This window comes from Squalius cephalus (genome assembly GCF_949319135.1).
Source record: "Squalius cephalus genome assembly, chromosome: 6".
Classification (NCBI taxonomy): domain Eukaryota; kingdom Metazoa; phylum Chordata; class Actinopteri; order Cypriniformes; family Leuciscidae; genus Squalius; species Squalius cephalus.
Genome location: NC_137127.1, coordinates 42,547,485 through 42,691,164, shown reverse-complemented (window position 1 = coordinate 42,691,164; position 143,680 = coordinate 42,547,485). Strand labels below are relative to the sequence as shown.

Below are 143,680 nucleotides of genomic sequence, written 5' to 3'. Positions count from 1 at the left end.
TTGTCTTTTCCTTTTCTATTGTCATATTGTCTTCCATTCTCATATCATCTAGTCTCACCTTGCCTCCCTCTTCTCTCCTACTTCTCAACTGATCTTGTCTTCTTTCTTCTCCTATTGTCTCATATTACATTACCTCCGTTGGTCTTGTTTCCTCTCCTCTTTTTGTTTCTTCTCTCCACTTGTCTCTTCTTCCCTTGTCTCATTTTTATTAAAATCTGTTCTCAGATTGTCTTGTCTCCTTCTGTCTCACCTCACGTCATCTCCTTCTTCTCTCATCTGATATTGTCTCCTCTTTTCTCATATTGTTTCATCTCTCGTAGTTGCAGTCACCAGCTGTGCTCTGGTTCGGTCGTCTTGGCCCAGTGTTTGAGGTTAGGGACAGATGACAGAAATACAGGCATGATGAGAAAACAGACGTGGACGGCATAGGCAGAAAAAAAATAGCACAAATTTTCATAACTTGTAGCCACAGAAGGATTACAGAGGAGCCTGATGGGACTTTCCAGCAGCATCAGATTAACCCAGACTAGCTTCAGGGAGAGTGGCGGACAGACCCTGCTTTATTCATTCCTAATTCTGTCATTACCGTAGCTGCTGACAGCTTCGTGTTTTGTTCTTAATGTACACAGAAACCACATTTTCCCAGGCTCCACGCTCAAAGTTAGAGTATATTGCGTAATATCTTTGGCTGTCACATCAAGGGCAATACCGTTATGTCTTCTCACAGGTCCTCTCAGCCTCCTAATGATGGAGAGGGGCTTGTGGCCTGTCAACAAAGTGTGTCAGGCTCTGAATGGAAGAGCTTAACTGCTTCTCAAAGTGCCGTGGATGTTTTTGTGGCTCTGCCAAGCGGTGGACACACTAGAGTGAGTTTTACAGGTCAGCTGACCTGCCACAGAGGGAGCGAGAGACCCGTGACACAGCGAGACCGGCCTGTGTGCGTACATGCGCAAACCACAAAACCCCGGAGACGTTTGCTTATGTTTCGGTGGAGCGGCTGTGAAGCGGAACGCAGGTTCACGTCAGGGATCGTGCACGATGTGTGTGTAAGAGAAGGGGCGGTCCAGCTGACCTAGAAAGAGCCAGATGGGAAAAAGCACCACAGAGGCCTTCTGCAAACAACATGTGGAAAGGCTTTGGCTTCTAATGTAGCGTGGAGTGTTTATATACTTCATGCAGACCGCTCTACTGTCCATCAGAGAGAAGAAGCCTCGGCGCTCGCAATCACGCCCGCGGTCGAGTGGCCGAGACGACCTCATCTTCTGCTTCCTGCTTCCTCTTAATCTTCCCGACCCCCAGTCGGAGAAAAAGACTCCCTCAGGGCCGTTTGCCTCAACGGCTCCGCTTCAGCTGTTCAGTGTGCGGAAGTGCTTACCCACAATCCTCCCTGAGCAGGTGGCCCTTAACAGGCCTCTTTGTTTTCCTGTGTCTTGCCAAAAGAAGCTGAAGGAGAAGCTTGTGAAAATTAATTTCTTCTCCCCCCCCACCCCCGTTGGTTCACATCTTGGCGCTCTGCTCTTGGCTCTTGCCGGCACAAATGTATATGAAGCATTCACAGACTCCAAAATAGGATTTCCTGCACTTGTGTGATGTCATATTTCTCAGGGTCCAAGGAAAAACGAGAAGCTCAATTTGTGCTCTTTGGCGAAACTCAAAGCAGTTGGGATGTGGGCATAAACGTTTTGCGAGCGTGGCCGGTTTACTTAATCTTCAATGCACTCCACACACTTTTCGGTCAGTAGGAAAATATGGTATCTTTCAGTAAATGACTTCCTGAACTCTCTCTGATGTCTATCTTGTATCTCGTCAGCTCAGTGGCTCTGTTTTGCTCCCAGAGCTGCTTGTTTCGGTCTCAGAGCCAGTGAGCAATTATGTGCAATTGGCCTTTACAATCCAGTGCTGCTTCTGATGATCTCATGGATAAATGCCATTGGGATAAAGAGAGGAGATTAGGCTTCACATTGAAATCTGAAGGATAGCTGGACGGAACGGCCTTCAAAGAGATCAGGCTGGTGCTGTCCTCTCAACACCTGGGTAGATAACTGATGAAGGACACCATAAGGAGACATCAAGGACAAAGCTAAGAACAACTGGCACAGGACTGCAGCGACTAGGCAATGTGCATTCTTCCAAAGATACAAACGGGAATATTTCAGGCTTAAATACATCTGTGGCATGCTGTCGATTATTGCAGAAAATAATTTGCATTTGCAATGGAAGCATATGGGTAAAGTATACAGAAGCATGATTTAATGTTTAAAATAACAAAACTGTCAGTTTGTGCCTGATTCAATGCATGCATTTATGTGCGCATGAAAAGTTGCAGCCTGTACATACCTATACAGGCTGCATTTTTATTTATTCTTAATCAGAAATAATTCATACATTTTTAGAGTCATTAGTTTTTCAACTTACAATAGTGTATATTTTTAAGCTTAACAAAGCAGTATTTATTTGATTAAAAATACAGTAAAATAGTAATCTATTGTGAAATATTATTCAAATTTAAAAATAAATGTTTTATATTTTAACACATTTTAAAATTTACATTATTCCTGTAATGGCAAAGCTGAAATTTCATCAGCCCTTACTTCAAAGACAAGAAACACTTCTTATTATTACCATTGTTGAAAACAGTTGTGTTGCTTAATATTTTTTGTGTAAGTTGTGACGTCACTGATTAATTTAATGTGTCTTTGCTGATTAAAAGTATTCCTTTAACAAAAATGTGTCCAAACTTTTGAATGCTACATGTGTCTGAGGCCGCTGTGAGTATGTGATTGTTATGTATGTAACCATATTAACATTTTTGAATAATTTTTGTGCAAACATATTCATGGGTAATTTCTATGAGGAAACATCTGTACGCAGATTTTATGCAGAAATATCCATGTACGCATGGTTCGTAAATGAGACCCACTATTTCAACACTTTTAGCATGTACAATAAAATTGTTTACTAACCTTGTCTGTGGACATGCAAAAAAGTTACATGCAAAATTTGAAATTGTGCCATAAGCATAAGGAAACAAACATTGTCCACTGTGTCTGTGTTTTGTATTTTGCATTTGCTTTCTGATTTTCCTTTAAAATCCTTGAGAAGCAATACTGCATACAAAGTTATCTGCATAATAACTAGATATAAAACTAGTTTTCAGAAAATATATCTTAAACATACTGCTTTTTTCAGTTTTTTTAAGTATAAAGAACTGTAGTTAAAAACATGATACATTTTTTTTATATAATTTTTACATGATTTGCAAAACAACCCAAAACTTACAATATTTCTGAAATAATTTATATTCTATTTCAGTAGTGAATTTTGAAGATAAAAGGCTATAGACGTTGCTTTATTGGATTTGTAGCTTTGGAACGGTTTTGTTCAGAATATCCATCTTGCCACTGAACATGTCTATAAGTTTTACCACATTTGCCAATATTCGAGGAGAGAAATTTTCACGTCAGTTTCTCAGGCTACATACATTTCATCACACACACAACACACTCCAACGCCAACAGAACTGCCCTGGAAAGCCACCATCACTACATTTTTTCTCTCAATGGAAAGCAGACCACATCGCTAACCATGACAGTGTTTGAAATGTACAAGGATAATATGCTTTCTTAACACTTAGGAGAGCAAACAAACATTGGTGAACAAACAAACAGACGAGTAAACAAATTATCCTCAGGAATGCTGCTCAAGAACACAGCCACAACGAAGAAAGGACATTTTCACTTTTTCTCTTACTTTCGCTCTTCCCATATGTCTGAGGTTAGAGGTACTCATTTACAGACCTGTTGCTTTATGCAGTTTTTTTTTTTTTTTTTTTTGTGGGAGTCAAAGACATTATAGCATTACATTTTCTGAAAAACAAACTTGAACCCTGTTGTGCCTTCTCCATCTGGAAACGGTAGAGGGCTTGTCTGAAAGATAAAAACGATATGAATCGCTTCTGGCAACGCAAACAGACAATCTGGGATCAATTACAGGGACAGCGTTCTGAAAGTAAAAAGGGAGGGGGTGGTAGGAACCAAGAACTTAGTGCTGCAGTTTCGTCCACACACACAACGTTGACTGCTAATGCTATTTGTGACCTGTAGCATAAATAGTGTGTCTATAAAGTCTGGCTGTGGATTGGCTGATCTTTGGGTAGTTGCGATCCCTCCCCACGGTACCAGTCCTCGTAATGAATTTCTGCAGAGAGTTTTAAAATGAGACATCACAGGCCAGCTGCATTAGTTTGTAGGATCGTTCTTGCTATTTTTCGGTGTCTCGTCGTCCATTTTATAATATGTCCCAGCTAACAGGGAACATTCTCGAAACATTCTGGAAAGGTTCTCTTAAAGTTAAGCCCGATAAATTTATGCCCGATTTACCCCTTTCGACATACTGGGGGAAAAGAGCGTCCAGGGCATCGGTCGGTTCCGATGTTCGGCTCAGATAATCTGGTAATGTGTGGTGTTTACAGATCAAATCTTAAACCTCCCGATCTGCTCGCGGACGCATCCGGGCTGCCCAGACAATATCAAACATGTTTGATATTTAGGCTTTTAAATTGGGATGATTACAACTATGATTACATCAGTACTTCCACAATAGCCAATGAGAGACAAGTCTACAAGAAGACGGAAGTGACGGAACTTTTGAAATGGCGACCACGAAACAACAAGTGTTGCATGTCGAAATGAATGAATTCCAAGACGTGCATAATTTGATGGGTTCGTTTAATCTTGTTCACTGCTTACATTAACTCAGCATTTATTCGCAGTTCACCAAAACTCGCGTGTTCACAGCACTACTAAAACTCTCTTCCTCTGTTTCTAGTCTACGCCCGCACCTCTCTTCCGTGGGCGCCCCCTCTCCTGTAGGATCGCTATAACATGCCTGCTTGAGCATCACTCAATATAAACCAAGCAGAGATTATGCGTTTGCACAAACATTGACTTAAACATATTTCAAGTATTAACCCCATCAAGAATTTAGAATACATATGAACTAAGTGAACAATAAAAATTAAATAAAGACATATGGGGGGCGGGGGGGGGGGGGCACTCTCTCTCTAAACATTAACATTAGAATTACAGGGAATGTTATTATGAACCCCACACAAGCAGCTGTACGGGTCCGGTGGACAATGGAGATGGAGGAACGGCTGGTTGAAATGTGGCAACAACACGACTGCCTTTATAATGTCTCCTTATATCTACAGGAAGTTACCATGCCACAGTATCCATTTTGTTTACATCCGCTTCCCCGTGAGATCACATGAGGTGCTGAATCTGCCATGATAATCTTAAGAATATCTTGTAGTGTGTGATGTGCCTCGATTTTCAAATCTTGTAGTGTGTGCAGGTTTGAGATTTGAAAGAAGAAAATCTGTGAAGATTCTCCTTATGCATGATGCAAACAGATTTCACAATTGGATTAGATTTTAAAACTCCTGTAGTCTGAGAAAGGATTTGCACACAAACATTCTTCCAGTAAAATGAATAGAACATTCGTTCAAAGTTATCTAGTCTTTAATTATGTTCTCAAAATGTTAGCACAAAAACATTATCTTTGCATCAATCATGGAACGTTTTCCCCCTAAACGTTTTAGTTGGACTTTCGTCTTGACATTTTGTTTTAGAATATTCAGAGCTCATTCAAAAGTAACGGTTTGTATAACCAAATTAAACAATACAAAACTTTTTTAAAACATTTGAAAAAAACGAGACGTTTTTAACGTTCATAGAACGTTCAGAACGTTTTCATAGCTTAATGGGGACATTAGCAAAACATTCTTAGAACGTATCTTTGTTAGCTGTATGGATATAATTAAAAACATGTCTGTAAACTTGCAGATGTTAAATGTGTGCAAATGAAAATCATTAATGCTTCATTCAAATCTAGGAAAACACACACACACACACACACTGATCGAACTTACATACTGGTGCACGAACTGTGAAACATCTGCCAGGCAGCCCAGGAGCAGTGCATTGTGGGAGCAGCAGCAGCGCTTAATGAAAGGAATATGAATAGCACAAAGTAAAAACAGAAAGAAAACAGGAGGGAAAATGAGGAAAGGAAGAAGAAAGGGCGAAGAGAGACAAAAGAAAGAATCTAATGGAGTCCAGATTGTTAGGTGCTCTCGTGTTCCAGATGAGGCGTACTGGGACAAGTATGTTTGTTTGAAACCTAGAAGCAAAGCGACTTAATTTATCATAACAAAGATAGTCACGTTCAAATTCATTATTTTACAAGCACATGTTTGCCCCTTGATGTAGGTTTGGTGCTCTCATGCTGTATATATTTAGCCTACTGACTTATTTGTCTTTCCCATCTAGCATGCAGTGGAGATGTAGGCTGTGTTTGAGAGAGTGACAAATTATGTCGTTTTTTAACCTCTCGTTGTGCACTATAATGTTACCAACCCGCATAAAATTGTCAACAATACTTTTCAGATATTTATTTTGGCATTACAATCAATATTACCGCTCAATACCCGCAATTATAGTCCGTCCGATTGTAGTGTTCTTAAAAAGTGCCGTTTTGGGAAAGACTCTGGCACCATCTTGTGGTTTTACATGTAATCTGGGTTATGGCCACATTCATTTAGTTTTGGAGAAAAGTCTGGCAAATTAAAAATCCTTTTTGTGTGGAAATACCTATTTGTATTCTGTTTTGAGATTTTGATATATTGAGTATATTTGTATGTATGTGTCTGTTTATTGATGCATTTATTCCTGCTTCATTAGAAAAATGAAAAATGTTGTGTGATTGATTCTTATGATTAATATACAGTTCATTTTAATCAGTCATGTCGTGTCACAAAATAATTTTTAAAAATAGAAATAGTTAATGTACGCCTATTCTTTTAATTATGATGAGCTTATGTATTTATAATAAAATGTTGTTATACCACTTGTAAGGGCAGCTACTCATACTACTACCATATTCCTATATATAGGTATATAATCGATGGTTTTAAATTGTAAAGTCTAAAATGGCTAGTTTCTCTGACACTCATGCGCTGTCAGCGTGATTTTTCCAAGTAAGATATGTTCCTTGGTCAACATATTTTGTTGATCCTGGAGCAACATTCCTGTCTGAAAATTTTGTCCTAACCATACCCATAACTTTTCCCAAGGGATAACCCTGCTTTTATCAAGGCATAACACTGATGTAGAAGCACCTAACCCTGGTTGTAAGCCCACACTTGACATAAACTGTAAACTTGTCCCTCAGATCTGATTGGTTGATTGAAATGTTGTTCCAGGAACATGTTGGACTTGGTGAAATAGTTTATGCTGTATTATTCAACTATTTAGGCATAAGTTATGGCTAGGTTTAAGTTTAGAGGTCCAGGAATAGGAATATGTCTTACTTGGCAAAATCTCAATTTACTACCTTATACTTAAGATTAGTGCAAAATATACTTAAGATTAGTGCAATGAACTCTATTGGTGGAAAAATTGTTTACCTGATTATTATTAATTATTAGTATAAACTGTTGCTGTCTCTCACTATAAAATGAACAATTCTGCAATATTTTTGAGCGTTTCAAACATATCAGTCCCTAATGTAATATTCATTTACAAACTAGCAGCCTCAGAAAGAATGTTGTAATTTTAATATGTATACAACTTGAAACTTGAAACTATGAAACTTTGGGAGCTGGTTTCATGGGACATTTTCAAAGTAATTTTAAATGATTTGGAGAATGAAACATCAGATGTATATGCACAAACATCTTGTGCGTGTATACTGTATGTATTGATGGATGCTATCTGTTAAACTCAAACGAGCTGTGTCTGTCAGTCTTGGCCAGGACGCTCTTGTAAAAGAGATTCTTAATCTCAATGTGCTTCTTTTCCTGGTAAAATAAAGGTTATAATAATATGCAGGTAGCAGAACATCTTCACCTCCGATAACAGGGGCATGGGAGATTCATGAATTATTTAGTGCCTCATTAGCCCTGCAAAACCTCACATTAGCCCAATTAACACTACAGTGCATGAGTGTTAACACGCCAATCAACAGGTAATTTTACAAGAGCTGGTCAGGAGTGAAGAACACGTACCACCCATGTGCCATTCTGAACACCTGCACGTATATCTCAGTGTCTGGTGTACATTCCAGATGCTTGAAAATGCAGCTTTGGCTTTTATGTGGCAGCGGATACGCTAATGCAAGGTGCTTTCAGAAATGAGGGTCATTCACGACGAGGAGCAGGTTAAGATGACTTACAGACACAATGGCAGGGGTATTGTTGTCACCACGGAAACCATTAGTTGCCAGGCAACTGACCTATCAAGGCAAGACTGTGAGCGTGTCAACTAATGATGGGATTCCAGCAGCTCAGAGTGTTAAAATACATCTGCGTGATGTTGGAGTGTGTGTGTGAGACAGAAAGAATGGAAGAAAGGTGGGTGGGTGGCAAGCTGTGGGAAGAGTAAAGTATTGCTTTGAAAATGTAAAAAGATCAGAGATTGACGGTATTGAAACTGGAAATATGCAAAAATGTTCTTTCACTCATTGAGGAGAATGAATTTGTGGGAAGTGACTCACTTTGCCTTTAGCGAGTGTGTTTTGACTAAATGTCCATTAACACCAGTCTTTGTATGAAGTGTGCCTGGCCTTGGAATTGTTCCAGCCTTGAATGAACCCTACACGTCCTTCGCTATTTGAGGACAAACTGCAGCGAGTGGCTGCCATTTCTCATCAAAGAAACAACCACAGAACAAACACAAAGCGCCAGACTTGATTAAAGCACTGTGACGCAAACTGATCTATACAAAGTCTTTATTGGGTGCTATAGATTTCTATAGAATCACCATGGAATGAAAAGAATGCTATTTACTTTGTTCCTTTGTTTCAGGTAAATCGTGTACTGTCAGAATGCACAGATATTTGAATGGTGACAGAAGCTCAGAGTAGTTATTTTTTTATAGGTATGCTATTGTATCTGTACAGTGAGTTTGACGTAAATTTCATAATTAGCATAATGCACATGCACAGACAGATTTTTATTACCATGCATGCTCCGTACGCACACACTGTCGCGCCATCGTTGAGGGTCTGTCAGCCCAGTTTTTTTGTGTTCTGCACTTTTTTGATGTCGGTTTTGTTTGTGGCGGCCTTTACAGACAAAAAAGAAATGGAAGAGACGAAACAACAACAAACTACTGAAGACACACCAGGCCGTCACTAATAGAGCGAAAGGTGGTGACAATTCTAGGGGCCCCGGCACTTAGAGGGCCCCCGCAATTTCAAACGAGGGGGACACAACCCCCACACCTCTGGAGCGAGATTTCAAATGAGGAGTACAAAGACGTTCTTATCGGTAATAACTTCTGGAGAGAAATAGCACAGACCTAGCCTGACGTCGTCATACTCAAATTCTAATCAGAATGTGAGTCTGATACTGCTCCATTGGGCTGTGATTAAGGGGCGTGTTTCAACCGAACCAGGAAAGAAAATGCCTCTGCACTCCATTGGATAGACCTACAACCAATCAGAGCAACGGAGTAAGTGACGTATGTTTTTCATTCATGTTTCCGATCGACAAATGCCTTGATCGCGGTTCTCTGTTCCTCTTTTAAAATGAATGCGCTGTCGATATCTTCTATAACAGACGTGATGGCGGAATCTACACATGATGTTTCATAAACAAAGTTCGGGAGGAGCACGTTCAATTAATCAATCCAATCAACTTGTCATCAAACAATTACCAGGTCTACCCTATCAGCATGAGAGGAAGCATATATTTATTCACTCTGTCAACTCACCTAACATTCCTTGACAGTTTTCAGCATCCCTCCACTCACTCTCGGCTTATTCTTCCACAGCCTGGAATACGGGGGGAGTACTTTGGGTTCGGGCCGAATACCGAGCCCGGAGCCCTCTCCTCGGACAGCACGCCAAATATGCATTTTTTCTACCTGACTTATTTGTAAGTGTGAACTCGTGAAATCTCAATTCTCCAGCGGCAGTCATCTTTGTTGTAAACGAATTCAACCCAAGCGCTCTTTGGTGATGTGGATGATTATGTTACTGTTGATCATCTGTCCATCATCGTATAAAGCCCGACCTGACAATTTGACTTTTGTTCAGGCATAATAGCTCCTCAACGGATCAAGTCCAGACCGAACTTCCCGACCTAAATATTTTGTGGACGGGGCTAAGTTCGGCTGGCATCCAGGCTAGCACAGACCCTGGACAAAGATGAAACTTTTTAGGGTGCATATTCTGAGCAACTGTGTCGGTCCACGAATGAAGTATACTTTGGAAGGTTATGCATCCGGCTGTGCACATTCATGTGAAAACTGAGGCCTTGTCCACACTAATATGTTTTCGTTTGAAAACACATCTTTTTCTCTCCGTTTTGGCCCTCAGTCCACACAGACACAGTGTCCTGCGAAAAAGAAGCTTTTTGAAAACACTTTCCCAGGTGGATAAATTTGAAAACGCAGTTTTCGCGTTGTATTGTTAAGTGTGAAAACGGAAGTATTCAAAAACGATAATGCATCTTTGGTCATGTGATGCATATTGAACCGATAGATGTATGTTTATACCGCTATTGTGCCTATTATGTGCTAATTATATTATTATATTATGTCTGTTCCATCTGTATCATCTCAGTGAGCTTCTAGAAGATTTTATCCATGTAGGATTGTCAGGGACCAAGCAGTTAAGCAAGAGGAGTCACAAGGAAAGTTCAAAAAGTAAGAATTTTAATTTCCCAATAATCATAACAACAAAATAAAGATAAAGTTTTGGGCCAAAAACAAATCAAATAAACAGACAATAACTAGAGCTCTAAACATAAAAGATTCAAAATACAACTGACCTCCTACACAAGAAACAACAGGGACTTATATATTGGCTGATCAGACCAATTTTGACACACAGGGGAAGACTAACAACAACACTACTACATAAACTACAAATAACAGCAAAACCTACCTAAAACTTATTCCAAAAGAAATATACTTTTACTTAACCTTAACTCAACAAAAATACTCAATATAATATAAATCTAAACCCCAACATATCTAAGGAGAGAATGAGCTACACCCCCCCCCCCAGACATAAACAATGGTAGTGTCCAATTAGGCCACCTCCCCTATAAAGCTGCTCCTGCTTCAAGCGCCACCCCTTTAAGCCAGCCGACTTCCTGGATCTCTCCCGGGTGTGGAATCCAACACTGGTAAGCTCAGAAACAAATAATTATACAAACAGAATGACAATCCGAAAGTAACTAATGGTGCGCGCTCCCAAAAATATACTTCTGTATGGTCAACTAAATAAAGTATAAAGTATGTGAAATGAACTACGTGTCCTGTGAGTTATTTGTAACTAAATAAATAACAAATGTATAATGTGTATGAAAAAGTATATAAACTAATCCTAAAGAAAAACAGCATAAACTCAGGAAAAATATAAGTGCATGAGGTTACCGCTCTTGAACTGGTTGTGAGGCCATGGCTGTGGCCATCACAAGGATGTATCCGAATTAATGTAGATGTAGCCAGAAGTGTACTTTGGACTTTACAAACATAGGGTAGCTGGACCACATTAAGCAGCCTAACCTTGACCCCTTGGAGGTCATGGGGACCCCACAGACCCCTCTTACTTTCAACCCCTCCTCTTCAACCAAGTCCAGCCCTACATTTTGTCAAATTATGGAAGTAAAATGGATTGCAAATCCAAATCAGGCACTTGACCTCTTTAAGAACAACAATGTTTGCTCCCGTATTTGAACTCCTCTGTAGATCCACCAAAAAGGGTTACACTTTATTTTGATGGTCCACTTTAGACACTCTACTAAATAACTTTGCAACTACATATCAACTAACTCTCATTAGAGTATAGCAAGTTGATGTAGTTGCAAAGTTACTTGTAGTCAGAAGAATGTCTTTTGGGGGAGCATCAAAACAAAGTCTTAGCAGATATTAAGAAAACAGTCTACTAATACTCTAATGAAAGTTAGTTGATATGTAGTTGCAAAGTTATTTATAGTTAGTAGAATGTCTAAAGTGGACCGTCGAAATAAAGTGTTACCCAAAGAAGAATGACTTGGTTCCTTGCATAATAATACCATTTGAGTGAAAGTGATAAAATATCATCCTCCAAATGTTGCTTGAGCCAATTTCGAGTAATTCTAAAAAGAATACACTGGTGATATACATCGCTGACTCTGAAATATTAGTCTGTAACTACTATCAGAGTCTCAATGCTTAATATCTTCAGTGTTCTTTGGGAACTCGTCCAACCTGCTCCCTCTCTCCCTCTCTCTCTCTCCCCGCCAGTGGCTGTCTGTGATGGAGTTATTTCATTTTTCTATAAAACACTGATGTGAGGGAAGCTCCAAGTCTCCAGAGAACTTCCCACCACTAACAAGCTAAATTAAACTTGCGAAAGACAAACAAGGCAACAAAGAAACACACATACAGTACACATAATCTTCTCTTTAACCCACCTTAGTTCCTCCCAAGGCTAATTAAAAGCACTTCGTAATTACTTAAGTCGCTGATTTGGCTGAGTAATTAGATGCTCTTTCTTCCAATTGCTCCAACTATTCTCTTAAGCACTTCCTATATATTTGTGGCGTGTGTTGCACAGGTTTGATTATTTTAGGTTGATCTGGTTAATACGTGACTTTAACATTCATAACTTTTTCCTTTCCACCTCAATCATACATCACTCTTCCGTTTCTATCATTCCTTCACTCTTTTTCTCTCCTCTTGTTATCCAATTCCATCAGACTCGTGGAGGGTAAACCAATTTACATTCTTGTTTTGGTCTTCAGATCCTTTCCAGTTTCCATGACAACACAGCTTTTGCACTCTTTCTCCCCCTTTCTCCTCCTCAGGATCTTTCATTCCCCACTGTTTCGCTCTCCTTCTTTACTCTTGACCTTCCTCTTCTGTCTCATTTTCGTTCTCTTTATATTCTGTTTGGTTCTTGCGTCTAACTCTCATTTCCTTGCCTAATTGATGCGGTTGCCGGCGTGGCACGCAGCGGCTGAGGGTAGCGGTGAAGAAGAGAGATGGGCAGGAGGGAGATGCATCCCAAACGTCTGTATTAACACACATCACGCTCTCTGTGTGTTAAATGATCAGTGCCAGGAGGAAATGATTTGAGCGTCTCTCTGTCTCTGTTTCAGAATACTGTCTTGTCTCTGATGCTTTTATTTGCTGCTGTCTGCAGACCGAGGGTCATTTTATATGGGCGATATAATTAAATAACTGTGTGAAAGAAATTAATCACATTCACTGGGTACAGGCAATTAATGTGCACACAGGATAAAAAAAAAAAAAAGAGATATACTATGTTTTAATGTTGTTTAATATGTTTCAATGCACTTTTCAGAAATGTGACCATGTTCATCTAATATTATTACATGGCTTTCTGGAGAACTTGATTCAGATTGGCCAATCACACATTCTGTGTTCAAATATTTGTGTATAATTGCTGTTTTCTACATAGCTCTGCTTCATGTCTGTGGTAACACACTGTGGTCTCATTCTCTCACATATTACAATTATTTTAAATTAAAATCAATATTTCATGTCATTATCTGTTTTTATTTGATAAGTGGCCATGCAATAAGTAGGATAATGCCCATTCAGCTGGTCATTATTGCAAAATAAACACTTTAACCCTCTGGGGTCCTTCGTTTAACAGTCACACTTGGGACCTTCGGGTCCAAATGGACCCGGAGGGCGGGATTAATATATATATTAAAAAATCTTAATATTTTTTTTTTTACTTGTTTTTTATAATATTTTTTCTTTTCTTTTTTGGTGTTTTGAAATAATTTTATGATTTATAATTAATATTTATGCAATAATTATGACCCATTTTTTCCCATTGAATATAATAGAAATTTTTTATATATATATAATTTTTATTTAATTTTTATTAAAGCTGTATTTCATTTTAGAGTCAAGCCTAGGCCTCATGAAAGCAATTTTTGAAATGAGATGGGCGCCAACTGGTGGACACACTGAGCATTTTTATCACGCAATAGCACATTTTTACCACTAGTGGATTTACAGCTCTCTGTAGAAAGGCTTGCGAATTCTAGTAATTTTTGCCTGAACAGATTTAGTCTGTTTTGCACTCTTGATTTTTAGAGATTCACCCCTTCACTGTTGAGTCCTTTTTTTCTGCATCCTGGCTGATTTGTAGATTGTATGCACAAAAAAACTCTGTGTTTTCATATTTTTGACAATTTCCCATTCATTTCCTATGGGAGTCATTTTTGACCAAAGAGCAGAAGTGTGATGACCACTTAGCATGGTTGGATCATGACCTCAATATTTCTTGTGTGTTCACATACCTAATACCATAAAAGTCACCTAGTTTCGTAACATTCCGATGAAGCTGTGATTTTTAAAAATTCAAAACAGATTTTTGTAATCTGAATTTATTAGTGTGTATGTGTATAAAAGTATGTTTGTGTGTGTGTGTGGATGTGTCTGTTTTGCACTCTTGATGTTTTAGAAATTCACCCCTTCACTGTTGAGTCCTTTTTTTCTGCATCCTGGCTGATTTGTAGATTGTATGCGCAAAAAAACCTCTGTGTTTTCATATTTTTGACAATTTCCCATTCATTTCCTATGGGGGTCATTTTTGACCAAAGAGCAGAAGTGTTATGACCACTTAGCATGCTTGGATCATGACCTCAATATTTTTTCTGTGTTCACATACCTAATACCATAAAAGTCACCTAGTTTCGTAACATTCCGACGAAGCTGTGATTTTTAAAAATTCAAAACAGATTTTTGTAATCTGAATTTATTAGTGTGTATGTGTATAAAAGTGTGTTTGTTTGTGTGTGTGTGTATGTGTGGATGTGTCTGTTTTGCACTCTTGATGTTTTATAGATTCACCCCTTCACTGTTGTGTGCTTTTTTTCTGGATCGTGGCTGATTTGTAGATTGTACGCACAAAAAAACTCTGTATTGTCACATTTTTGCCAATTTCCCATTCATTTCCTATGGCGGGTCCATTTGGACCCGAAGGTCCTGAGTGTGACTATTTTTTTTACAACCACTTAGACTATTCAAATCCTGTCCCCAATTTTTTTGGGTGTTCATATACCAAGTACCAACAAAGTCACCAAATTTCGGATCATTCCGATGAAGCTATGATTTTTTAATTTTTTTTATTTAAACGCTTCGGGTCCATTTGGACCCGAAGGACCCCAGAGGGTTAAGGAATAGGATGATATAAGACCACTCTGTTGGTGTTTATTTAATAATAATGACCGGCTGACTGTACATTATTAGTAACGTTGTTTCTGTTTAGGGTCAGTTTAACCTTAGTCTCGCGTAGCCAGACCTTCAGACTGACGGCGGATGATTCCATAGCTGCTTTCATTGGCCAAGGCCCAGAGGCCATCTGACTGACATGTAAATCAACCAATCACAGTTCTCTTTGTTCCTCGTTATGTTTAGGGGAATTAAAATGTAAATATTGATGTCCCTACAATAACAGACCCATGTGTAAAACTCTTGGACATATTTTAAGGAGTCTATGCCAAGAACTTTGCATACTTCACATACTTTTGAAAATCCAACATGTAATTGATCCTGATAAGTGCTTATTGTCACAGTTGTAAACAAGACAGCGTTCTTCTAAAATCCTGAAGTGTTTCCAGTTAAGTGTGCCATATGCATCAGACGTTCCGCCAACGGGCCGTAGGCATGACGACTGAGGCTGAGAGTTGTTTAACTTCAGCAACACATTAGTTGCAACTTGCATTCCAATTTGCGTACGTTTTCACTAGGGTGTAATGGTACACAGAGTCACGGTTCGGTACGTACGTTCGTTTTCTGTATGAGTTCGGTACATTTACATGCCTTGCCATTTACATTTTCTTTGCGCATAAGAGTTCATTAACATGCAGTGACAATGGCGGGTGCACAAAGTTCAATATAACACTTTTTCAAGAAATCACAGAAAGATGAACGAGAAGGAGAAAAGATGGCATCTACATCTCAGCCTACTTCAACTTTCAAAGAGGAGACAGAGAGTGAAGCGGCACTTGAGGCTTCCCGTTTCCAGGACACGCATTTCATCACTGGACTGTAGTGAGACTTCCACAACACAAATCAGCACAATGCCAAATTATTTTGTCTCATTATAACAGTGGAAACAACTTAAAATACTCATCATTTATGGTCATACAGATAAGAGAAAGACATCATTCAAAACTGTAAAGTTTCTCAAAATAAAAACGAAACACTGTGCTTCTGTAAAATAAATAAAACAAACAGACTTTCTGTCTGTGGAGTGCGTCACAAAAATTAATTGAAACTCAGTGTGTATAGGCTACTAGCAAGCTCTTGCGTGCCATCTGAACTCTTGTTTAGGGTATGTGCATAGACAATCTCTTCTTCTGCTCTTTTTCTTGTTGCAAACAGGTTAAAGCAAACAGAGTTAACAAACAGGTTAAAGCAAACAGAGTTTTTTCCGGTTAGCAAACAGAGTTGCATTACCGCGCACGTCCCCTTCTGGATTGAAGTGTGGATCACCTGTGACTGACTGTATTCGTCATCTGACTGTATGCACCAAACTTTGACATCCGTACCGTGATGGTTCAGGACGAATATCGTTACACCTTTATTATGCACTATTCTATAACACTTTATTGTGTTATGTTGCTGTTTGAGCATGAAAAAGGTCTGCAAAGTTACAAAGCATAAAGTCACTCCAAAGGGAGTTATTCTCTATAACAGTGCACACTGTTTCTGATCTTCCTGTCACGCCCCAATTTAGTCTTGAGTTTTCTTCCAGGAACAAACATGTCACCATATTCCTCATTTAAATAATTCCCACCCAATGCATACGCAAGAGAAAAAAAGGCGAGGTCTGGTTGAGTTGCGTTAACAGTGTGCTGAGACTCATGGTAAGAGGTGTAACATTTCCTGAGATACGCTTGAATTGGGTGACCAATCTAAACACAGTGTTCCAGCTGACCATTCAGAGCACATTGGGCTTTTCAGAAGGAGAGGCTTCATATAAACCAAGAACTAAACAGTGCGTTACTGACAGACTGGGGAGAGAGGTGCTGCAACATTGTCAAATATGTGAAATATATATATATATTTTTTTTTTTTTGAACATTCAAGCATGAAAACTTATTCTTGTCACCCCAAAAACATAATCAAGTTTTTGAAAAGGGGCATGATAGGTCCACTTTAACTGAAGAAAAAACTGTCAAACTGTCAAACTGTCACAGCATTCCTTAAGTAGTGGAATGGGAGTCTGGTGACAAAATAACCTTCTAAAACACATACACCTAGATGGTTGAGGACATAATTGCATGGTGTAAAGTATGTAATTTGGGACCCAACTGTTGTCTCATCCTGAAACCTCAATGTTAAAGGGTGTGAGACTTTATCATGTATGGCTCCCAGTCACTAGGGGGTGCAGGGGGTCTTTTGCCTGCAATCCTCCTCCCAGTTGCCAGGGGGAAACCATTGGCAAGAACTCTCAGTTGTACTTAGCAATCATTGTTAATGATACTCACCTGTGTAGGACCCTATTTAAGTTTTGTCATTGTTTTTTTGTTCAGTCTTGAGCACAGGAAGGTTCCTGTGTATCCTGTGAGTTTATTGTGAGCCATTGTGCTTGTTTTGTTTTGTTTTCCTTTTTTGTGACCATTGGAAGCGTTGCTTCTAGTTTATTTGTTTGTACTTTTATTTTGATCATTCTAAAAGTAAAAGCTACTTGGAGTTTATGCTGCTCGTCTCCTTTTTGTTTTTTGAGATTTTTGTTACTCCTCTGCACTTGGATCTTAAAATCCTCGACCTTGAGTTAGCTCACTCAGGAAGAACACCAGCTCTGTGTCCAGGAGACCGGGGTTCTAATCCTGTTAAAGACAACATTCCAGGTCTTAGGCTATAGTTCCTGTTTCTATATCATTACAGCAAGACTGAACCAAGAAATGGACCCAGTCAAGGTCCTTCATCAAATGTGGAGAGAATATTATCCAAGCTCACCAATCAAGCTACCACAATTCAATATCATGAACTGATGCTCACAGAAATTCTTCAGCGTTTTAACTTTCCAGCTTTGCCTCAAAATCCTCCATCCCAGGAAGTTCCTGAATTACCCACGCCACCTCCGGTACCTCCCATCTTTCCCCAACCTCAACCAATTCTCAATATCTTCTGAGAGATACAATGGAAATACCAGGGGCTGTCGAGGCTTTATCACTCAATGCTCTCTAGCCTTCCAACTTCAACCCAGTAGTTTTCCCACAGACAGCAGTCGAGTGGCTTATATCATCACCTTACTGACTGGAAGAGCTTTGGAATGGGCTATGGCTCTATTGGAACATTGTTCACCATTCACTTCGAACTCTGAGCAATTCCTAGCAGAGATGAGGAGGGTATTCCATCATCCAGGAGGAGGAGTCGGAAATGACCAATGATTACTTCAACTCACTCAAGGAACGCGCAGTGTAGCAGAAATGGCTATTGAGTTCCGTACCCTGGCAGCGGAGAGTGGCTGGAATGAACAGGCTCTTCAAGCGGCATTTCATCAGGCTCGTGCACCTGAGCTAAAAGACGAATTGGCCTTCCGAGATCCTGCACCTAACTTAGATTCTCTCATTGATGTCGCCATCCGAGTGGATAACTGAATTAGGGATAGGAGGTCTGAAAAAAAAGCAAGGCCGAGTACAGCCCAAAGCAACGTCAGTCCAGTTCAACCTGCTTTCCAAACTCTTTGCACAGAGGAACCCATGCAGCTTAGGAATAATCGCTTATCACAATCTGAACAGGACAAACGTATGCGGGAGCGGCTCGGTCTATACTGTGGAGAACTGGGGCATTTTCAAACTCATTGCCCTGAACTTGTGGGAAAAGAGATTTCTCGTCCAGAGAGAGGGGGGCTGAGACGAGAGAAATAATTGACCCCCGATCTTCAGCTGGATTTTCGACGTTGATGCATTTCTCCTGTGGCAATGGTTGGCACAAGGGTTCTGCATTTGTCGACTCAGGCGCTGCTGGCAATTTCATGGACAGTACTCTGGCCAAGAGCTGGAAGATACCACTCATAACTCTCCAGGATAAGCTCACGATAATATCCTTAGACAACAGACCTCTGGTGTCCGGCCAGGTAACACACTGTATCATTTCAGTTGAAATGGACTCATCAAGAATCACTGTCTTTTCTTATTATTGACACACCCGAGTTCCCATTTATCCTTGGTTACCCTTGGCTAGTTTCTCAATCCTCAGATTGACTGGCCAACTAGCAGTTTCACCAGATGGGGATGTGCATGTCCAACGGCTGGAATTCTTTCATCTCCTGATTCTTTTTTGGGGCCTAAACGACAACTCTGGATCCAGCATGAGTCAAACACACCAAGAACCAAGCTACTAGTCATTCCTCAAGTTAAAATTACACTCCCTGCTCTGGTTGTTCCTTCTTCGACCTATCTCGAGTTCCTCAGGTATATGTCGATCTCCAGGATGTGTTTAGTAAGTCCCAGGCCGATACTCGTCATCCTCATCGACCCTATGATTGCGCCATTGAATTGTTGCCAGGATCTTGCCCTCCGAGAGGTAGACTTTTCTCGTTGTCAGCTCCAGAGAGGTCGGCAATGGATGAGTACATTCAGAAGAATGGATTTATTCGGCCTTCCACGTCAGCGACAGGGGCTGGCTTCTTTTTCATGGGTAAGAAGGATGGAGGTCTTCGCCCCTGCATTGACTATCGTGGCCTAAACAACATCACAGTAAAGAACCAATATCCACTGCCACTTATGGCCACAGCCTTCGAACTCCTCCAGGGCTCTACCATCTTCACTAAGTTGAACCTCCAGAACGCGTACCATCTGGTGAGAATTCTGGAGGGAGATGAATGGAAGATGCCTTTCAACACCCCCACTGGGCATTACGAGTATCAGGTGATGCCCTTCGGGCTAGCAAATGCCCTGGCCGTCTTCCAAGCCCTTATCAATGATGTCCTAAAAGAGAGATGTTGAACCAATGTGTGTTTGTATATCTCGACGATATCTTAATATTTTCCCAGAGTTACGAAGACCACGTTCAACATGTCCAGCAGGTTCTGTCTCGTCTGCTCTTGAACAACCTCTTCGTCAAGCTAGAGAAAAGTGAGTTCCATATCACTACAGTCTCTTTCTTGGGTTTCATCCTTTCATGCGGCAGTGTACAGATGGATCCCAGCAAGGTTTGTGCGGTCCTGGAGTGGCCTACTGATCTATACTGACTGGATAGCTCATGACGTTCTAAACTGCCAGCAGGCATTAAAGCCACCAGAAGTGTTCGAGCGACCATCTTACAATTCCCTACCAGCAGAGGCCCCAACGGCCTTTATCCAGAGATTTGTAGCTCCGATGGCACTTTTAAGATGATCCGCTGTGCAGCATACAAGTGTAAAATGACGTTCACAAAAGGATGTAGAAAAACTGCCCACAGGTTGTAATTCAAGCCCTGTAAGTAGGTATTTATTTGAACAATTGTCACTATTCCCGTGTTGTTTTCTCCAAGGCAAGAGTATTGCTTCTTCTTCAAAAAAAAAAAAGATAAAACAGTCAACAGTAGCCTATAAGAAACCTCAGAGCAGCAATAATCACAATTAAGTGTCCAATAGCGACTCCATTTGACAGCTTCAAAAGAGCTTTGTGCAGAGTTCATTTATCGTTACTTACATTAACCCATACAATTTGTATTTTGCATTTCCTGAACATGTACTTGCTAACTAATCAAACACTTTATTTGAACAAACTACTGATCTATAAAACACAATCAGTCTTCCGACTTTTTACTATCGTGTCAATTGATTTTGATATGCGCGAGAGAGAGAGAGCAATACAGTGCTCGTGTTGTTTGAAGTGAGACGGTGAGAGAGTGCGCGTAAGCGGCCGGGTCTCTCTCTCTCTCTGCTCGTTCTTATATGCGCCCTGTCCGCTGATCTAAATAATTTGTTGTTACGACGACTTATTTGTTCCCTCGTTTTAATAAATCGTGGACACATTTAACTAATTCCATCCCTCATTTTGATTTAAAGGGATAGTTTACTTTGAAATTAAATTTTGGTATGTTTTAGCTTACCCCAAGGGCATCCAAGATGTAGGTGTCTTTTTTTCCACAGTAGTTTCAATTTTGATATTTTTAGGTCAAACCGTTCTTGTCTGTCAGTCATATAATGCAGGTCTATGGTCACTTTCTCAAAGAGCATGCACAGAGTCCAAATTAAAACAATTCCCCATCGTCCAAATTAAACAATTCCCCATCGTAAGTACACATTGATGGCCTAAGACACGAAACGAGCGGTTTGTGTGAGAAAACTAAAAGTATTTATATCGTTTTTACCTTTTGTACACAGCCACGTCCAAGTGATCTGAGGGCGCGCGCGCTTCCTAGTGTGTGTGACGTGTACGCAGACTGGTGCATAGATATATACACTAGATGTCGCCTTGGCTACGGCATTCGTTCCAATGAACTGCCGTGGCCAAGGCGATAACAATTAATAGTATCAAACTGTTTTTCTTACCTGTGAAGATAGCTCTTCAGTGAAGGCCGACTAGTGTTCTCGTACAGCTTTTTATTCCTTTTGCAAAGAAATTGGCGTTTTTTAATTTTTGAATAAGCAGGAAAAATTTCCGACTTTAAAAAAATACCCATTTAAATGCTTAGGATGTTTGCATTGTAAGAATGTACAGGGAGACTTTAGATTTTAAAACGGAGTCTCGTTAGGCAATGTTTTCTCAGTCAAATCATAAAATTTCCTATTGATTCAATAGAACGCGTGAGCTCACTAGGGAATACCAATATGGTGGCGCAGTGGCTTCACTGTTTATGATGTCATGAGCAATCCAGTCATTCTATATAGATCAGTGGAGTGGCCCCACCCTGATTCATTTAAACAAGTCCAACGCTTCCTGGGTTTCGGCAACTTTTATAGGAGATTTATTCGAGGCTTCAGTTCCATTGCGGAACCTCTCACAGCTCTCACCAGGACGTCTGGCACACCCTTCCAGTAAACCGAGAAGGCTAACCAGGCATTGGAACGACTCAAACAGCTATTTACTTCAACTCCCATTTTGACTCTACCAGATCATGGGTTACTGTTTATTATTGAGTTGGACACATCAGATGTGAGTGTGGGAGCTATTCTGTCCCAGAGAGCGACTAGGGACAACAAACTCCTTTTGCCTTTTCACGTCGGCTGACAGCAGCAGAGATGAACTATGATATTGGGAATCAGGAGTTGTTGGCGGTTAAGCTGGCTTTGGAGGAATGGAGGCACTGGCTGGAGGGGGCTAAACACCCATTTCTGATATGGACAGACCACAAGAACCTCACTTGCATCCAGGGAGCCAAAAAGGTTGAATCCTTGCCAAGCTCGGTGGGCCCTTTTCTTTAACTGTTTTGACTTTGTCCTCTCTTACAGACCCGATTCCAAGAATATAAAGCCCGATGCTCTGTCAAGACAGTTTGAGTCACAGGAAGAAGAGGATAGGTCGGAACCCATCATACCAAGGTCCAGAGTGCTGGCAGGTATCCAGTGGGACTTGGACACAGCACTACGGAAGGCTCAGCATCACCAACCTGACCCATGTAATGGCCCATCGGGTCTCCTCTTTGTGCCAAACACCGTCAGGTCCAAAGTATCCGGGAGTCCTCAGAACCCTGAGGCTGATCCAATCTAATTTCTGGTGGCCCAACTTGGAAACTGATGTCCGGAGATTTGTTGCCGCATGTTCCACTTGCACCTAGAATAAGGAACCTAGAGCCCTCCCTCAAGGTAAACTACTACCCCTCCCTATCCCAAGACAACCCTGGTCCCAAATAACCATGGATTTTGTTAATGGCCTACCCAATTCTCAAGGTAACACAGTGATTCTTGTAATAGTCGACAGATTTTCTAAGGCATGTTATCTCATTCCCACCTCTAAAATTCCTACAGCAGGCCAGACGGCAGAACTTCTCATGCAATGTGTCTTTAGAATTCATGGTTTTCCTCAGGATATGGTATCTGATCAGGTTTCCCAGTTTACCTCAAGATTCTGGAAGGCTTTTGGATGTCTAATCAGTTCTACCATCAGCTTCTCCTCAGGGTTCCATCCCCAATCCAATGGCCAGACAGAGAGAGTGAACCAGGAGATTGAAAAGACCCTCAGGTGTCTTGTCTCGAACAACCCGAGTACATGGAGTTCCTAGCTGGTCTGGGTGGAATTTGCCCAGAACATTCTCCATCACTCATCATTGGGTATCATCATATGTCTCCATTTGGTCTCCAATGGTCCCCAATGCCAGTTTGGGTTCCCTCCCTCTCTGTTTTCTGAACAGGACCTCCAAGCACAGGTTCCAGCAGCGGCCCAGTTAGTCAGGAGGTGCTGGGGGATCTGGCGGAGAGCTCAGGCAGCCCTGTTAGTGTCGTTCCGGGAACAACAGAAACAGGCCAATCGACGTCGGCGGATCGGTCCATCATTCCGTCCTGGACAGAGAGTGTGGCTTTCAATCTTCCATTGCACCTCGAGTCACAGAAACTAGGTCCTAGATACATTGGACCTTTCAAGATTCTCAAGAAAATAAACCTGGTCTCTTATCGACTCCTATTGCCCAGGTCTATGCGCATACACCCCACATCCCATGTCTCATGCTTCAAACCTGTCATCTACCCTCCTTTGTCTCCTGTAGGTAGACTACCTCCAGTTCCGCGGATGGTGGAGGGGCAACTGGTTTACTCCGTGCAGAGATTATTGAACATGCGCAAAGTCCAATATTTGGTTGACTGGCAAGGCTATGGTCCAGAAGAGCGCTCATGGGTACCAGCTAGAGACACACTGGACCCAGATCTCATCAGGGACTTCCACAGACAACAATCGAACAGCACTAAAAGGAACATCAGGAGTCGTTCATCAAGAGAGGACTCCTGTAAGACTTTATCAGGCAATAAATCCTCCAGCCACTAGGGGTCACACTCCTGCAATGACCAGCGGTATGGCTCCCAGTTACTAGGGGGCACAGAAGGTCTTTTGCCTGCAATCCTCCTCCCAGTTGCCAGGGGGAAACCATTGGCAAGAACTCTCAGTTGTACTTAACAATCATTGTTGATGATACTCACCTGTGTAGGGCCCTATTTAAGTTTGCCTTTTGTCATTGTTTGTTCAGTCTTGAGCCTACCTACCTGTGTATCCCGTGAGTTTAATGTGAGCCATTGTGCTTGTTTTGTTTTCCATTTTTGTGACCATTGGAAGCTTTGCTCCTAGTTTATTTGTTTGCATTTTGTTTTTTTGATCATTCTAAAAGTAAAAGCTACTTGGAGTTTATGCTGCTCGTCTCATTGAGATTTGTGTTACTCCTCTGCACTTAGGTCTCAAAATCCTCAACCTTGAGTTACCTCACTCAGGAAGAACACCAGCTCTGTGTCCAGGAGACTGGGGTTCTAATCCTGCTATTCTTATCCAGGTCTTAGTCTATAGTCCCTGCTTTTATATCATTACAAAGGGATAATTTACAATCAAAAATTAAAATTTTACTCACCCTTATGTCATTCCAAACCTGTAGGAAACCCCCATTGACTTTTACTCCATGGACAAAAAAACAAACAAAAAAAACCCCAAGAAAACCATACACGTTTGAAAAGAAATGAGAGCGAGTAAATTATGACAGAATTTTCATTTTTCTGTGAGTTATTCCTTAAAGTGTAAGTTGCAGGTTAACCACCACAACCAATTAATGTGTACATTAAAGTGCTCTATATGTATATATTTAATTATTTCTGTCTTAAAATGCGTTAAAATAACATTTATTGGGGTTTCTTCAGAGATAGCGTGTTTTTTCAGTTACTGGGTGATGACGTCATAAGAGGAACTCGCAACCCATACTCCACTAGATTCCTACTGTATTATGGCTATTTGGAGAACGACTGAGGATGTGGGAAACCATCAAATTCTTTATGGACCACAGCCCTACAATTTTTAACTGGTCAGGCGTGAGAGAGGGGAGCCATGGCACTCAAAGAGTTATTAATGCTTGGTGTGAGGAGATTTAGTGGAGGGTTAGCCAGGTGTCCCGGTGAGTAACGTTAGCTACGTTAGAGCTAGTCTAGCCTGGTGCAAACTTAACCCGGATAATATAACGGAACAAGCAAGTCTTTTCAAAATATTGCCGTCATGTAGAATAGCAAGGAGGGACAACGACTGAAGACATTATTTACTTACAGTAAGTCAGTCCAAATCAGAGCTGTAACGTTAGAGATGCACACACTGCACAGGCACCAATCGCTAGTCTCATCGACGCCTCAAACGTCATGTAATACCCTTCCTCAATCCACGCGTTATCAATTTCTCACGATTTAATTAGCGATGTTTATTGTCAGAAAAGAAAAAGAGAGATCGATGTCCCCATCACTGTGTTTGTGTGGGCTATCAGCAGTGGAGAGTATGTGCTGCCGTGAGGTGAACGCGTTTAGGAGTTTAGTGGAACAGCTCGACCTGCGACCGGCTGACCTGACGTGCCTGAACCCGTTTGTTTTGCGAATAGCTTATTCTCATTTCAGGCAGGATCACGGTCCCCTTGAAGTCAGCACACACGAGTATGTTTACAATGGAGTTATTTTATCCATAATTTTTTTTATCAATAAAACATACAGCCAACTTTTCTGCAGTTATGTAAGGCATCTATAGCTGCTAGCGTACGGTAACTCTACTAGTGAGTTCCTCTTATGACGTCACGCCCCATCTAGTGGAAGGGAGCGGGAGCGGTTAAAACCACTGTTAAAAGTGCCAACTTTTCATATTATATCAGCATTTTGGTATAAAAAACAATGGTGGGCGGTTCTTATCTTTATGTTTAATAAACACATTGCATTACTTCGTAAAAAATTTAACCTGCAACTTACACTTTAAAGTGTATTTTCAAGCAATGGACTTTGTCTATCGGATGCCAAACAGAACATGAGGGTTAAATCCAATGCACAATTTTGTATCTATACAAAGATGCTTACTGTCTTCTTGGTACATTTCATTCATCTCTCTCTCTCTCTCTCTCTCTTTCCCACTTTCTCCTCCAGGCTTGGCATTTGAGAGTGTAACACAACACCAGATCTGGGAGACAAAGAGAAAAAGCCCAGTTCTTTTCAGGAATACACTTTTGCCATAGCAAAATATCCCATCCTTTTTTTTTTTTACTTCTCAACTGTACACCACTCTGTCCATTTGTCAGGGTTTACTACACAAATTTAACAGCATAATTGGAATCCTGAATTTCTCAAGGTTTCATCATGTATATGAGATTATAAAGCATGCTTCCTTGGGGTAAAACATATAAACACAACCAGCTCATAAAGGAGCTATTTGTATGCGCACAATTAGATTAGCTTGCGCTTCAGTTTAGAAAGGGGTTGATTTCTCTGTGGTGCAACTTTTGGTGCATTTTGTGCAAGTCTGTCGGTTATGGAACACTGTATAATTCACTTTGGGACACATGATTTGCATAATCATAGTTTTGTTTTAGAAGGTTTGCCTGCTTTGACAACCTAAGAGTAAAATAGTAAATTCATCAGGGCTTCACTAAAGGGACTTTTTGGACTTTGAACAGTTTCCTGCACCACCAGAGGGAGTGCTCACCTGTGAAATGATGACTGAACAACCAGCGCTGAGGGTCCAAATGTATCAGAGGGTATCATGCCTCCCAGGGAAAGAGTACTGATCTTGGCATACGCCAGGTAAGGAGTGATCTAAGAGGTTTGATACATCTGATACCTCTGTTGTCAGATCAGGTTATATGTCTGATGTCTCAGACAGAGTAGACGTGAGCTTCGTTCACCAAACCACAATCGTATAACTGTGTTCCTCAAAGTTTTAGGGCAACACACTCTGATCAGTCATGAGTGGTTCCTGTGTTATTCTCGAAGTGAATTTAAAACATATTCACTTAGTAAAAGTCAATTATAGTTAAGCCATATTTTATCAGTCTTAAATAGTCATGGATATTTGAAAGGTTTGTTTCAGTGGCAGAAAAAACATGAGCATAATCGATATCATATTAAAATAATACAGTAATGATTTGTTTACCATGTTTAATATGGCGTATACACCTTATACATTAAACATTTTTCCCTTTTATAACTCTTTAATGTATAAATGCTCATGTATATAGTAACACTTTACAATACAGTTCATTAGTTAACATTAGTTAACTACATTAGTTAACATGAACTAAGAATGAATAATACTTCTACAGCATTTATTAATCTTAATATTTTTTTCTATTTATTAATTATATATATATTATAAAATAAAAATATATTATATATATATATATATATATATATATTATTATAATTTTTTTTGGAATGCTTTGTACTTTGTTCTTTATTTATTATTTTTTCTTGTGATTTTGCTTGTGCAATCATGTATTCTACATTGTAAACAAACACATTTTAGACTGATATCTAACAACCTATGATATTATGAATAATATTTATTATTATAAAATAAAAATATATCATTCTTCTTGGTGGTGGTGTATTATCAACTAATTTGAAAGGAGCTCATTGAAACAGTTCTGGGTAAGTGAGTGAGCGAGCGAGCGAGCGAGTGAGTGAGTGTGTCACTCATATGTGTGTACAGTGAGTTGAGTAATGAGCGCGAGAGCGACTGTCTGTCTGAGCGCCTTCTGCTACCTCTACACTACTAGCTGGAATATGCAGACAGCGTCTCCAACAGCGGAGTCATGATCTGCTGTATTCCCCAGGACTCGTCTTCCGCTCGGAGCCGAACCGAAACAACGTTTTAAAGCATCTGATATTTAACCAGCGGCTTTACTTCGGGGCATCGCATTGGTCGCTTAACACAGCCGCGGAGGATCTTGCGCAGTGGCGGCGGACACTTCGGGTGATGTCGGCTGGCCGTCACTCTTGACATCGGCCTCCGCTCGCAGACACACCGCGGAATGGGGTAGGAAAGCTCCCCGCACACGCACCCACACAAGCTCGGCGTATAATGCCGTGACAACGCGGCGCGTACTAAACGGCAAACCGTCAAACTGTCAGTTGTCTGCATGTATCGCGGCGCGTGTGTTGTGTATCGCTCCGGTGTGCTGAACTCGTAGTCACAGCAGCAGCTGTAGGGGATCCTGGAGTTAGCCTCGACTGCTAACTGCCTCTCTTCAGTGCAATGGATGCTAATGAGCTGACGATAGGCTCTGTGTAACGTAGGGCCCGTCTCCATGTGACCGTAAAAAGACACGAAAAGCCAGGAAGGACTTGTAGCTGCGGTTTAAGAGTGAGTTAGGGCGTTTTGGCAGTCGTTTGAAGGACTGGGTTGAGGAAAACGAGCTAGGCTGTTACAATGTCGCGAGTGATTGGCAGAAAGAGGCAGGCACTTGAAGAATGTGACGGTGAATGTGGCCGCTGCTCACCATCACATTCATGAAGTCAATGGAAAAGCGGTTGTCTGTAGTAATACCGTCAGCATCAGGCATGGGATTTAAAAAAAAAAAAATGTTTTACCAAAGTGTGCTGCAAACTGTCAGGGTATGTATGCAGAACATTAGTTTCTCTTTGAATTTGGAATATTGTGCAAACGAGTGTTTTGCACACATACAGTGGCCCCACTTAAGCCACACTTAAATGTCTGAATGTCCTTGCAGCATAACAAAAATCAAAATATCAAACCAAGAGGCATTTACTGTAAACAAAGATAGCACAAGCACAGTTTGTAAGCAAAACATTACAAAAATTATGTTTGGCAAGTTTTAAATGATAAAATACACTGTTTGGAATGAAGACCATTTTTTTTGGACATGTTAAACCTAGTCCCAGACTAAAATGCATGTTTGATCTGTTTTACCTGAAAGACACTTGCAGTGACATATCTTAAAATATGTCAGTGCCATTGTTTTGTCGCAAGTTGCGCACATAAGGTTTTTGTTTCTAAGGCATGTTTTTAAAAGCTACTTGAATGTCCTAATTGAACTAAGGGCTAATCCTGGCTTAATCTAAACTCTGTCTGTGAAACCCGGCTGTGTTGTTTAAACCTGTATTACTTACTTCTGTGGAACACAAAAAGGGAATTTTTGAGGAATGTACTGGTCATTCCTTACAATGAATGGGGATTGAAGCTTTCAAGCTTCAAAAAGTCCATATGATTTGTGCATGATATTTCGAAGCAATACAACAGCTTTGTGTGAGGAACGGACTGAAATCTGACTCCAGTGAGCTGTTAACTGCTGCGACTGGATCGTTGAGTCATTGAGCTGAAAGCAAGAACCACATTAGTGAGATTCTTCAACAAATCATTCAAACTGGTTTTGTGAACTGGATCTACAGAATCATTGAAAGGAATAATTCATTCATGAACCTTTATAACGTGCCAAGGAGAGCCGGGGCAGATGTCTAGATTTTCAGTTAAATTAATAAAGACTTAAATTTCATTCAGTTTCTTACACAAACCTTTTGTACGATTTTAGAAGTCATAGAATATCGACCACTTTTATGGTACTTCTATACCGTTTTTTTTGTTTGTTGTCATGTTGGCTCTTGATAGGCCTAGTCTTAATTCATGTTCATTTGCCTATATTGAAAAGAGAGACCAGGATATGTGAGAAAAGGAAATCATACAGGTTTGTAAGTAATGTTAGGTTTTTCAGTTTTTGTGTGAACTATCCTTTCACTGTGATGAACTACTACACCTTTGGTTACTCTGCTAGGACACCTATGTGAACTTAAGGGGAACTGATTTTATACATTCACTAAAAATTGCTTCAGGACCAGTAAGTAAAAGTAATTACACACGCGTTCACGAGAGAGTTAAATGGTTTGCGTGAGAGGCGTATGTTCTCACCTAAGCTTACGCTACGCCTACGCCATGCGTCCTACATCATACCTCGGGTCAGAGGTCACGCTTCTGCCAGAACTCGACTCTCTCGTGAATGCCTGTACGGCCCTTTCCCGGAAGCCAGTGATTATAGTTTATAAAGCTTTAAATATGGATATTTTTCTTACAAAAAGCTTTGTTTCAGAAGGCATTTATTAACCCACTGGAGTCGTATAGATTACTTTTACGATGGATCGATGCGCTTTTTGAAGCTTCAAAAACTTGGCTCTATTCAATGCTAGTACAAAGTTGAGAAGAGCCAGAATATCATTTAAAATAACACCAATTGTGTTCGGCTGAAAGAAGAAAGTCATATACACCTAGGATTCCCCCTTCCATGTAAAGCACTTTGAGTGCAGAGAAAAGCGCTATATAAATGTAATATATTATTATTATTATTATTATTAGGATGGCTTAAGGGTGAGTAAATTATGGGATAATTAAAATTTTTGGGTGAACTATTCCTTTAAATTGATATTTTGTGTCTAATAGAGTAAAAAAAAAAAAAAATGTTGTGTCCAAATGTTTTTTGCGGTCACTGTACATAGTTCACCTCAGTATATTATCAGATATTTTGGTAGAAAATTACATGATTACTTTGTTCGGTGACCCTATAATAGCCTCATGTACTTTCAGAGATGATGTAGTCATATTCATTCTGACCAAAAGACAAGCTTTTTTGGCTTTGGCATGACACTAACATTTATTAATATTAAAGGAATATTTCAACCAAAAAATAGTCAACCTTTGGAACAAATGGATAGGGCTAGTTGAGCCCCTCCAAACGTGGCACCTTAAAAATAGTCTATATGAATTGTCCACTATATTTCAATTCTTCTGAAGCTATTGCGCACAAAACCTTTGACTGCGCACAAAGGTACCTCACGAAACTGATTTCAGACAGACTTTTGAGACGGTGTAACCATTTAATTATCTACAGCAAAAGAGAGAGAGTTTTGGTGAAAACTAAGCGTCTATTTAAAGGAGAACTCGGCAACTCTAGCGAACTCTAGTCACTTCTTCGCTGATTTTCCCTTTTGTTGTCGCATGTTTTCCCCACGAGCTCCCCCTACAGCTGTGGGGGGGGCGTATATTTCACAACACGGACGTAAAAAACTCACTTGCGGCAGCCTCCTCCCCCTCTCTACCGCTGCTCATGTGCGTTTGTTATGATCGGAGCAAGCCAACTGTATCGTGTGGAGCTATGTCTACCGAGGTGGGTAATCTGGTAATACATCATACATGCGTGTGTGTTTATGTCGAATTGCCGTAAAGCAATTCGTGTTTCGCGCTCGCGCTCGTTCTCGTTCTCGCTTCTCACGAGACTTCCAATTTCTGTCTTACCGGGACGGCAGTCCCCAAGTTGCAAGGTTGGTTTTCCACCTGGGAACGCTGGGGGGAGCAGGGAAAGTCATCAATATCACCAGCATAGGTTGTTTAACCATCCAAATTATTTCTAGACAGTTTTATTAAGTTAAAAAAGTTACCAAGTTCTCCTTTAATAACAACAATAGTAATTTCTCGCTAGAAATTACATCAAAACATTTGCCAAAAATGTGCTTTAACACAAACTGACCACCAACTGCAACTTCCAGATGCCATCTTTTATTTTTTGAGCTCAACTGTCACAGAATGGAAAGCACAGGATTGTGGGATATCAAAGGTGAAGTATACACCAATGCTGCCTTCAAATATCGATCAGTTGAAGGTATCTCAGGAGACAGGAAGTGAAACTAACATTGGATTCGGACGGGCCTTGATGACTTCCTACCTTGGAATGCGCTCTCCGAAGGCAGCCTATTTGTCAAGGGTGTCCAATCCTGGAGGGCCACTGTCCTGTTGAGTTTAACCCCAATTAAACACACCTGAACCAGCCAATCAAGGTCTTACGACTTTTACTAGAAACTTCCAAGCAGGTGTTTTGAGGCAAGTTGGAGCTAGTGTAAACTCTGGACGACAGTGACCCTCCAGGACCAAGTTTGGAAATCCCTGCTGCATGTGATAGCTTTGTGTCTGAATCTTGCGCACATTAAAACAAGGCACAGCAAGACCCTTGTTTACTTTTGTTGTATGGAAAAGAGTTGCTGGGATTTTCTTCTGTGTTCTACGGAAGGAATACAGGATTGGAACAGCATGAGTTGGTTTTTGGGTTGAAATATTCCTTTAAAATCAGCATTTCAATCAGGATTTGATTTGATTACATCTATTGGGAATTGATTGGATTGTGAAGGTAAGGGCTTGATGACGTCACATGAACAAGGTTGGCTAGTTATTTCAGAGGTGCGCAAAATGATTTTTTCTTAGTGTACATATATTACGATCGATATCAAATAGGGTGATATTTAATACTTCTCATTCTTTATATTTGAATAGAAATTTGCATCCCATTCATTCCCTTCACATGCTCCCCTAATTGTCTTTTCCTGTCAGATCTCCAGGGCCTCGGTGACGCAAGCTGATTAAGTTAGTGCTGTGTGTGATAGAAGGAGAGATAGTGATACTATGAGCTGACCCCAGATCAAACAGAGCTGATAATGTTGCGTTTTCTCCTGATAGTTTTGGCACAGCAGTCTGTTTAAATTAAACACATCTTTTCCCAAATTTTCCTCCGTCACATGAACCCGACAGACCGTCAGTAGTAGTCAGCAGTGTGAGAGAGAGAGAGAATGTGTGAAGTGTATTCTGGCAGTGTTTGGCTGTTCTTTAGCCCACTGACCACACAGGCCATTAGCTAGTGCTGGGAGCGTGATATCCTACCACGCTATTTTTAGAAGCTCACAGAGTTTGCAACTTGATCTGAATTGTCTTTGAGGCCCAAGGCTCACAGTGTGCTCTGCCCCACATTGGCTCAACACCTCGGAGACTTCAGCGAGTGTTTTAGAGAGAACCGACCAAGGGATCTGCCTTTAAAGTGATTTAGATAATCTATATTGTGTTATGGCTCCAGTTGTAACATCACAGAGATGAGGAAGATGTGACGTCGTTCTCAGCTTGAGGTGATGGTGCTTCAGTTGTGGACTGACTCTTTCGCCTATGCATCGTCAGGCTGGAGGGACAGTACCGTACAGGCATAACAGTGAATATTAAGTGTTTACCCAATTCAACTTTGCTTTGTGGCATGATATTGGGCCTCATTTACAAATAATTGTACACAAGTGAAGTTATGTAACCATTTAAGGTTCTCATGCAAGTTTGTATGCAAACAAATTTGTTCTTACCATAAGTTGTCAAGATAGTTTTAAAGAGGGAGTTTAAACTGTAGCCACAGTTAGTTAATTAGCATAATACACATTAGCATAAACCACCTCCATATAGGGGTTTTCTGCACAAGCTCTCATGTACAGCCATTCAACACTCTGCAAACAGGTTTCTTGAACACTCCCTTCATCTGTCATTGGTTGAACAAGCAGATAGTTCACCCAAGCCCACACCACTGGTGCAGTTAGTCAATGTTGCTGTGTCGGACTGGTTGGGATTCTTAAATAAACAGAGCAATGTTTTAATAGCGCCACAGAGTCCCAGTGTTTGCACATTTTCAAGGGGAATCGACCTGGAAATACCACACTTATAGTTGTCTCTACGTATTCAACTGGATACTAGGATAAATCATTTTAACATTTTAAAAAACAGTTCCCTAAAAACATGGTCTGATTTAAACTAAATTTAGAAGTGTTCAAGCAGTGGTTTGTGTGTTACAGAGCAATCTTTCTTCCTGGAGCAATTGTGAGAAACTGAGTGCGGTTAGAGTGACCTGAGTTGACCTGAGTTCAAACCTACAATTCACTTCTCCTTCTGTGGAAACAGTAGAGGGTAAACAACTGCTTTAAAGAACTTGACTAGGCTACATTTTGACGTCACATTTTAGCCAGGAGGAGCATTTATCTGATAATGCACTTGGATTCTTGAGATTCTTTTGGATAATAATTTTTTGTGAGAGTCAGAGATGATGAATGGGGAAATGATGGGGGGAAAAAAGCAGGAAGTGAGATCATTGAATGACATGAGCTGGATTGCAAAGATTGATGATAATAAATCTTACAAAAGTGAGTACACCCCTCACATTTCAGCAAATATTTTAGTATATCTTATCAAGGGACAATACTATAGAAATGAAACTTGGATATATTTTAGCGTAGTCAATGTGCTGCTTATATAGCAGTATATATTTACTGTCCTCTGAAATAACTAAACATACAGCCATTATTGTCAAAATAGCTGGAAACAAAAAAGTGAACATGTCAGAACTGTGTCCAAAGTGTCAATATTTTGTGTGAGCACCATTGTTTTCTAGCACTGCCTTAATCCTCCTAGGCATGGAATTCACCAGAGCTGCACAGGTAGTTGCTGGGATCCTCTTCCACTCCTCCATAATGACATCATGGAGCTGCTGGCTGTTAGACATATGGCGGTTCTCCACCTTCTGCTTGAGGATGCCCTACAGGTGCTCAATAGGGTTCAGGTCTGGAGACATACTTGGCCACTCCATCACCTTCACCCTTCAGCTTCCTCATCAAGGCAGTTGTCATCTTGGCGGTGTGTTTGGCGTTGTTATAATGCCGTTCGGCCCAGTTTCTGAAGGGAGGGCATCATGTTCTGCTTCAGAACGTCACAGTGGAATCCATGTTTCCCTCAATGAAGCACAGCTCCCCAGTACCAGCAGCACTCATGCAGCCCCAGACCATGATGCTACCATCACCATGTTCGACTGTAGGCAAGACACAGTTTTCTTGGTACTCCTCACCAGGGCATCGCCACACATTCTGGACACCATCTGAGCCAAACAAGTTTATCTTAGTCTCATCAGACCACAGGACATGGTTCCAGTAATTCATGCTCTTGGACAGGTTGCTTTCAGCAAACTGTTTGCGGGCTTTCATGTGAGCCAGCTTCAGAAGAGGCTTCCTTCTGCAAACCGACTTGTTGCAGTGTGCGGCGTATGGTTTGAGCACTGACAAGCTGACCTTCCGCTTCTGCAAGCTCTAAAGCAATGCTGGCAGCACTCATGCATCTGTTTTTTGAAGCAAGCTTCTGCACCTGACGCACAGCGCTGCACGAGGACTCAACTTCTTTGATTGACCCTTGTGAGGACTGTTCCGAGTGGAACCCGTCTTGGAAAACCTCAGTATGACCCTGGCCTGAACTGTGACTCAGTTTCAGGGTGTTACCAATCTTCTTATAGCCTCGGCCATCTTTGCGGAGAGCAACAATTCTAATTCTCAAATCCTTAGAGAGTTCTTTGCCATGAGGTGTCATGTTGAACATCCAATGGTCAGTATGAGAGAATTGTACTCAAAGCACAGATTTTAACTGATCTAATACAAGATACAACAATTTGTATGGTCCTGTCAAGCAGACAATATATATATGTGTGTGTGTGTATATATATATATATATATATATATATATATATATATATATATATATATATATATATATAATATATATATATATAATATTATTGCTGTCAATAGATTAAAAAATGAACTAAAATGAATCGCGATTAATCACGATTAAAAACACTTAAGTTTTTATACGTTTTTAGTATATTTTATAATGTAATAATTTTCTAGTTAATATCCAAATTAATGTACAAACAACATAAAGACAGTATATTTTAAATACTTGTTTAATGGCATCTTTTTATGAATGAAGGCCAGTATCACTAGTACTAATACAGCTAATGATGTCTCGATGAAATATATATATATATATATTTTTTTTTTACATTATAGCCATTCAACATTAGTGTAATTATTTTTTTTAAACATTTATTAAGCTTAAAAAATATAGCAACTTTTAAGTAAACTTAAAACAATCCTCACATAAACCCATAATAAATGTCATATTTAGAAATTGAATAAAGTTATCAAACAGCCTGCACTGCATAAATTATAATTAATATGGATTAATCCTTATTAAAGCAACAAACGCTCTTTAATCAAGAGCAATGAGTAATTTTCTCTGTTACCTTTGTTTTTTTGATTAACATTAATGACAGAGAGCATTAGTGGCTGCTGTCACTTTAAGACCTTCCGCTGCTGCACATGCCGCAGATCTCACATGCTTCTCATTCTCTTACAACTCTTTACGTTCATTTAAGACTTCATTTAACTAATTTAAGACTGCTCTTATGCAGATACTTGACAAAACTGACATTTTGACATAAATGATACCGGCACATGTCTTTCTGTGCGTCGTGTGTGTGTCACACAGATACTACATTCACAGCCTGCATGTTCTCTTTATCTTGTCACGCTTGAATGTTTTAAAAGTATTTGCATGAATAAAAGATCATTTAATGTAACGCTAGCCAAAGGATGACAGAAAAACGGATGCTGTGTTAATTGCATTAAATATTTGTAATACGTTAAACTGGAAAAAAATAATAGCATGCGCTATATATATATATATAATATATATATATATTTGCCATAGTCTAGTCTTCATGTCTTCACTCCTCAGGAAGTTAACATGTCAGCTTCTCAAGGTACAGCTTTGATCGTAAATATTAATTTTGACATTTATTTTAACTGATTTGCTGAAAATCAGGTTTTGATTGGTGTTAGCCATTTACCGCTTGCACATTCATTCAGCCTGCAGCCAAACCAACCTATTGGGAGAGGCTCCTGCTTGATGTTGAGCAAGCACGGTTGAGCTTCCATGTTTACGTGTATGTGCGTTTATCAGATGGTTCAGTGGATTAAACCACTCAATTCATATGGATTCCTTTTACAAGCAAATTTCACTTGCATTTCAATGAACGTATAGGAGGAATCTCTCAGGTCTAAAAAGAAATCTTTATTTGTAGATGAAAGTCGACATGAAATGGAAGTTGTGATAGTCTTTTCTTCCGTATTGTGATGTATATCCAAGTGAAACGGCTTCTCAAACTAGAAAAAATGTAGGGCGAGACTTGATTTTGTCCATCGGGAATTGATTGGATCATTGGGTTGTTGTGGTTTGCTATTACTGTTATAATGGTGTTTTTTTTTACAAATACTGCAATATTCCATAAATAAAACAAGAATTGTCAATTTGGATTTCATGGTGACTTTAAGTCATAGAGATGCAATGACATGAGGATGAATAAACAATGACAGAATTGTCATTTTATGGTGAACTGTTCCTTTAAGCATGCATACCTGATAAACCTTTCAGACATGAAGTGGTATTATTATTATTGTTAAGTTAGTCTCTGCGCTGAATAGAGCTGCACAAAGATCACAAGCTCGATTCAAACACCCAATTGATCTCATTCCTAAATGACAGCGATTCTTCTGTCTATTAAACCTTTGACAAGTACGATCACAGTGAACATTCAGATCTGTGTTTTTGTGCTGCCGCTGACCCAGGGAAAGCAGTTATCATATATAGGTATGAAACAGCTTCACAAACAGTCTTTTTAAACACACAGTATCATAATTTCTGTGTTACAAATATTCAAATGATCACAGAAGTACTGGGTTAAAACTTTATAGCTTGGACATAAACACTGATAGAGCACATCCTTTTGAAAGTAACTTGGCACTTCAAATAACAATTGTGTCAATTATATCGTTACACCACTTGGTTGCGACACTTGACTTAAAAATATTTGTCATTGTATCATTGATTCAAGAGATTTGTTCAAAAAACGCTGATTCATCTAGTAATGAAACAAGTGAAGTATTTATGAAAGTCATTGAATCATTCATTCATATATATATTTTTAAATCATTCAAATGAATTAAACTGCAATTAATTCAAGACTGCAGCAATTAACATTTTTTCAGAACCTCTAGTTACTGACGTGTTATCTTGTTTAGTTGTCTCTTGTCTGTTCAGAATCGTGGGAGAATTGTTATCTTTATTTTGAAACAACGACAAAAATCTTGTATCTCAATTTATCCAGAATCGTGCAGCACATTCGCGCTGACTTTATCTGGCACATTGCATCCTGCTCTTTCTCCAGCATCTTGCGCCAACCGGAGCTCGCGTTGATGTAACATTTAGAAGTTTAAAAATACATTTAACAAATAAATTCATAGCAATTTAAATAGATAAATAAATTGATAAAAGACAAAGAAAATATAGCAGCTGGAGTTGTTAAAAATAGAAACGGTGTCTGTCCATGAATGGGCTGAAGTCCAGCTCCATCGATTATAACAGAAGCGATCAAGTTTTGACGTTGCGATGTCTGCACGCATCCGGCTTAGACGTGGTGTAAGGTTGCTGACCGATGCCCTATTCTAATGCCACTCAATTTCTTCTGCTTCTTCACACTGGCCTGTGCAAACGTTTTATTCCCTGACATATGGCCTCTCACCTGAGATCATGTGATGCCACACTTCAGATCACCTTTGCTAAGGGACAGCGTTCGTCCCTGTGCTACCATCTGCTTCCATGTCTGAAAAGTAGTGCATCCTCTCCGGCACAGAGACAGGCGTCCAGGGAATGCATATTCACAAAGACGGTGTGCGTGTGTGTTTTTTAGCACATCAACTGATCAGTTCCTATCACAGATCATTCCTGCGGTGCATGGCTTTCGGTGTGTTTGTGTGCCGTAACACGCAAGAACCACCGCGGGTCTATGGTATGTCATATAATCCCTGAATGCACCACCATAGTATCACCTCGTCATGAAAACAACAAGAGTTTGGCGATGGTTTTGCTAGGAAATGACATCATTCATCTTATCTCAAGCCAGGGAAGGCTACGCAGAGGAAGGTGAATTGTGTCATCAAGTGTAGATCTGTGTTTTGGGTCTATTAAAGGCTGTTTGTAGTGTGTTGGAAGGACAATAAGATCCAGCGTTTGGAACAAAGTGTTTCTTATCTGGTCAGGTGATCTGAGAGCTTCCAGATGAGTTACAAGTCACGGTGCTAAGGCGAGCTATGAAAGAATAATGTGATATCGAGAAGCTTTCAGCGCACAGAAAACAACAGTAGCCAGCTGTGAGACTCGGAACACTCCACGCTCTACACAACAAGCCTATTTTTCCCTTAGTACAAACTGAATCAAGCTAGAACTTTGCCCTACATTTAAGGTGGAGTGGAAATTATTCTCTCTCTCTGTGTGTGTGTGTGTGTGTACAAGATTCCTGTTGAGTTTGTTCCTCCAGCGCTGTAATTTAATTTAAAGCCTAAATATTTAGCTTTACAAGCCAATGATGAAGTGAAATTTCTCTCATAAGAGAAAATTTACTGTATTGTTTCCCCTGTAATGATGATTTTATGTCGTTCATTTAGATTTGCAAAGACCTGGAAATGTGCAATGGTTAAAAGTCTTGGTGTGTATCATGCAAGAATGGGGTAGTACTAACAAAACATGGTAAAACATTAATCATGCTTCAATTGACCAGTTATGTAATTATGTGAAAACAGCTTGCGATTAAAAAAGTAATGAATGACATGATGCTAATCTTTTTTGTCAGGATCTATTAATTTATTTAAAAATGCATTACAATTTTTAATTTAAACATACAATGACTTGAAAACCCCTCTTCTGTGATAAACACATTTTTAATGGCTAAAATAGTAAGAAATGTCCGGGTGATAAAACTGTCCTAGTATCTTAACAAATAAAATAAACCCCATTCAAAAATTATTGGAAACAAAACGTTAAGCAGTTTGGCATAATCTTATTAGTACTATTTCTTAAAAAAAAAAAAGTGAAGTGGTTTTATTAGAATATTATAAATATTCGAAAAACAATTTCATGTGGTACAACCCAAGTGCAGAAACATGCAGGAAAAATACTTCACAAAACTTCATGATTTTTCTTAATTGTCTTAATAAAAAAAAAAAAAAAAAAATATATATATATATAAGTTTAAACTTTTGTTAAAAATGGTATAAAGGTTTTTAAAAAACATATGAAACCAACATGAACATTTATGACTGAGTCATTGAATCATTCATTCAAACAGATTTAAAAAAACATATTATTTCAAATGAGTTAAACATTTTTAAATATAGCAGCAATCAACATTTTGTCAGAACCTCTAGTAAATTACATGTTATTTTGTTTTATTTGTCTGTTCAGAATCAGAATCATACTCCTATACTTGTTACTGACAGATTACTGTTGCAGCATTGCATATTTTTTTGTGATTTAAAAAAAAGAAAGTGTTAAGGAATATCTAGAAACCAGAATATCGTAGTAAGTTGGCGGTGGGTTCTTTTGACCCCCTGGAAGATCCTGGCATTGTGGCAGCAACAACACAGGCAAACACCACTCACATTCTCTTCAGAAATATATACAACTCTAGTTTACACTTGCATGTCTCACTTTCCTGCATGCCTCTCTCTCTCTCTCATGCTCAACGCTAGATCTACAGTCCACATGAGTACTTCTCCATCTCACTCTCACCATCTTCTGTCTGTTTGGCTGCAATTTGCTCTTTTTCCTTGCTCTTGTTGGCTGATGGCCCAGAGTGTGTTGGAAAAGAGACAACCCTTGACCCCCATGCAAAGTGAGCCGAGCTCTTCCCTGTCTTTACAGAGAGAGAGAATGAGACCGAGAAAGAGACTGCAGAGCTCACCGAGGGACTGCGGACATACACACACACTGCTGTTCTGTGGCTATGACAATCTGTTTATGCTGTACTGCTGCCCGCCCTCTCTCTCTCGCTCTCTCTCACTCTCTGTTTTTCTGTTCTCTTCAGGGTCACATGGTATGTGCTTCCAAGAAACTCTGTTCCATGATTTGATCATTCTGTATATACCCAAATTAATGCATACATGTTTACCTCATACCCCTTGTAGTCATTTTTGCAGATAGATCTGGGTAAGAAAAAAACATCCTTACCAGGCCGACACAGCAACACTGGCTCAACCAATGGTGTGAGTTTGGGGCAAGATCTGTTGTTCTGTCCAATAGCAGACAAGAGGGAGTATTCGGTGCACCTAAACACATTGTATAGTCATTTTTTGTGCAATTCTATTTGGTTGGATTAGTGAAAGAGAATGACATGCTTTAAAAGCACACTTTACACAGCTTGAAAATAATCAAGGTGTTTTCCACACTGTTTTCACTGAAGGAACACAATGACTAATTATATTTTAATTTATAGGCAGTAAAACAGTATTAGGAGTTAAAACATGGTAAAACTAAAACATGGTAATATTTTCAGGAATTTCTGTGAACATTTTTGAGCGATGACACAAACAATTTTCAGAATACTTTACTTCTATTGAAATACTTGCATTACATAAACTTTAGGAATCTTAATGGATGAATTAAAATTGCATTGATGTCATTTTGATATTTACAATGTTCCCTAATTTTATATTATTAGCAAAGACTTTTGCAGTCTGTCATGTGTACTAGCATGATGTACACAAATCTCTTTGCTGACTTAATGCATACACAGAAATCATATTTATTTAAAGCTACACTGTGTAACTTTTTTAGTTGATTCTTAGCAAAAAACACTTAGTTCTTTCAAAAATATATGTGCTCATTAATGTATATTTACTTCTTTCAAGTAATAAAGTATTCTCGTAAGTTTATAATCTGCCATTGAAAGTACATACGGGTGAGGGGTTCAAATGCTGGTCGCCATGTTGCCCCTCCATCTTGAAACTACATTAGCCAAAGAGGGACATGCCTGTAAATTCAAGCTTCGCCTTTTGCGTTTTTCACTCAGTGACACCGTGACGAATGCGAGGGGGAGATTACTCGCGAGCTCGCGAGTGCCGGCAGATTTGAAAGATAGTGTGGTGTGTGTGTGTGTGTGTGTGTGTGTGCGTACTCACATTTGAAAGAGAGAATTAAAATCAGCAAGACCAAAGTCAATATTGGAGTAACTTTTCCCAGATGGAAAGAGCTCATGAGGAGAAAAGATTTTAAAACGGACGCCGAAGTTGCCTGCTTTCTTCTCGACAGGTAATTCAGCCTATTTGTGTAAATTCGAAGTTTTATAGTTGCTTGTCTAACCATAGCATGGTTGTGCATAACGCCAGAACGACCTCTAGTATAACTTCATCCTCGCGTCAATGGTGGAAAAGTATTGTTTACCTTGTAACATAAATCTGTGCTGCGACGGATCACAGGTGATGAATAGTTTTAAAGGCGCAATTTTTTAAGCTATATATAAAAAAGGACACTGTAAATTTGAGTTATTTTTAATTGCTTTTACTTTGTACACATTGTAACGTTAGCTTAATCTGATTATGCTGGGATAGCCGATTCCAAGGGTGACGTTTACCTCCTGACATCTGTCCTGTAGTTTTATTCATTTTAGACGTATTGTTTATTATTGTCATGGACGAAGTCGATAACTGGAAGCCATGTTAATCTTGGAATAATACGGCCACCGTAGGAGTTAAAACGCCCTCGGAATTGAGAGGAACTGAAACTAATATTCACTGGGTAGTCATATACAATTTCACCGCTAGATGGGGGTAAAAATCACACAGTGTAGCTTTAAGGGACACAGTTTGCACGTTCATGGAAAATCTGAAATATCAGGGTATTTTAAAATGTTTTGCAGGCATGGACCATCATAGAAATTAATAACTTAAAGGCCATGAAAAAGCCATGTAACTTTCTATGGAATACATATTCCTAATAATTACAAACACAAATTTACAAATCCCTTTGATTGATTCTGGAGGGTTCATGGGAGTTTGCCCAACCAATCCACATGTGCTTTGTGGACTTGGAGAAGGCATTCGACTGTGTCCCTCGCAGCATCCTATGGAGGGTGCTCTGGGAGTATGGGGTCCGGGGCCCTTTGCTAAGGGCTATCCGGTCCCTGTACGACCGGAGCAGGAGCTTGGTTCGCATTGCCGGCAGTAAGTCAGACTTGTTCCCGGTGCATGTTGGACTCCGGCAGGGCTGCCCTTTGTGTCGGTTCTGTTCATAATTTTTATAGACAGAATTTCTAGGCGTAGCCAGGGGCCGGAGGGGGTCAGGTTTGGGGACCACATGATCTCATCTCTGCTCTTTGCGGATGATGTTGTCATGCTGGCCTCATCAGACCAGGACCTTCAGCATGCACTGGGACGGTTTGCAGCCGAGTGTGAAGCGGCTGGGATGAGAATCAGCGCCTCCAAATCCGAGGCCATGGTTCTCAGTCGGAAAAGGGTGGCTTGCCCACTTCAGGTTGGTGGAGAGTTCCTGCCTCAAGTGGAGGAGTTCAAGTATCTTGGGGTCTTGTTCACGAGTGAGGGAAGGATGGAACGGGAGATTGACAGACAGATTGGTGCAGCTTCTGCAGTAATGCGGTCGATGTACCGGTCTGTCGCGGTGAAGAAGGAGCTGAGCCGCAAGGCGAAGCTCTCGATTTACCGGTCAATCTACGTTTCTACTCTCACCTATGGTCATGAGCTGTGGGTCATGACCGAAACGACAAGATCCCGGATACAGGCGGCCGAAATGAGCTTTCTCCGCAGGGTGGCTGGGCGATCCCTTAGAGATAGGGTGAGAAGCTCGGTCACTCGGGAGGAGCTCAGAGAAGAGCCGCTGCTCCTCCACATCGAGAGGGGCCAGCTGAGGTGGCTCGGGCATCTGTTCCGGATGCCTCCTGGTCGCCTTCCCGGGAAGGTGTTCCGGGCATGTCCCACCAGGAGGAGGCCCCGGGGAAGACCTAGGACATGCTGGAGGGACTATGTCTCCCGGCTGGCCTGGGAATGCCTCGGTGTCCCCCCGGAAGAGCTGGAGGAAGTGTCCAGGGAGAGTGAGGTCTGGGCATCCCTGCTTAGACTGCTGCCCCCGTAACCCGGCCCCGGATAAGCGGAAGAAGATGGATGGATGGATGGTTGGATGGATTGATTCATTAGAATAAATTAATCAGAATTTGATTTATTAAAAAAAAAAACTTACCCTATAATGACAAAATTACATAAAAATAAAATATTTTCATGGCCGATTCCAATTCCAATTATTATTATTTTTTTTCAATATTCCTCATTTAAATAATTCCCGCCCAAGGCATATGCCAAAAAAAAAAAAAAAAAAGGGGGGCAAGGCCTGGTTGAGTTGCTTTGGTAGTGTTTTATAACTTGGTTATGTGGTTATTGTAAGGGGTCGAGCTGCACTATTCTGGATAAATTGAGAATCATGATTTTTTTTTTTGATTTTTTTTGTTCAAATGCAGATTTTCCCATGATTCTGAACAGACAAGAGATAACTGAACAACATAACACATCATTTACTAGAGGTTATGCCAAAATGTTATTTGCTGCAGTCTATTTAAAATGTTTAATTAATTTGAATTAATTTAAAAAAATCTGTTTGAATTAATGATTCAATGACTCACTCATAAATACTCCTCTTGTTTCATTACAGGATGAATCAGCATTTCTGAATGAATCTCTTGAATTAATGATTCAATGACAACAATTTTTTTTTAGCAGTCACTTGTTTAAAGCAATAACCAAGTAACCAAGTTATTTTCAAATGTTGATTTGCTCTATTTTTATCGACATCAGTGTTTATATCTGAACTGTAAACTTTTATCCCAGTACTTCTGTGATCATTTGAATATTTGTAACACAGAAATAATGATACTGTGTGTGGTTAAAAAGACTGTTTGTGAAGCTGTTTCATTCCTAGACAGCCTAACTGTTCTCTCTGGGTCAGACTCAGCGGCAAAACGCAGATTTGAATGTCCCGCTGTGATTTTGTCAAAGGTTTAATAGACATGGACGAATCGAATAATTTTAGGAATGAGATTGTGTGGGTGCTTGAATCGAGATCACAATCTTTTAACAGTTTATCGTACAGCTCTACTAAGGGGTGTGACATTTCCGAAACACGCTCTAAGCGGTTGACCAATCACAACACACTGGTCTTGCCGACCAATCAGAGCAATTGATCTTTTCGTAAATTGGGGCTTAATGTTACTAGCTATTAGGCTTGCTGCGATAGTCGGTGTTGCTGGTGTTACCGGTATTCAGCCACAACACCGGTTACATCACTTACCCACCGTGGCACTGCCCCCCCCCCACCCCCACCCCACCGTCGTTTAGATTTTTAATGGTAACAAAAATAAATTAGTTCAGTTAGAGAACTACAGTTAAAAACTGAACGTGTCTGCTCAATTCAGCGTGAGCCGAATGAGAGTCGCTGCACAGATCAGCAGCAGGAGTCAGATTTAACTTTACTTCACCCATTTCACCTCACTCTTGACTGACAAGACGATGGCGGAAGATTTGATTTCAAAGTGAAGTGTAAAAGCACCTATTTAAGTGAGTTTGTCACTGTACTGTTTTGTTGTTGTGATTTTCATTAAGCAAAATAATGAACCCACCATTCAAGCAATTGCCTCTCCCTAAGTGGCGCTAATTTGCGCATGGGCATTCACAACAGTGCGTGTCCAATGGTGCGGAGCAGAAGTTAAGCTTCCATAGGAATGAACCGCAAACGCTTGCTCTGCTCCACCCATTATGAATGCCTGTGCGCATTTTACTTTTGCTTTTAAATTAGTGATTTAAAAGCGAGGTGCAAAAGAGGGATGCCGTTTCACCGCGCAAAGTCACATGATTTGTTTGATACGCATCTGGGAATTTATTCAGTAAATGTGTTTCTATTTTAGTTTATGCGTATGCTTTCTTATCGGATAAAAATATTATCCGACTCAAACGAGCACATACGTTTTTTTTTTTCCATTTCATTTCAAATGAATTTTCAGAATTTATGCACATCTTGGCATTTCCATCCAGCAGTTTGTGGAAGAAAACGTATTCTTGTAGACTCCAAAAACAAAATCAAGACATTGTAAAAGGGCATAATATGTCCTCTTTATCCTTTTGTATTCCATGGGAAAAATAACATCATACAGGTTTAGGGATGACATGTTTTTATTTTTGAGGAAACAGTGTCTCAGGCTCTATCTGCAGTGAGGGTGTTTATATTGGCTCCTTTGCCTTTGATTGCTCCACTCCTCCTTCCTTGTTTCCCTTCTTCAGAGTGCTGCAGTCTGTCCTCCCTTCCTCTTAAATAAACAGTATTCTTTCACTTTGTTGTGGCATTGTTTCTTGGCGCAGGGGCACGAGCAGTGTTTTCAAACAAGCCTGACTGTGTCCGTTCTCGGCCGCTCTGTTTGTTGTTGTGTCATCATCCAGTCCCCTTTAGGCCTCGCGTTCTTCACTCTTGTCTCACGCTGCTTTCATTTGCAGAGACCCTTGTCATGTGTACGTGCCACAGCAACCTTCCTAAACCCCCAACAGGCTGATTTTTTTGGCTTCACCTGTGCAAGTCCCACAATGCACTGCACAAGTCGCCTACAGTGCACCAAAGAACACACTTATTCAGGCATGCAAATTATTCTCAAAAGTTTTTTTTTGTTTTGAAAATGTCAATCATGTTTATTACAACATGATTATGATTAGTTTACATTTGCAAATATCCTGGCATGAGGTGCATGTATCCAACTGATTCTGTGAAACTAGAAGAGAAGCTTTCGGTAATTATAGATAATTACCAAATTGTCTTTTGAGAAAAGTAATCACCTGACATCGAAAAAGGAGTTTGAGAGTGATTATAATTTGTCATGAGTTGTTGTTGATTATGTTATTTATCAAAGTTGTTCAGCGGGGTGTCTCGGATGTTCAGTACACACTTGGGAGATAATGCAAGTCTCGACTAAGCCCAGAAACATTCTCTACACAAGTACGCAAATGCAGATATGATTGGTCAATGCATTGCAAGTATTATTTTCTGGAGTGGTTTTCTTTCCTGTGTTGACAAATATTTATTTTAGATGTAGGACGTTTAATTATACTATCTATCTTATTTCCTATTACTTTACTGGGACTGGGTGGACCATGTTGCTGAACTGGTGTACTGACACAGTCATGTGTGTATATATATATATACAGTACAGGCCATAAGTTTGGACACATTACTATTTTTAATGTTTTTGAAAGAAGTTTCTTCTGCTCATCAAGCCTGCATTTATTTGATCAAAAATACAGAAAAAAAATGTAATATTGTGATATATTATTACAATTTAAAATAATTGGTTTTCAATTTATTATACTTTAAATTATCATTTATTTCTGTGATGCAAAGCTGAATTTTCAGGATCATTACTCCAGTCTATCACATGATCCTTTAGAAATCATTCTAATATGATGATGCATTATCAAAGTTGGAAACAGTTCTGCTGCTTAATATTTTTTCATAACCTGAGATACTTTTTTAGGATACTTTGATGAATAAAAAGTAAAAAAATTAAAATTAAAATAAAAAAAAGAAGCAATGTTTTTAAAAATATAATTATTTTGTAACAACAATATACACTACTGGTCAGTAATTTGGGGTCAGTAATTTTTTTCTTTCTTTTTTTGAAATAAATCAATACTTTTATTCAGCAAGGATGTGTTAAATTGATAAAAAGTGATAGTAAAGAAGATAAATATTATTAGAAAATATTTTTTTTATTTTGAATAAATGCAGTTCTTTTTAACCTTTTATTCATCAAATATATTAGGCAGCAGAACTGTTTCCATTACTCATAATAAATCAGAATATTAGAATGATTTCTAAAGAATCATGTGATAGACTGGATGTCACATGTGACACTGAAGACTGGAGTAATGATCCTGAAAATTCAGCTTTGCATCACAGAAATAAATGATAATTTATAGTATAATAAATTAAAAACCAATTATTTAAAATTGTAATAATATATCACAATATTACATTTTTTTTTCTGTATTTTTGATCAAATAAATGCAGGCTTGATGAGCAGGAGAAACTTCTTTCAAAAACATTAAAAATAGTAATGTGTCCAAACTTTTGGCCTGTACTGTATATATACATAGCCTATCATGCCCACAAATGATTGGAAAAGTCATGGGAGTTCATTGGTCAAAAAAACATCTGTATCATCAAAGTCACTTTGACGAAGATCATGCAGATTCGATTTTTCGGATAGCTTTCTGTGACGCATCAGTGAGGCTTCGGACAGTGAAATATTCAGAAGAAAATTAGATCAGTGTGAATGAGCAAGTTCTTGACGCATGCAGCCTGCAGTTGGCGTCCTAAAGTCTCAGCGCTCCCAAACTGCACTCAGCCTGTCCTGGAGGATGGGATATAAAGGGTCCGGCCCGGTTAATTTCTGATTTCTGATAGTCACACATGCTCTCACCTGCAGCCTCGTCGTTGTCCCTGTTGCACAAATGACAGTTGCACTCTCGTAACCTTTTGTTCTACTCGAGACTGCACTCACTCCCACAACAACAGGCAACTGAAAAACAGACGGCCTGTTGCAGCGTAAGTACAATAGACTTACTGAAGAGAGAAGACTCGCTGCTGGACAGAGAGAGACTGAGAGAAAATGACTAGATAGACACTCTGACAGTGGGAAGTTTCTAGGTAAACCCTCTATTGTGATGAAAACAGGTTTTAACAATCTGACCCATTTTTTTTCTTTCTTTTTTTTAACTAAAAGCCAGGCTGGGAGTGTTCATCGCCATTATTTTCCATATTTACTCATCTCCTAGTTATGCAACATTAATTTGAAAGCCTACGTGCACAAGATCAGTTTACTAGATCAGTTACGTTCAAACATGATTCAGCAGGAAAGAGAATTCAGTGACATACTGACCTCTTAATACCTCTTTACCTAAGCACCTAGATTTCCCATCACCCATTGCAAAAGGTACTGCACTTCTACATGCAAAACCTTCCACCTCAATGCTAGGGTGTTACAATAAGTTGTTTTCTGTGTGTTCTGATAGGTAGCTTATACTAAAATGAAAACGGTTTATTTAAAAACCGTCTTTAACGGAAACAAAATAACCAATGCAAAGTAAATAAAAAAACTGAAAATGCGTAAAACTGAAATTAATTATGCAATAAAAATCAATAATTCTTGTAACTTTCACATTTGATCTGTGTCTTCATGGGATTGCAGATGACAATGCCGTATTAATCCAGTGATTCTGCTGAAAATGCACTCAATCCAGTAAGCTGCCCCCGTTATGTGCCTGATAGGCCAAGCAAGGCTTTGTCTTGCCTCCAATAACAGTCTTTCTGGAATGGATGAATGGTGTCATGCAAAACCCCCCCATATCACTGAGATATGCCAAATTTTAGCCCCTTTGGACCCTAAAGCAATGACTGTTTTGTAGGGGATTAGGATTTTACATGACAGTGAATAATGAATTAGTGGAGTGAAAAAGTTACGCACAGCACCTTTAACATAATTCAGGAAATGTTCTGTCGATTCCTCATCTCATTTCTTATCTAGAATTACATTTGAACACATTGCTAGCATGATTTAACAGTGCAGGCATGTAGTAGCATATTGCTAGCATGCTTGAGCATGTTTTACTAGCATGTTTTACCACATTTGCTTGCATAACTGCAACATGCAAAACATTGAATCATTATTACAGTAAATTTGCTATTGAAATAAAAACAAATTTGAAAAAGCAAAACTAACCTTGGGCCCACCTTTAAAGTGATAGTTCACCCAAAAATGAAAATTCTGTCATCATTTACTCACCCTGAAGTTGTTCCAAACCTGTATGAATTTATTTGTTCTGCTGAACACAAAAGAAGATATTTTGAAGAATGTCGGTAACCAAACAGTTGATGGGCCCCATTGACTTTCTATTGAGTATTTTTTTCCATAGCATTAAAGTCAATGAGTAAATGATGACAGAATTTTCATTTTTTGGGTGAACTATCCCTTTAAGTCTCTGATATTTTAGTTCCTAGATATGCTACACCCATTTATTTGTCACTTTGTCAGAAACAATTACAATCACTTAGAAACATAGTAAAATTTAGAAAAATGTACTGGCTGCTTTTTCCCCATTCAGTTATGATTAATGGCTTCAAAAAGGAAAAAAACAAAAAAACAAAAAAAAAACACCATAAAAGTATAAAGCAAGTCTATTCTGAAGTTGTAAGACTTTGTATAAGAAACTAGCCAAATTTTGTTTGTCGGCTGTGTGTTCGTTCCTTGCTGTTCCTGTCATTTTCATTAGATTATATCCTAAATTTCCTTGACCGGATCATTCTTTGTGTCAAATCAATATGAAATGATTAAAAATAAACTGTCCAATCACCTCTTCTCAACAAGCGTACGATGCAAGGAGCAATTCATGTCTGTAGCACAAACGAGTCATGTGCTGAAGTTTATACTACTAAGAGTTCAAAATTGTAATAAACCTCAAACCATAAGTATAAGCAATTGTAATGCTTGCCTTAGCAAGCCCTACCAACAAGGCCTTTTATGTATCATTTATAGAGCTGTCAAACATAATTGATGCTCAGTCAAATGTCAAATGCGATCCTACAGGCAGCATGAATAATGGGTTTGAACATGGTTTAAAACGTGTTTAATGGCTCCCTCTTCATACACTTCATTAGGGAATGAGCGGAACACATACCGAGACAGAAATAGAGAGCGATGGGGAGGGGGAAGTGTTCAGACTGTGTGAAGTAGTCCCCGCTGCAGAGGAAGGGAAGAAATTAAGGAAAGTGAGAAAGTGGCCGTATTAGTCAGACTCGGGATGAAAGCATGTTTGACTCAGGTGGTTTCAGCTGACGCGTGGGAAATTGGGTTTTGGCTCGACAAGTTTCGTGTTCAAACAAGACACAATCCCGACTTCTAACAATTAGGGCTCTCAGTCTCTCTCTCATTCCGATGAGTAGCTATTCTGTCGAACGCTGAGTCATCGGTCGTCATTTGGGTGTGGGGCAATATATTTTCTATGACATTGCCATAAGCGTGCTCAATTCTGAGAGATTTGTAGAGTTATAGTGGAAGTTGTTTGTTTCCCCCCCCCCCCCCCCAAGAAATTAAAGTGATAGTTGTCATTTACTCTCCCTCATGTTGTTCAAAGGATTTCTTTTAATTTTTAAGTTTCCAATAGAATACGAAAGGAGAACTTTTGAAAAAAATGTGTTAATCGCTTTATTTAAAGGCTTCAAAAGCACCATAAAAGTATCACAGAAGTCTATTTGCGCATTGTATTTTTCAAGCCACATGATTGCCTAGTGTTACAGGCCAAACTTTGTTCATTCATCAGCTGTGTTCGTCCCTTCCTGTAGCCATGTCCTATTTTTTTAGTTAATTTTGCCATTGATTGCCTTAGTAGGATATGAGGAAAAATTACAGGGAAAATATGATCGATTTTGAAAATATTTGTACACATCCCTACCAAAAATATCTAAAAATCAGTGTATCCTTAAAATAAATACTAATCTCAAACTAATATTCCATTGTTGAATTGTTCTCAAGGTCAACTAGCTGACTCAGTGATCCAGTCGCAGTGGTTAACAAGTTTGCCTATCAGTAAACAACAGCGTATGTGTTCCATGGAAGAAGGAAAGTTATACAGATTAAGACATGAGGGTGAGTAAATGATGACAGTCATTTTTGGGCGAACTGTGCCCTTGTAAAGAAAGAGTATAACTGCACACTCACTTAAGTATTTTTATTATTTCCAAAGTTTATTGGAAATAATAAAAATACTTAAGTGAGTCTGCAGTTATACTCTCTCTTTACAAAGTTTTTGTCTTTAACTTGCACCCCAAAAAGGTGTGCCTTTAACAATAAATTTCCCCACCCAAATTCTTGACTCTAAATCATGGACTGAAATAATTTGTGACCTTTGTGCAAAACAGTCATATTTGTTGTAATTGAAGCTCAGATCATTGTTTCTGGGCTTGTCCGAGCGTACAGTAGCTGAAAGACCTGATTGGCGGCAGTGAATGCTCAGTTGTGACCTGGACGCGCTTATGGGCTTTTAAATGCCGGTAGCAGGTGAATGATTAGAGCTTTCAGCATGGCAGTCAGCTTGAGCATGTTTAACTTTCCTTTATAGTGCTCAGTGGTGTGAGCAAAGGTCTTGGCATCAGGTGATGTAGTGGGATTAAGTACATTACCGCTGACCCTTTGAACTCCATGCCAAATAGGAGCCAGTCAACATCGTATGTGTGTACATAAACTTTCATCACAGTAACTAGCCTTTGTCTGTGATTTGCATTGATTACTTGAAGTGTGCGAGTAACAGCCTTGACAGAATCTGTTTATTTGCACAAAATATGAGGTTAATTTGTGGGAATCAAAACAGTTTGCTGAAAATAGTTGCCAGAAGTTTGTCACAGGGGTTTGCTGGGAAAAACAGCCTTTTTAATGCCTGAATTTTTTATTTTTTTTTGAGAGTGAGTTTTTGTTGTGAATTTTCTCATTTTCCATCATTAAAGTCGACATGAAATCAAATTTGACCAAATGTACATAATACCTGTGGGCGGTTGCATAAACTGCTTAGACTAGTCTTACAAGTTAGTCATCAGATTTTTTTCTTTAAGACTGGACATGACTTTTAAAAGTCAAAAGTTGCATAAAAAGGTAGATTGGTCTAATTCAAATCCGAAAAGTAAGGCTGAATATCTCTGACTAACTGCTAGATGGTCAGACTAGTCTTAACATAGTGGCTATGTTTATGAAACTTGACTCTTCTGGCTTTACTGATTCATTGGTGCATATTACGCTCTGAGTTCTATTTACAGCGTGTTTTTACAACTGTTGAGCATTGTAGACAATCATAATCATATCTCTTAAGTGTGTGAACGCAATGGCCTAAAAGAGGTGCTAGTCTATAAGTTAGTCAGAATTAGCTTAACATGAAACTTGTGCTGAAAATGCACAAGGTTTTATTTTATTAAATGCAAGACACACGCTCGAATCCTTTCATTTTAACCAAAAAAGTGTAAATGCAATGTAAATAAGACATTCATTTTTACAATTAAGACAACATTTTTTATTTTAACGGGAGTTTTAGCCAGAGTGCAGAATTCAGTGAGCTGGCGCTTTTAGAGGCTCTTCCCATTCACAATCTAAATACAAGTTTGGCTTTTCTACACTGCTAGATTGACAACCTTGTATAAATTGGAAACTGCGATGATTGACAGTGATACCCAATAGACGAGACAAAATGGGGCAACATTTTACTGAGAACCGAAAAAATGTACTGGTATTGCCGACTGCTGACATTTTGGTACTGTGACAACCCTTAAATCTATATAAAATTTTCTTGTTCTTTGTTTGGCAAGTTAACTGCTCAGCAAACTAGCTTAGCATACTTAGCCTTCCCTCTTAGCCTATACCCTAAGCAAGTGTTCAGTTATACATTGTTGTACATTCGGGAATTACAAACGATGACCATGTGGCATGATTGATTGGACAGCCTGTATTGTTTCTGACCCCGGTCCTCTGCAAATAACTGCAAACTTTCCTGCAAAATTCCTGATGGTTAAAATCTATTCCCAGCCTACATTTTGTTGTTGTTGTTGGTGAACATTCTGTTTCACCTGGTAATATCATGTCGTATTGCAGAAGTAAAATGTGTTGCAAATATTCTTTCATGTTATTGTATATATTTGTATATCCTAATATCGTGCGTGGATCTGCTATATAGATATTGGCATCAGCCTTTCAATAAACCCATATCAGCTCACAACACGCTGCTAATAGGACGTCCATAGGTTTGTCATTCAACTCTCATCTCGCACCATTTTCTCAACCAAATTAAATCTGGCTGCAACATTTACAAAGTTAAGTTGTTAAGTTGGAAAAGTCAAAGAGCTTGTTTTGGAAACAAACAATTTCGTCTGCCAGAGAGACTAAGTCTAAGTGGACAGGCTGGGACAGAGGCGGCCATCAGACCCTTTCATTCTTCTCTCTCTTTTCTTTCTCCCCTCCCCACATTTCCACTGGCGCCGCGCTCAAATGTAGTTTGTTAAGCTGGGGCCAATGTCATAAAGCCTTCCCTGTGTGTGCGTCTGTGTGTGTGTTGTTAACGTTTAACTCCTCTGTCACACACTTTGGTCACAGTATTGACCCTGTATTGCCTACAGTACGGCTCTGTGTGCATGTGTGTGAGAGATTTATGTGTTTACGCAAGTATAAGAGAGGGTGAGAGGTGTGTGTGTGTGTGTGTGTGTGTGTCTTAGGAGAGGGCCTAGAATTTTCCTAGTACTTTTCTCCTGCTCTCCTTTGGGCATTTGGAGCTATAAATATACCTCAGCATGCTAAAAATGTGCAACAGTGTAAGTTGTGTGTGTGTGTGTGTGTGTGTGTTGGAGACTTGCTCCTAGATTTTAAAACTACATGGATAAGAGTGTTGGGGTTGGTTTCTGCTAGTTTCAAATGATTTTTTTTCTCTCTCAGTTAACAGTTCTTCAATATATGCATTATTTTGCTGATGTGGAGGAAAAAGTGTCACAGAACTTTGTATAGCTGTACTTAGGGCCTTATGAATGTTTCTCGAAAATTTCGTTTTATATTTTTCCAAATTCGTTTTTTTTCCTTTTCTTTTTTTTCTGGAGTCCGTTTGACTATATTTTAATGGTTAAATAAAATTTTAGTAATCAAAAAGCATGTGCAATTAATAAAAAATCATGAAACTTACGCAATTTAACAACAATTTATTAAAAGTTTAACAAAAATTACGTTTAGGGCCCTTTGAAATACATTTAATTATTTTTTTTTTCTCAAATTCTATTTTATTTTTTACCAAATTCTGTGTTTTCTGTTTTAATTTTTCTGGATTCCATTTTAATGGTTTAATAACATTTTAATAATCAAAAAAACATGTCTTCTTAATTGAATTCATATAAACAACAATTTTCATATTTAAAAAAAAATATTTCTATGAAATTGTGATTACTCCTTAAAAATAAAGTTTTAATAATAATGTATTATTATTATTATTAGTGTTATTCCATTGAGACTTAGCTAAATTCAACTGTACAACAGTAATATATTTCTGTAACAATTTCTTCAAGTTTTCAAAACTTTTAGTTTGACGGGTTGCCGTGAAGACCTTTGAATCTTGTTGTTTTTCTCAAATGAAACGGTAAAATGCTGATGTAGTGACTCTCAGCTCTGGAGATGATGTATAGTGAGGCGGCAGAGGCTGAAAAACACTGCGAGCGTGCACATGTGCTTCTGTGTGTGTGTGTGGCAAAGGAAACGTGCGTCTGCGCCATTCACTCACACGGAGACATGCAGAATTTGTATTTAAATAGTCTTTTTGTGGTTTAATGTCTTTTGTATTGCATTTTCTCCACAACACAATTGCACAAGTGTGGCAAGAAAGGTTAGCTTATAGCTGTAGTAAGTGATTTCTGACATTTAAAATCACCAAAACAAACACACCCTTATCAAATAGGATTACACCACTATCTTAATAGCTCCGCCCCCAAATTCACAAACACGCTATGCAACACAGGCACCTCCCCCCAATAAGTGTATACGCTCCTTACTGCTGATTGGCTACAAGTGTGTTTTGATGCTCAGTCCGATCCACTTTCAACAGCGTTTCTCATAAATACCTTACTGCACCTTTAAAGGCCCAATCACACCAAGAGCGATAACTTTAATGATAGTTATATTATCGTCCACACCAACAGATAATAACGTTCTGTTTATTATACACGCATACTCCGGTTATGTCCACTGCTGCTTTAAATGCTCGACATTTTGATTGACTGTCAATGTCTTTATCATTAATTTACTGGAAAAAAATGTTCTGAAAATGATTCCAACGAAATTGTTCCTCTGTGTGTTGTTGTTATCATTATAGTTGTGGCATGTTCTCACGGAATTAGAACGATTGTTAAAAATGTTTAGTTCTCATCCTTGGTGTGAATGACCCTTAACTGTAGTTTAACTACTTTAAATTAATTAGTGTGGCAAGCTACATTTTCAATTGAACAAACTCTGTACTTTATGGCCTTGCATGTCCATTCACTTAGTTTTTGCTGTTATTTGGCACTTGGCAGAATATTTACCCATTTGTTGCACATTTGTAGAGCAGATGGGAGAGTTTGTCGACAGACACATATCTGAGGTTTTTTTTGCAGTTATTTGTTTGGTGGTGATTCGCTAGTTGTGTAATGTACTCATTTTTCTCATTTCACACGCACACACACAAACAAACAAACACACACACTCTCTTGGGAATGTCCATTCTGAATCTGTCTTGTGTGTCATCTGGGCTTTATATGCTGGTGGTCCCCTCATGACATCAGCACCCCCCAATCATCTCAGAAGTTCATTTTGTTTCTGTCAAACACAACTTGAATCTCTGGAAAGTTTCTTTGGCTGACGTCAGTTTCATGTTTTCAATTCAAATGCCATTTGCAAGAGACAAACTCCCATTTCGAGCTCTTGTTTTCTTCTCATATCATCCTCTTTCTGTTTTGTCCTGGACTGTGTAAATGGGATCAAAGTGGCAAGCGGTAATAGCTGAGTTTTGAGGAGAAACGGTTGAAAAAAAAATCACGCTTTTCACAGGGTTCTCTGGGTCATTCTCTTAAGATGTTCTCTGTTTTTCTCTCTGTCTTCTGCTCTCTCCCACATCTCACTTTCTCTCCCTCCCTCTCTCTAATCTCTTTCACACAAACTGTTCATTGGTTTAGGAGGTGTGCATTTGTGTTCCTCTAAGACAGTTATTCAGACACACTGATGCAATTGCTGCTTTGAAGACTTCATGGTTAAATGCACAGAAACTATGACAAATGTAACAAAACTTTTTACACAGGAAGTTTAGGTGGGGCATTTGTTTAAATAGTTGCTGTCACAGGTGGTATCGGGGGAGGGGCGTTCTCGTTTTAGAGAGCATTTGATTGAACAAAAATCATCAATACTTTGTTTTAATGTTCTAGGGATAAGAAACAAATTAAAGCCCTATTTGGATGGGACTGGTTTTCCATGGGGTCGTTAGAGAAATTCGTGTTTCACAGACGTGCTTTGCGATTTTAATCCCGTCAGAATTTGTGTTTTTCTCACACAACCTCAGTAAAAATTCCAGAGCACATGACCTACTGTTTTCTGGCGAACTCCGCGTCCTCTGAGAAATCTAATCCCGTCCGAATTGCAAATGTCTGTGATTGCTGATGTTGTATTATTCTAACGCTTTTCCTCATGAGTTTTTTGACCTACCCGAGCTACCGTTTGCGCTACCGTTTAATCTTCGGCATGTTTTCATTTAGTTTCAATATGGATGGTATCCGACGAAAAAATGAATACAATCTAGGCCTATAAATAGAGCCAAATCGCGGAAACTGCGAAGACTGCCCATTTTAATATTGGTGTCAGGTAAGAGTGAGATACTTGTCTAGATTTCTCTGCTCACGTATGCAGGATTATTATAAACAGCCACTGCAATACATGTTTTTTATTGAACAAATAAATTATAATAGATGAAAAGACATAATACGTGATGCACACACACACGCACGCACAGCACATGACCTTCTGTAACGCCCACGTCTAGAACACACACTCCCACATCTGTCATAAACACGTCGAGTGATAAGAATTGTAACTCAAATGTCATTTAGAAAACTAGTCCCGTCCGAATAGTTTTGCAGCCTTTAGTCTGTGTGAGATTAAATTTTTTAGTTGATTGACAGGCCTTCCCCATGTGAAAAAGTGTGCTTACTTCAAAGTATATTTAAAAAAAAAAAAAACTTTACTTGAAGATAATATAATAATACTGAATGAAAAGGCCAATTAAAAAGAGTTTCTAAACACACTTTAAAGGAATAGTTCACCCAAAAATGAAAATCATCCCATAATTTACTCACTTTCAAGCCAGCCTAGGTGTATATGACTTTCTTCACTCAGCCAAACACAATTGGATCTGGCTCTTCTCAGCTTTGTAATGGCATTGAATGAGTTTTTGAAGCGAATCCATCCATCATAAAAGTAATCCATACGGCTCCAGTGGATTAATAAATCCTTCTGAAGTGAAGAGATGGGTTTTTAGTACGAAAAATATCCATATTTAAAACTTAATAAACAATCACTGGCTTCCGGCTACGGCTGTATGCGCGTTCACGAGCGAGTCGAGTTCCAGCGGGTGACCCGACGTATGATGTAGGCGGGCGTAGCTTGAGCTTAGATGAGAATTGATGAATGCGGAAACACAGAGGATAGAGCAAAACAAAACGCCGGTCACGAAATAGAAGTCTAAAATGTTGGAGGATTTCGATATAAGAGAAAAGGAGCTACGTCCTACGTCGGGTCAGAGGTCACCCTTCTGCCGGAACTCGACTCTCCTGTGCGTGTGTATGGCTGTTGCCAGTGATTATAGTTTATAAAGTTTTAAATATGGATATTTTTCTTACAAAAACCCATTGCTTTGCTTCAGAATGCATTTATTAACACACAGGAGTCGTATTTATTACTTTTATGATGAATGGATATGCTTTTTGGGGCTTCAAAAACCTACACTTCTGCACTTTGTAATAGTATTGTCAAATTAAACGATTTAATTTAAAGTACATTTTAAATGATTGTTTTAATGATCTTGTTGTGCTGACTAACATACTAGAGTTATTTAATATTATTTAAAGCTGCAGTCCGTAACTTTTTTGGGTTAAAAATTATCCAAAATTATGTTTGAGCATGTACATAGCCAGTGTTCAAAACTCTCTGCTTGCCTTAGCTCGATTCAAAACGGTAAGCTTGTAATAATGTTTTTAATTTCTAAAATACACTGCAAAAAAGATTATCATGATTATCAGAAGTATAGAAGATAGACAGTCAAACTTCCCTGACTTCTATCTGTCTGGCACTGCACTTGGGGTGTGCAGAGAGATTACATATTTGGGCCATAATATTGCAGATGACCTGTCTGACGATAAGGATATCTATATCTATAGGCAGCGACGGAAGCTGTATGCACAAGCGAACATGCTGTGTCGTAAGTTTAGCATGTGCTCTGTACCTGTGAAGATCTCACTTTTTAGAGCGTATTGTACACCTTTGTATACTGCCTACCTGTGGTGTTGTTATAAGCAAGGCAGCATTAGAAAACTCATAGTGGCTTATAATGACAGCATGAGGCTGCCGCCGAGAGCTCCAAGAAGCTCCAGTGCAAGCCATATGTTTGTCAGTGTCGGGGTACCTATACCTATACCGTAACCTGATGTTTAGATTTATGTGTAGGGTATCTGAGTCAGAAAATGACTTAATCACTGTTTTGGCTAATCCTGTACGAAGGTCTGTCAGATTTTCTTCCAGACTGTGGAACCATTGGCGAACATGTCTGTATTTTAGACATTGAACATTGTGGAAGCCTTTGTATTTTTATGTTTTACTCTGTGTGTTTTTTTTATTTTTTTTTATTGTGTTATGGATCCCCCTGGGTCTGAAATAAAGTGTATTACTACTTTTTCACTAGGGACTATATGTATAATCATCAGCTTGCCACCTTTCTCTCTAGAAACTGACACTGGCATCAGCCTTTAAAAAAACATATCGGTCATCACTAATGCTAATGATTTTAGTTAGTGCAGTCAACATGACCTGTCCACACTAGAAGATGAGCACAAAGGGTGTTGCGATACATTATCATGAGAGAATTTCCTTTTAGAGTTAATGAGTAATGAACACTGTGTGTGTTTTAGTTAATGACTAAATGATGTCCAGCAGGTTGTGTGTGAGGTAACGCCTCTGAAACGACAATTTAATGGTAAAGTGTGTTTTTATTTTATTTTATTTTTATTTTTTTTATAGAATACTTGTTACCTATTTTACAGTTTTATATGCAGCGATGACAATCAGTAAGCCATTTAATTCCTCTGATAAATATTAACACTGACTGTATTTGGGGTGGGATTATCTGTTTGTTTGATTAATATAATTATTTGAAAATAAAATAAAATACAACAACAGCAAACTGACTGTTTGTGCTACAAACATAAATACAGTAATAGAACCGGCCAGAGCACATTAGCAACCACACAACATGTGTAAAAACACTCAGAGCAACTTAGCAACAGCACAACAAAACATACAATCCATTTCAAACACCTTAGTAACCTCACAACAATGTGCAAAAACAGTTCAAAACACTGTAAAGCAACAATGCATACAAACATTCAAACCACCCTAACAACCACACAAGTGTAACAATCTCAGAAACAGCATAAAAATGTACTACTGGTTTACTATTAGGCGTAAGTTTTAATAATCGTTCTAATTCTTTAAGCCTACACTACAACTATAGCAAGACAGAGAAAAAATTTCATTGGAATCACTTTCAGAATGATTTTTACCAGCTGATGAATAATAAAAACAATGACAACCAATCAGAATCCAGCTGACTTTAAAGAGCTTTAGCATTTAAAGCAGCAGAATACATAACTACGACGCACGTTTGGAATAAACAATGTTATCGTCCCAGTTTTGCACTGGCAAACACCACTCACATCTTCTTCAGAAAGTGTTGAAATCTAACTATTTTCACACATCCATTTGGTGCCGCTGTGGCACAGAAATTACACACCTCACCTCAAAGAGAAAGAGAAAGGGGAAAAGCGCATCATTTGAGACCGAGAGGAAGAAAGGGTGTAAATAACTCTCGATGGAGGAAGGAGAGGGTGTTTGTGAACAGCAGTAAGTGGAAAAAGAAAGTTTCCCGTTGAAGAGACGGAGAGTGTGATGGAGGCAGCGAGAGGGGCAGAGGTGTGCGAGTGAGGGGGTGTGAGAGGGACCGATAATGTTTCATTTGTTTTTGAGGTCAATAGCTTGAATGCCTCTGGGATGGAAATGTGTGTGGGACCCCGTTAGCATCACATACACACTTGACTGGAAGAGTTTGTGTGCCTGTGTGTGTGTGTAATACGTTAGAGATGCACCGATTGCAATGGTCTTGCCTGATGACGATTTCTGTTTTTTTTTGTAAGTGTGACCTGCTGATAACTGATTTTGACTATTATTGTTTTCTTTCTAAGAACTAGAATTGACAGCATACAAACAAAAATCAACTTTTTTTTTCAATGCAAAATTTTCATAAAAAAAAAAAAAAAAAAAAAAAAAATCATAAATCTTTCTCGACTATTTACGTTCCAAAACTGACTGTGTTTAACTGATTACTTGCCAAGACGGGCATTATGACATCATTTTGTGTGTATTTGACCGTTTAAGTGAAGTATGCCACTCATTTTGGTACTTGTGACTCACAAGCTGTTTGAGAGGCAGCTTTATGCATGCACCACTTATATAGATTGGTGGTGTGCACGCTTTTGGTGTGAGTGTGAAACCTGTGTGAATTAGTAATTATGCGCAATACACTATAATCACTATTTAATCGGAGCGAATGAGATGAGTGAGTGAGAGGAGGCGGGTTGGAGACTTAACACTTAGCCGTTGGAGAGAAGAGAGCGAGAATGCGCAGCTGACGTTATTGCCTGTGCCGCTGGCAACCAATGGCCCGCGCATGCAGAAAATCGGCTGATTTCGGTACCTGGCCGGTTGATCGGTGCATCTCTATAATACATACCGCCTGTTTACGAGTAAATATTAGAATTTTGGTTTTAAGTACAATTTAAAATGCTAGCTTTTAGGGCTGCACGATTAATCAAAATATACCGAAATTGCGGTATGTACAACGGCTGTGATTTAATGAAATACATATATGCGCTCTGTGTTTCAGAATGAAGCGCAGCACTGTGTTCTTCTACACGTGAGCAGCTCATGATCCGCCGGTGTTTTTAGCATCTCAGAGCGGCTCGGTTTGCAGTAAATGCTTCTCCACACGAACCCCATCTCTGCATCTGCTCTGAGTTTAGGTCACTTTAACGTGCATTTGGGAACGCAACATGTTCACACCCAACCATCAAACTAGTAATGAGAAGTGCTTATCACCAAAAGAGAAGCAAAATAAAAGTTTGCGAGTTTAATGTTTGAAAATGAAGACATTTTTATTATTATTATTTAGCCTTTTTTATGTATAATCACAAAATGTTGCCCAAATTGTGCAGGCCTACTAACAAGCACAAGCATTTTTTTTTTTTTTTTATCCCCAAATCGTGCAGCCCTATTAGCTTTTAGAATCTGGAAAATAAGACTGATTTCTTTCGATCATTTCCATGAACGCTGGTGTGTTTTGTTCAATAGGTTTCAGGGCGTCCTGTTCAGACCTGTATGTATGACATGTACCGCATGCCTCTCCTACACGTTCGACATGACAGACCTGCAGCGAACGCATGGGAACTCCCTCAACACAGACACATGCAGGACAGGTCTGCAGGTTATGGACACAGGCAGGTGGCTGCTGGGATTGTGTGCAGTTTCTCTTCATTCACATGAGAGAAACCCGATCCTTCACACATTTTCAGCCTTGGCAGCTGTGCTGAGAACCATGAGACATGTGTATGTGTTTTTACGTGTGTATTTGTTACGGGTCTACAGTAACTCTTGGAATGTGGTCAGTTTGTTTTAAATCCCAGTTTTACTCTGTAAATATATCTTAAAGTTGACATGAAACGGAAGTTTAGATAGTCTTTTCTTCTCTATTGTGACATATATCCAAATGTGAAACAGCTTCTGGATTGAAAAAAACGTAGGGCGGGATTTGATTTCGTCCTTCAGGAATTGATTGGATGGTAGGAAGTTGGGCATTGCTAAACTAAATGGAGGCAGGTCTGAATGGCAGTTTGCAGTCAATTGTGGAGGATATACTGTATAACACCACCCTCCGTCGAGACATACACTGCCGTTCTAAAGTTTAGGATCGGTAAGATTTTTTTATGTTTTTAAAAGAAGTCTCTTCTGCTCACCAATGCTGTTGAGTAAAAATACAACAACAACAAAAACAATAATATTGTTAAATACTATGACAATTTAAAATAACTTAAATTTATTCCTGTGATCAAAGCTGAATTTCAGCATCATTACTCCAGTCTTCAGTGTCACGTGATCTTTCAGAAATCATTCTAATGTGATGATTTAATACTCAAAAAACATTTATTATTATTATCAATGTTGAAACAGTTGTTTACAATTTTTTCAGGATTCTTTGATGAATAGAAATTTAAAAAAAACAGCATTTATTTAAAATTGAATCTTTTGTAAATGTAAATGACTGTTTTCAACATTAATAATAATGAGAAATGTTTCTTGAGCATTAAATCATCATATTAGAATGATTTCTGAAGGATCATGTGACACTGAAGACTGGAGTCACAGTAAGTTAAATTAGTAAATTACACTTTACTATATATATTCACATAGAAAACAGCTGTTTTAAATTGGAATAATATTTCACAATATTATTATTTTTTTTTTTTTTTTTTTTGTATTTTTAATCAAATAAATGCAGCCTTGGTGAGCAGAAGAGACTTCTTTTAAAAACCTTAAAAATATTACTGATCCAAAACTTTTGACTGGTAGTGTATGTCATGAAGGGAACAAGGGGGAGGGGAGGTTGGCATATTTGATTAAAGATTATGAGGGGCATATGAATAAAAAAAAAATAAAAAAAATAGTCAAATTTGATTTCGCACATGAATGCATGTTTTTCTTTTCATGTCTTAATGCATTTTTTAAATAGCCTTTTGTCTTTGTGGGCTGTTTGCTTTCGCTAGTCATTTGCCAGACTAGAAAGCATTTTATTGGACAAAAAATGGACACGCCCCTGAGTGCAAGATGACTCATCGGTTCATTTCCAGAAGTGAAATACTGTAAATTTTAAATGGTTATATACCATACTTATAATGCAAGGTTTAATTTACTCAACTTTTCAGAGTAAATCAGCATATAGATGATCTTTAGGATATTTAGGATCTATGTAAATACGTACATTTTCTAAGTAGTTACACATTTAATGAAAGACATAAATATTGCTGTTTACGTTTTCACAAGGTGTCTTAATATTTTCTACATTTGTAAAGAAAGAAAGAAAGAAAGAAAGAAAGGAAGTGGAAATGAGAAAAGGAGAGAAAGAGCGAGGATGAGAATTGTTTGTTGAAAAATGAGACAGTCTGGATATTATTATTGAAGGTGGGGAGTTTTTGTGGTTTCTGCTCACTGTGGGTGGAGCAAATTAAACAAGAAACTCACTTCTGGGCATCAGAGTATCCAAACATCATTTACAGCCCCCTTCTTAAAGGGACAGTTACACCTCTCCAAAAGCCTCTCTTTCAAAGGTTTTCATTTTTCTCCAGTCAGTATGCTAAAATTGTTCATTATTTTCTTTTTATGTTTCTGTGTGATAATAGATCATAATTGAGTTCAATTAAAGCATAATTAAATCTCTCTTGAATGCGTGTGTGTTACAGATCAGTGTGCGTGCAGTGAGGAGACGTCGGAATGCGCTTGATTGTTGGACCTTCATCCCAATGAGGTGCGTAAATCAAACCCACAGCATCCTCTGCCACCTGACATTGTGTCTGCACTAAACATGAACAAAATTAGATGAGAGTCCTATACAGAGTCCTGCGAGCTCCTCATGCAAATCAAGTTCAGGATTTGTTTTTATTAAAGTCCCCGTGAACCGGAAGTTGCAAACGACTTTTCTCCAGTGTTGTGACGTATTTCCAAGTGAAACGGAATATTGAACAAAGGGCAGGGTTTTACTTTAGCGCTCCTCCTCTCCATCTCTGCTCATAGCAGACTAACGGTTTGAGGGGAGTGGTTAAGCGTTTTCAACCCAAGCCGTCAAACTGACGTCATCAGAAAAGGAACGCCATTCAAGAGCGGAAGTAACTTTTCAGATTTTAAAGATTACAACGACAAACGATTTTTTTCTGTGTATTAACTTGCATGGATTAATTGTTCACCACAAGAGTAGTAATATGCGCTAACAAAGTAAATGGGGTCAATTTTGATTTCATGACGACTTTAAAGAGTTATATATAATATCTCACTTTCAAATTGTATATATATAATGTATATATTAGGGGTGCAATGGAACACAGAAGTCACGGTTCGGTACGCACTTCGGTTTTGGGGTCACGGTTCGATACAAGTTTGGTACAACTGGAAATGCTAGGTTTCGTTTCATTTATTTTGAAAAGACTAGTGCCAATTGCAGTTTGTTCCACCTAGCGGCATTTAGTCCCCCCTGAGGTAGTTGGAAAGTTCAGCCTCCTTTAGTGCAAATTCAGAGTGAGGGTTTAAACTTTTATTTTGAAATCGCGATGAACAGTTCGCATATTTAGAAATATATTAACGTATTCTACTGTGTTGGCGCAGGTTTATAAGTGATTTACATTACAAATCTGATGAAATGGTGCACATTGCGTTACCAGATGAATGTTATAAGCAACCCAAACTCACAGCGTATGTAGAGATGGAGTTTGAGACGCCTGCATTTACTGTGAATGGAGCCGCTTTGAGATGCACGTAACCTACACACATGTAAATAAATATTAAACCCGCAGGGCATTTATTGATTTAATTGAATCACAGCCTTTGTGAATTCACAACAATGGTAATAAATGGTTTTAATATATCGTGCAGCCTTTGAAAACAGTCTAATAGTTCGGTTCATGGATTCTTGTCTGTGAAATGCGCCACTTACGGTATTTTGCCAGTTACTCGACACGGATAAATTGCAATCAAGGATTTTTTTTTAAGTTGAGTACTGGGATTTAATCGAGGAATCGTGACAGCCCTAAACTGTTATACCGCCATGAGATGAAGTTGGTAAAATGTTCTTTATGTTACTACTGGAAATTTATAAGACAAACTCTTACATCTTTCTCTTTCTCCCTTCAGCTGTCTGTTTGCAGTCTCACACGAAACAGTGCTGCAACCCAACCCCCTCAGTTTCCTCTCCATCACCAGCCAATCAAATGCACTCTGAAAATAAATTATCCAATCATGGCAAGCAAGTGACAAGTGGGGCCCAATCACAGCTCCCCAATGTAAACCAAGCACAGCAGCAAGGACCTGCTGGCAACCAAGGGTCAAAGGGCAGTGGGTCTGGGAGCCATGGAGTCAAATCCAACCAGATTTCTCCTGGCAACCCTGGACTGAAGAGCCTCAACCAATCCGGTGGTGGCATTGGTGGGATGATGAAGACCAAGGCAAAGAGGGAAAGGAGCGTCTCCATGGACACAGGAGACCAAAGAGAGTCACTCACCCCTGTTTTGGAGCCAGATGCCAAAGGTAGGCGTAATGAAACACTCATCCTCTCATCCGAATGTCCACCAGCCGCCCACAGTCCGTTGAACAAAATGGCATGAGGTTTATCAAAACATCAGATCCAATCTGACTGACTAGCTTTACTTTATGTAATATCTGTTCGTTTTCTGCGCCACCTGAGAAACGCATAACTAATCCCTGGATTTGGCTGTATACACCTGTATATTTTCCTTTGATTTCCAGATTACAGCCTGAAACATATAGTATATACATAGATACTGTATATACATGTATATCAGTGGGATTTGAGTTGAAGGAAAATTGAAGATAGTTCGATTTGTTTTGTTGTTGTTGTTGAAATGGATAGGACCCATGCAAGGTGGTGCATATTATAATTAGTTTTGATCACTTTTGTGCAGATATTTGTAATTTTTTTGTGACATACATATGTTAAAACTGTTCGTATTTTTGGAAACCTTTTCCACCTTAGTTTGCTCACAAAATTCAATTTGTTAATATTGATATCTGATATTTGATGTTAGATTCTGACATTCAGTAGAAAGAGAGAGATTGACACCGTTAACCTGTTTCGAAAAAAAAAAAAAAAATTATCCAGATAACATTTTAATAATTTGTTTTGGCTTTTGTAAACAAAATCATTATAATATAATGCTTACTATTTGTACACAGCTTCCTATTTTAGGAAGGAGATCTCTCACAAAAGGATCATCATACTTGGGTCCTTGGGATCAAAAAGTTTGACAATTGCTAGTCTTTTCCTGTCTAAGTTGATGGTTCTGTGTCTAAATGGCCAGAATTTGCTTTAAAGTGGACCAGACTTGCCCATTATTAAAAGTCAGGCTATAGGAGACTAGCATACTACAAACACACATCCGTGTACACACAGCATATATGATACTCAATAGGTCGTGCACAACCAAATTCAACACTACACATATTCATTTTACAATTTTTTCTCTATCACTGTATCTCTCAATCAACAACATAAAAAAGGCCATACTTCTGGAATTCCCCTTTTAACTGGAAACACAGTAAAGATGAAACTGCCTGTTTTCAGCCACCCCAAAATGTCCTGACCTTTCTGTGTGTGTGTGTGTGTGTGTGTGTGTGTGTGTGTGTGTGTTCATGTTCGTTCTTATATGTTTGTATCATGTAAGATGTTATGCTCCTGAAACAACGCGCAATGCATGTGCACACATGTGCTTGTGTTTTCCTTTTGGTCGTCCTGTTGTGTGTCACTCTCTAATTAAGTGGGGGTAGAGAAACACGCTGCACACACACAGGAAGTAGAATAGAGCGGGGTGGAGAGACTGAGGGGGAGGGAGACTCTACGCAACAAGTTCCTGAATGACAACAGGTTCCCTAGTGTACACACACACACACACACACACACACACACACACACACACACACACATTCTTGCACATCTATCTTCATGAGGACATTCATTGACACAATGCAATCTCTAGCCGCTTACCCTAACCTTACCCATCACAACTAAGTGCCTAACCCGAACCCTTACCCTAAACCTACCCTTAACCTAATTATAACCTTATCCCTAAAACCAAGTCTTGACCCTCAAACCGGCCAAAATGTCCTCACTTTACTCTCTTTGTCCTCACTCCAATGATCTAAAACTCAAACTGGTCCTCACATAGTTGTACAAGTGTACACACACACACACACACACACACACACACACACACAAACACACACACACACACACACAAACACACACACACACACACACACACACACACACACACACACACACACACACACACACACAAACACACACACACACACACACACACACACACACACACACACACACACACACACACACACACACACACACACACACACACACACATACATACACAGTTCCCTAATGTGGTTTGGTGATTTTGACAAAAAACATGTCCAGGTCATATTTCACACCAAAGCCAAAGCAGAAGATATGAAATACTTTTTTGCATAAAGAAATAACAAATTTTTTTTTTTGACAATTAAGCACACTTTCTCCTCAAATTATCATTACTGTAATCTGTGTGTTTTAATTGAGTCTTCTGTAATTCGGATTCTTACTGGTGATTCTCATTATATTTATCTATTGTCATGCAATTATTTTTGTTGAATTAGAGTAAAAATGTACTATACATTTGTTAGTTAAAATCATTGTAAAAAGGCAGTGCAAAAATAAAATGATATATAAATACTTTACAAACAATTTAAATAATACTTATATGTAATGAAAATGAAAATAGTGTGAAAATGAAAAGAAGTGATTGTCAATTATTGAGACTTTTTTGTTAAATATAATAAGTGAATGTACTTTTTTTTATCAGTAGGTCTTCATCATTATATTTTATTGCTGCAAAAATAAGAATGCATAAACATATATATATATATATATATATATATATATATATATATATATATATATATATATATATATATATATATATAATATATATATATCTAAATGGTTTACAATATCCCAAAACAAATGAATCAATAATTATAAAAAAGTCTAACTGCTTCACCAGGACCATCATGAAAGGAATCATTCACCAAAATGAAAATTCACCAATAGGAATCACACACCAATGACTCTGTCGCTGCATGTCAGCAGTTGCTGTACTGATTGGACGCTGGTCTGTTTCTACTTCTGGTTGCCCTAGTAACACTTATGAATGCCACTACCGCTAAGATGTTGTACAATGTAATTTCATGTTAACCGGTTTTTATGCCACATAATTGTCAATAAACCTGTGTATGCTGACAGGGCGTAAACCTGACGGCGTGCTAGATTTAAATGTGTGAAAGCAAACGAGACTGCATTACGACAATGAGAATTGGAGCTAGTGAGAGTGCTCAGTTGTCATAAAAATGCATAAAATCTATGGAAAATATATGTATGTATTTATTTATTTTGGGTGAAATATGAGCAAAACTTGTTCCTGACAGGTCTTGTGAGAATCACCCAAACAGTTTCTGCCCAATATGAAAAGCAATAACAGGTCTTCTCTTCCTGGATTGCGGAGGCGTGTTTTTCTTTTCACTGTGTGTGTGTGTGTGTATGAGTGTGAGCGAGCCGTTTCTTTTTGTTTGGTTCATTGTGCGATTCTTATTTTATTTCCATTTGCCCAGTGCTTTGTGTATGTTGTGTGTGTATTAGAGAGAGAGAGATCAGGGGAAATAACGGGCCAATAGTGTGATTTTGAGAAACTGAGTCATCTGGGCTTCCTGTAATAGCACTGAAGCTCCTTTGTGAGTGAATACACACTCATGCTTTCACACAAACACTCACACCTGTTTGGCTTTATAACCGCATGAAAGGTAGAGGATGGGGTTATCATAGGTTGAAAATATAATTTATTTTTATTTCAATTAGTGTTTTGATTAAACATTTTATTTTACTGAAAAATGTTTAAAATAATATGTTTGATATTTTTTTTACAATAACATTTAAAATGTGAATAATATAAATAATAATATTTAAAAATATCTAAAAAATAATTTATTGTTTTGAATATAGCATTCATTTTAATTTCAATTAGTGTTTTGATTAAAAATGCAATTTTACTGAAATGTGAAAAATAATATTAATATATTTGATTTTTTTAAATAATATAAAATATTTTAACAACATTTAAAATATAAATAATCATATTTTAAAATATCTTAAAATAATTAATTCAGAAAAATTCATTTTAATTTTAATTAGTCTTTTGATTGAAAATGTCATTTTACTGAAATGTTTAAAATAAAACTAATATATATATTTTTTTTCAAATAATATTGAATATTTTAATAACATTTAAAATATAAATAAATAATATAATATAAATAACAATATTTTAAAATATCTTAATCTTAACATATTTTCTACAAATAATAGTTTTTAAAATGTAATTAATTTTATTTATTTATTATTTAAAATAATATTAATACATTTGATTTTTTTAAATATATAAAATATTTTAATAACATAAAATATAAATAATATCATATTGATATAAATATTCTAAAATATTCAAATAAAACAATACTTCAAAAATATAATATAAATATAAAATATATATATTTTTTGCGTAATAATAATAATAATGAACAACTGTCAAGTCATGGATTTTATCGGTCAAAATATAAGGGAGTGCTTGGTTCTAGTTTTAGGTCAGTTATAGTATAGTTTTAACAATAATACCCTTGGTTGTGAAGAAAGAGTGGAGAGAATCAGAAATGGGGTGGTGAGATCCTTTCCGTCACTATCCAGCTGTTTTTCAGGGGTATTCCCTCTCTCTCTTTCTCTGTTAATATTGTTCACCCGGTAGAAAAGCAAACAGAAAGACATTCAAATGAAATGCAATTCAGCCACTTCAGACCACTCCACTGCCACACCTGGAAAGGACCAATGATTAAAGAGAAAGTAGACCAGAGAGAGAGAAAGAGAGCTGACTCACTCATTTACGTAAACTGATGTCTGCTGGGAACAAAAGAGGATGCAGAAAAGGTCAGCTCTTTATCTCTGCCCGCCGCCAACACGGCGTGCGCAGGCCGAGGACACCACAACCTAACGCTCTGTGCTCTCTTCCTTTCGTTTTCACTCTCTCTCCCCTGTTTTCTCCCTCACCGTGTCTGGTATTCAAGGTTAGGGGATGTGTCGAGGCTTTGGAGGCCTTGTGTCCTCTCATACCTCTTAAATGCCAAAACATTTCTGGAGTGCTTTGTGTCTGGAGTACGTGACAGTACTATCAGTTTAAATGTGCTTTTTGAGGCAGTTTGTGGGTGTTTGCTTATAGCAGTGTGGATAGAAACCGTATTGTCATATATAAACGTGTGTAATTGTTTATTTGAAGTATGTTTACGTTGTTGTGCCTCATGTGTTTTTCTGAATGGTGTCCAGTAGAGGGCGTGATGCGCAGCAAACGCCGGTGTGTGCTGGAGAGAAAGCAGCCGTACAGTGGTGATGAATGGTGTTCAGGGGCCGAAACTGAGGAAGAGGATGAGAAACCGCTTTCTGCCACACACCGTGAGTACACACACACACACACATGCGCGCGCGCACGCGCACACATTACTGCCAGGCTCTACCTGTACATAAACACTGTCTTATAAACCTTAATGAATGTTTCTTCCTGTAGACTGTTTGCACGAACGTCTGGTTGATGTTGTTGTCATAAAAACATGCAGTCCTGTTGATTCAGTGGGGAAAAAAGGCTAAATGTTGTAATTCAGCTCACATATTCATTTCAGAATTTGGAAGAAAAAAAAAACACAGAAGATTGAACTCAATTACAATAATGAAATTAATGTTGTTTATTTAGCATGAAAATGGGCCCTTTTCACAGTCTGTGATGATGCATTTCTACAGTTATTAATATTTTGTAGCATATCGTAACATTGACATTAGCAAAGTTTTTGGTCTCACTTTATATTTTGTTCTAACATTTAAATTAAATGGATAGTTCACCCAAAAATGAAAATTCTGTCATCATTTACTCGCCCTCTTGCCGTTCCAAACCTGTAAGAGGTTGTTGGTTTTTTTTGTCATGTGTTGTCATCTTTGAAACACAAATGAAGATATTTTTAATGAAATCTGAGAGATTTCTGTCCCTCTATTGACAGTCCGTGCAACTATCACTTTGACGCTTTAAAAAGTTCCTAAAGAGATCATAAAACTAATCTATATGAATTGGGTGGTTTAGTCCAAAATTTCTGAAGAGAGACAATCACTTTATATGATGAACAGATTGAATTTAGGCTTTTAATCACTTATAAACATTGATCAGTGAACTTAAACAGAAGCTCAACCGAACATGCTTGATGCGTGAGAACAAACCTCATTGGTTCTTGCTGAAGCTCAGGCGTGCTGCGTAACACGTAAACGCTCGATTCATATGGATTGGTTTTACTAGTTTTAGATCACTTTATGAACTTTTTGAAGTTGCGTGGACTGTCAATGGAGGGACAGAAATAAGAAAAATATCTTCATTTGTGTTCCAGAGACAAACAAAGTCACAAAGGGTTTGAAACGACATGAGGGTGAGTAAACGATGACAGAATTTTCATTTTTGGGTAAACTATCACTTTAATGATTTCATACAATGCACTTATTATGCACATACATGTTTTACATTGTACTTATATTTAAACAATACATGCAATACAACTTTTTATTCATCAATGCATCCTGAAAAAAGTATCACAGGTTCCAAAAAATATTAAGCAGCACAACTGTTTCCAACATTGATAATAATGGAGCATCAAATCAGCATATTAGAATGATTTCTGAAGGATCATGTGACACTGAAGACTGGAGTAATGGCTGATGAAAATTCAGCTTTGCATCACATGAATAAATTATATTTTAAAGTATATAAAAATAGACAACCATTATTTTACATTATAATAATATTTCACAATATTATAGTTTTTTTTCTATATTTTTGATCAAATCAATGCAGGCTTGATGAGCATATGAGACTACTTTCAAAAACATTAAAACTAGTAATGTTTCCAAACTTCTGACCGGTACTGAATATATATATATATATATATATATATATATATATATATATATATATATATATATATATATATATATATATATATATATTACCCAAGAATAATTACTTGGCCAACTGTCAGATGTTAAAACAGTCATTCCTTTTCCACTGCAACACCTCACATTAAACTGTGTGTATTTGTGTCTGCGAGCATGGCTGTGCATCTGTCAGTTGGTGACCACAAGCCTGGAGTGTGTGTGTGTGTGTGTGTGTGTGTGTGTGTGTGTGTGCACCCTGTGATACCTGCTATTCTGTGCAGAGTAGAGCTGAGAAAGAGCCATTTGAAGAAAACAGAATGAAAAACAAACAAAAAACATAGTAATGGTTATGAATGACACTACCATTTTTATGCCACTAAAAATGAACGTACCAAAAGGGGAAAAAAAGTTATGGCAACACTTTATTTTAGTGTCTTTGTTACACATATTACATGTACTTGCTATAGTAATAACAAATGATGCATAATTACATGCAACTAACCCTAAACCAAACCCTTATCCTAACCCTAAACCCATAGTAAGTAAGTACATGTTATTAATTAATATTACTCAGTACTTAAATGTATAATTAAAAAGTAATAAGGACACCCTTAAAAAAAAAAAGTGTAACCAAAGTTATATATAAAATGCAGCAGTGCGTAATGTATCATATCAAAGATGCGGGAATCAAAACATGCTGAGTTTATAATGTTGTTTATATGTGTGTGTGGTGTTTTTAATATGCTTTAAGACAAACCATTTGAATAACACTGCTATAGTAACTACATGCAACATGTGTAACAAGGACACTGTAAAATAATTTTTTTAGCCAAACCGCTTCTCAACAAAGACGATGTGAAAGTTGCGAAAGAGGCATACTATACTGTATGAAGACTTTTTCACATAATAAACAAACAACAACAACAAAAAACAAAACTGAAATAAGTGTCTTAAAGGTATAGCTCAACCTAAAAAAGGAAAAGAAAGTTCTGTCATCATTTACAGACCCTCATGTCTATGAAGTCTAATTCTGTATGACTTTCTCTTTTCTGTGGAACACAAAAGAAAAGTGTAGGTGATTGACAGTCATTGTACAGTATGGGGAAAAAAAAAAGACGCAATGAAAATGAATGGTAACGGAGGCTGTGAAACTCAATGCCTCAATCTCCTTTTTCCGTTTTGAAACGAAATATCTCTTAAAAATTCTGTCATGACTGCCACAATTGGCATATAGTTATTCAAATGACAAAATGATGTGCTTTTATATATTATATTTTTCTACACTATTGAGTTTACCCACCTTTCCAAAGTTGTTTTTAGCTTAAGATGAACTATTAATAAACTAGTATGTATTTGTAGGATGTATTATTAATTTCGTTGTAATTTCGTTGTAATTTCGTTGTATACAAGTATACAATGACAATAAAGGTATTCAATTAAATTTAGTATGGTTTTCAAGACATTTATCAACCACAGCTTATAATGCCATTTGTATCTGGCAAAGTAAATGAAATATTATAAATTAAAAAGTGTAATGTCGACATTATAATGTGAACTGCATGCAAGGTATGATATTGAGCTTTCAGAGCTATTGTCCCCTCTTGTGAAGTAAGCTCAGCTTCCCTTATCTGTGTATAGACACGTGACTGAAGGTGTGTCGTGAAACATTACCTGCACAAGGGCAACATAACACCACTGTTGCCCTTTAAGAAAAATGTCCAGCTCTGTAACCTTGACCTTGCGTGAGTCATATCAGAATTTGAAAGACATTAGGATGAATGGAAGTTTCCTAATATTTTGTGTGCTGTAACTTCTGTTCACAAATTTACCACTAGATTTCCATTAATTTCTTGTGACATTCATGTGACAGAACATGGCCTATTTTGTACAAATCTTCAGTGTTTCATATCTGCCCACATAAATTCATGACGTAAATGCTTAGCTATCAGACGTTCATAATGGACCTGAAGCGCTGGGAAGTTTTCTGTGGGATTTAGCTCCTCCTTGTGGTTTTCTGGAATATGTTTTTATTTTTTGTAGTAAACAAACATCTGTTTTTGGATTGACATCTTTATAGCTGCAAACATTTTTTAGAAAGGGTTATAATCTATGCTAAGAATTAAGAAATCTATGGTATTAATATGGTAATCATTCAGTACTGTGGTACCATGTATTATCATCTGATACAATCGCATACTGATGCCATCATGGCACCTCCTTCACTGAGCTTTTTTGTAAAAGTAGACTCTATGAGCGGTAATGCATACAAGATACTGATATAATAAACCAGTGAGTCTGAAACTTTTCAGATTGTGTAACAATTAGCAATCACAAGCATCATATTTTCACCTAAACACTAACAGCCAGAGCTATAATCTTTATTTTTTTAACTATAAAAATGAGTGCTACAAAAACTACAAAATCACTTGTATCAGACAATATTCTGATATTTTTCATATTTATTTATTATTCATATTTAAATAATAATAAAAAAATAATAATTAATATTTATTTCATAAATAAGAATTATTATTGCTTCTTACCTTTTCTTAAAAAGATGGTTGGGCACGGCCACGGACATTTACAAGTGACTCAATTTGTTTGCTGAGTTAATTATTTGTTTCACTCATACACCTTTTATTTTTATCTTTCTTCTATCCTTCTCTTTCTTTTTCAACACTTGCTCAGGTGAGCATGTTATGTGTCCCAGTCAGGGCCACTCTGTTTCATCGGCCACAGGCCATGTTAGTGATCCAGGAGGTCCAGGATTAGGTTCTGGCCATGGACCCAGTATTCGCACAGATCTGCATCCTCGACCCCCTCAGCAAGTAGTGTATGTCTTCACCACCAGCCTAGCCAACAGGTCAGTATGCCTGCTTTTTTTCTGTCCTGCAGACCCTGCAGCTTGACAGTCTCATTTTTAAATGAACAAATGGGATATTTACCATAAATTGCCATGTTTAAGCCGGAAATGTTTGAGAAAGCCACAACAAAGGAGCTTATATGCACGTAATAACGTAGCAGACAATTTTCCACCACACTCTTGTGACAGATGTAGGAGTGTGCTGTTACAAGCAATTGTCACATGACTGAATAGAAAACTATGCAAATAATAGGAAACAATTATTTTGTTGTTTAACAAACTATTCTATTTTTCTGCAGCGCTGCAGAAGCAGTGATGCATGGCCATACAGACTCTATCCTCTTGTATCATCAGCAGAATGTCCCTCGTACTAAGCTGGACCAGGTCTGTCTTTACATATAGACAAATAGTGTACATACATGACTGCATATTTTTGTTATGTTAGATTATAAAATGATTAGGCTATATGGGTTTGTTTATGTTTGTAATCATGATCCATATGTATATGCTCTTAAAATGCAAAGTAGAGTGGAAAAAAATTATCATAACACCTACACTTGCAGGTGCTGCATGGCGTGAAACATTGTATTTGTTTAAATGGCTATTTAAATCACAATGCTCATCTTTGTTCCTGTTTCTGTTTTGATGAGAAACAGTAGAGTTGAAGTCTGTTGTGATGTATTGAGCTGAGACTAATGATGGCATTAACAGCACCCCCACACCTGTCCTTCTTCCTTATCCTGTTTTTTTATTTTTTTATTTCTCCGAGCAGTCTACTGGTGTTGGAAAACTCACCAACCTAACAGAGATCAGCTCCAGTCACAGTCCACCCATTGGCACACCCAAATCCCAAAGTGGTACACCCCGGCCAGCTTCCGTTGGTGGAGTTGTGGGAGGACACCTTCCTGGCACCAGTACTCCTTCTTCCACAGGCCATCCAGACAGTGAGCCAGCCCAAACCCATAGAGGAGGAGGAACATCAAGCAGCAACAGCCGCACTGCAGTTCATTCACTGGGCCCAGGAAGTTCAGGTCCACAGTCTGCAGGGGTTTCAGGAACAGAAGGAGTGGACAGACCAGGTACAATTCCCCACCATGGTGCAGGTGTGTCACCTTCGTCAAGTCCCTCTGCTTTATCTGTACTCCGTCAGAGTGAACTGGCCCAACGTGGAGGGCCAGGAAACACAGATGGCCTCTCTAAGGAGCAGCTGGAACATCGTGAACGCTCTTTGCAGACTCTTCGAGACATTGAGAGGTTGCTTCTCCGTAGTGGAGCCGGTGCTGGCCATGAAGAACCAAGAGGTCCTAATGGCAATCCTAATGGCACTAATGTCAACAACAATAATAGTAATGATGGGGGTAGGGGTTTAGAAGATGGTGAGAATGGTGGAGGGAATGCTGGTGTTTGCCATAGCAACAATGCTAGTATGCCTCATGTCAGTGTAATGAAAAAGTACGAGGAGCCATTACAGTCCATCATCTCACAGACACAAAATCTTGGTGGCCCTGGATTGGATGACTCGCTGATGGGCCCACACCATAGTATGCCACCACATTCCCACCACCTCTCCTCACCCTCAGGGTTAGACATGGGGCCCCTTCTTGGACCTGAGGGTGTAACACCAGAGCAGCTAGCTTGGAGGAAGCTACAAGAAGAGTACTACCAGGAGAAAAGGCGGCAACACGAGATTAACCCCCACCAACATCCCCAGCATTTCCGCATGATCCCAGAAATGGGCATGCCTGGGGGACCTCCAATGCTAATGAGGGGCCCCCCACCACCATATCACAGTAAACCTGTTGATCAACAGTGGGGGCCAGGGCCAATGGTAGGGGGCGGAATGGGAGGGAATTCACGAATAATGGACATGCATCAGGAAGGTCCTCGAGGGCCAAGGTTTCTTGGACAGATGCGAGGTCCTTCAGGTGGGGGGGTTTACACAGAAAGCCCTGGAGGAGTTCTAGGTATCGAGGGGTTGGGGCCTCAGAGACCTCCAAGGCCAGGCATGGGTTGGTTAGAGGAAATGCCTCCAAACATGGGTGGTGGAGGCCCATTTCATGGGTGCTATCCTCCAGGGGGTCCTGGGGGACCTCCCCAGCACTTTCAAGGTGATTTGGATCGCCCTATGACACGGGAAGAGATGTTTCGCAGACTCCATAGATTAGACATGCAGCAAATATCCAGACAGCAGCAGCACCAACAGCAGGCCGGGCTTGGAGGCCCCAGGATGATAGATAACTCTGGGGGACCAGGCTTTCCCAATCCTGGAATGGGAGGAGGCCCACCCTCCCGTGGTGATCCAATGGACTTTCCTGGTTCTCGGACTATAATGGGCTCTCCTATTGGTGGAGTAGGCAGTGATGGTGGCCCCACAATGAGAGACATAGTTGACTCTCCTTTAGGGGGTAACCTCAATATAAATATGGGCATGAATATGAATCCACAGCAGCAGCAGTTGTTGGCTCAGAAGCTGAGGGGAGGTCCTGGAATTGGCGGACAGCTTGGAGAGATGTTGAACCCTGAAGACATTTCCCGCATTAGGGCTTCACAGAATGGCCGGGGTAGTTCTAACAAAGGAATGATCCCTGGGCAAGATGGACCTCTTCAATACCCCAATCAGAGCTCCTTTCCTGGTAGTCAAGGTGATGGCTTATACATGCAGCAGCCATGCTCTGATATGTTTGGACCAGACCAGCCAGGTCCTCCCCACATGAGCAGCACCTCAAGACTTAGTCACATTCCCATAAACTCTGGCTCAAGGGGTACAGACCTTGGTGCCCGACACCCTCCTGACCTGCCCATTAGTGTTAACCCAATGGGTTCCCCAGCTATACCGCCATCTCACCAGCTTAAATCGCCTTCTCTTAGCCAGGAGCCATCACCCCTCATGCCTTCACCCTCTGCAGCAGGCCTGAAATCACCCAGCCAGTTACCACAGAGTGGTCCATCTCACCCTCCTCTACCAGCAGCCTCTGGGGCTGGAACACCCTCTTCCACCTCTATCAAGTCCCCCCAGGTAATAGGCCCTTCTCTTGGTCTTCGCTCACCATCTGGCTCCCCTGGACACCTTAAATCTCCAACCATGCCTGTTGCTTCACCTGGCTGGACTGCCTCACCCAAGACTGCTATGCCTAGCCCTGGAGGGCCTCCTAGTGTCAAGGTCGCAGGCAATGGAGGGAGCAGCTCCACTGATACAGGTAAAAAATGTTCTTAGAAATATTAATCAAAATTATAAAAAAAATGTGCGCACATCAAATACCAAAACCAAATTGGGCTCAGGTGCAGGACAACAAAACAGCAACAAATTAACAAAGAAAATAGATGTCCACACACTGAAATTGCAGCTCCAAAGAGTTTATTTACCAAACAGTGCAATTTTTCAACCAGCCAGATCTTCATCAGGCACAATACCATTGTGTGAATACCAATTCTTGATAAGCACAGGCGATAACAAAGATTGGAAACACACAAAGAGTCATGTGACAATTGATTAGACACACACATGTGACAAAGAAATAACACATAGGAAAAAAAAAAAAAATACAAACTTGAAATTCTTTAAAAGTTGCACTGTTTGGTAAAACTCTTTGGAGCTGCAATTTCAGTGTGCGGACATCTATTTTCTTTGTTCATTCATAGAAATATGAAAACAAATGTATGCTCTTTTACATGATTTACATGTCTTCCACCATTTGTTTGTTTACATTAGGTATGTCCCTGCCACCTAGGAGTTCCAACTCAACCCCCATCAGTCAGCCTACCAACTCTATCAATCCTAGCATGCCTTTCACATCCTCACCAGATGCCCCTCCCTCCCAGAATCCTCTATCCCTTATAATGTCTCAAATGTCAAAGTATGCCATGCCTAGCTCCACTCCGCTCTACCATGACGCCATCAAAACAATCGCTACATCAGATGATGAGATGCTACCCGATAGACCCCTCCTACCTGGAATCAACATGTCAGGTACAGATTTTAGGCAGATCACCTGTTTTAGAATTCAGAACTCAATGCATCATGGAAATTATACTTTAATAAACGTTTGATTCCCATTTATATTATTTTACCTTTTCAATTGCTTTCTGTCTTTATTAGAGAAGTTATTCATTAAAATCACTACGTTATCTCTTTTTCAGTAGGCAACATGGGAAATCACCAGTCTACACAGATGCTCCTCTCCTCCCAGGGTTCAATGGGACCTCACAGTGGTCCGCAAAGCCCAATGGGAATGGTTCTCCAAGGAGGCCCGCAGCTATCCCATGATCCCACAGGACCTATGCTCCCATCCCCTAACCCTATGGGAATACCAGGAATGACCTCAGCAATAATGGGAGGTGGACCTCCAGATGGAATAGGGCCCTGTAATGTTTCCCCAATGCACCCTCAAAACCAGATGGGAGGATTCCCTCGTATGCAGGGACCCCTTCACTCCCCTATTGGTGGTATGGGGCAGCAGTACCCCCAGCGTCCTGATGAGGTCTTACCACCCCAACAGATGCATCTTCTAAGTAAAGGCATGTCTCACCAGCGGCCTCCTCACCAACCAGACACTTTTACATCAATGTCCATGGGTGATGGTCCAGACCTAAGTGAGGTCATCAGGCCCTCGCATACAGGCATTCCTGAGTTTGATCTTTCCCGTATCATTCCTGCGGACAAGCCCAGCAGCACCCTACAGTACTTCCCCAAGAGTGAAGCCATGTCCCATCCGCAGCAAAATCCTCACCAGGGCCAACCGCCTCCACAGGCTTCTTCTGCTCAACTGCTCAAACAGCTCTCCTCATCTGGACCTCCCCATAGCAACATCCCCTCCTCCAACCCCCATATTGCTAACCTACAGAATATGATGGCTGAGCAACAGTTGCCCCTACACCCTTCACACTCACATTGTGGGATGCGCCAAGGTATGGGCATGCCTCAGATTGGCTCCAGGGGCATGGGATCAGGAGGTGGGATGGGGCCCATATGCCACCCAGGGCACATGATGGGCAGGACAGGCATGTCTCCTCAACAGCAGCTTCAGCAACAACACCACCATCAGCAACAGCAGGCCATGATGGCCAATAACCTCTTACAACACCCGTCCCACCCTCCCCGTGGCATGCTGTCTCCACAGCAGCACCCTCATAATCTTATGGCTCAGCAGAATCTGATGATGATGCAGGCTAAGCAACGGGGCATGGCTCTCCCTGGGGAGCACTTTGGCCAGCAGGGTGCCCTCATGTCCCCTCAAGGACCTATGATGGGACCTCCACATTCACAGTCTGGCATGATGGGCCCCCAGAGTCTTAGACAACGGAGCATGTCACTGGACAGCCCATTGGGCTACGTGCCTGGAAGTATGGCCAACATGCCCTTTTAAACTAGCTTATCTGTAATACTGTAAAAACCTTGTTTCTTAATGGCTGTTTCTCATTTGGATGTGTTTTTATTGCCTTTGACTAACTGTGGCAATAAAATGCTAAAAACTTTGGTTTAAGTAACAATCTCTTGATGCTGAAGATAACATTGGGAGAAAATGCAACTGTTGAGGGTTATCATAACAGTTAAGTAAAATCTGAAGCCATTTTTTAAGATATTTGTAAAATATGTATATTTGAGATCAGTGTGTTTGATTGCAAAGGTTAAAGGAAAAAGCCTCTGGGTTTCTATGTTCTAATTACATTCTGGCTACCAAACTGTTGTGGAAGGTAATATATAAATATCTATATATAAATATAATATATATATATACAGTATATATATATATATATATAGTTGCTGTAAATAATATGCAATTTGTGCTTGTTTGCAACTGTTCTGTATACTGTGTTTTATTAGAAATCTAATAACAAAAAAAAAAAAAAAAAAATCTGTTCAGCTACTTTGTGTTTGCCTTCTTTGATGTGTATAAGGGGACATTTTGACTGGCGATCACATTACAAAAAAAATCAAGACACCATTAGATCACTCTTTTATTTCCAGTTATTTGTTACAGAACAATTGATCTCATATTTAATAATAATCCATTCAAAACACAATGCAAAGCATTATAGCAGTTTAGGGATGATGCTCTGTTTTGCTTACGAAATTCATTCTTTGACGAACAGATTGTCCCCATTTATATGATTTCAATGTGGTTTCAGTCATGTTTCCAGTCATTGGCTCAGTGATCTGTAAATCTCAAATCTGTAAAGCTCATAGCTGGCAAGGCGAGACACTACAGGCAAAAACAGTGTTTTCATGCATCTGTCAATTTTGAGATTTTGGGCTTTTTGGCTTTTCATAAAGTGTTTTTTCAGACTAGTGGAAAGAAAACATCCAAAATACACTTTTAACTGTATCTTTTTTAGAGCACTTTATCTATTTGCATCTGTAGGTTTCAGCTGCAGTATATATATATTTAAAGGCCATTTTCTCAAAATGAGTTTTTCCTCCTACATTGAGCCAGAAATCTCCACTTCAGTAGCACTTACACCAAACTTTACAGTTTTATTCTTATCTATAGTCTTATAAGGCTTTTACAGAGGGGTTTGTTCATATATAATTTTCCTGATTTTATACAACATTTTATTCCTAAAAAAAATAATGGTAAAAAGTTATTTATTTCTGGCTGTTGACAGTATTTTCTGATTTATGGAGTGATAAAAGAGAGATATCCAAAATCCCCTCAGTAAAAACCTTTGACTCTAATATAAAAAATTAAAGAATTTTGAACCTGGTTTTATCCAATGCATATTTAATTAGATAATGCCTTGTTTGCATATTTAAACATAACATTTCAGAAAACTTGTAATACCAATTTTTTTTGTTGTTGCAATTATTTATGTAATCAACTGGGGACGTATGGTATTTTTTTAAACCTATTAAAGGTTACATTTTCTTGGCAGAAAAACAATAATTACAAAAACGCTCAGCTGCTTTTAAATGTATTGGTTGCTTGTTGTGGTAGTAACGGCCTCTGTGACCGACATCCTGTTAAGACTTTTTCTTTGCAGACCTGACAGGCATACACGCAGACACTTTGTTTTTGCTAGCAAATGCAGGAGGTCTCTTCGGAAGCGGACCCCTATGAAGGCGTACAGGATTGGATTCAGACAACAATGGGAAAAACCAATGCTCTCCGTCACTATCAGTGCCTGTTTCAGTGAGGCTTGGCAGCTCTGCTTAGGCATAACCTCCAAAACCACCAGGGTATCCATGAAAACGGTGATGTTATACGGAAGCCAACACAGGCAGAAAACCAATGTAACCAGTAGGGCCAAGCGAATTGCTCCCTGTTTCTCCAGACTTTTCTGGCTTTGGCAAAGAGTGATGATTATAGAAGTGTAGCAGTACCCCATGATCACCAGAGGCAGGATGAAGCACAGTAGGTGTGTGAGAAAGCGGCTGACCAACATCCAGTTGCTTGCATGTATGCCATGGTTGTGGTAAGAACAAGAGAACCTGGTAGAGTTGTTCTCTTCCTTCACTGACAGGAACACCATGTTGGGAATGGTCACAGATAGGCAGGTGAGCCAGAGCAGCGCACAGGTGAGGTGAACGGTCCTAGGCCGACGGGCCTGGAGACTGGGGATGGCGTGCACAATGGCGAGGTAGCGATCAAAGCCGATGCATGCCAAAAGCAAACTCCCACACAACAGGTTGAGTTGATTAATGAGGCCCAATAGCTTGCACAGAAAGTTTCCAAAAAGCCACCCGGTTACTCCTTGAGTTACCGCGAATGGAAAAGTGAAGAGGAGGAGGAGGTCAGCCAGGGCAAGATGTATCAGATAGATCTCTGTGATGCGCAGGTTGTTCCGCCGTTTTAGCAGAACTGTCAAGAGGAGACCATTTCCAGTTAAGCCCAGGAGGAACACCACACCATAGACAAGGGGTTGGAACACGGTGCGAAACAGATGCAGTGGGTTATTTTCGTTGCCACAGGTGTACTTGTTGACATCATCAGGTCCTTCTGTCACATTTCCATAATCAAATTCATCCAGATAATTCTGAAACTACACATTTCAGTAATGTCAACAATTGACTTGCAAGTTGCAATATTTTAAGATGCCTTCCAAAAAAATCAATTTTTTTAATATATATATAATTTGAATCATTAAAGGTCCTGTTTTTCCTGTGTTTTTGAAGCTTTGAATGTGTTTACAGTGTGCAATATAACGTGTTCATGTTTCGCGTGTAAAAAAAACAGTATTTTTCACACAATTTACTTATCTGTATACCGCTGTTTTCACTGTCCTAAAAACGGGCTGATGACTTCCTTGTTCTATGAAGTCCCTCCTTCAGAAATACGTAACGAGTTCTGATTGTGCCAGCGGTTCCTGTGTTGTGATTCGACAGCAGCTTAGCGCACGTTGCCCGGAAAGGTCACGCCTCTTACCATAACGTGGAGATGCACGCGCATAAATTGTAACCATTGATCTCTAAGTACAGCGTCCCTGGGAAGGCCAAACAAAGGTGATTGGACTCCGGGATGAAAATAACGACAAACACACTCTACAAACGCAACTCTTCCTCTTCTCCGTGGGAGCGCAACAAGACCACGCCCCCTTTTTTGTGTATTCCTGTGGGCGGAGGTTAGTCAAAAAACTGTTCTAGTGATGTCATTAACCCTGGAGAACCCACGGGGTCAAATTTGGCCGCTGTTAATTGCTGCTACCCAAAATGAACAAAAAAAAAAAAAAATTGTCAAATTTAACTTCAAAAACCCAGAGTGCCACTTCTGACCCCTGCATAGAGACACCTAGTGGATGAATATTGAACTCACAAGTGCCAGAGTGGTAGTAATATGATGGCTGACCACATGCTGTTTTGTTGAGCTGGAAACCTACCCAAACAAAATCGTCTTCTCAGCAAACCAGCGGTTGGTAAAATTTTGTATTTTTTGTTAATCTATTAAGTATTAGCTTGCAGAATGCCTATAAGTACGTTTTATATTATTTTTGGATAAATTAGTGAATCTGAGCTAGTTCAAAAAACAATGGGCCAAAAATGACCCTCTGGGTGTATGGGTTAAAAAAATGTCGGGTCAAAAATGACCCTTTGGTTCTTTGAGTGACTTTGATGGAGAATGGTATCAGTCCTGTATTTGGCTGAAGCATTGAAATAATTTCATTTGTATAATATATTTTAATAAGTTACCTCAGTAGTACAGGGCCAGACACTAATAAAGTAGTATATCTTTTCAGGGAGTATGGCATATGAGCAAGGACCTCAAAACTGAAATGCACTGTGAAAAATGTGCAGTTCCTCTCTGCATCAACAAAAAAAGAAATTGTTTCAAAGACTACCACAATGTCTAGTGTGAGTTCCTCTCTCTAGCAGTACAGATTTTTGGATAAGCAAAGACCCATGGTGTTAGTTTTTTTCAGTCGTGATTTTGGCCTTGTGTTCGTTTCCATTGGCCACATTTGGAATCCAGTTCTAACATGCAACAAATAAAGCAAAAAAAAAAAAAAAAAAAATCATTGTTAAATGTAGCTGTGTGGTTGACTGATTATTTTCCTAAATTTAAAATAGTTTGCATTGACAATGTTTGTTATTGTGATTCTTTGAAATGATACGCCTAAAGCCCAATGGGTCAAATTTGGCCCTAATCCTAAATTAGGGTATAAAGGGTTAAAATTGAAAAAGTGGATATTTTGGTGTTCAGTGAACTTACAGCAGTAATTTAATGCATAGTTCATAATTTTCCAAAGAAAAAAAGGGTTCTTGGGTTCTCCAGGGTTAAAGCAGGAAGTAGAGGGATGTAGTCCAAACCGACCGTTCGCTGTAGGCTTTGAAAGGGGACTTCTGTTAAATAAAATATCTCGCTTGGCATTGAACTTTGAGCTTTATAATTTTACAGGTATTATTTATGCTCTAACAGCAACATTACACACTAACTAAAGTTTGAAAAATGGGATCACGAAGAACAGGACCTTTAAAGCTTTTTGCTTAATCATTTGCAATTTATTTATTATTAAAATGTTAATTTTAGACCTTCATTTGATTACCACAGTTTTTGATTCATTTCTAAATCAAATCCAGAATTAAAACAGACAACAAGGACTTTCATTTTTGCATTTAGCAAATGTTTTTATCCAAAGTGATAGGACCTTATTGTTAATAGGGCCTTAGGGGGCCTTTTTAACAATAATAATAAAAAAAAGTTAATAGCATAAAGCAAAGCAGTTTTATATCCACCTGTGGCGTTTACAGGAAGCTATTTAAAGGAAGCGTCTCACTTCCTTCCTTTTTTTTTTTTTTTTTTGCTCCGCATTTGAAAATAAAATAAATGGAAATAATTATAAATAATACAATTAATAATAATAATAAACAGTAATAGTAGCAAAAAAGTAGTTATCACAAATAAAATGATTCATGGGAAAACATCTAGAAAATATTTATTGTGGAGATGTAAACTGATCATTTTGTATCTATAATACCAATAATAATAATAATAATAACAAATTGATCATGTTGTTATTAAAACACTTTTTTTTCTCAAAATGTACAATCAGTTCATAATAGTATATTTTTTCTAATTGATAGAGCTCGTTTTGTTTCCACAGGATGTGAATTAAATCAGTGATGACTACCATTCTGTAATTTCCTAAAAATGCATTGAGAGTTTCCGAAATACTCACATTGATAGTGAATTTGTCTGTTATCTGTTCCATGTTTTTGTCCTGATGTGGATGACTATACTATTGTCTCAGAAATGTGTGTCCTCGTCCACTCCGGGTGATAAAACCTCTGATCAACGACCCATGATTTGCGCTCAGATTGTCAAGACACGCCTCTTTAAAATTTACCTCCTCAAGACCTCAAACTTACCTTATTTGAATTCTTTAGAAAAAAACAATTAAGCCCACACATTTCCTTTACAGAACAACACATCCCCCACTCTCCTGCAATTCAGTCAGATTTATTCAGTTTCGGCATACACACTACCCTATTAATACATGTACTAATTTTGTATACATTTACATATATAAATACCCTGCAACTGTACTTTACTAAATGAGTTTACTTAAAGTCTGCTATAGGAACAATTCATTTTGTATTTAATGCACTTTAGTTATCCGGAAATAGTGCTGAGGTCCAACTACAGATATTCTTAAGTAGGCCTATAGTTGATTGTGCTAAAGTGAAACTATTGCAAGTATATAGTTACACTTTAAATATGTTGCAATTAAATTATATACTATCCTTACTAATAGTGATATTAAACACATAGGCTTAATATTAATAAATAATAGTAATCAATAATAAAGTAATCAAATCAAATTAAGAAATGTGCATTGGGAAATAAAGTTTGCATATAATATTTGTATCAGTAAGTCTCAAGCAATATGCCAGTAAATATATCATTTTAACCTAGACCTATTTTAAATAGATTTCGGCATAGGGTTTTGTTCACTATAGGCAGACTCTGCATCCATTGCCTCTGACATGTTGTCTCACCGTCACGCACCTAACTCGGAAACTCTTAAGAAAATCCAGTTGCCAAAACTCATAATTACAAGTTGTGCTGATATTCATGTACATTTTATCTTTATGACATGACTTGAAAACACTGTAACTGGCGAAGCTAAACTTGACCCCCATTGACCCCAACGTCCTACCATTGGTTGAACCAGAAGTTAACACGCCAGACTGCTATGCTTGATCTATGTTTCGAACACGCCATAAAGTCATTGCAATCACACTCACCAACAATCGTTTTTTCTGTAATTTTGCTAAACAACCGAACTCGCTAGACTGCACACCGTTGGGAATCTGTGTTGCAGATTTGGCACATTTGAAGGCTAGAAACTCATTGCAGCTAAAGACGCAAGTCTCACCATGTGTTTCAGATCCGAGTAGGATGACATTATTTTTTAGATGATGCTATGCATTTTTTTTTTTTTTTTGATGAGACTTTCTTTGTGTGCAAACCAAAGAAAATGTGAGGTAGAACTGAAGCATCTAGTTTGTTTCTGCTAACAGGTGCTGGAAAGGCAGAGTTTCCAAACACATCTTTTGATAATGCCATTAGCACACTTCAAGTTTACTTTGTTTACTTTGTGTTTTAAAATCTCTAAAAGTTTGTTATAAGTATAATATTAATGTATGTTCAACACTTGAATTGGAATTGGAATGTCACAAAAATACATTTGAAGTTTATGCTGAGTCAATTCTGCATTTCAAAATTGAAATACTATTTATAGTGCACTTAAGTATATTTGGAATAGTTCCACTAATAAACAAGTATATTAAATACAACTTTAGTTGAACTTCAACACTGCTTTTGGACAACTAAAATGCATTTAGTACAAAATGAATTGTTCCAATTTAACAGACTTTAAGTATACCAAGTTATAGTGCGCCACAAATACATTTATAGTTATACTAAAGTACATATAAATAAATTGTGCTTAAGTATACAATTTTTTCATTTACATTTTGATCATTTTTCTTGTTGCCTATTCTTTTTTAGCACCTGGCTGACCACAACTTTTGCACCATACTTATTTCTCAGCTATCTGGCTTGGTTACAGAAATCTCCACTTCAACTTTGGCTTTCTTCAACACTTCAACGTACAAAAAACATTTCTGGGCAAATATGGATATATATAAAAGTAAACAAATATATGAATTACTTTTTGCAACTGATTTATTTCTATTTCTTTTTTTGATTTAAATTAAAGAGTAAGAGCAGATAATAAAAGGAAAAGTCACTGCACTTTGGTCACTACATAATTCCCATAATTATTTAATTACTTTACCATTTACCAAATGTTTAAATAAAGTAAGGAACAGTGAATGTTTTTGGACAGTAGATTTTTTTTTTGTTTAGATGATGCAAAAAAAAAAATCTTGATAAATAACTGGGTTGTTACGTCTGACCCAAGAGCTTGGTTGCACAAAAACTACCCAAACACTGAAAAAAAAAACCTTTGACCCAACAGGTCCAACCCTGCATTTAAGTTGACAAAGTTAACGAAAGTCACACAATTCAAATTATGATTAATTATAAATATTAATGATACATATATAAATCAGAAAGACTTTGTATGCAGTCTCAAAATGTTCTATATTTATAACATCTGACATAGATTGCACTCCGTGTCATGCTGCTATAGGCAAGCTTCACTTTCTCTATTGCTCATATTTTAACACGTAGACCACAAGCAACCACCTACAACACTCCTGCATTGCGGCGAGCTTTGCACCGACAATTAGCCTACTGCTCCCCTTGTTTTCTTTTTTTTCTTCAGAAAATGTTTTCAAAATGGTTGCCACACTCATGGACCCATTTGGAGTGTGAAGCTTGCAGGAGTGGTTCCAGTTTACTAGCAAAGAAATCTCTTCAAGGGCTTATTGATAACATGCATTGATATTGTGCCTGATTTCACTCTTGTAACCAACATAGCATTCCATTTTCCAAACGATTTATCCTGTGTAGGGTATCAGGGAAGCATAAGCCTTAATTCAATTAGGACAGTTTAATTGGCCAGGAGAGAGTCATTCAGCTATATGGCAATTAATTAACTGGTCAATCTCTGTCTGAATCCCACAGGTGTCCCTATCAACAGATTTCTAACATGTGCATACCAAACATCTTCAACACTTATGAAATAAGTAGTTATAATGAAAACGTATGGTTTTAGGGATTCAAATAAATGTCAATCTTCTTTAAATCACATTACCCACCAATTAGTCAAGCACAAACATGTTTACCTAATTAAATGACTCCCTTCACATGTCAGGTTTCTGCCAAGAGTCAAGACAAAAACAAGCTCAGGTAAGAATTATGCAGCACTGCCACATATTTTTTTTTTTTCTTAAAGGAAAAGTATAATTGGGACGCCAACGAAAATGCAAATAAATAAATAATTAAAAATATAATAAACTGCAATGCAACGTGTTTTGTATTGATAAAAAAATTAGACATATAAAATATTTTCCATGCATTTAAAATAAAATCCGCAGTAAAAATGCATTAAATAAAGAAATAATTCTATTATGCGCGGTGTTTTTGTGGATTAGACGGGACTCTCATGTGACTGATTATGGGAGGGTTTAAAGATGACTGGAAGCCATCTTACACACTCGCTTTACACCCCTAAAATATATGTCAGAGCTCTACACCTATAATTCACAAACACGCAGAAAGATATAATCAGCCACGTTTGGTAAGTTTACAGAAAGTCCAATTTATGTGGTGTATATAGTTAGATTTTAAGTCCGGTTTGGGGGTTTCTTTTTAGCTGCGTGTTTACATATTTGTCTGTGGTGTCATGAATATTTTCTTGTCTCAGTCAAGGCATTCAGCTAATTGCTTTAGTAAGCAGTTAATGTTTTCTAACCGATGTCTTATGGCTTATAAAAATGGGTGTTTAGTGATTTAGACCGTTAATTGTGAATCAGTTAGTGGTTAATTCGCGTGCGGCCTGTGTGTGGACGCAAAAGCTAATGAACTCTAGCACAGTGCTAATATTTTTTCTTTCACACAGTTCAGATATTTCATTTAACTTCTAACCGAAGCAGCATGTCAAAACTGTATTATTAATAGCTGTGTTCCCTAACTGTTTAAACGTTATCCGACTGTTAACTGAAATGAAGCCGCAAGGTTTAGCCGCTTTGCTAACAGTTAAACATTAGCATTAACTGCGTGACAGCGATTTGCACGTTGTGTTGAAGCAAGACGGTTGAAATTTAAGAGTGTTATTTAAATAACGACAGAGTAACATTGGTTACGTTGAGATACATTGGTTTACCGTGTTCCGTTAGTGAGTTTCGTGACTAGGAGGGACTTTGAGTCAACTTCAGCTAACTAGCATTTACATTGTTCCTAATTTTAACCAGATTACACGTATATTTTGTCAAATTGCTATTGCATCTGTTTAACAAACCCACAACATCAGCGAATCGCCATATTAATGTCTATGTAATCTGTAAATGATTTAAGTAGCGGCTGTTTTAATATGAGGCCTATCATGTTGACTTTGTGCCAGGTTCACATGCCATCATTACTGAGGTCAGATTTGACATCTAAGGTTTACGTTACTTGTTCATATGTTCAAACCATACATGCTTTTCTCCTTATCAAGTCTATTCCAGTTTGGTTACAAATTATCTTTGAGTTGACAGACTTTTCCTATGCCTCTTCTGCCAGAGCTTTTTTCTGTGTATATAATTCCTTCTACAGTGAGTTAACTCTTTTGCTGCTGTAACATTACAATTTAGTTTAAATGTGCTGTATTAATACCACATATGCTAAATTACTACTCGAATTAGTCTGCATCAATGTTTGGCAGATTGATCTGCACATGTTTTGCCATTTTGAGATGGCAACAGAAGTGAAACTTCACTTGTTAGTTTCAAAATTTAGTAACTGTTTTACCAAAGAATTGTGCACATTTGTGAATTAAATATCTTAATGGCTGATTTTAGGGCTGCAAATTATTATTTTTGATTAATCGGGTGAAAAAACTTAAACATTTTATACATTAAAAGATTTATTTTAAAAATAAATTCATTATTTTAAACAATATTATTCCACATCCTATCCAATGCTGTCCTCCAAACAATGTGTAAAATAAAGCTTATGAAAACAAATATAGTGAATGTATCCATGTAGGCTATGCTGTACATTATACGCAAAAAAGTGTTAATACTTTAAACCTAAAACAACTGATTGCTTACTATTTTAAAGCAGAAATTAAAACAACAAATTAAAATGATAATAGACAAACAAAAACAAATCAAAAATGTTGATTTGTACGAGGTCTGAAAACACACAATATTACATTAATGGGCAATTCCAACAATAGTGCCTTTACTGTTACAGCTCTCATGTATATTGCTCGTTACATGTATAATTTTTAAACTTGCACTTAATTTCTAACTTAAGCTTGTTCATTGAAGACTGTGAAGTTTAACAAGACCCTTGTTGTCAGGATATGCAAAATGGAAATACTCGCGGGACTTTCAAACATTTACAGACAAGGATATAACCATAAAATTCAAGTTATGCACTGTCATGTGCCAGAAACATTAAACGTCACACGCATCTGCCAAAGCACGGCAGGGCAAGACGCAGTAAATGCTTATGCCTGTGTTTGAAGCACTTATAAATATAAAGCGTTCTCATGTTTCAGACAACTTGGATCATGTACCTTTCCCGCAGCAGCACACTCTGTGTCCTCCGCTGCTTTCATTATGCTTTTTGTGCAAAGAAACTTATTCACTACTGTAAAGTGACGTGACTGGCTGATGCAGCACGCAGATGTGACTAATTGATAATTGGTCCTATTCACACAGATCTGCGAAAACTACTAAAAGCGCTGTATTATACATGCCAGGCCAGTAGGTGGCGATGTCACTTTATAAAGAGACACTATGCGCCTGTGCACAATCAGAGTGGTGAATACAAACATTCATGATGGTGAAAGTAGGGCTGGGCGATAAAGCGGTATCGTTATTTATCGATGGTACACCATTGTCTTTAACAGTTTATCAGTTTGGACCAATGTCAGTGCAGCGCGAGCCGATCTTGATCAAGTGACCCTTTACGCAGCACTAAGAGATCCAGTAAAGGAAGCATTTGAGCATTTGAATTCGCCACAGAAAATAACATATCGCGATGTTATTATTTCAATCAAAATATAGATTTTTTTTTTCTTCTAAATGTGGGAAAAGAATGATCTGTTAAGGTAATGTTTTTGAAAAGTTATGCAAATGAGAATCTATTTTAACCTCTGTAAAGGTTGGAAAAACCCTGTCCTACATAATTTGTATAGGTGTTGACTAAAATCTTGATTGGTGGTTTTGTTTGACACTTCATATTATGTGCTTTAAGATGCTCTTTCTCTCTCACACAGGTGGAAAATATTTAAAATAGTTGAAATTGGAGAGAAAGGAATGGACAGAATCATCGAAAAGACTAACACTGGCTTCCTGCCCCCTGCTCTGTGAAACTTTCCTTTTGCAGAGGAAAGATTCACTCATTGATGGAAGGATAATTGAAGCTAATCCTCCCCGCTTATAATATCTGTGACTTGTTGCTTGAGTGACATTCATATTGAGATGTTCCACAAGAGACTTGCATATTGAGGAACAAGGAACTGGTGAAAAATATTGCTTTAACATTTTCTTTTTTTTTTTTTTTGTGCGCTTTGGACACTGCGAAAGCTGTGGGAAGGACAACTTGTGAATTGTTTTGCAAGCCCATCCAGATAAACTTATCTCCACTGTTTTTGTCACGTTTGGAGGATAGAATATTTAAGACATGAGTACAGCCAGAATGGAGAATCCAGTGATTCTGGGACTGTCGAATCAGAATGGCCAAATGCGAGGCTCTGTTAAGCCAGCAGGGGGTCCTGGAGGAGGTGGAGGGGGGTCCCAAACAATGCAGCCTACCCAGGTCAAAGCCTCCAGCACAGTCAACAATGGCAACTCCCAGCCTGCACCCACAGCCAACACTATCATCAAGTAAGTCCTTGAGGGAGTGCAGATTATGCAGTGAGTGCTGCTTTATTATGGTGGTGATTGGGATTTTTTTTTTTTTTTTTTTTCCCCTTATCAGGCCTGGGGATGACTGGAAGAAGAATCTAAAGCTTCCTCCAAAGGATATGCGCATGAGAACTTCAGTAAGTCCATCTTTAACAGGTTTACTTGTCTGCCTGTTAGAGCTGCACGATTTATTGTTAAAAGATCGTAATCTCGATTCAAACACTCATGCAATCTTATTACTAAATGTACAGTAGTGATCAAAATAGAGTAAGTCACCTTTTGAAACTTGACGCTTTAAATAAAGATTATGGGCCCTATTTTAACGATCTGAAACGCAAGTATCAAGCGCGAAATGCAAGTAACTTTGTGGACGGATCTCGGGCGCTGTTGCTATTATACCGGGGGGATAAATGACTCTTTCGCCCGACGCAAATCTAAAATGGGTTGGTCTGAAGTAGCTACATTACTCATAGGTGTGGTTTGGGCATAACGTTAAATAAACCAATCAGTGCGATATCTCACATTCCCTTTAAGAGCAGGCGCGCTTGTTCTATGGCGGATTCCTATTATAACAGCGGATTTGCCAGGCACGCGCCAGCAGCGGTTCACAGCCGAGGAGACCGACGTTCTCGTCAGGGCCGTAAAAGACAGAGAAGTGACATTGGGGATGGGAGAAACCCACCCAAATTAGCTTCGGTTAAACAGGCGTTAAACAATTTGGGTAAATGTGTAAGCTAGATGTATGCTTTTATAATTTATCTATCTATCTATCTATCTATTGTAGTAATGTATGATTTGCAAAAATGAAAACTGCTGCTTCTGTGTAGATGAGAGAATCAAAGTGTATGCGCGTTGTGCACACGCTACATTGATTATGGTCAAGTATGTGCCCTTAAAATAGCATATGAATATCATGCGCAACGCGCCACTGACTTTAGACTAGGTTTTTCCTGGTCAGTGGCGGAATTGTTTTCTAAACCTGCAAAATAGCATCAGGGAACATTTGCGCCGGAACACTAGGGCTGTGACGGTGGCAGTTTTTTACTACCACGGTAGTAAATGGACCAACTACCGGCGGTGGTTGGGGGGTTGTTTTGAAATAAATAATAAAAATTAAAAAAACAACAACAACACACTAAATCCTGTAAAGCATTGAAATAAATATCAGTAAATACTGGTAACTTACATAATATAGCCTAATAAAGTTGAATCTTTAAAAAAAAAAATGTTTAATATTTCCACACAAAGACGCGTGATAGTATAGCCTACCGCTCTGCGCTTTGAGAGGGATGTGGGACACGAGCAGGAAAGAGACCATCGATCTCTTTTCTGATATCTTCATGTTTTCTACTTGTTGTAAAAGGTATGAAGAGCGAATTTTATCTTCCACAAGGTCAAGGCGTTTAGGCTATGTTTGCGCGCTGCCAGAGAAAGCCAAACTAAAATCACCCGCGCGTGTGTAACGCGCTTTACAAACTTGACGCGCCTTAACAATTATATGTCTAATAACAAGCACAAACTGTGTTAAAAAGAATTTGACGTACAAGTAAAAATGTAGGCTATCTGTCCTACAGCGTTTTTCTAGGCTACTTTACCAGAGTAAAGAATACGAAAATAATAGACCTAATTAAAAGCGAACAAAGGAAGAAACTTTTATAATCCCCTTCGGAAATGGGTGAGACACGAGAGACGATATGGGAAAAGAAACGAGATTCCATGCAGGGATGAGTCCCGATTTTTGAATATTCAATTAGTTTATTTAATTATAGAATATCTAATGTTGTGCGATTATTCTCTAAAATAAAATCTCCATGTTCTGGTGCTGATGCGGTGACGCGTTCATGTAACCGGAGGGTGACGCTGCCAATAACGCACATAACAGCTGTCACAAAGAACCGGCAAAAATAATGATTATTAATGTGTCAAATATAGCAAGGAGACATTTGAATTGTTTATTAATAAAGTGGGGGATTTTTTGAGTCACTGTCGGGCTGCAAAGATGAAGTTGACGATGCTGACTCATCATCTTCGCAGTGAACGCGCCTAGAGAGAGATGCACACTTCATACGGAATACAAAAGCATAGTCGGTTTATTTTCATTTAATTGTTTTGTTTAAAAGTAGACAATTCAAGCTTTCTATATGGAATAGGCCTAACTAATGGAATATTGTTAAATTCGCTGATAATCGGGTGACCAGATCGCAAACCAGAATTCAAAGCCGACAGTTTAAATTTATGGGCTCACGTAGGCTACAACTCTCTCATTCCTCATGAATTCAAACTTTTCCATGGCTGCGATTTCTGCGATATAACATTTAATTGCTAACCTATTTTTCCCTTTTGTAAACAAAGCTTTGTGTGTCATAATATTAATGTAAAACAGCATTCACAAACAAATTTTTTTTGGCGAACCACTGCCGGTACTACTCAGCCACCGCGGTGGCGCTTTACAACCACGGTAGTGCGGTTGTCAAGTTTACCGGCACAGCCCTACGGAACACGCCCCCTCTTTTCGCTGAACCGCCCTGGGGAGCGCAAGTGTATTTCCTAGTTTACCGACGTGCGTCTGTGGAGGGAAAAGTCCGCTGTGCGCAGGTGCAAAATAGGAATGATACATGCGTCGGTGTAAAAAGTCAATTGCGCTGGGTGCAAGATAGGGCCCCATATCAATTACGTCGTTACACCAGTAGGTGGCAACAAGTGACTGTTAAATGTATATGTCATTGAATCATTCATTCAAGAGAATCGTTCAAAAACGGATTAATCTAGCCTGGGAAAACCCAGTCAACTTCCGGCAAATTTAGATTTGCTCTGCAAGTAGTCTGGCAAAGAGCTCATTCAAGCCCATTTCTAATCCGTCGAAATCGCGGCATCAATCAGAAACGTTGAGGCGGGCTTTACACGATGACGATCGCTCTGATTGGTTTTAGGTCTATCCAATTGCGCCCAGAGGCATTTTAGCGACGTCCGTTGGTGAAGCGCATCAACTTTTAAATGCATTATTATATTCAAATTGCAAACACATGAGGACAGTCTCCATGAAAGACCCACTGGCAGATGAACGTGCTACTACTACATTTCTGTCCGAAACGGTAGGAAATTAAATTAGATTTAATAGAGGATTTTAACTGTGACAAGATGATTGACAGGGCAGTTTACTTGACAGGATGCACGGCGACAGATCCGTCCGATAAAGATGACGAAGTAGTATGTCCCAAAGTTTGCCTACTTTTTTGCTACACATTCAAAAGTTAATACCTTTTTTTTCACAAAAAGAGTACATACTTTTATGGCGTAGTGTAGCTTTTGGATCTCTCTCTCTCTCTCTCTCTCTCTCTCTCTCTCTCTCTCTCTCTCTCTCTCTCTCTCTCTCTCTCTCTCTCTCTATATATGTATATATATATATATATATATATGTGTGTGTGTGTGTCTGTGTGCTTTAATTATTTACTTGCATGTAGGTTACTTGTGTCTCAGAGTGGCTCTGTTCTAGGGCTGTACCAGAATATTCGAGTATTCGAATATTCGTTCGGTGGGTTGGTATTCGATTTTCAAATTTGACATTCGAATATTCGTTTTAATTTAATTATTTTTTTTTTTTCACACCTGGCATCCCCCTAGAAACTGTTCCCATTCGCGCTTGAATGGGGCTGTCATGCATTTTCTCAGATCGGATAGTTCTCTCTGATTTATCAATATGAACAATGAACACATAAATGTGTTTTTGCAAAACGGATATGAATCCGAACTTCAAATCCCGCGCTATAGGCAGATGTGATGGAGTGCACGTCACTAGCAACAGATAAGCTGCATTTTACTGATCGTCAGCTAAAATTTCTAAATCAAAGACCGCAATATGAGAGCGGCAACAGCCCTGGTAAGATCATTTCGATTCTTTACTTTTAATGAAGTTGATTGTGTGTTAAAGCATCTGCGACCCACTTTCACTTTGATTTGCGATAGTTTGCACGTTGGCTTTATGAATAGATGCTGATCTGCGGTGACGCGTGCTGTAGGCTAAGTAAGCATCGTCATATCTGGCTATAACATGATATAGCCTAAAACACCCTCTCACACGGTTATTGTTTTAGTATTTTTGGGCGAAATACAATACTCTTATTTTAGAGCGCAGAACAGCGGAGTTTGTATGGGCAGAAGTGCATGCCTGAGCTGGTAACGTTAGTCTATAAGCTGCGTTGCTTTGACATTGTGGAAATAGAATAGAAACAATATATTAGCCTACCCTTTACTGTGTCAGTAATTACTGTGCTGCTGATTTCTGATTTGAGAGTTATTTGTTACTCAGAAAAATATTAGGCTGTGTTTTGTATCAAGTGCAGTGTTGCGCGTGAGGCGCGCGCGCGCTTCCCGCTCGCGCTGTTCTGTATTAAAAGTTTATTAATTCTGAACGTGTCACGTCTCGCGTGTCTATATTGCACCAAATGTGACACTGCACTCGTGAAGTCGATTGGATGAACGGTTCTAAATGCAAGATAAATAATCTAAATGCAAACAGACAGACGCATAGAGATTCCTGCCTTTATTAGAGAGAAGCATATGTTCAGCCCCCTCCCTCCGAATATTCGATGTTAATTCCTGTCGAAGCTTCGAAGCTCAAAAAATGGTATTCGGACCAGCCCTACTCTGTTCACAGTAAATGCTGCTCCACACAAACTGTCTCAAACTCCATCTCTACATATGCTGTGACTTTGGTTTGCTTATAAGGTTCATCTGGCAATGCAATGTGCACCATTTCATCAGATTTGTAATGTAAATCACTTATAAACCTACGCCAACACAGGAGAATACGTCTATCTTTCTAAATATGCGAACTGTTCATCACGATTTCAAAATAAGTTTAAACCCTCGCTCTTTGTTTGCATGTTTTAATGTCCACATATTCTTGTTCAAGATATTATAGTGGCTGTAGCATTTCTATCGTAAAAGTTACCAAATATTAAAGATTAAGTGAACATTTGAATCATATGTCTTTTGATTCACACAAGGATTTGATCTGCTGTAACGTGTAACATTTACATTTAATCATTTAACAGACGCTTTTATCCAAAGCAACTTCCAAATGAGGAGAGCAATAGAAGCAGTTAAACTAAATATAGGACAACAATATGTAAGTGCTGTGACCCTTCCCCATTTGGTCTAATGCAGTGTATGTCATAAAAAATAAAATAGAGTAGGAGAGACGATAAAAGAAAGTGTTAAGCTAGGTTTATACTCGACGTGTCCGCACGAGCGCGAAGGTGCGCGCGGCAAAAATGACGTCATTGCGGTGTGGGCGGTCGTGCGCGTTGGGTGCACAAGACCCCATTTCGCTTGGCGGTGTGCACGGCTTTTTTTGTAACACTGCGCGCGGCTCCGCATCCGAAGATGAATGACATTGAGCCGAATCTGGCCGAGCTCAAACTTCTCACCACACCGGCACCCAGTTTGCAAGTCTAAATTAGTTGCTTACATTTAAAAAAAATTTCATACAATAGCTTAAAAGTATTTTTAATGAACATAAAGGTCCATGTTTAATAAAAATGTTCACAAAACTTAAATGTTTAGTGAAATTAGAAAATATGTAAGAGATCGTTAATTTAGTTATATTGTATACACATTCTCATATCCATATATTTTGTTTTATTGTTACGAGTAATAATCCCCTGTCGTTTCAAAGAATAGTACAACGGCGAGCGCATCAAGTATAAATGCTTTGTCCATTTGGGGATGTGCGTGCGCAGTCAGCGGAGACTCGCGCTGCGGAGCCAGGCGAAAGTATACACAAGGCTTTAGTATTAAAGGGATACTTCACCTCTGGAAAGATTCATGTGTATTTAAAATGGGTCATTTATGTAGTAGAAATTTGGAGCCTTCTAGACTGAGAAAAGCCAGAAAATGTATTTTTGGCTTATGTGGATGAAAGACAACAACTCCCAGAATGCACTTGCTTCGCTGCTCTATGATGCCACTCCCTAGCCACGCCTACCGGTAAGCGGAACAGCTCCTACTACTGGCTGTCCTCCGATGGCGCAAAATGGCGATTTTTGCGTCATCGGAGGATTTTTTCCAGACAAAAAATACATAAATCTCTAGTCTCAGGGGGATATGAGGGATGAAAGCACGGTAATTCGAAAACACTACGGGTTTTCTACTGATACAAAGCTTAATGCTAAATCCTGAAGTATCCCTTTAATAACAAGACCAGGCCGTTGGCGCCACTGCAGGCATTTTTTATTTAAAATTTTTTTTTAGGGATGCACCGAAATGAATTCTTGGCCGAAACCGAATATGATGAAACGCTTTTTTTGCATTTTATCCCATTTATTTTGCCAATTTCACCATTGCATAAATTAAATGAAATTCTTTTTACTAGTTTGTCTTGCTTTTCAAAGAAAAATCAATTACAAAATTACAATTTAAAAATATTTAACACTGAACAATTTTTTAACATTCCAGCAGACATTATACCAACAATATTACTTAAAATAAACATTAGTAAAATAAAATGATTTTTATTTGGCCATATTTTGCCAGCGGAACAGTGTCTGCAATTTCTCGGACAGTTTAAAATGCTTCCACACTGCCGATATGTTTGCTGCATTTATAAAGTGGGCGCGCCTCTCACACATGCTGATTGCTATTTGATCACGTCATCAAAAATGTAATTGTTCGGCAATTTATTCTGTATTTTCACTTATTAGGCCGAACTTTTTTTGCTTTTTGCGGTTGAATAATTTCGGTTGCTGAACATTCGGTGCATCCTTAATTTTCTTTTACAATACTTAAATACGTAATAGGCTATAATATACATAATACAAAATCAACTTATGTCAATGACATAAGTTGATTTTGTATTATGTATATTATAGCCTATTACGTATTTAAGTATTGTTCTATAAAACCATATGATGACTTGCTTTTGATGCTTTATTTTGATACCAAATATTATTGCCTCATTGTTATTAAAATATGTATTTAAAGGCCATTGTTTGCTTGGATCTGTTTTTATTACCACAATAAAAAAAAAAAAAAAATACTCGATTAATCGTCAAAATAATTGACCGATTACTCGATTACCAAAATAATCGTTAGTGACAGCCTTACTGTGCGTTCACACCGCCGCCGGCGAGAGCGTACAAGTGACCGGAAGTCATTTATTTTCAATGAGAGCCGGCAGCGAGCTCCGGCGAGTGCGGCGCGGCGAGTCTTGGATGGTGAGAGCGGTGAGGAGAGTTGAAGTCAGGTCAACTTTATGGTAATAAGCTATGATGCGGTTCGGCGGCAACAAATCAGAATGTAGAAGTCCTCAGCCTGAGAGGATTCCAGAGAATGCAATTCGATCTACAGCAGAGCGTCCCCGAATCTTTCTCCGGCATCGTTGGTAGGGCGGTGGTGTGAACGTACAGTTACTGTTTTGTGTAGTTGTCTCATTAGGATTGTGGGAGAATCGTGGGTTTTTTTTTTTATACAAAAAAAATGTGATTCTAATTTTTTTGGGAATCATGCAGCTCTAATGTCTGTTAAGTAAAGGTATCCTCTGAACCAGAGTCTTTCTCTGATGTGCTTGTTGTGGTCTGTAAAACTCTGTAAAGTGCAATCATTATCAAAATTTCCAGGATGTGACGGCGACCAAGGGAAACGAGTTTGAGGATTACTGCCTGAAACGGGAGTTGCTTATGGGCATCTTTGAAATGGGCTGGGAGAAACCGTCACCTATACAGGTAAGAGGCAAAAAAAGACACATGATTGCAAATTTCAGATGTGTATCACTCCTAGCTAAAGAGATCTGATATATCTGGAGAAAGCTTCTTTTTTTTTTTAAATGGAGAAAGCTAATCGGCTGAGACACAAATACCAAGTTTTATTTATTCCCAAATTAAGAATAAGACATACAGTACACACTAAAAGTTTTAGATCGGTCAGATTTTTAATGTTTTTAAAAAGTCTCTTCTGCTCACCAAGGCTGCATTTATTTGATTAAATATTGTATTAAATATTGTAGATATAAAAATAATATTGTGAAATTATTACAATTTAAATCAGATGTTTTCTATATGAATATATAGTAAAGTGTAACTTATTCCTGTGATCAAAGCTGAATTTTCAGCATCATTACTCCAGTCTTCAGTGTCACATGATCCTTCAGAAATCATTCTAATATGATGATTTGATGCTCAAGAAACATTTATGATTATCAATTTTTTTTTTTTCATTTTTATTTCAGGATTCTTTGAAAAATAGAAAGTTCAAAAGAACAGCATTTATTTGAAATGGAAAGCTTTTGGAACATTAATCACTACCCTTCAAAAGTTTGGGGTCAGTAAGAATTTTATTTTTGGGGGAAAGAAATAAAAGAAATTTAAGTCGGAATCGGCTGAGAAATTTAGAGCGGTTTAGTGAAATTTAGGTGCATCTTATATTATTATTATTATTATTATTATTATTATTATTATTATTATTATTACTTGAAGTGCATTCTTCTGTGCAATAGGAATATTTTTGTCACAGTTTCCTCAAGTTAAACCAAATTTTTATTTTGATGGGTTGTCACAGACCATTGAGTTTGTATGTATTTGAAATGATGATGGTTTTATCAAAAGAAATGGTGAAATGCTCAAGTGACTCTCAGAAGTGCACTTCTGGAGATGAAGTTCATGTCCTCATAGTCAGTAAGACTACAGATGCTGACAACACCAGAGTGTCATGCATGCTTGAGAATTAGACTAAACCGCAGCTCTCATTCCACACAGACATGCAGAATTCATATTTAAATTGCAGTCTTATTAGTTGTGCTTATTACTTATTAGTTTTGTCTGTTAGTGACCATACAGTTTCCATCTAGTTTAAGGCAAGAGAAGTCTGCGCATTTAATCTGACCAATCTGCTCGTTAGGCATGTGACTATCAAATTTTCATGTTGCGATAATTGCTGAAGCTTTTATCACGGTAAACGATATTACGATATTGAAATAAGTTACAAAAAAGTGTTATACTATAACAGGTTTAATAACTTTTTGTCTTATAACAAAAAGAACTCTGAACACATTAATACAATAAAGCAATACACCAAAAATTTATAAAGTAAACATGTTTAAAAATTATAAAGAAAAATAGGTAACCCTTTACAATAAGGTCTCGTTAATGCATTAACTAACTAACGTAACAAATGTAACTATTGCTCATTGTTAGTTATTCTTCGTTAACGTTAGTTAAAGTCATGGTAGGTGCACCTTATATTGTCCTTTGCCTATCACACCTATGATCATATTATGTATAACGGCTTATGTCTACTGCTCATTACCGTGTTCTCGCTAATTCCCGCAGGAGGAGAGCATTCCCATTGCGTTGTCTGGGAGGGACATTCTAGCCAGAGCCAAGAACGGCACAGGAAAAAGTGGCGCCTACCTCATTCCCTTACTTGAACGCATTGACCTGAAGAAAGACAGCATACAAGGTCAGTGAATATCTTGGATTTGACATGTTTACAAGTTGTTAGGGATGATTGTTTCACCGTTATAGGTTTTATACACGATTTCTCTATTGCTTTTAAGTGACTTCATGCTTTAAACGCTTTTTGCAGCATTGGTCATTGTGCCCACTAGAGAACTGGCTCTACAAGTCAGCCAGATCTGCATCCAGGTCAGCAAACACATGGGCGGGGTTAAGGTTATGGCAACTACAGGTGGAACCAACCTCCGTGATGACATCATGAGACTCGACGAAACAGGCAAGTGATCATAAATGAGCAGGGACAGTTTTAAAATAGTTTCAACTGCTGTAAATATACCTTTCATAAACCCTGGGTCTTATCGGATTAAACACTTGCCTTTGTAGTGCATGTTGTCATCGCCACTCCAGGAAGAATTTTAGACCTCATCAAAAAGGGAGTGGCCAAAGTCAATCAAGTACAGATGGTTGTGTTGGATGAGGTATGTGAATAAGAGCTTGATCTTGTAGTTATGATAATTACTTGCTTAAATGCCATATGGTAATACACATCTCATTGATGTTTTACCCATGTTACCGAGTAGGCAGATAAGCTCCTGTCGCAGGACTTTGTACAGATGATGGAGGAGATGCTGAGCTCTTTGCCCAAACAAAGGCAAATTTTGCTGTACTCTGCCACCTTCCCACTGAGTGTGCAAAAGTTCATGGTAAGGTCACTGGTTCAGATTTGAAAACAAAAAACTTGCATTGGTTTGCAAAATGCATTGGTTTTAAGTATGCATGGTTTTCTTTTATTTTGAATAATAGAGTAATTGTGAACCTGTAACTTTCTCAGTGCCAACTTTGTAACAGTTAGTTATGACTTTAATGTTCACAAGTCTTTTTGGCTGCATTTACACTGGCACATAAAATTGATTGCGACACGTTTGCCCACAAAGATGGCTTTTGTTATATGAAGACGACGTGCCTGTATGCACTTGCACTAAATCTCACAGGTTATTTTACTGGGGTGGAAAACTGTGAAGAAATTGCATGCGCACAGCAACATTCAGGAGCATAGAATCTGGTTTTCAACCTCTGCGCTGTGAATTTTAAAAATAAAGCAAGCTTTGCTACTGAAAGCTACATCATAGGCTATTTCTCAACAATGAGGTGATAACTTCACTGTTTTTGTAAATAAACTAACAAGCTTCACTAGATGCATGCAGGTAATTCACACTTGTAATCTCTCTCTCACCCTCTTTAATTCCTTCAAATTCATTCAAATAAATTAAATCTTATCAAGCTACTAAAATAACAAACGATAATTACCATTATTTTCCGCTGCCTATATCAGATCAGTCAGATTTTGTGCTGGAAACATCCATGACAGCTTTTAACTTATCCATGCAGCAAAATGCAGTCAAAATGCACACCATGCAGTCATTTTAGGGTCAACCATGTCGCATTGTAAAACAACAACGGGACAAAAAATCGGATATGATAAAAAGATCAGATCTGTGCATTAAGACTTGCAATGTAAACAGCCTTTGACAAGGAGCCAATTGTATTTGCTGTGCTTAAGTTACAACTTGCCCTAGTTTTGACATAAATGGGCACTAAGTTATAACTTGCGCAATACTAAATATTTTTGCGTTGCACCATTAAACTTGGTTGAAGCCAAACTGTGGATAATTACTTTGTTAGTGGCCCTTAAATATGAACGTGTCCGTGTTGTGCATGTCAAATAAAAATGACATTTCTCATAGTATTGTATTTTTGTGTCAGTATTTATTGATCGTTATTAATTTCAAATACGGTTTCTGAATGTTATTTACATAAAAGTACCTATGTTACTCATGATTTTGTATTGAATTTAATGGAAACGTATTTTTGTCGTTAGATATGTGTGGCAAAAAGTTAGAATGAAGGATAAACTGAAATTCAAACAGCATAAACTAAAGCAGCATTTAAACAGCTTCTGCTTGCGTATTTGAAGGCTGCTGTTGGATCATTGAAGGTTAACGACAACGCATTACTTTAGAGAGTTTACAACCTACTAGCTACATTCTGCCTTAAGAACAAATGGTGCAACCGAATAAAGTACAGTTAGTTACAAACTAGTAGTAAGTAGTTACGAAGCCTCTAGTGTGGATTTTACATTCCAATCCAATGGCTGGTCCAACGCTACCCAGTTAATTGAGACTCAAAGTTTATGTTCATAAATTGTGGTCGCTAGGGGTGCTCAATTATGCCAATATTAATCATAATTATGGTTATTTAGCCATTCACAATTATTAAACAGAATGACTTGACTGTGGTAACATTGTGCATTTAAACTTATTAAAAAAAACTTGTCGTATTAAGAGTGGATTTTCTTGAACGTTATATATATTTTGTTCAATTATATTTAACATGCAAGTTATATAATCATATCAAAATAAATCAATTGAATAAAAAAATTACTGTTGTTGCAGTGCACTACAAATTTAGGGACAGTCAGAAGCACACCGTTCTAAATTAAGGATGAGTGTTGGGTTTGTAAAACAATAAAACCAACGTAATGCGGTTTTATTTTCTTAATCGTAGGAAGCCAAAAATGTAAATGAAAATAAGATTTCTTTAATCGTCAGGTCACTGTTTTGTGCATCCGGAGTGCGCAAATAGAATGGATTGAGTTTTTTTTATTTTTATTTTTTTATTGTTGCCTAGTTGCAGAAACACTGATTTGTACTTTATTGTATGTTTGCTACATTAAGCCTAGTACAATAATGTTTGCTTGTAATTGTTTTCCAAGGCTGTCATCAGTTTTCAGAATGTATTAATTTACACTGCTTTTGTGAACAGAACGCCCATCTGCAGAAGCCCTATGAGATAAACCTGATGGAGGAGCTGACCCTGAAAGGGGTTACTCAGTATTACGCCTATGTGACTGAAAGGCAGAAAGTCCATTGCCTTAATACTCTGTTCTCCAGGGTAAAAGCCTTTTGAAAGTCTTGTGCATGCCACACTTTATCTGACTACAGATAAGCTGACTGTTGCAGAACATGCAGACATCCTTTTTTTTAATGTTGTTTGTTTGTTTTTCAGCTCCAGATCAATCAGTCTATAATCTTCTGCAATTCGTCCCAGCGAGTGGAGCTCCTGGCCAAGAAGATTTCGCAGCTTGGATACTCCTGTTTCTACATTCATGCCAAGATGAGACAGGTGGGAGTAAAGGGGGCCTGTGGTGGTGTTGCACTGCTATTGGCAGATTTTTTAAATGGAGCAAGTGTTTACGTAATGAATTTACAGGATTAAAAATGTCCATTATTTTGGGCTTATAAATCTAGCCAAAGTGTTGACGTTTCCAATTTTGCTAATGCATGTTTTAATTTTTGTTTAGGAACACCGAAACCGTGTGTTCCATGATTTCAGAAATGGCTTATGTCGAAATCTCGTCTGCACTGGTAAGAACAGTTTACCTCTTTTATAATAGACATATTTAATCAAAGTTGGTGTTTTTGACCCCTACTTTTTTGTTTAGATCTCTTCACAAGAGGAATTGATATACAAGCTGTGAATGTGGTGATCAACTTCGATTTCCCCAAACTTGGGGAGACGTACCTCCATCGCATTGGCAGATCAGGTGAGTAAGGTTTTGTTTTGGCCTCTGCTCTGAGGTCAAGTAATGTTGCATTTGGCACTTGCCAAACAGTGACTTGTTGCTGGTCAAGGGTAGCTGCATTAATGACACTCGCCTTCTCTCCCCACAGGCCGATTTGGACACTTGGGTCTGGCCATTAACTTGATCACTTATGATGACCGCTTTAACCTGAAAGGTATTGAAGAACAGCTGGGTACTGAAATCAAGCCCATTCCCAGCAGTATTGACAAGAGTCTATATGTGGCCGAGTACCATAGTGAGAGTGGGGAGGAGGTTAAACTGTGAGCAGGAGAGGTGAGTTCAAAGGTCACTCACTCAACAGCTTTCAGTTCCTCTGAATGTTTGATTTAACAATCTTTTTCTTTTTCTACCCCTTGCAGATCACCAATCCTTTGTCCCCTATCCCCACCTTTTTTTTCTTTCCCTACTGTGTATAGGGAATAGGGGATAATCTTGTTTAAACTATCTTCCGTCTGTCTTCCTCTTCCCCCATTTTTTTTTTTTTTTTTTCTGTCTTGTTTGGTGCCACCACAAGGAATGTGATGTTGCAAAGGCACAATAATCGGGAAGGACTCATGGCCTAATAAAGGACTGCTGCACTGAAATTTTCATCCTGAAGACTTCAAATCATTCGAGGAGGGAAAGAGGGGACATGAGGATTTATCTCCTAAGAAAAGAAATGACTACTTATTGCCTGCAAGCACATTCTCACCCCACTCTCTCTGTCCCTCTGCACATCTTCATGTTTCTAGTCATTTGAAACAAGTGCCTTAACAAGCAGTCTAACTTGTTCAAAAAGTAATAACCTGATATGATTTTTTTTTCTCCTTTCATAACTCTTCATTTTAAGACATGATCTTGATTTTTCTATGGCTTTTGGTATTGCTTGTCTGCCCCCTCCTGTTTGACATCAGAAGAATAATTTTGCATTTGCCACCTATAGATTTTTGGGGCAATGAAGAACAGGATTTCACAGTGGGAGAGAGGATGGGGGTGGCATGTGTGGTTTGTGCAGTCTCTGGCGTACTTGACTGGTGTGAAGAGAAGCCCCCTGGAGAACTGAGATGATATCAGTGAGCATGATGACAATGATGGGAGCTAATGTTCTTGTCAAGCTTTCAAAAGTCCCACAAGGCTCTCAATGGATTCCCCCCCTTCATCCACTCATGGAACATGCCATGCCTCTAGAGACCCGTAACTCTTTCCCCCTCTGTCTTCAGTGGGCCAACACTAAGAGACTTGACCGGACTCAGACCAGCCTTTCTCCTTGGCCATGAGGACTCCTGCTTTGAGACGAATGTGGATTTCTTTCTTTCTTTCTTTCTTTCTTTCTTTCTTTTTTCCCCCCTCTTGTTTCTTTTTCTTCCCCCTCCCTTTTTTCTCCTGATTTCAGTACAGTTTTGCATTCTTATTGGGTAGGCACTCTGTCCTAAATGTGCCATTTATACAGATTTGGCACATTGTAAACATTTTGTAAATACTTCATTTATTTTTTTAAATGGATTGTTTTAAAACGAGCTAAAAAGGCTGGATGACCATTTGAAAACAGTGTTTGAAAGATCTTTTAAAATCAGGACTTTGTCAGCACTGGACGGCGGTATTTTGTTTGCTTATTCCATAGTTTTCGCCCATGGGAAATGTTTAAACCTTTCCAGATAATGCACCACCTTTGTTTTGTTATAACAAAAAAAATTGGGCTCCCACATTTTCTTTTTAAATCCCAAAACACTGTTCAAATGTTTTGTGTAAGCGTCTAAGCGTTTCAGCAGGTGGTGCAGTTGTTCAGATTTGCACTTCTTCACTCTAAATTGGCTCTCATCCATTACCCAGTGTTGACAAGTTCCTGACATGGGTTGCTCAAATAAATGGCCTCATTTTAGGGTTGAGAAAACATGAGGCTTATTTGCTTTCCAGCCTTTTGCTTGTAACACTGACTTACGAGGCACTCTGCAGGGTCCCCTAACTCGGGTGACTCGAATCAGAGGTAATTTAATATTTTCATCATGTAATAGTGCTTCTCGCTGCAGTGCAGCTCAAATTGGCAACGTGCAAAAATGTTGAATTTATAAGCGAGATGTGTAGCTGTTACATGGGTTTGTTTTCACTGGCACTAGGTCATGATGACTTTAAACAGACCGTTTGGGGTGGGAGGATTGAAGGGAACTTTGTTCCCATTGGTAAAAGGAAAAATGGACAAAAAAACAACTGGATGCCAAGACTTCTAAATGATGGACTGACATAATGTAGCGGCAGAGACATGCAGTGCATCGCGAGTCAGCAGGCCTTTTCTTTTTTTTGTAACAAGACCATGTTCTTAAGATGCTGCACAGATTTAACAGAAGATTCTAAACCTTTGCAGTGTGGGCTGCACTTAAGTTTGAACTTTAGTTCAAGGGTTGGGCAATAATACGGACTGCACACGTGCTGGGAGCACTTCCTCGGTTAGGGCAGATGTGTTTAGACTGAAGGTGAGTTTTATTTTTTGTTTTGAGGAAGTATTGTGGCAGGGACAAGGGTATTTAAGATGGGGTATATGGGTATTTCATGGGTGCTGAAACCAAATGATTTTTTTTTTTTTTTTTTTTTTTTGCAGCGGAATATTTATCCCCCTCCCCCAAACACTAATAGCCTTTATAGATTTCTGAGTGAATTATAATTTTTTTTTTTTTTCCTGGGGATTGACAGGGGCTTGCTTGAGACACTTTAGCCCTTCTGCTGCTTTTTGAATAAGTTATGCGTTTTGACTTGTGACGTTTTGAGGGTTGTAACTTTATGGGGGGGGTTGGAGGTTGGGAGGGATACAATTTGGCACTTTTTTTTTTGTGATTATTGGCACAGAATTTACTTTGAATTTAACGTTGGAGTGTAACATCACCAATGTCCCCATTAGAAAGTCAACTGCTTTAAAAAAAAAAAAGAAAGTCAAAAACAGGTGAGATGTTTTGTTTTATTTTATTAAACGGATTGGCTTTGTCTACTGCGGAGTGTTGCTATTAGTGTTTCCTGAGACAATTAAGCAAGTTCTAACTGTGGTTAGTTACCAAATTACGAGCAAAAAAAATGATTTGCCCCATATTCCAGCACTTGCAACATTTTCCCAGTGACATTGCTCGAATCCAAGCTTGTATTCTCTTCTCTATAGCACATACCCCCAGTGTGCACATAGATGGTCCGCCAGGCTAATCAGCTTTGGTTTCTTTTGGGGGCTTTTTAAACAGATCAGCTCTAGAGAGGGAGTATACAAGTTACTGGGTTCTTTGGCAGCAGCCCGGTGTTTTTCAGTAACCACTTGCCGTGAAAATCACTGTTCGTTCCTGAGATGCTGTAAAGCAGCATGGGATTGGATGTGCTGTGGTCTTTGCCATGGTGGTTGGGGTTTTGATTTCATTTTAGGTTTTGTTTTCCTTTTATTTCGAAGAATAGGGTGGAGAACATCTCACCTGTTTAATAGTTTATCTGAAGCATACAAAAATTGCCATCTCGAAATCCACTCTTTCTTCAATTTTGTTTTTTTCCTTTGCTTTTTTGTTTGTTTGTTTTTATTTCTTTTATTTTTTTGGGGTGGGCCGAGTGGGAAGGTTGTTTTGTTTTTTTTGCTGCCCTGATGCATCTCTTGCTATGCCAATACTTTATTTGGGCTGCGTTTCCCAAAAACATCATAAGAATAAGTAGATTGTAGAACCATTGACTCTAATGGTCTCTACGATCTACTTGGGCTTACAATGTTTTTGAGAGTCGCAGCCCTGTTCAGTGTTGAGGGTGCTTGGATGCATCAGTCTGGGTTAGTGGGTGGGAGGGAAATGGAGAGAATTGGTTTCAAAACATCAAATGAACAATTTGGGAGTTTAGGGTAAGGAAAATTTGATCTCTTAACTTTGCCCTTAAATTTGATGATTTTTTTTTTTTTTTTTTTTTTGGATACTGCAGATTAAAACGACAAACCAAATTTAAGAAATCCAAAGTGTATTTTTTTTTTTTTTTTTTCCACCTTTTCAATTTGGGTAATTTCAATTGGCGTTTTTCTCAGTGATGCTACGTTTTTAAAGATTTGAGATGTATGAAAGTGCAATGGTTAACATCTGTGATGGTTTTTGTTTGAAAATAAAGCTCACTGAAGTTCCATGTGTGTTTAAGGTGTCTTTTTTTTTACCGAGTTTCTCATAACATATATTAATTGTTTTGGTGTGTGAATTTAATGTGAAGAATTCCTCTTGTAAGACTTATTACAGTATGTTTGTTTGTGCTTTAGTCTCTATAAATGTCAGTTTCCAATACTGCTTTGTCTCACTAGATGTCAGTATTTAGTTTTGATATAATTTCTTCCCTATTATGTAACATTTTAATGCTGCCCCAGTAACAATCTGCGTTCTAATATCTGATATCTGTACAGAATAGGCGTATTATGCTCTGTGAATGATTAATCACAATAGTATGATTTTAAACTGACCTATAACACCCTAATCATTGATAAACCGAGCACAGAGCTTTAAAACTCAGGCTATTTTACTGACTGTTCATTATACTGACTATAATTTAGCTCACTAAGATGCACTGCTTAATTGTGGCGATCTTTTCATCCATCCTTTTCTCTTCCGGCGACATGCTTCTGGCACCTTGTGACAGGTTAGTTCCCATAACCATCTTATTGATCAAGGCTTCATTGCTGGAATCTGAACAGCTTTTGTGAATTATCCAATGAGATGACTGCATTAAATATTAAGCCGAATATATTGGTGATTGATGTGTGCACGTAAACGCTTAAATTTGTCTTTTTGTTCCATGGGTTTTGTGAAATGATTTGTGGTTTTCCTTATGAAGACTTCAACAGCCACCAGATGGTATTCCCATTATGGCTGAACTTTGAGTCCATGACAAAGCAAGTGGAGTGTTGAATGCTGAGAAGCTGAGCTTTGAACCTTTATTAAAGAAGAGCAGTAGAGAATGTTATTGATCTTGGTTTTTGTGAGCTTAACCTGTGAGTGCTAGACAAGCTACTCTACTCTTGTGCATCAGTTGTCTGACATGTTTGTTGCCACCAGTCTGATCTTCTGCACAGGAGAAGTCCTGCGACAGGTCCAGATGGCTAAACTGTTTGATGATGACAAGTACTTTGTAGATATGAAGTTGACTACAGCTCCTGGTGAGTCAAACACGTTTGATTTGTTCTGATGCTCATCAGAAAAGCTCTAGGCCTGATTTCTTGTGCCCTCTGCTATTCCCCTGCTTACCCACAGAGGTCGTTGTGGAGGCTTTTGCAAATCTGACCTCAGGGTTCCCAAACCAGACCGTCCCATCCACAGAGCTACAGAAGTTCCTGCAAACGTACTTTGAAGAGCCGGGTAAGGAGTTTGAGCAGTGGACTCCTCCAGACTGGCATTCAAAGTAAGAACATTTTGTGTGGACAAGGAGTTGTCTTGATGCAACAGAATAGTATTTCACCTGAAAATGATAATTCTGTCATTTACTCACCCTCATGTCTTTCCAGTCTATGATTTTCTTGGAACACAAAAGGAGGAATTTTGCATGGTTTGAAAGCTCAGTCAACATTCACTTAAAGTATATGGAAAGAGCTGCCAGGAGATTCTGCAAAATTACTCCTTTTGTGCTCCACTGAAGAAAGGCATGTGAGAAAAAGACATCCATTTAAATTTGAATGTTGTTCCACAGACCAAAATTCTTATCCAGGGTGTCTGACTCAAAATATCGCAGTTGGGCTGAAGAACTGCACGGTTTGTGGAAGTCCCTTGGTCGAAAGGTAAATGTTGGTCTCCAAATGTACAAAAAAATGAGCTCGATGTTAAAATTGACCGGAGTTCTCCTTTAAACATGAAATTTAAGTAGAAAGGCCAATAATATTGATATAATCAATATTTGAAGAGTTCAGATGCAAAAGCCTCTAAGTGCCATCTGAAATTTTCTTCTAGAATGATCATTTTTATAAAGCTTGTATATTTAAGTTAACTAATTTCACTGAAATGACAATTAATAGGTAATTTGCATTGCCGTTTAAGTGAAATTATTTAACCTAAATATACGAGCTTGATAAAAATGATCATTTCAGATGGCACTTAGAGGCTTTTGCATCTGAACTCTTCATTTGTTTTATTTACAACTTTTTTACAGTGTATGTACTTTTATACAGTGACTTTGTACTGCTAATATTTGTCGTATTACTGTATACGTGGCTGTGCAGATGCGTGATGATGTCAGAGACCATCCAGAGCTGTACTCGCAGATTTACACCCCACACCCAGTCGTCGTGCCCGGTGGCCGCTTTAGGGAACTCTATTACTGGTTAGTCTCTCTTTACCAAATACATACACACACACACACATGTATTTGCACAATAATTAGGGGTACTTGCTAATGCCAGTATGACTGTTATTGCTCATACATTGCTCTTCAGGGACTCATATTGGGTATTAAACGGTCTCCTTTTGTCTGAGATGACCGAGACGGCTCGAGGAATGATTCTGAACTTCGCTTTCCTTGTGGACAGGTGCACTCTCACACACATAGACGTACTGCAGCTCTAAATTGCATTTTAACAGTTTTTAACAGCCTATTAAATGCTGTGCAAAACACTTCACACACCAGTTTTATTGTTTCAAAACAGTACCACTAAATATTTCAATATTATTCACCCTCACATCGTAATCATTATGCTGTTTTTTTTGTTTGTTTGTTTTTTCCCTAAATGTTTTTGGTTGAACTAAATATTGCCTCAGTTTGTGAAATTTAATTGAGCAATTAAATTAAAATTGTAGTAATATAATGAATTTTATTAAATATAACCCCTTCGCTCCCATTTAGATACGGCTTTGTCCCAAACGGTGGTCGAGTTTATTACGAGCGGCGCAGTCAGCCTCCCTTCCTTCCCATAATGGTGGAGAGCTTCTATGAGGTCACCAAAGACAAAGACTTCCTCGGGTAATCTTTCCTACTAAATTGCCTTCCTGCAGGGTTGTTGAATATTGAGGTGTTTCGCTCAAGCGCTCTGAACAACACCTCTGCACTGCATGAGCTCTGTGTGTGTGTGTGTGTGTGTGTGTGTGTGTGTGTGTGTGTGTTTAGGCAGGTTTTGCCAGCACTGGAAAGAGAGTACAGCTTTTGGATGCAGAATCGCTCTCATGTTGTGGCTATAAATGGACTGACCCACATCCTGAATCGATATAATGTACCGGTGGACAGACCCAGGTGAGACCATGCATTAACACTCAAGGTCACCCCTAAAGCTAAATGAAAAATAAGAACTCATATTTTGCATAAAGAAATAATGGACCAATTTGGTTATTTGGCCATTATTATATAAAATGATCAGCAATGCATTTTTTTGTATTTATGATTATATGGGTGATTGTAATCTGTCAGTCCCACTACTTTGGATGGATGGTGTTTTAGTAGCATTAGTTTTATAATACTTTAAATTATTTTTTATTTTTATATTTTCTGGTTTAATTGTACTTTTAGTTAAAGGTTTAGAAATTAAATTTTTATATTGTTATTTTATTTATATATATATATATATATATATATATATATATATATATATATATATATATATATATATATATATATGTATATGTGTATATATGTGTATATATATATGTATATGTGTGTATATATATGTGTGTGTATATATATGTGTGTGTATATATATATATATATATATATATATATATATATATATATATATTTTTAGCTTTGAGATACTATTATAGTTTTAAATAATACTATGAAATAGTTTTTACTTTTGTTTTCTGTTTTAATTTGTTAAAGGTTTAATAATTTCATTGTATGTTTTTTTTAAAAAAACAACATTTTTATTAGTTTTTCTTTTTTTAAATAAAAAGCATACATATGCTTTCTTAAAAACAGTTAAAAAATAACACAATGAAAATTACTTAAGCTTTAACTTTATTTTATTCTATTTTTTAGTGGCACTGAGATACTATTATAGTTTAATAATACTTCAAATTAGTTTTATTATTATATTTTCTGCTTTAATTTTATTTTTAAAGGTTTAGTAATTTATTTTTTTTAAATGTTTTTTTCTTTTTATTAATCTTTATTACAATATTGAGAATCACAGTAATAAAGTAAAACATCTGGATGCATTACAGTGCTTACATAGAAATCTGTGACTATTTGCAGGCCTGAGTCCTACAGTGATGATGTTGAACTGGCTGAGGGTCTGTCAACAGGTAGGAATCCAGGGGCTTGATTCAGGAATCATCATTCAAGTTCATTCTCCTCCTAATTCAATTTTCACAAACTAATACATGCGCCACAACAAGATAAACATTAAAAGGGGTCATATTAAAGGAATGTAAATGAAAATGTAATTTAATCATCCTCATGTTGTTTTTTCTTCTGTTGAACACAAAAGTAGATATTTTAAAGAATGTTGGGAACCAGGCAGTTGATGGTTGCCATTGACTTCCATAGTAGGAAAACAAGTATGGTAGTCAATGGCTGCCATCAACTGTCTGGTTACCAACATTCTTTAAAATATCTACTTTTGTGTTCAACAGAAGATAGAAACTTGGTTACACTGTAACTACGTCACCTTAAAAGTTGCAGTTAGGGATTGGTTTAGGATTAGTTACTTTACTTATAATATTCATAATTTACTGTTAGTACTGGTAGGAAAATGTAGAAACGCGTAACTACGTCACCTTAAAATAGTTACCGGAGACTCATACAGATTTGAAACAAAATGAGGGAGAGAAGATGACAGAATTTAAAGGGTTTTTTTTTTGTTTTTTTGTGTGTGTGTGTACTATCCATTCAAAGGGCCCCTATTATGCTTTTTTCAGATATTATCTTTCATGTAGTCTGTAATATAGCTGTTTGTGAATGTAAATGTCTGCAAAGTTTCAAAGTGCTTGATAAATGGAGTTGTCTCGCAAAAGAAAAAAAAATTCAATTTAGAATAATTGTGTCGTCAGCACTGTTGCCAACTATTTTCAATGGAAAATAGCTAAAGCCTGCTCAAAAAGTTGATAAATGTCACTAAATGACATCATGCTCCAGTTGTCGGCATCTGTTTTCTCTCCAAATCCATGCTCACACGCTGTAATTTAATATAATATTGCCGAATATACAATAAAGCTGTTATCATTTGCATATTTTGTCATACAACGGAATGTTATTGATTTAGTGACTGACTACATGTTAACCAGCAGACCAAAAAGTTGCTTTTTTTTTTTTTTAAGTCGCAGAAGGGGTCTGAAAAGTCGCTAAATCTAGATCTAGCAATGAAGTGCTAAGTTGGCAACACTGGTAATTCCAGTCTTCCTACACAAACCTATGTAGGTTTGTAACAAATCTGCATAATGCCAGCCTATGTTCTCCATTGGCTGACCGCAAACCGCATCTTCCTTGACCCGCTCTCAAACACTGTAGTTGTAGTTGAGGCCTGGAAGAGTTTGTTCATGTTGCTGACATGTCGAGAAGACGCTGTTTTCTGTGCTGCAAAAGCAAATCCATTTTGCATGCACTTCCAAAGGATAAGAATTGATAAGGTAAAACTAATCCTGTTCGTATCACTGTGTATACAAGCGCTGAGGAAGATCAGGAGCTGAAATTCAGATATAGTAAAGGGAGTTTAATTTGCGACATGCGGTATAAGCGGTAGTCCAATCACAACACACTGGCCCATCTGACCAATCAGAGCAGAGTAGGCTCACAGAAAGGAGGGGTTTAGAGAGACCGAATCCTTGATCGAACCATTTCAGGATCTGTGAGAAAATATGTGATGCTGCCATGTATATTATGAGAAAATGAAAGGAACCTTTAGAATAGCATAATGGGGCACTTTAAAAGGGATCTCCCTTCTTGTGTGTGTTTATGTGCATGAATATGAATATGAATATGCTTGTGTATTACAGAGGCTCAGAAGAGACTTTGGATGGAACTGACATCTGGGGCAGAGTCAGGCTGGGATTTCTCCTCTCGCTGGTATATAGACAGCACAGGCAGAAACAATGGCACCCTGAGCGACACACAGACCAGCTCAATCCTTCCTGCTGACCTCAATGCCATTATGTGCCGCAATGAGCGTCTGCTGGCCTCCTTCCACAGGATTCTGGGTAAAAGAGTAAAAACACACCTCTTTCTATGTATACACACTCTTGATTTTAATAAATATACATATTCATAAATATTCTTTAGTAAAATGTAAGGGTCCAGCCGAACCAGTGGCCTAAAAATTAGCGCACATTCTCTATGGATGATGCTAGTTGGATGAAACTAATTTCCTTATTTCATTTCTTCTCACTATCATTTAATGACCTATCTTTACTGTATCATAAATAACAAATTAATATAATAATAATAAATTTCCAAAATTTGAAGCTGAAATTCGTTAATCTTTGTCAGAAAAATCATATCCAAAATGACTTAGTCCTCAGTCCTCGATTATTTTGTAGTATTGTCTGAATTTTGAATAAACAATTTAATTACCTGAAGCATGCACTCTTTTAAACCCATAATGAACTCTTCTTATTACATCTTCCTTTTATTCCTGCAAATTGTCATCTTGGTATTTTTATTTTAATTTATTACATTTTTAATAAATCAATTATAATTAGTAATAACACAAATTCATAGAATGGTAATGAATAATTGATCATTGTAATTAATAATTAACAACTTAAATGGCAAGCGTTTTATCTTTTTTATAAGGTCACATTATTAAATCAGAACATGGAGGAAATTATACTTTGATTGATGGTTCAAATATTCATTTATCACCTGTAGTTAACCAATCCATCTAATAAATTCATGTAATTTAATTGAGTAACTTCATTGGGCCACTGCTTTAAGGATGGACGATGGTCTTCACTAAGCACTGAAATTAGAGATGTATTTATTTAATAATGCATAGATATATATTTTTTTATGTACATTTAAAGAGCTCACACATTAAGTGTATAAATGAGGTCCACTGTATATGCAAATAACAATGTATATATGCATTTGTGTTAACAGGCGTGGTAAAACTACTGTTCAAAAGTTTCAGGTTAAGATTGTTTAATGTTTTTAAAATAAGTTTTTCATGCCCTGATCTTATTTGATCAAAAATACAGTGAAAACGGTAATATTTTGAAATATTACAATTTACTATAACCGTTTTCAATTATAATATATTAAAATACAAAGCTGAATTTTCAGCATTATTACTCCATTCTTCAGGGTCACATGATCCTTCAGAAATTATTCTGGTATGCTAATTAACTGCAAGATTTTTTTATTATTGATAATGAAACAGTTGTGCTGCATGCATATATTTCTGGAAACCTTTGACATTGAAATTTCAAAAGAACTAAATTTACTTGAAATGTAAATATTTTGTAACAATGCAAAGACTTTGTAGTGTAGTGTATATTTTATAAAATTGTTTAGTTTAGGTAACATAGTAAGGCAGCAGTGTATGAACACTGTGCTTTGTGTGTATTATTAAAAGCCCTCTGGGATTTTTTTTCTGATGTCTTGTTTCCTGCAGGCAATGAAGAGAAGGCAGCGGAATATGAGAAGGCATTTTCTACTAGAATTAAAGCAGTTGAAAGTCTACTGTGGGATGCAGAGAGAGGAGCCTGGTTTGATTTCAGCCTGCTGAGCGAGACCCGGCACCTGTCCTTCTACCCATCTAACCTGGCACCTCTCTGGGCACAATGTTACTCGAAGCCGGAGATGGCCGAACAGGCCGTGCAGTATCTGAGAGTGAGCCTATCACATTACAAACCTTTCTGTCAGTTATTGACCCTTCAGAGTGGTTAATACATAGACTGTATACAACATATGCACACACAGACTGTATACAACATATGCAATGTTTCCTTCCTGCAGACAAGCTCCAGATTTCTCACTGTCTGACCTAATGCTGCTTTCATTAGCACCTTCCATGCACACTCAGTCACTTAACATTATATTGTCTTTATATTATTATATATTCCCTCTTGAGAAACACCACTGTTCGCTTCCCAGTTTGTTCCCTATTGATTTATAAAATATCTCAAATAAGAAAAAAGTATTTTTAAATTTCACAGGAAGAAGTGAGACCTCAAACAGTGAGGTTGCAATTCCCATCTTGTTACTGAAGCAAACTCCATGCTCAACAGCAGATGGCACTCTTTGCACAATATTTCACAAACCTTCTCTTAAACCGTTCTCTCTCTTTCTCTCTTTCTTTGTTTAGGCTAGTGGAGGACTGGACTATCCTAACGGGGTTCCCGCCTCTCTTAGTGATAGTGGGCAGCAGTGGGACATGCCCAACGCCTGGCCTCCACTTCAACACATGATTATAGAAGGTATAGACCTTATGCGCCAGAGAAACAAGGGCGCCGCCATCTTTAGAATATTGTCTTTGAACTTCCGTTTTTGCGGTCGCTCTGTATATTTCTATGGCATTGCTGTCCAGGAGTAATTAGCTTTTAAAGTGGATTTACTTAATGTAAAGTTTACGAAAGTTATCAAGAGGATTGTAATGTTTAAAGCAGATGTCTTAACAAATGTCAGTAGACCGGGAAGATTTAAAACGAGCCGTTCATTCATAAATACGCAAGATCGCTGTGAAAATACAGACCGGAAGTCAAAAGACAACGAGCGCAGCGCTGAAAAGGGGCGGGGCTACATAAGGTCTATATGGTCGCTTAATCTGATTTCATGTTGACTTTAAAGTCACAAAAAACAAAAGTCAGTCAAGTCATATTTATTTGAATAGTGTTTTTCTTAATACACATTGTTTCAGAGCAGCTTTACAGAAAATCACAATGTAAATGTATATAATATCTACAGTCACATGTTAAAACTGGGCGATAATATAGTTTACATTTTGAAACAATTAAAGCAATCAAGAGGTTAATATATAATGTATAGAAAATATCTCCCTAAATAAGTATATTGTATGAATACGTATAAAGTTTACATAAAGAGCTCGGCGATATAATGGTTACATTTTGACAAAAGTTAGTGCTTCAACTTAAACTTGTTTCAGTTTATTGCCAAGGCAACATTTTCATTCAGTGTAAGTTTTTCAAAATATATTTATATTTTATTTCAGCTTTATTTCAATTAACAAATGTTTTTTTTCCTGTTCCCCATGTATGTACTATGTTCTTTTTATAGTTATTACAATAACTGGGTAATCAGGCACTAACCCTGAACCTTCCCCTAATCCTAACCTTAACACACCTTATATTACCCAGTACTTATAGGGTTATTATTGTTTACTAAAACTATTACAAATATGGTTGCACTTTATTTTAGACTATGGACACTTACATAAAGCAATTTATACTATTTGGCACTGTATGTAACTTAAATGGACCCCATTTACTTTCTAAATACATGTTCCTGGTTTTATTGCACATGATTCATCAGTATATTTGTTTGTATTTTAACTTTTTGTTCAAACTGACATTAACTAGGCCTTATGTGATCAGAGCACTATTTCAGAAGCCATGTTTCTAACTCTGTCTCCATCAGGAAGCCATTTGTCCTGATAAATCAGACTTCTTTAGTCTGGTTGCTAACTGGCCCTGTGATTCACACTTGTTCTCTCATGCAAACCCAACAGCAGAGTGATGTTTAGCCTTATGTAATGAGTGTGTGTGTGGGCTGGGTTGTTCTTTGACCTATTAATAGAACAAAGAATTAAATATAGAGCTACATCTGTTGGGCCAAACATTTTGCAACATCCAGGCTAATTGTATGAACGCATGATTTTCTGGTCACCCTTCTAAGAACATGCAGGATATTGGTTAATGTTGACCGGTAGCCAATACTTCTATAGGTCATTGTTTATTACATTTTACTTTGGACATAAAGTGGTAAATCAACACAGTATGCCATTACAATTGCAGTTTCCTTCTTATTTTTATATTTGTTTTTTTTGGGGGGTCCACTTTATGCCCGGGACACATTGTATGATTTTGGGCTGTCCCAGATTGAAAGATGACCAATCGTGGCGATTTCTGTGGTCGTGGCTCCTAAACTGTGGTCCTACGTCGTACAGTGAGAGGTTCAAAGACGGCCATTGTCATGGTCTTGGGACCATAGATAGCCTGCAATAATTTTCTGAAAGTGTCAGAAATTTAGCATGATCCTCTCTCAGTGTGTTTACTGCTACGACCTACATCTACTGATCAGCCAATAAAAATGCAATATGAAATGGCGTATTGATCAACGCGACATGGATAAAGACACCATAAGGAAGTAATTGCCATGAACAGGATTGGGCACCAGAACAGTTTTTATGTAGTTTGTTCATAGTTTTTGAGGACGACACCATGTAATGCAAATTTGTTGGCATCTACCGAATTTGGCATGCTTCTATCAAGTGGCAGATGAAGATCTACGTTTTTCTCACTGAAAATCCTGGGAACCAAATGGTTGGGAGAGAACATCCTTGAAAAAAGGTGTGATCCTGTAGACAATAACAGTTTGGTTCTCTTCCAACTCCTGACAGCAGTGTACGGTTTATCCAAAGGCACGGCACAGGCTGTGATGCATCAGCATCAAACACACATTTTGCACATCAGCCACTTCAGCTATAACTTGAAGCAGTGTGTTTGAAGAATCTTCAGTCTGTTCAGTGTGTGAACTAAATCACATTTTTCCCTTCAAAATTCAATTTGCCTGCTGTCATATCTTGTCTGTGAGTTTTGGAAGTGACTATTAAGATGTGATTAATGATTCTCAGTAGTTGGTGAATTTGCCATTTAAATGACCCACCCACTTCTCACCCCATCCATCATGTCTTTGCAGGTCTCTCTGGGCTCGATTCAGCCCACGCTAAAGAGCTCGCCTTCAGTTTGGCCCAACGGTGGATCCAGACCAACTGGCGGGCGTACATCAAATATGAGGCCATGTTTGAGAAGGTTAAGTCCACTAAAATTCACTCTGGGCTTTCTCCAAAATCACCCCCTATACTCTTATATAGTGCAGTATTTGAGGGAACGAACAACCATTTGTAGTGGGCTTTGAAACCATCTATCGAGAGCATTCATTCAATCCCAGAATGCACCACAGTAATGATTGTCCATCTGATGAACGCTCAACTGCTAGCTCCTAGAGAATACACATGCACTGATGAATTTAGTTAATTCCTGCATCTCACCAGAAAATACAGTCCGCAGGGCATACAGTGTCCAAATTCGCTTAATTTTCATTCACTCATTCAGTGGACTATATTAGTGGAGTAATGTAGGTAATAGTGAAATTACATTTTTTTCAGATTTCAGATAGTCGTGACAGGTCACTTCGCATGATCTTTTTCAAGATGGCGCCTGTGTGTTTGGCTTGCCGTCTGTTGCTCTCGTGGTTTCTTCTCTGCTTGTTTGCTGTGTCTGTAACCTGCTGTACGCATCTAGTCTGTGCCCATCAAGCTCTCCTAGACATCCGCTCCTCTGTTGTGGATCATTCACGAATCGCACAAGCCACTTCGAACGGTCATCTTGCATGATATCCGCCGGTGGCCGCTCAACACCTCACGGAGAAAGCGAAGGAGGAAACGAGGAACCCGTGGAGGATACATCGCGGAACTCAAGGCTTATTTAAGAGCTGGCATTTAGTTTCGGTGCTGCCTGGCGCCCACTGGATGTGCTTTACCATTGGCTCCGTCCTGTTTTTCCCCTACACCATAAGTCCTGTCGCTCGGGCTGACTTCACAGTGTTGGCCTCTGCTCCCGGCTGCAAGGAGTTAACCATGGAAATCTGCGCTCATTGAGAAAAGCGTCTTGATCTCACGTTACTATTCCTCCACCTAAGATGGCATTAATAAACGCCCGCTCTGTGGTGAATGAGACCTTTTTATTAAATGACTTCTACTCTTCACATAACTTGGATTTTATGTTCATCACAGAATCCTGGATAAAGGTTGGTGATTTAACTCCCTTCTCAGAACTGGTTCCAGCGAACTGTACGTTTTTTAACTCTCCTCGTCCGAATGGACACGGGGGTGGTATTATAACAATTTTAAATAACACTCTCTCCTCACGCTGCTGGCTTGTCCCTGTAACGGCCTTGCCCAGTTTTGAAGCTCAGCTTCTCTACCTAGACTGGAATGGTCCTGTCTGTCTAGGGGTGATATACCACCCTCCACATTCTACTAAGGATTTTATACAGCAATTTACTGAGCTTATCGGCAATATTGCCACAAACGATGATCGCTTCCTACTGGTGGGCGATTTTAATATTCATGTTTGCTGTCTCTCAAATTCCTTGTCTGACAGAAAGTTTAGATTAAAGATGGGTAATTTCTCCAGCTCTGTGGCACCTCTGACCTGTGGTCTTCCACAGGGCTCTATTTTGGCTCCTTCTCTATTTTCTCTATACATGCAACCCCTGGGCGCTATTTTAACGCTATTTGAGTCATGGCGAATCCTTTCATTTTTACGCAGACGACACTGATATATATTCTGATCAAGAGAAACAACCCTACAACGATGAATTCTCTTCTGTGATTCTTAGAGGAGGTTAAAGCATGGCTAGCCCAAAATGTCCTCTTCCTAAATGAAGACAAGACTGAGGTCATTGTTTTCAGCCCAAATGAAAACTGTGTATAAGTCCAGAGTTAGAGAGTCTATCTGCTCTTAAATCCCCAGGGGTGTGGAACTTCCGTTAAGATCTCGTCCGTTATCAGTTCCAGTTTCTACCAACTTCGTCTGTTGGCTAAAATCAAAGGCTTTCTCACCCCGAAAACTCTGGAAATGGCTGTTCATGCATTTATAACTTCTCTGCTAGATTACTGCAATTCCTTATATTGCGGTATATCAAGTTTTCAAATTGCTCGTCTTCAGTTAGTCCAAAATGCAGCGGCCAGACTTCTACTTAAGTGTCGCAAATATGACCACATCTCTCTGATTCTCAAATCTCTACACTGGCTACCAGTTCGACAGAGAATAGATTTCTTCATAACTTAGCTCCTGCCTATCTCTCTGAACTTGTCCATCCCTACACTCCTTCCAGAAGCCTAAGATCCAACAACCAGGCTCTGCTGGTAGAAGAGAGCGTGCATTTGTGGTGGCAGGGCCATGACTCTGGAACACCCTGCCTCTTGAGATTAGAACGGCCCCTGCTCTGTCTGTTTTCAAGTCTGTTAAAAACCTACCTGTTTTCTTTTGTATATTGATCTCTTCTAATGGTTGGTTGGTTCTAATGGAGTTTGATACTGTTTTTATTCTATATTTGAGTCTTGATACTGCTTTGTCACTCCGGTTTTAAGGTTTCATTTAGCTTTGCTGCTCTTATTTGTGTGTTATGTGTTGTTATGCAGCAAGATCATGCAAAAGTTCAGTTGCCGATGCCATTATAAAAATTTGCTATTCACCATCAGCCATTTCATTTATTTCACAAGTGAAAGTGTGGAATAACAAGGAAAAAGTGAGCAATATTCAGCTGACACTCAATGTAAAATTCCATTCTGAACAGCCATTATTTCCTGCTAATGATGCACACAAATGAGACACATCTTTAAATGGATCTAAAAATGTAAAAGCTGCTTTCTTAAATGTTGATTGTAAATTAATACGTAATGACTTGGTGTTCACTTAACTTCCTCGCTCTCACTCTCTCTCTTTTTCTCTGCAATTCTCTTCACCCCATGTTCTTGTTACAGTACAATGTCAACGGTGATGGAAAGCCCGGAGGAGGTGGCGAGTATGAAGTTCAGGTATTAATGGCCTGTTCATATTTACATATTCAAATTCATAAATCTGCTTCCGAGCTGGGCACAGCGCTTCAGAGACATTTTAATCTCTGGAGGAATTAGGGGTAAATTAGAGTTCTTCAGATGAGCAAAACCATTCTTGAAATGTAGAATCTCATTTTTTTTTTTTCAAGACCCTGAGGACCAATAGAGTGTCTAGAGAAGAAGTGGCAAATTAATAGAAGCGCAGATCATCAAATTCCAAGTTCATAGAATACATTTCATAAGATGTATCATGGAAAGTCTTTATATCAGACTTTATATCAGTATTTCTATTGCTGAAACCCTAACCTTATTAAAATTTGACGAATTTCTGGTCCCACACGATTTGGGCAAAGAAACGTGACTGATAATTCAAACTCTCACTCTTGTTCCTTTGGCATAGTTGGGATTCGGATGGACCAATGGGATTGCTCTGCAGCTGCTGGACCAGTATGGTGATAGGCTGAGCTCTGGAGGCTCTGTCGTGAATGCCAGCTTTCTGATTGGACTCATCTATCCCATCTTAAAATCTCTGTTCTGATTCTGATCAATGATATCTGGAGGCTGAAGCAGAGGAAACATGAGAAAATCCCACATCTCTATTCAACAGTTGAAGCTGAAATGATTCAATCGATGTCATTCTGTATGACTTGCTTGCTTTTTTGGGCTCCTGCTGTGTCTTTTGTCTTTAATTTACAGAATCAATTCATCATATTGTACCTGTTGTTGTTAGAAAGAGAAAACTACATGGGTCAATCTCACATATTTCTTTCTTTCAGCGAAATAAGGCATTATATTGTACTTAAAGGTCCACTGAGTCGTTTTTCTCTTTCACAAAGAAAATAATAGTATGGTAACATTTTATAATAATGTTCCATTTGTTAACATTAGACTAATAAATGCTTTAGAATTGTTCATTTTAACTTTCACTGACATTATTAAAAGCAAAAGTTGTATGATAATATTATTTAATGGACCTGAGCTGACATTATCAAAAATTAATAAATACTATATCAAATTAACTGATTTTTGTTAGTTAATTTTAGTTAATGCATTAATGGTAACTGAGATCTTACTGTAGTGTTACTAACAGTTTTCTAATTTGTTTTTAATTGTTCACTTACATGAAGAATTCATGTTTTCATGAGATTTACCCTGAAGTAAATGTACAGTAATAAACCAGTCTGGAAGGGTTTGATATGAACATGCAGATGATAATCTAATGGAAAATAGTAGATACAATGTTATATTTCAGGTTCATTGTCTTAGGCAGTAATTAATGTCTATGCAGTGGCAGGATCAGAAGATTATCGTCATGACTAAAACTAAGCTGACAGTACAAATGGTAATTTGCTCTAATCCAATTAAAAGGCTTATTGCGGAACTTTGCACATGCTGTGTACGAGTAATATGATCATTAAAAGTGCTACTGTCTGAAGGTGTGTGTACTAGTTTGATCTACATTATGAGGACACAAAGTCCTCCTTATATTGTAGTGTGTATTCAGGTTTCAGGCCATGTCCTCTACATTATGAGGATGTCCTTGTAATTCATAACGCTAAATAAACATGCTAAACGATTTTTTAAATTAAGAATGTAAAAAAGCAGAGCAAGTTTACTGTGATGGGTAAGTTTAGAGGTAGGGTTAGGGGCTAGAAAATATTAGCGCAGTATAAAAACCATTACGCTCATGGAATGTCCTCATAATAATGATAGGTGTACCAACATGTGTGTTTGTGTTGACATTTGCTTTCACTTTTATTCTCTGAACTTTATAGTTACCACCTTCTTCTAAGTAGTTTGTGAAGGTCACACAGAACAAATCTGAAGAATGGCCGAATTTTTTATTTTTATTTTTTTTTTTATCAAGAAAAGCATTTACCAGAAGGAGCGAGCTAAGATATAGTGATTGTTATTCTGCAGGTATAGCTCATCGTCATACCAGCGGGAACACAATGATGGCTGAAGTGTTTTCATTTATCTCATTACCTATTTATTCTTGCTGAATTGAAATTGCACAAAAAGTTCGATAAGCTATGAAACATTTTCAATAGAGCTGCCTGCTAGGTTGGCGGTCTGCGTAATTGTATGCCAGTCACAATTTAAAAAGACAATCCCACAATCTCAATATGTCTTAATGTACTGAATAAAAAAGATAGATGGATAGATAGATTGAGTGAGTGCAGTAAAGAGGGAGATTAAGGAAGTGGTTGTGAAACGTATGATGGAAAATCGGATCTTGCCAGAGGAGGGCGAGCTAGCAGGTGTTGCAAACCCAAAACCCAGTTCCGTGGGTGAGGGAGCGGAGCAGACAAGCTTGAAACAGCGTGCAATCCGTCTGAAAAGGCTGGAGCTCGAACTTAAAACTAAAGTTCCTAACAAGCCTCCAACTACTTGTCCATCTGGCACGAGTACACCACTGTCTTCTCTGATCAGCGCGTTCACTCCTACTTTAATGATGTCTTTACTACCTTTCTGGGGCTGGAAAGTGGTAGTTGCGAAGGCTGTCAATGGAGGGACAGAAAGCTTGATTTCATTGAAAAGATCTTCATTTGTGTTCTAAAGATGAACGGACAGTGTTGGGGAGTAGTTAACTACAGGTCGAGACGCTACTAACTTTACCAACTACATTTTTCAGTAGCTTGACAGTAGAACAGTTGCTTTTAAAACAGTGTAGCTTTTCCAGTAGCTATAACTACTATTTTCCAGCAAGTAGCATGCATGCTAGACTAGTAGTTGGCGATGTCACTTTGTAAAGAAAGACTACGCGCTTGCGCACATACACATTATTTTACCACAACACACTCTAGCCCAACGCATATGACTGTGTAGACACAAATTACATAGGCCTAATTTGTCTTCTGGGTAAATTTCATCTTCACAAAACCAGAAACATTCACTGTAATCCCAATTTTAGAATATTCTCCTCTCATATAAAGCCCATTTTTACTTCCTTTAAGAAGGTTTTTTTCCTTAACTTTCCATCATGAGAAATGTCCTTAATTTTTCATGATGACAAAATATCTTGTGTTGATTTGTGTAATTATAACCACTTGTGATAATGTCTATATGCCCCCCCCCCCCCTTTCATTTGAAAAAAAAAAAGCCTATTTACTAAACACGAATACGAATGTTCATGATGTCACTGTTTTTACAGATTCACGTTTTTGTAGATTACATGGAGATAAGGGTGTCGTTTTCAAAAGCTTGCACTTTTTTAAAAGTGTGCGTTTTCAGGCCAGCAATGCCATTGTTGTGTAAATGAACAGCCAACATGCATAAAAAGTCGGTTTTGTGTAAACGGCCCCTATATCTTAACTATTTTAACTCACGTGTCAAGCTACTGTTTCAGAGTAGCTTCCCCAACTCTGCGAATGAAAGTCTTACAGGTTTGGGATGATATGAGGGTGAGTAATTAATGACAGAATTATCATTTTGGGGTGAACTAACCCTTTAAGATGTGATCACTACTGTCAATAGTGCAGTAATTTATGAAGCACAGCTCACACAAGTCACTTTCAAACCAAGCTGCTTTCTGTTGGTCAACGCAGAGAAATCTGTGTCCTCACACAAAATTGCATGGATTCCTATAGAAATGACTGGATTTCGCCGTAAATATTTGAAGGACAATAGTAAATGCTGCTTTAAAAAATATGATCAACAATTCACGGCAACATATGTTTTAACATTACTTTAGCTTTTTTTTAGCAATTTCAATATTCTTTTATAAGGTCAAATCAATTTAACTTCAAAATATTGTTTATATAATTTGAAATGACTTGTACAGACAATTTCATTCTACTTAACTTGAGTTCAGTTGCTGCCTTACATTTTTAAGTTGAAATACTGTAGGTGAAAATTTACAGTGTGTGACTGTGACCACAACTTTACACACTTCACATTGACTATGGCCTGCCCATACTTTGACTACAAACTTGGTCCTCAAATCATTACGTATTTTGCAATAAGTTACATGTAATGTAACTTTATAATGTTGCACTCTTTTTAAGTTATAAATAGCTAGTAAGATAATATAACGGTAACTAACGTTACAGTATGTAAGTAATTATTCTAGCGATATGTAATGCTAAATAAGGTTTGCTAGTACATTATTTCAGCAACATGACAAGCCAGTGAATTAGCAGGTTTCAATTGTTGCTTTGCACCCTATGCTTTGCACAGTGCGTGACATTTTATCTGTATGTTATGCGGCTAGAGTTTAGTCAATGGGCTCCGACGGGCTTGTTTATCGTCATCGGTCTTTTTCCGTTTACCTGTCTTTGTTGTATGAGCAGGTGCCACTCGAGAAATTGGCAGTTTTGGTTGTTTGTCCGCCATTAGCACAGCTGCGGCACACCGGCAATCTTGATTTTGAACGACGGTACGCGCTGTGCAAGAGAGGGGTGTGATCAGCGCGTACCAAGGTTATAATCGTTAACGAAAACGAACGAAAAAACGAAAACTAGGTGGGAAAAAACAGTGTCGTTAACTGAAATAAAAATAAAAACGAGGCATTACAAAAAGACGATAACTAACTAAAACTGTATGTGTGTTTGGCAAAACTAACTAAAATAAAATAAAATTATAGAGTAAATGTCCTTAGTTTTCGTCTTTGTCAAGGTCTTTCATTTTTTAATGCTATTTAAAACACACAGTGTATTCGTTCAGCTGCATTTCCTTTCCTACTCCGTCTCTCTGTCACTCATGCGTCTCTCACATGCGCGCGCGTGCACACACACACACACACACACACACACACACACAGCCCCTCCCCTCCGTGCACACCGCGTCTCCATGAGAACGAGTGTTCGTTCGACGTTGAAAGCAAGTTCGCGAAAGGTTGGTATCTCTATCTCGTGAACACCTTTACACAATCACACATTAAAAAGTGGTATAAAAATATTTGAAATTCTGAATATAATTTTGTCAGTGTGTTAATGTCGACCCGAGAAGCGATTGCGCCTTCTCGCAAGTTTGAGGTAAAATGCACTTTTTGGTTGTGGTTGTCGATGTCAAAACACTATATAAGCTGTGATTAAAATATTAGGCTAAATAATGTTATGTCATTTTTTTTTTTGCTTTTACACTGAATGTTTGCTGCTTCAATCCAGATGAGTAGGCTATTGACTACTGTATAGGGTAAATTTATAGCCTATAGGGTGTGAAAATTGTACAGCTGTGGTATGAGGTAGGGTGTGAATTCTGTATAGAAGATGTGTAGATTTCTGGTACGGCTGTGGATTTTGTAAGAGGTAAAGGAATTTCAATGGGGTGTGATTTTTTTTTCTAAAATTGTATGATGTTTTTGTTGAGTTATTATTACACAATACTTTTTCTGACCTTTTTGAATCTTGCCCCTGACAAATAACCAAATTACAAAAAAAGACTAAAACTAACACTAAAACTAATAAAAACTAAACTAAAACTAAGCATTTTCAAAAAATAAAAACTAAACTAAACTAGCAAACCCACTTTAAAAACTAATTAAAACTAAACTGAATTTGAAAACAAAAAGTCAAAACGAAATAAAAATAAAAACTAATGAAAAATGCAAAACTATAATAACCCTGGCGCGTACACGAGCTTGATTGACACTGCTAAGACATTCCTCCTGGCTCTGATTGGTTGTTTCTGACTGGGAGCGGTGTATTTCTGCAAATGGCAATAGGACCACTGGGAGGAGCCAGAGGAGCTTGATTTCTTCCCAGATTATCTGTCTCATATTCTACTGTCAGCACATAATGACAGTTTTAACAAATATGTAAAAAATACATTTTTACAAAAGTTACCTACTGCAAAAAATAACCATGGACTTACATTGTAGACTGTAAGTCTCCTTTAATTTGGACCAGACAGCAACCACATAGCAACACACCTACAATCACACAGAACACCTTAGCAAACACATAGCAACACATTGCCACATTGTTATATTCGCAATTCCTTTTGATACCACTATAGACACAAAAATGATTTGCTTTAACTACACACCTAATACTAATACTAACCATTTGAAAATGAATTTTATGTTGTTGCAGAGGTCAGAAGGCCAAGGAGTGCAGTGGTCCGTCTGAGATTATAATGGTGTATCCATATCCATGTTATTAAATAATTTATAATGAGGGTCTTGAACCCTGACAGTCGGAGTTATATTTCCATTCACCAGTTGTCTGTGGTGGCTCGTGTTTAGAGCAAGCTCATTGTGATAAGTCACGCATTATGAGCATCTTCAGCACAAGGAAATCCTAATCAGAGTGCTGAGAGGAGGTGGATCCGTCTGTGAGGGAGGAAAGGGAACTGAGGAGGGGGGCAATTTTTCTTTGTGGGAACATCATTAGAGTAACCGATCCCTGATACATGGGGTGAATGAGAATAGATCTGCCTGTGAGGCACCATAACGCTTTAATGTGGAGAGTTCAAGCCATGTCTGATCATATCTGTGTGTATTTGACTGCCAAATGGATCCTTCAATCAAAGATGGCTGCATGCTGTTCTCACACCCTCACACTCTAAATCCCTTGAAGTCAGATATTTTATGGCGTTCAGTGTAGAAAATGATGGATTACAGATGCATAATGGCCAAACTAGACTAACATTTCTCCACCATGTCTAGTATGTGTTACAACATAAGATACACATAACAGTTGTTCCCTATCAGTCAGTCACGTCAGAACTGAACTGACGAATTTGGATCTCGTCTGAGAGCCCAATCACCTTAAAGTGGTAACAGAACAAGCCAATGGCGAGTGAGATTTGCATTGCAAGCAGCTCCCCTGCTTCCAGGTATATAAGGCAGCGTGCAAATACTCACATTAAGCTTTTGCTTAGTGGACATTTGTCTTCACTCTGCTCTCAATCATCGCTTAGTTTCTACAGAACAAGAGGGAAGCTGTTCGTGTGTTGGTGTGAAGGTGTGTTCCAGTGGAGGTCATGGTTGCTGTGTGTGTGCATGGTTAAGTGCAGCGGCTGTTCCCCTGGGCGCTTCAACATAAAAAGAGCAATTTTCCCTAAAAGAGTAAACACGGGTGCGATGTTGTCTTTTTAAAGATCCCATTCCACCCGTGTGTTTCTGGATGCGGTCATTTCCTGGCCCCGTCTTACAGCCATGATCTCTGCCTCACGTGTCTGGGCCGTAAGCACGCTGAGGTGGAATACGTTGATGTGTCATGCACCCACTGTGGGAAGATAACATTACGATGTTGAGATCAAGACTAAGATATCTTGAAAAAGGTGGAGTCCCCTCTTGATTTTCCACAATATCTTCTGTTTCTTCTGCACAGTAGAGGGACACTTCGGTTAATACACAGGGTAATCTGAAGATTACAGTGGGAGCGCTCCTGCCGGGTGAATCCCCATGGCCCTCCCACTCCTCTTTTCCTTTGCAGGCTGTGGAGCTTCTGGCTGTGGTTGCTGGGCCTTCTCATGGAGGTCCCAGCATCTCATTCAGGGCACCCACGGATGGACCGGATGTCGATTTCTGCATCAGAGGGCGGGCTAGCATCCTCTGAGGATGAAGATTTGGCTGCACTGCCTCCTTCAGGGAGAGTAGTGTTGTTTGAGTCTGAACCGGAGCCTTCGCGGTTGGACGATTGGTATCTCGGGGTGGGTGTGCTGAACAGTGTCATTCCAGTACCATTGTGCCCGCAAAATGCTGCTACCTGGCGGAGTCGTCCACATCTCCCATCCAAGGCCTGTAAGTTCTAGGCTGCACTCACAGCGCCGCTGGACAGGCCACCTCCGCCCTGCATGCCATGCAAGTATACCAGGCCAAGGCACTAAAAGTGCTGCACGAGGGTATTTCTGACCCTGGGTTGATGCAGGAGCTGTGTACAGCGATGGACCTTGCCCTCTGGCCGACGAAAGTCTCAGCAAAAGAGCAGTTTCCTCTAACAAGGTGTTACAAGAGGTTTAGGTTGACAGCGAGTGACGCAATACCTTGCCCTTCTCATCCCCCAATTCTTTCGCCAACTGGCAGGAGTAACATTGGTTTTGCTATGTATCACAGAACCAAATTATGCTTTTGTTATCATGTTAGCTCTTGTAACAGGACAGGTTTGAGTATCATTGCTTGTCTGGAGCTGGTGTGCTGCTGGCGACTAACAGTGAACTCTTGTTTGTACATACTTTTGTGTACTAGATGGCCATTTTTTGTTCTTCCTTGATACTCATTCGTCATCGTCACTTTATTTTTCGTGAAGCATTATTTCGTTTTTTACAGAGTACACTACACATTGGAACCTGCATTTGCTTTAACACTTAAAAATTAGGTTAGGTTATTAATGTTCATATTTGAGTTAAAATAATAAAATTATACTAACCTGGCAGTAAAATTGGGAGCTCATAAACCAAAGGATGGCAATTTTCCTAGAGGTCCTACTGTATATGCTGAGTGTGAGCCGCTCTGCAACAGAGTCTAGAGTTTTAACATTTCACAGTTCTTGATTGAGAAGGTCTCCTTCTTTTGACTGTCTGTCTGTTTTCATAATCTCATCTTTGTTCCCAGACATCCACATGGACCCTATCACATACAGCTGTGGCTCAGGGTTCTGATTCAGGAAGTAATCCTCCCTCACCTACCACCTCTATTTCTCAGCAGACCACAAAAAGAGAGAGAAGGTGAGAAAGAGACAGCTTATCAGGACAAACCAATCGCTATGTACCTCCACAGGCTAATCTGATCAATAGCTCTCTCTTACGCATGAATACACAAGAGCTGCCGTACAGATCCAGCTTACTACAGTCCTGTGTAAACACACCTGTGCGCAACCATTCATTTAATCACTGGCTTTGCCTTAAAGGGTTAGTTCACCCAAAAATGAAAATTCTGTCAGCAATTACTCACCCTCATGTTGTTTCAACCCCGTAAGACTTTCGTTCATCTTCGGAACACAAATTAAGATATTTCTGATGAAATCTGAGCTCTGGCTCACTCCTTCATAGGCTGCTAGGTAATGGATATCTGCCAGCCCAGTAAAGTTAGTAAAGACATCGTTAAAATAGTCCAAGTGACTACAGTGGCTCAACCTTAAGTTTATCAAGCAACGAGAATACTTTTTGTGTGCAAAAACAAACAAAAACAACGACTTTATTCAACCATCTCTTCTCTTCCATGTCATTCTCCTAAGCTGTTAGATGTAGTGTAAAAGCGCAGCGCTTCTGGGTTGTACGTCAGGATGTAGGCTCACTATTGGCCGACGCTGGTCATGTGTGTGATGTGTGTGATGCTTGCCAATAGTGAGCCTTGCCAATAGTGAGCCTACATTCTGACGTACAACCCAGAAGCACTGCGCTGTTACACTACGTGAACTCACTTAGAGGCCCACACAGAAGAAAATTAATAGTTGAATAACGTCGTTATTTATGAAATTGTCCACTGATTGGTAAACGCCCATTTTGGTTTTGCATGTGCACTTCTCAGCAGTCTAATGCTTCCTCATTAGAGAGAAAACATAGGTGCATCCTATACAGAAGCCTTGGTTGTTGAAGCACCTGACATACTTACTTCTCTAGCACAGTTTCTAACAATGGTGCACCTTATTCCTCTGTTCCTTTGTTTTGCGTGCTTATTTGCATTTGATTTGTGTTGTTACTCACTGTAATTAGATAGATTAAAAAGTTATTAAAGTGTTTGAATAAAGCATCTATATTTCTATATTCTTAAAATTGCTTTAGTAAAGTTTATTAGGAATTTCCTGAATATAGTTCCAATGTAATTTAACAGATTTCTTGAAGTGCAGGAGACATGAACATGAGCAAGAATGTTACACTGCAAACATAGTCTTGCATCTGTCAGTGCTTGCATGCAGAGCACATTGCTCCTTTAGTAGGAGTGAAGGCAGATGAAGATGGACAATGAAAAAAAAAACAAGAGAAGCACCTTCCTGATAATGCTGACATTGATTATACACTGAGTTGTTGTCGACAGCATAATCACCTGACCTGGGACTTGATTATATCCTGAGCATTAGCACTGCTTAATCAGGTAATCATTCATATTCCTGAATCTGTATTAAATTTGAGAAATGTAACTGATTTCCATTCAGTTTAGCTTGTTTCCACTGAAACACAATAACAAAAAACATCTTGTGTTTCTTAAGAAAGTGACTGATATGGCTATTTTGTGATATTTAAAGAGATTTAGGTCAACATAAGGTGAATCTGCAGCTTCAAAGGGATAGTTCAGCCTGAAATGAAAATTATGTCATCGTTTATTGACCCTCAAGTTGTTCCAAACGTGTATGAATTTCTTTCTTCTGCTGCACACAAAAGAAGATAGAGTGAAGAATGTTGGTAACCAGACAGTTGATGGTAGCCATTGACTTCCATGGTATTATTTCCTACTGTGGAAATCAATGCTTTCTGGTTACCAACATTCTTCAAAATATCTTATTTTGTGCTCAACAGAAGAGAGAAACTCATACAGGTTTGGAACAACTTGAGGGTGAGTAAATGATGACAGAATTTTCATTTCAGGCTGAACTATCCCTTTAAAGAATTTTTCATTGAAAAAAAAAACAAGTTATTTTATTTTAATGAACTGAGATATATTTAATGGCTATAGCTCAGAGGTATTTGTTCCTCTTATTGAAGAGTTTAGCTCCAACACACCTGCCTGGAAGTTTTCATTGATCCTAATGACCTTGATTAGCTTGATTACCTGCCTCAGGTGTGTTTAATTAGGGCTGGAGATAAAATCGGACACCCCTGCCTTAGTGCTTTCTTTTGATATTGAAGCATTCATAGATTTTAGAAAAATAAATCCAATATGCAGAATTTAACGATACTATAATCGTAGTTAGAATATTTTGTGTTCAGCAACTTTTTTTTTTAAAGTGAGTCATATTGTGTTTATTATATTAACATTCTTGAATGTGACTGTATGTATGACAACCAAATTGACTTGTTCTTGAGTAACATCATGCTTTCTTTTTACATTTTTTAGAGAACCCAAAGGAAAAGAGGCAGTAGTATGATGTAAGACAGATTTTTAAAAACCTGAACCGTTGGACCACCTGTAGTTATGACATCAGACTTCTGAAGCCAATTTTATTTTTAGAGGTTGAAATGCTTTTGTTCTATGCACTTATAAGACATGACCTGAACGAACCATCAATTTAACCCTTCTATCGTTTCTTAGGTTATTAAATCTATATAAATACACCAGTTCAGCTTAAGAGTCTGGAGGCAGTACTTGCGTATCTTTGCTTTTGGGGATTCCCTTTGTCAGCGTAAAAGGGGTTTCCCGAGTTCGTTCGTTGGCTGGTGTCCTTGTGCTGGGATAGATGTCTGGGGCGGCCAATCACGTGGTGTGCTGGCGGATGGATGGAAAGTCTTTGTTTGAAGCTGGCTTTGCAGTAGAATCGTGGACCGAAACTTTGCCGCAAAACTTAACTTAGAACCGAGTAGTTAGATGACTTGAATGAAGCTGTTGAACCCGTTCTTCTGATCTTGATTTGGGTTCTTTCGCCTCTGCACGTCTACAGTTGCTAGTCTGTCTGGTTTATCTCTTCATCTCCCTTCGCGGACTTTTCCTAACCAAAGCTTTGTTCGGGTGCTAAATCATGCATTATCTGTGATCTCCTTACTCTCCAAGCTCTAGCAGAAAGAACAGAGGCCACAGTTTAGACATCATTAGTATTATAAGAATACAAAACATTTTACACAGATTTCAATCAAGCCATCTTTTGGATCAAGAACATACGATCATACTGATAGGAAACACGACACACTTTCATTCAAACATCTAACAGTTATAACCATTGCATGACTTATATGGGATCTAAGCTTATTAGACACACATATAGGTGGTAGACACAATATAGAATTATGTAGTTGAACGATGTTTGATTATAAGTCCATCAAGAATTGTTTTGAGATGATTTTATGTAATTTTGTAGGTAAAGTCTCAGTTCTCTGTGGTTTGAAGAGATTGTAACTCTGGGTCATTCAGAGGTCCTTAAGGAGATGGAGGTCTGTTTTGTGTATCTGTCGTGGGCTCGAGCAACTTCTGCTGTTATCTTGATCGAGCTCTAAACGGTGCCATCTCTGAACAAATCAGTCTTTTCAAAACCATCTAACATTGACAACGTTCTTCCTTTAGTTGCTTTAGTTGCCCATAAAGTTCTTAGCGTAGTAGACTGGCTGGAGCCTGGATTTTATGGCTCTGGATTGGTGATTTGGGGTCTGGAATGTTGAGTTCTGTGTGGAGTTATGTTTGAACAAATCACCTGGAAGATTCATTTGTGTTTGGTTCGCCCTCAAATCCTACAGTGTCATTTATGTTTTAAAGGGTTTTCGCCAAATTTTGAAATGGTAAGGAATTTACTGACGAACCATTGAAGTGTAGTTGAAATATGAGTGTTGTTTCAATATTAACTTGGTGCATCAGATGGCAACATTGTTTGACATTCCTTTTCAGTGTTTCAACAAAACGTGTTTAGAATCAACATCACATTGTAACATTGATCAAACCATAATACCAAAGATTATTTTTGTTAATTTCAGTGTTAATTCAACAGCAGTGATGTAGATTCAATATCATAGTGTAATGTTGATTCAACAATATTATCGTTGATTGTTTTTGTTAATTTCAGAGTTGATTCAACAGCAGTGATGCAGATTCAACATCATAGTGTAATGTTGATTCAACAATATTACTATTGATTATTTTTGTTAATTTCAATATTGATTCAGCATCGGTGATGTACAATCAATCATAGTGTAATGTTGATTCAATAGCATTACCATTGATTTTTTTGTTCAACATAGTTTCAACATTAACTGAGGGTGCAAAAGTGATGTTGATAAAATATCACTTTGTAATGTTGAATCAATACTATCATCATTGACTTTTGGTTGAAATCTCAACACTGCTTCACCATTAACTGAGGGTGCAAGAGTGATACTAAAGCAACATCACTTTGTTACATTAATTCAATGCAATTGGCGTTGACGCATCAACAGTGAGTCAACATTGTTTCATTGATTACATGCTATCTGAATAATTACCGACTGAATTTTCATTTTTGGGTGAACTAACCCTTTAAGTGCTTTGACCTCAGATGTGTTTGAATAAACCTCACAGTGCGCAGAGAGTTCAGGCAGAGCTGCATCGATTGGCTGTGGCCTCTGGACCATTTGGTATTCATTACAATAGAAGAGATAATGGCTGAAAAAATAGATTCTAAAAACCCATTTTAATTTAAATACACACACTAAATAAAGCCATATCGATCTGGAAAATAATTTGATTCTTTCAGATCGGTTTTCATCTGCATCTGTTCACCCGAGGATCAGTGTTCTAAGTTTGTTGTCGCATTCATCATGTGTTAGTTCAGTTTTAAAATATCAATATGTTTTCGACCTGCTTTTCTCTTTTTGAGGCTTTTAAGTTGACTCTGAATTAGAAGCATTGATATTCCAAAGGCAACTTTGCCTCAGCTATTGCTTTATGTTAGATGAGCAGAAACACCATGGCTTGTACGCTTCTATGAATTGAATTGAGTTTGATTCTTGAACTTCAATTTAATGTTAATTTAAGATAGAAAACAAACATTTTTGTTTTTCAAAATGAATTACTCAGAAACTCTTGTCAAACTCTTCATATGTGTCACAATCATGTCCTGTTTAGTTTTGTTTTCTGTCACTGTTCTACCTGAGTTCTAGTTTATTGTTTGTAATTATTCTCACACATTCCTTGTTCTGTTGAATGTATTCTCTGTGTATTTAAGCCCTTAGGGTACATTTACACGACAACGATGTACTAAAAATGGAAATGCTTTTCCTATGCTTTTTTGTAGTACAGACAACAACGTTGTCAAAATGATCCCCGTTCATATGGATCTGTGAAAACGACAAAAAATGCTAATGAATGAATGAATGAATGAATGAGGCATTTATATAGCGCTTTCATATGTACTACTGTACACCAAAAGCACTTTACAATCATGTCAGGGGATCTCTCCTCAACCACCACCAATGTGCAGCACTGAGGAGAGAGAGTGAAAGTGAGTGATAGAGCCAATTCAGTGGATGGGGATTATTAGGAGGCCATGATTGGCAAGGGCCAATGGGTGGAATGTGGCCAGGGCACCGGGGTTACACCCCTACTCTTTTACGATAAGTGCCATGGGATTTTTAATGACCACAGAGAGTCAGCTGTTATGTAGGACAGGCCAGTTGGTGATGTCACTTTGTAGAGAAACACTTAACACGCATGCGCATGATATCATGCGCATGCGCATGGGTGGTGGTGGCGCGGTGGATAAGACACATGCATTTGGTGTGAGAGACCCGGGTTCAAATCCACTGTGAGACACCAATGTGTCCCTGAGCAAGACACTTAACCCCTAGTTGCTCCAGAGGCGTGCGACCTCTGACATATATAGCAATTGTAAGTCGCTTTGGATAAAAGCGTCAGCTAAATGAATAAATGTAAATGTAAATGTATATCACCACTTTCACAAATTCACGTTTTTGTTGTTTACATGGGGATGTTGTGGTGTAAATGTACCCTTAGTTTCCTCAATTTAGTGTTCGTCGATGTTAATGGTACATGTGGATATGTTACTACTGTAGTTTAGTATTCATTAAAGTGTCTGTTTTTCCAGTTTCTTCTGTAGCACTGTAGCAAATTAGCTCAAGTCAAGGGAGTAATGAATAATTATTTATAACTCGTTATAATTAATTCTAAATATTTGGATCAGTTAATAGAATTAACTTGATGCAGCATAATTAATATTGCAATCAATTAGCCTGCTCGTCCAGCGGACACTTCGTCTATCAACTCTCAGAAAGGTTATTTTCATGGCCAAAGAAAAATAACTCTTTCTTAATGGGTGCAGTACATCACACCTGCATTCTGTTTGGTTTTCAAGGACATTAGTTTGCTTATGGTTTCCTGTTTCCTTTGTTCTCATTTCCCCGCCACTAGTATGACATTATAGTATTTGATTTAACGATCACACCTGTTTGTATTCTGTTCATTATCACTGTGTATTTAAGTCCTTCATTTTGGTTCATTCAGTGGTCTGGTTTTGTAGACTCCCACTTTTGTTTGTACCTTAGTGGATGTAGTTTAATACATTTAACTTTGATTTTGATTCTAAATCATTTTCATCTTCATTGGGACCTAAAATGTTATACAGTACTACTGTGATTGCATCATTAAAGGGACTTTGTTTTGCAAGCAATGACCCAAGAATCAACACCTAGTAATAATTATTGTGCAAATGTGCACAAAAGTTGTATTTAACTAAATTACAAACACATAACTTGTCTCATCAAACGCATACAATCATGCATTCATGGCTAAATGGAAAGTGAAAGTGAATGAATGAAACCAAAACAGGGTAGGCTACTGAAGCTATGGAAATATATGAGACAGTTAACCACCTGAACAACCTTTATGTGAGACTCTCACCATATTCCTTTGGGTCGCAAAGTGCCTTTTCTTAGCTCGTTTGTCTTTGTTGCCATGGTAGGCTGTTCTGCCTTTCGGGAGGTGTTGTTCACATACACCTTGGCATCTAGTTTAGTTGGCACAGGTTGTGTGAGGGGTCTATGGATTATTCATTAAATATAATGAATAATTGTGTCTGATCAATTCAGGCGATACATGACGCATCTTTCTTGAATTTTTTACACAGCACAGTGACAATTGGGGTTTTCCAGAAACTTTAGATGTTACTAACAATTAAAGTTTAAAATGCCACAGTAAAAAAAAAAAAAAAAAAAACTCTGCTTGTACAATTTATTTAATGAAAATTAGCTAAAGCAATGCAATGCTAAACATTGTGTCAAAGGCCACCTATTATGACCCTTTTCACATGATGTAAAATAAGTCTCTGATGTCCCCAGAGTATGTATGTGAAGTTTTAGCTCAAAATACCCAACAGATATTTATTTACAGAATGTTTAAATTGTCATTTTTGGGGGCTCAGAAAAACGTGCCGTTTTAGTATGTATCCCTTTAAATGCAAATGAACTGCTGGTGCTGGGGAGCCAGGACAATCTCATCTGATAATATCAACACAGAAACTCTCAGTAGCAGTGTTCCGTATGTTTCGACTCGGAGTCGGACAATAATGCCCACAGAGCCAGAGAATATATGCTATATGGAGATTGAACAGGTATAGTTTAGTTTAATTGTGGTTATAACTTATTTGTCATCTGCTTTTATCCACTATTAATACAAGCCTGCTGTAGCAGACCTCGTCCGAATGATGACCAAAATATACTGACGAGTTCAGTGAAGTTTATTGTACATCACACAAAAGATGAAGCGTACGTTTTACTCCAGAGAATCACTGTAAGAGCTGAATAAACACAGTATAAAATGTGAGCATAAAAGTCTTATCCAAAACTCTCTCTCTCCCTTTCATCATCATGGAACATACACAGCGGAGTACACAAAACACTTGTTACAACTAACAGTAAACAAATATATACACACCTTTTCAGTGGGTGCTTAATAAACTGGTGAACCTTATATCCGTAAAATGACTCGATGAGCTGTCATAAAGTTAGGCCTATCGCTCCAGAGACTATAAGCTGGATCACGAACAGTTGGTACAGATCCATTCTCGAGTAACAACGAGAGTAAATGAAGACTGCTATGTTCATTCTTACATCCAACAACAAAACACCTCAATCGCTTAGGAGACATTCTTGTCTACAGCTGCTCAAGCGTCGAAACAATGGCGGACTGTGTCCAGCTCGCTCAGGGCGGATCTATGCTCAAACTGCAGTGTCAAACAACAGTCGTGGGAGGGGCCTGTGCAAAGTGACATCACATTGCCCAGAATTTGAGAGCAGCTCGTTCTGAGACAGTGCTTATGATTTATGGGGATTATAAAAAAAGCACTGGGTGGATTTTTTATCATTATAGGGTGGTTGTGTACAGACACTGCCAACACACATTTATGTTCAAACACCATGTAAAAGTGAATTTTGCATAATAGTGGAGCGGCTAAGTGATATAATCGTTCAGTTTATGATACAAGCGTGAAAATTGGCATGAGCAGTCTCCATGGGTCACTTGACAAGAAAATTGTCCGAGCCACTTGAAATTTCAAGATTTTTAATTTTTCAAGATACCTTAGTGGAGCAGTTAAGTGATATAGTGGTTTATTTGGTGATACAACCATGAATATTGGCATGAGCAGTCTCTGATGGTCACTAGACAATAAGCCACCCACAGCTACTTGAAATTTCAAGATGGCGGCCATTTTTCAAGATGGCCGACACCTTAGTGGAGCAGTTAAGTTATATAGTGGTTTATTTGGTGATACAAACATGAAAATTGGCATGAGCAGTCTCTGATGGTCACTAGACAATAAGCCACCCACAGCTACTTGATATTTCAAGATGGCGGCCATTTTTCAAGATGGCCACCACCTTAGTGGAGCAATTAGGTTCATGGCAATTTTCATGCTTGTATCACCAACTAAATGATTTCTTAAGCCTAATTGCTCCACTAAGGTGGTGGCCATCTTGAAAAATGGCCGCCATCTTGAAATTTCAAGTAGCTGTAGGTGGCTTATTGTCAAGTGACCCACAGAGACTTCTCATGCCAATTTTCATGCTTGTATCACCAAATAAACCACTATATCACTTAACTGCTCCACTAAGGTGTCGGCCATCTTGAAAAATTGCCGCCATCTTGAAATTTCAAGTGGCTCGGACAATTTTCTTGTCAAGTGACCCATGGAGACTGCTCATGCCAATTTTCACGCTTGTATCATAAACTGAACGATTCTGCACAACATAAGCACTTAGCCGCTCCACTATAATAGGTGGCCTTTAACTTAATTTCATTGCGTTGACTTGACTACATAAAGTGAAGCTTACTTTTGTGTTCGGACTACATTAATTATTTTTGTTGAATTAACTAAAACTGGGCCGTGTTTTTTTTTTTTTTTTTTTTTAATTCCTAGTATGCTTTGAGTAGGACTGAATTTAGAAAGTAAATTTTGAAATCAAGTGTTGCATTATTAATTATTTTTAGTAAATGGAAAGACCTGCTAGTGTGTAACATTCACTTATGATAGACAGTTTATATTAAGTTTTTGTGGATACAACTAAAGAGTAACTTCATTGCATTAGTGTGCAAACATGTAGTATAAGAGTATAACTGAGCTATTACTTAAAATGGACTAAATTTAAATAAAAATGGATGTCTAAAATTAAGATATAAGTAACTGTATGCAACCATAAGGAGTAATGATATTTGTAATGCACCTTTTGCATTTTTATACTAATTAGCCTATTTAATATTAAATTACATAAAATAATACAGCCACTTTATGAACTGTGGTGGAATACTGAAAAGGGTAAACATTTACTGTCAAAAAGATATTTAAGAAATTTCACATAAATTAATAAGCATAAATAGACATTAATGATTAATGATGATTAACATTAATGATGTAACTCTAAACTTGTTTTGGACTAATGACATTTCTCCTGAGTGTATTGATTTTCTTCGAATGGCCTATTTAATTTAAATTCACACTCATGAATTGAAATGAAGTAAATTATGCATTGTGCACAACTCTTCCAAACAACTTTGGGCTTAAAATGGTTGGCCAGCCCTACTTTTGAAACGCCACATTCTTTCTTATACCATCCTGTGCTTTCAATTTGACACGCGCATTTCCATTTTCCATCGTCTATATGCAATGTGTCATTGTTTAGCACCTAAGTTGTTCATGATGCAGGGATGATGATTTTCTCCATCATCAGAATAAACATCACTTTCAAGGCAAAATGGTCACCTGGTTACATTTGCTGCTCGCCGTTTTGTGCAGGTAGAAAACCACCTTGAAAGTTAACACATTTCAGAATGAGGCATTTCCTGTGGACTGTGCAATAAAAATATACACAAATACTTTATATACTGTAAAGGATACAACAATATTGAAATAACCAAGAAATGTGCGTAAAGTGCAGTGCATTGTACTAAATAACTTATCACCATCAGCCTCCTTAATTAAAGTGCAATGTTTTTCATGTCAGAGTTGAGTCGTCTGATGGCCTGAGGAAAGACGCTCCTCCTGAGCCTCTCCGTTTTTCCATCAGACTACAGAGGCGTCTGCCTGATTGCAGCGGGTTAAATAGTGAGTTTCCAGGCTGGGTGGAGTCCTTGAGAATCTTGACAGCCCCGACTTTGCATCGCCTGATGTGAATGACGTGCAGAGAAGGGAGAGCAGTTCTAGTTATACGCTCGGCTAAAAGCTCCACTCTCTGTAGGGCTTTACGATCCTGAGCTGAGCAGTTCCTGTACCATGATGAGATGAATTGAGTTAAATTAATTTGCTAATTTATTAATGAATTCATTTATATAGCCTCAGTATAGAAAGTTTTAAGATTGCAGGGGGAACCCTGCATTTCCTCAATAGTATCACTTGCTATACAGCCTTTGCCTGGCTTTCTTTACTTGGGCTTGAATGTGATGAGTTCAGGTCAAATCCTCAGAGATGTGCACTCCAAAGTATTTGAAGCTGCTCACTCTCTCTACTGGTGTCTATACATAATTCCCTTTATTGCTGTTAGTGTGGGTAAGAGTGGCATGCAGGATATGGGAGACAGCATTCTCACTCAGCAGACCTATTGGGGCGATAGGCAAACTGGAGTGGGTCAATGTTGTTGGGGATGGAGGAGCACATGATATTTTTGATAAGCCTCTCAAAAACCTTCGTAATTTGCAACACAAGTGCCACTGGTCTCGTGCTTCAGAGCTTTACGAGGCACGCATAAAAGGTGTTCAATTCATTTGGCCAGAGAAGAGTCTGCACTTACTGCAACAGTGTGTCTTCCTCCAAAAGCATTAATAGTCCTCAATTCCTGCCACATGCGTCGGGAGTCATTCAGTTGGAAATAAGACTCCACTCGCTCTCTGTACCCTTGTTTTGTGGCTCTCATTGCACATCGGAGAGCATAAAATGCCGCTTTTTAGTCGCTCATGTCTCCTGACAACAGTCCTGCATTGTACGCAGCTTCTGATTAGGCGGACCAATGTGTCACTACCTGCCTCTCCGGATACCCGCACAAGCCTTTGTTTATATTCCGGTATGAGAAAGATAGTGGCGTGATCTGATTTCACAAAAGCCGGTAGCAAGTTGGCTTTATAGCCATTCTTGAATTGAGAATAACAGTGGTCCAGTGTGTTTTCCCCTCTAGTTGGACAGGAGATATGTTGATAAAGTTCGGCATTACCTAATATTAAAGTCTCCAGTCACAATGGTAGCAGCGTACGGATAACTGTTTAGACACACACTGAGCACATCATGGAGCTTAGACAGGACCG

The 143,680-nt window shown here is 38.5% G+C and overlaps 4 protein-coding genes across 11 annotated transcripts; 3 read left to right on the top strand and 1 right to left on the bottom strand.

Annotated features, from left to right (window-relative positions):
* The first annotated feature begins 27,521 nt into the window (after positions 1 to 27,521).
* Positions 27,522 to 80,846, top strand: bcl9l (bcl9 like). 6 transcript variants are annotated; one of them, XM_079873702.1, is made up of 10 exons: positions 27,522 to 27,946; positions 63,899 to 63,963; positions 65,340 to 65,732; positions 70,642 to 70,764; positions 71,739 to 71,777; positions 74,968 to 75,142; positions 75,442 to 75,526; positions 75,915 to 78,339; positions 78,852 to 79,109; positions 79,280 to 80,846. In XM_079873702.1, exons 3-10 carry the CDS (start codon positions 65,417 to 65,419, stop codon positions 80,503 to 80,505), a joined length of 4,647 nt encoding a protein of 1,548 aa, XP_079729828.1. In that variant the 5' UTR covers positions 27,522 to 27,946; positions 63,899 to 63,963; positions 65,340 to 65,416; the 3' UTR covers positions 80,506 to 80,846. The 6 variants fall into 6 exon arrangements, with proteins under 6 accessions (XP_079729828.1, XP_079729825.1, XP_079729830.1 ...); XM_079873699.1 differs by having other exon boundaries at positions 70,639 to 70,764; XM_079873700.1 differs by lacking the exon at positions 27,522 to 27,946 and adding an exon at positions 60,151 to 60,233 and having other exon boundaries at positions 70,639 to 70,764.
* Positions 80,847 to 81,086: 240 nt separating this feature from the next.
* cxcr5 (chemokine (C-X-C motif) receptor 5) lies at positions 81,087 to 85,901 on the bottom strand. The gene is made up of 2 exons (XM_079874152.1): positions 85,751 to 85,901; positions 81,087 to 83,119 (listed from the first exon to the last, which is right to left on the bottom strand). Exons 1-2 carry the CDS (start codon positions 85,781 to 85,783, stop codon positions 82,046 to 82,048), a joined length of 1,107 nt encoding a protein of 368 aa, XP_079730278.1. The 5' UTR covers positions 85,784 to 85,901; the 3' UTR covers positions 81,087 to 82,045.
* Positions 85,902 to 89,157: 3,256 nt separating this feature from the next.
* On the top strand, positions 89,158 to 107,357 carry ddx6 (DEAD (Asp-Glu-Ala-Asp) box helicase 6). Of its 2 annotated transcripts, XR_013821532.1 has the most exons (15): positions 89,158 to 89,284; positions 91,976 to 92,585; positions 92,680 to 92,743; positions 100,223 to 100,327; positions 101,930 to 102,059; positions 102,186 to 102,332; positions 102,440 to 102,534; positions 102,637 to 102,759; positions 104,879 to 105,007; positions 105,122 to 105,238; positions 105,417 to 105,480; positions 105,558 to 105,659; positions 105,787 to 105,971; positions 106,058 to 106,475; positions 106,621 to 107,357. XR_013821532.1 is itself a non-coding variant. In XM_079874424.1 (14 exons), exons 2-13 carry the CDS (start codon positions 92,383 to 92,385, stop codon positions 105,960 to 105,962), a joined length of 1,455 nt encoding a protein of 484 aa, XP_079730550.1. In that variant the 5' UTR covers positions 89,158 to 89,284; positions 91,976 to 92,382; the 3' UTR covers positions 105,963 to 105,971; positions 106,058 to 107,357. The 2 variants fall into 2 exon arrangements, 1 of the variants encoding a protein (XP_079730550.1); XM_079874424.1 differs by having other exon boundaries at positions 106,058 to 107,357.
* A 528-nt stretch (positions 107,358 to 107,885) lies between these two features.
* Positions 107,886 to 124,808, top strand: treh (trehalase (brush-border membrane glycoprotein)). Of its 2 annotated transcripts, none has more exons than XM_079874409.1 (15): positions 107,886 to 108,145; positions 110,717 to 110,817; positions 110,912 to 111,059; positions 111,345 to 111,432; positions 111,871 to 111,971; positions 112,084 to 112,176; positions 112,491 to 112,607; positions 112,752 to 112,874; positions 113,832 to 113,881; positions 115,571 to 115,771; positions 117,187 to 117,404; positions 117,880 to 117,991; positions 120,450 to 120,562; positions 123,301 to 123,354; positions 123,776 to 124,808. In XM_079874409.1, exons 2-15 carry the CDS (start codon positions 110,757 to 110,759, stop codon positions 123,911 to 123,913), a joined length of 1,617 nt encoding a protein of 538 aa, XP_079730535.1. In that variant the 5' UTR covers positions 107,886 to 108,145; positions 110,717 to 110,756; the 3' UTR covers positions 123,914 to 124,808. The 2 variants fall into 2 exon arrangements, with proteins under 2 accessions (XP_079730535.1, XP_079730534.1); XM_079874408.1 differs by lacking the exon at positions 107,886 to 108,145 and adding an exon at positions 109,883 to 110,300.
* The last annotated feature ends 18,872 nt before the right edge of the window (positions 124,809 to 143,680 follow it).

Excerpts from the sequence above, each read along its gene's own strand:
- bcl9l (XM_079873699.1), top strand. The coding sequence starts at position 65,417 with ATGCACTCTGAAAATAAATTATCCAATCATGGCAAGCAAGTGACAAGT. Across the intron at positions 65,733-70,638 it reads TTTGGAGCCAGATGCCAAAG|TAGAGGGCGTGATGCGCAGC; the intron begins GTAGGCGTAATG and ends AATGGTGTCCAG. Across the intron at positions 71,778-74,967 it reads GGGTTTGAAACGACATGAGG|GTGAGCATGTTATGTGTCCC; the intron begins GTGAGTAAACGA and ends ACACTTGCTCAG.
- cxcr5 (XM_079874152.1), bottom strand. The coding sequence starts at position 85,783 with ATGGAACAGATAACAGACAAATTCACTATCAAT. Across the intron at positions 83,120-85,750 it reads CAGACAAATTCACTATCAAT|TTTCAGAATTATCTGGATGA; the intron begins GTGAGTATTTCG and ends TGAAATGTGTAG.
- ddx6 (XM_079874424.1), top strand. The coding sequence starts at position 92,383 with ATGAGTACAGCCAGAATGGAGAATCCAGTGATTCTGGGACTGTCGAAT. Across the intron at positions 102,333-102,439 it reads CATGAGACTCGACGAAACAG|TGCATGTTGTCATCGCCACT; the intron begins GCAAGTGATCAT and ends TTGCCTTTGTAG. Across the intron at positions 102,760-104,878 it reads TGAGTGTGCAAAAGTTCATG|AACGCCCATCTGCAGAAGCC; the intron begins GTAAGGTCACTG and ends TTTTGTGAACAG.
- treh (XM_079874408.1), top strand. The coding sequence starts at position 110,224 with ATGCACTGCTTAATTGTGGCGATCTTTTCATCCATCCTTTTCTCTTCC. Across the intron at positions 112,608-112,751 it reads AAAGACAAAGACTTCCTCGG|GCAGGTTTTGCCAGCACTGG; the intron begins GTAATCTTTCCT and ends GTGTGTGTTTAG. Across the intron at positions 117,405-117,879 it reads AGGCCGTGCAGTATCTGAGA|GCTAGTGGAGGACTGGACTA; the intron begins GTGAGCCTATCA and ends TTCTTTGTTTAG.